General features: G+C 44.9%; 2 protein-coding genes across 3 annotated transcripts; one reads left to right on the top strand and one right to left on the bottom strand.

Moving 5' to 3' along the window:
- Positions 1 to 15,866: 15,866 nt before the first annotated feature.
- LOC140483567 (histone H2A) lies at positions 15,867 to 17,158 on the bottom strand. The gene has a single exon (XM_072581782.1). The coding sequence runs from the start codon at positions 16,999 to 17,001 to the stop codon at positions 16,621 to 16,623; it is 381 nt and encodes a 126-aa protein (XP_072437883.1). The 5' UTR covers positions 17,002 to 17,158; the 3' UTR covers positions 15,867 to 16,620.
- A 26,053-nt stretch (positions 17,159 to 43,211) lies between these two features.
- On the top strand, positions 43,212 to 106,540 carry txnrd3 (thioredoxin reductase 3). Of its 2 annotated transcripts, XM_072581781.1 has the most exons (17): positions 43,212 to 43,404; positions 43,900 to 44,204; positions 56,765 to 56,825; positions 61,328 to 61,437; positions 65,472 to 65,576; positions 66,645 to 66,717; positions 70,737 to 70,856; positions 72,114 to 72,256; positions 74,353 to 74,468; positions 74,856 to 75,081; positions 77,558 to 77,650; positions 81,169 to 81,245; positions 96,246 to 96,402; positions 96,958 to 97,065; positions 103,632 to 103,727; positions 104,225 to 104,359; positions 105,032 to 106,540. In XM_072581781.1, exons 2-17 carry the CDS (start codon positions 44,088 to 44,090, stop codon positions 105,095 to 105,097), a joined length of 1,803 nt encoding a protein of 600 aa, XP_072437882.1. In that variant the 5' UTR covers positions 43,212 to 43,404; positions 43,900 to 44,087; the 3' UTR covers positions 105,098 to 106,540. The 2 variants fall into 2 exon arrangements, with proteins under 2 accessions (XP_072437882.1, XP_072437881.1); XM_072581780.1 differs by lacking the exon at positions 43,212 to 43,404 and having other exon boundaries at positions 43,783 to 44,204.
- The last annotated feature ends 37,639 nt before the right edge of the window (positions 106,541 to 144,179 follow it).

Below are 144,179 nucleotides of genomic sequence, written 5' to 3'. Positions count from 1 at the left end.
CCATACCCTAGTGAGAGTCAGTGTGTGTGGGAGCCATATCCCAGTGAGAGTCAGTGTATGTGTGAGACCCCACATCCCAGTGAGAGTCAGTGTATGTGTGGGACCGTACCCCAATAAGAGTCAGTGTATGTGTGAGACCCCATACCTCAGTGAGAGTCAATGTGTGTGGGGGGGACCCCAAAACCCAGTGAGAGTCAATGTGTGTGGTACTGTACACCAGTGAGAGTCAGTGTGTGTGTGGGACTGTACCCCAATAAGAGTCATTGTGTGTGTCAGACCTCATACCCCATTGAGAGTCAATGTGTGTGTGGGGGACCCCATTCCCCAGTGAGAGTCAATGTGTGAGTGGGACACTTACCCCAGTGGGAGTCAGTGTGTGTGGGACTGTACCCAAGTGAGAGTCAGTGTGCGTGTGTATGGGATTGTACCCCAGTGGGAGTCAGTGTGTGTGGGACTGTACCCAAGTGAGAGTCAGTGTGCGTGTGTATGGGATTGTACCCCAGTGAGAGTCAGTGTGTGTGGGACAGTACCCCAGTGAGAGTCAGTGTGTGTGTTTGACTGTACCCCAATAAGAGTCAGTTTATGCCTGTGACTAGATGGAAGTGGTTGTGGGTTTGGAAGGTGCTGTCTGAGGATCTTTGGTGAATTTCTGCAGTGCATCTTGTAGATAGTACACACTGCTGTTACTGAGCATCGGTGGTGGAGGGAGTGGATGTTTGTGGATGTGGTGCCAATCAAGTGTCTGCTTTGTCCTGGATGGTGTTGAGCTTCTTGAGTGTTGTTGGAGCTGCCCCACCCAGGGAGTATTCCATCACACTCCTGACTTGTGCCTTTTAGACAGGAAGCAGGCTTTGGGGAGTCAGGGGGGGAGTTACTCACTACAGAATTCATAGCGTCTGACCTGCTCTTGTAGCCGCTGTGTTTATGTGACAAGCCCCATTGAGTGGACATTGATGGTGGTCAGGGTTTGGGGAGTCAGGAGAGGAGTTACTTGACACAAGATTCCTCGCCTCTGACCTGCAATTATAGCCATTGTATATACATGGTAAGTCTAGGTCAGTTGCAGGTCAATGGTAACCCCCAGGATGTTGATAGTGGGGGAATTCAATGCTGGTAACACTATTGAATGTCAAGGGGCAATGATTCTTGTTGCAGATGGTCATTGCCTGACATTAGTGTGGCGCAAATGTTATTTTCACTTTTCAACCAAGACCCGTACATTGTCCAGTTCCTGCTACTTTTGGAACCTTTATGACACTGATATTTAAAAACCTCAATCTCAATCTCTACCTTGAGCACACTCAAATACTCAGCTTCCACAGCCCTCTGTGCTACAGAATTCCAAAGGTTCACATCCCTCTGATTAAAAACATGTCTCCTCATGTCACACCCAAGCGCCTTCACCATTGTTTGAAATTGTGCTCTAGTTCTAGACTCTGTAACCAGGGGGAACCCTGCATCTACCCTGTATTTTCCTTTGAGTATTTTATAAGTTTCAATGAGGTCACCTCTCATTTTATGAAACTAAGAATACGGGCTCCGTTTGCCCAATCTCTCTTGTCACCCAAGAACAATTCTGGTGAACATTTCTTGCACTCCCTCTCTGGTTGTTTGGTATCTAACTCATTCATTTATATCTTTTATAGTTATCCAGTCATTATTAAAACCACTTGATAGGCATGTGCCTCCTGTTCACATAACACTATAGCTTGATTGTAGATTTTTTTCTAACACATATCACTAGATATTGTTGAAGATGTAGAGAGAACTCTCTTATTTTAATAGGGTTCTGAGGAAGGATCACTTGACCTGAAACATTAACTCTTGATTTCTGTCCACAGATGTTGCCAGACCTGCTGAGCTTTTCCAATCATTTCTATTTTTGTCCAAGACTCCTATACTCAAATCCTTGCTCAATGAAGGCCAACATTCCATTTGCCTTCCTAATAAGTGCATGTTAGCTTTCAAGGACATGTGGATCCCTTTGTACACTTTCCAATCTCCTTCTGTTTAAAAAATGCTTTGTACAACTGTTCCACTTACCAAAGCGGATAACTTTATATTTTTCCACATTATATTCTCGCTGCTATGATTGTCACTTGGCCACATTTATCCAACTCTTCTTTAAGCTAATTGCGTCTTCCTCACAGCACCCAGCATGTGTTACTTGTGAACTTGGAAATATTCTATCAGCTCCTTATATATAACGTGAAAAGCTATATACTGATCCTTATGGTACCCCAATGGTCACTACCTGGCAATGAGAGGTTGGCCCTGCAATTTCAACTCTCTGTTTTCTGCATGTTAGCTCATCCTTAATCTGTACATTAATTCCTACTCTATGTCCTTGAATTTTGCGAGTCACCCTTCACTTTTGTCTTTTTAGCTCATTCATGGAATGTGTGCATCACACTTTGGGTCATTACAGATCCCTAATTCCAGATTTTTATTGAATTCAAATTTGTCGTGGTAGGATTTATACCTATCCCTGGCCCCAGAACATTAATCTGGTAACCTGGGATTCTAGATTATTAGATTCAAGATTAGCACTATGCCACTATCTCCCCATAAACAAACACCTTCTGAAACCCAAATGTATCAGCCCCAATCCTCGATAATTTCTATTAGTAACATTCTGAAAATATTCCAAGAACTCCATCAGATATAATTTCCCATTCGCAAATCTGTGCAGACTATGACCAGTCAGATCATTATCATCCAAACAGCCATTTATCACATACTTTACAATAAATGCTAGCAGTTTTTAACTACTGCTGTAAGTGTATCCCATCTGTAGTTCTGTTTTGTCGGTGACATTCAGTGTGTGTGGGATCTATACCCTAGGGAGAGTCCGTGTGTGTGTGAGGGACCCTTACCCCAGGGTATGTCAGTGTGTCTGTGGGATCCCTAACCCAGTGAGAGTCAATGTGCGGGGGAGCCATACCCTAGAGAGAATCAGGGTGAGAGGGAGCTGTACCCCAGGGAGAGTCCGTGGATAGAGAACTGGCTTAGTCATAGAAGACAGAGAGTAGCCGTGGAAGGGTGTTTTTCTGACCGGAGATCTGTGTCCAGTGGTGTTCTGCAGTGCTCGGACCCCTGTTGTTTATAATATAGATAGATGTTTTTGTCCAATGTGTGGAGGAGGGTTTCCTGACACAGTATGTAGACAAGCCAATAAGAGGTGAGGCCACATTGGATTTGGTTCTGGGTAATGAACCAGGCCAGGTATTAGATTTGGAGGTAGGTGAGCATTTTGGTGATAGTGACCACAATTTGGTTATGTTTACTTTAGCGATGGAAAGGGCCAGGTATATATCACAGGGAAAGAATTATTGCTGGGGGAAAGGCAATTATGATGCAATTAGGCAAGATTTAGGATGCATAGGATGGGGAAGGAAACTGCAGGGGATGGGCACAATAGAAATATGGAGCTTGTTCAAGGAACAGCTACTGTGAGTCCTTGATAAATATGTATCTGTCAGGCAGGGAGGAAGTGCTTGAGTGATGGAACCATGGTTGACTAAAGAAGTTGAATCTCTTGTCAAGGGAAAGGAAGCTTATGTAAGGATGAGATGTGAAGGCTCAGTTACGACACTTGAGTGTTACAAGTTAGCCAGGAAAGACCTAAAGAGAGAGCTAAGAAGAGCCAGGAAGGGACATGAGAACTCTTTGGCAGATAGGATCAAGGAAACCCTAAAGCTTTCTATAGATATATCAGGAATAAAAGAATGACTAGAGTAAGACTAGGGCCAATCAAGGAGGACAGTAGTGGGAATTGGGCATGGAGTCCAAGGAGATAGGAGAGGCGCTTAATGAATATTTTTGTCATTAACCAATCCTCTACCCATGCTAGCATATTAACCCCCATACCATGAGCTCTTTACATAAGAACATATGAACATCAGAACTAGGAGCTGGAGTAGGCCATCCGGCCCATCTAGCCTGCCCTGCCATTCAATAAGATCATGGCTGACCTTTTCATAGACCCCACTTACCCACCCTCTCCCCATAACCACTAATTCCTTTACTGTTCAAAAGTCTCTCTTTGCCTTAAATACATTCAACTGCTTCACTGGGTGGGGAATTCCACAGATTCACAGCCCTTTGGGTGAAGTTCCTCCTCAGCTCAGTCTGAAATCTGCTCCCCCATATTGTGAGGTTATGCCCCGAGTTCCACCCACCAGTGGGAACAACCTCCCTGCTTCTAACTTAACCAATCCCTTCATCGTTTAGATGTTTCTATCAGATCTCCCCTCATTCTTCTAAATTCCAATCAGTATAGTCCCAGTCCACTCAGTCTCTCCTTCATAGGCTAACCCTCTCCACTCTGGAATCAACCCTAGTCAATCTCCTCTGTACCCACTCCAGTGCCAGGACATCTTACCCTGCACAATGACCTTTTATGTGGCACCTTGTAAAATGCCTTATCAACAGGTTTAGCTTCATCCACAGCACATACTCAGAAATATACAGTTTGGGAAAGGCCCTTCAACCCATCGAATCTGTACTGCCAAAGCTACATTAAACTCCACTAGTCCCACTCTCCTGCACTTGGCCCATAGCCTTGAATGTTATGACATTTCAAGTGCTCATTCACATACTTTTTAAAGGTTTTGGGATTTCCCACCTCAACTCCCCTCCCAGGCAGCACATTCCAGGCCCCCACCACCCTCTGAGTGAAATTGTGTTTCCTTAAATCCCCTACAATCCTCCTGCCTTTCACTTTAAAATCATGTCCTCTTATTAGTGACCCTTCAAATAAGGAGTACAGCTGCTTTCTATCTGTCCCTTCTAATTTTACACACCTCCATCATGTTTCCCTCCCCCCCCCCCCCCAATTCTCTGCCCAACAAAAACCATCACCCCCTCCAGTGCAATCACACCCTTCCAGTGGTGCAGAGACTGGAACCACACACAGTCTAAGCAAAGTGCTATACGGCTCTAACATAACCTCCCCGCTCTTATAACCTGTATCTTGACTGATAAAAGGCAAGCATCCCATTTGTCTTCTTAACTATCCTATTAACCTGCAATGCTGCCCTTAGGGGTCTGTGGACAAGCATTCTCTGAGCTTCCTCATGTCCTGCCATTCATTGAGTACTCTTTTTTTCTTGTTCCTTTTCCAAAGTTCATCACTTCCTATTTATAAGGGTTAAATTCCATCTGTCAACTGATTGGCTCATCTGTCCATTCTGTTTCGATCCTCCTAATACCTTCCTCCTCACTGTCAAATTATTGTCGTGTCATCTGCAAACTTACATATTGTTCATTCTCACCTATATCATTTACATATACCACACATTCCAATAAATTAACTAAACACAATTTCCCTTTCACAAAACCATGTTGATGCTTCACAATTATATTAATTTTTTTTGTAGTGGCCGGTTATAATCCCCTGAATGATCAACTCTAACAGCTTTTCCAGGTCAGATATCAAGCTATCTGACCTATGGTTCCTGTTTTCTGTCTTTACGAGAGAGGTTCTATTTTTGATATTCCAGTCAAATGGAACTTTGTGGGAATCTAACAAATTTTGGAAAATTAATGACATCACAGTGTTACCCCATGAGTAACCTCTTTTTAGATTTTACTGGAATATTTTTGTAACTTCTATTGTTAAACTAGAAGCAAAATATTTATTCATGATTTACCAGTTTTTTAAAATCTACTGTTAGTTCCCTATTCTCACCCTCCAGAGGACCCAACTCTCACTATACTTATCCTTTTCCTTTTTAGCTGTCGAAATAAATTACTCACTCTCTGTTTTTACATTTCTAGCTTCCTCTCAAGCTGTGATTTATTAATCCTGATTAAGCATTTGATTATTTGATGTATTTTGATTAACTCTCTGATCTGACGTGCACCTTTGTGCAATTAAATGCCTTTTCCTCAAGTCTGATGCTCTACTTAGCTTTTTCACTGAAGTGTGGCTGGTGGGTCCTCCCTTTGGATTTTCTTTTTATTGAAGGAATGTATTTATTCTGCGTATTCTGAAATATAACTCTTTAAATATCTCCTGACTCATCTATCTCCCAGCTGTTTATGACAGCGAGCTCAGCTATAATGCCAACATACTTGGCATACTTTATAAAACTGAAAATACTAGTCTTAAAGCCCAGCGTAGTATACTGCCTTAGAGAGTCAGTGTGTGCAGGAGCCATATCCCAGTGAAAGTCAGTCTGTGTGTGGAATTCTGGACCCAGTGAGAGTCAGTGTGGGACCCTGTACCCCAGTGAGAGAGAGAGAGAGAGAGAGAGAGAGAGTGTTTGTGTGTGTTTGACCTGTACCCCAATGAGAGTCAGTGTGTGTGTGAGGGGTATGTATCCCACTGAGAGTCAGTGTGTGTGTGAGGGGTATGTATCCCACTGAGAGTCAGTGTGTGTGTGAGGGGTATGTATCCCACTGAGAGTCAGTGTGTGGAGAACACCTATAGGGCGATTCATTGTATAATTGCAGAACTGTCCTGTTGTGCACGCAGGGGCATTTAGTTACATTGAATGTGCTATATAAATATTTGTGTTCCTTATTTGATCCCATTAATTTCTTACTTTGCAGCTTGGTATGAATTTTTATCTGATTACATGCCTTTCCGTACTTTTGAGTGGTTTTGACTCTATTTGAATAAAGGTGATCTGCAGGACAGTGTATGTGCAAGCATGTCTCTGTGTGTGTGTCTGTGTGAGTGGATGGTTGTAGGTGTGTCTCTGTGTGGGAGTGGATCCAGGATGGAAGTGGGGAGGAGGATTACATATGTAATGAGATTTTGTGGTATTTTATGACAATTAATTTGATGAATGTGAGAGTTTCTGAGGAGGAAATGTTTGTATCTTTTGCTAATTGTTGGGTTTACTGAATGAAGCCAGTTAGGTTTTGCTGTGAGTGATGTCACAGTCAGGCCAGATTCAGAAGGGAAGGACATTATAGGTTATATCAATCAGACAGCTATTTCAAACAGAATGTGTATTTCTAAATCAGTCATACAGTCATAGAGATGTACAACGCAAAAACAGACCCTTTGGTCTAACTCATCCATGCCAACCAGATAAACTAATCTAGTCCCATTTGCCAGCATTTGGCCCATATCCCGTTAAATCCTTCCTATTCATATACCCATCCAAATGGCTTTAAAATGTCATTGTACCAGCCTCCACCACTTCCTCTGGCAGCTCATTCCATACACACACCACTCTCTATGTGAAAAAATTACCCCTTAGGTCCCTTTTATATCTTTCCACCTCACCTTAAACCTGTACCCTCTAGTTTTAGACTCCCACACCCTATCCGTGCCCCTCATGATTTTATAAACCTCTAACAGGTCACCCCTCAGCCTCTGATGCTCCAGGGAAAACAGCCCCAGTCTATTCAGCTTCTCCCTATAGCTCAAACCCTCCAACCTTGGCAACATGCTTGTAAATCTTTTCTGAACCCTTTTAAGTTTCACAACATCCTTCCGATAGCAAAGAGGCCAGAACTGAACACAGTATTCCAATAGTGGCCTAACCAACGCCCTGTACAGCCGCAACATGACCTCCCAGCTCCTATACTCAATATACTGACCAATAAAGGCAAGCGTACCAAACGCCTTCTTCACTATCCTATCGACCAGCCAGATTAGTCTCCTTCAGCCTCCCTCTATAGTGTCTTAATTTTTAAAAGAGTGACTGCAGAGCTGAGCAGGGATTTACTCTGCACCTAATATCTTTGTACAAGTTAAACACACCTCTGGGGCAGGTGGGACGTGCACTCAGACCTTCTGCTCAGAGGCAGGGACATCACTGTTGCATCACAACAGCCTCTACTTGGATCGATACTGAGTTTCTCTGGTGGTTTCTGTTTTTATTTTAACTCGGATATCCAGTTCTGTATTCTCCCAGGTGTAAGTGAATCTATATCCTTCCTCCACAACCTTCAGTTCTGGAGCAATTATATTGAACATGAAAGAGTAACTCTCTCTTCCAAAATGCTGCCAGACCTGCTGAGCTCTTCCAGCATGCGACCTTTATGTTGGATTTTCAGGATCAGCTGCTCTTTGCTTTCAGTTTGTACGTTATGTTTTCCATCAGTAAATATCTGGCTGAATTAGGTCTGTTCTTGTGTTGCTGTGACAACGGTTCCAGAATTGCCGCAAGTTATTGTGGGAAGAATCATCCCAAGGTTCTTGTTTTTGTTCACCATCTGGTTATCTCTGTTGTACAGGGGGCTGGGGTTAGTCTGTGTGAATGGTCACCAGGGAGGCATTGGGAAATGTCTGGAGGGGGCGCTGTTCAATCAGTGGAACTGCAGCAAATGGTGTGGCAACAATGTAGAGGAAGCGTTACTCTGTATCTAACCCCATGCTGTCCCTGTCCTGGGAGTGTTTGATGGGGGACAGTGTAGAGGGAGCTTTACTCATTATCTAACCCCGTGCTGTCCCTGTCCTGGGAGTGTTTAATGGGGTTAGTGTAGAGGGAGCTTTACTCTGTATTTAACCCCGTGCTGTCCCTGTCCTGGGAGTGTTTGATGGGGGACAGTGTAGAGGGAGCTTTACTCTGTATCTAACGCTGTGCTGTCCCAGTCCTGGGAGTGTTTGATGGGGGACAGTGTACAGGGAGCTTAACTCTGCGTCTAACCCCATGCTGTCTCTGTGCTGGGAATGTTTGATGGGGGACAGTGTAGAGGAAGTTTTATTCTGTAACCAACCCGTGCTGTCCCTGCTCTAGGAGTGTTTGATGTGGACAGTGTCGAGGGAGCTTTATTCTTAAGTCCCCAAGGCCAGACCAGATTTATCCCAGGCTGCTCCAGGAAGTAAGAAAGGAGGTTGCTAAGCTGCTGGCGAAGATCTTTGCTTCCTCACTCTCCACGGGAATCGTACCGAAGGATTGGAAGGAGTCGAATGTTGTTCCTCTTTTCGAGAAGGGGAATAGGGAAATCCCTGGCAATTACAGACCAGTCAGTCTCACGTCTGTGGTCAGTAAAGTTTGGAAGGAATTCTGAGGGATAGAATTTATGACTATTTGGAAAAGCATAGCGTAATTACAGGCAGTCAGCATGGCTTTGTGAGGGGTAGGTCATGCCTCACAAATCTTATTGAGTTCTTTGAGGAGGTGACAAGACAGGTCGACCAAGGTTGAGCAGTGGATGTGGTGTATATGGACTTCAGCAAGGCTTTGATAAGGTTCCCCATGGTCGGCTCATTCATAAAGTCAGGAACTATGGGATACAGGGAGATTTGGCTGTCTGGATTCAGAATTGGTTAGCTGACAGAAGGCAGAGAGTGGTTGTAGATGGAAATTATTCTGCCTGGAGGTCAGTGTTGAGTGGGGTCCCACAGGGTTCTATTCTTGGGCCTCTGCCCTTTGTAGTTTTTATAAGTGACTTTTTGGGGAGGTTGAGGAGTGGGTTAGTAAATTTGCAGATGACACAAAGGTTGGAGGTGTCGTCGATAGTATTGAGGGCTACTGCAGGCTGCAGTGCGACTTAGACAGGATGCAGAGCTGGGCTAAGAGATGGCAGATGGTGTTCAACCTGGATAAATGCGAAGCGATGCATTTTGGAAGGTCGAACTCGCATACTGAATATAGGAATAAAGACAGGATTCTTGGCAAAGTGGAGGAACAGAGGGATCTGGGTGTGCAAGTACATAAATCCCTCAAAGTTGCCACCCAAGTGGATAGGGTTGTTAAGAAAGCATATGGTGTTTTGGCTTTCATTAAAAGGGGGATTGAGTTTAAGAGCCGCGAGGTTTTGCTGCAGCTGTACAAGTCCCTGGTGAAACCTCACTCGGAATATTGTGTCCAGTTCTGGTTGCCCTACTATAGGAAAGATAGAGAGGCTTTGGAGAGAGTGGAGAAGGTTTACCAGGATGCTGCCTGGACTGGAGGGCTTGCCTTATGAAGAGAAGTTGACTAAGCTCGGACTTTTGTCACTGGAGAGGAGGAGGAAGAGAGGTGACCTGATCGAAGTGTATAAGGTAATGAAAGGAATGGATAGAGTCAATAGCCAGAGACTTTTCCCCAGGGCAGGATTGACTGGTACGAGGGGTCATAGTTTGAAGATATTAGGAGGAAGGTATAGAGGAGATGTCAGAGGTAGGTTCTTTACGCAGAGAGTGGTGAATGCATGGAATGCGATGCCAGCGGTGGTGGTGGAAGCAGAGTCATTAGGAATATTTAAGTGACTGCTGGACTGGCACATGGAGAGCAGTGAGTTGAGGGGTGTGTAGGTTGTTATTATATTTTACATTAGGATTAAACCACAGCACAACATCGTGGGCCAAAGGGCCTGTTCTGTGCTGTACTTTTCTATGCTCTATTCTGCATCTAACCCCGTGCTGTCCCTATTCTAGGAGTGTTTGATGGGGACAATGTAGAGGGAGCTTTATTCTGTATCTAACCCAGTGCTGTCCCTGTCCCTGGGAGTGTTTGATGGGGACAGTGTAGAGGGAGCTTTATTCTGTATCTAACCCAGTGCTGTCCCTGTCCCTGGGAGTGTTTGATGGGGACAGTGCAGAGGGAGCTTTACTCTGTATCTAACCCTGTGCTGTCCCTGTCCCTGGGAGTGTTTGATGGGGACAATGTAGAGCGAGCTTTATTCTGTATCTAACCCAGTGCTGTCCCTGTCCCTGGGAGTGTTTGATGGGGACAGTGTAGAGGGAGCTTTACTCTGTATCTAACCCAGTGCTGTCCCTGTCCCTGGGAGTGTTTGATGGGGACAATGTAGAGCGAGCTTTATTCTGTATCTAACCCAGTGCTGTCCCTGTCCCTGGGAGTGTTTGATGGTGGACAGTGTAGAGGGAGCTTTACTCTGTATCTAACCCTGTGCTGTCCCTGTCCCTGGGAGTGTTTGATGGGGACAATGTAGAGCGAGCTTTATTCTGTATCTAACCCCGTGCTGTCCCTGTCCCTGGGAGTGTTTGATGGGGACAGTGTAGCGGGAGCTTTATTCTGTATCTAACCCAGTGCTGTCCCTGTCCCTGGGAGTGTTTGATGGGGACAGTGTAGAGGGAGCTTTACTCTGTATCTAACCCAGTGCTGTCCCTGTCCCTGGGAGTGTTTGATGGGGACAGTGTAGAGCGAGCTTTATTCTGTATCTAACCCCGTGCTGTCCCTGTCCCTGGGAGTGTTAGATGGTGGACAGTGTAGAGGGAGCTTTACTCTGTATCTAACCCCGTGCTGTCCCTGTCCCTGGGAGTGTTTGTTGGGGACAGTGTAGAGAGAGCTTTACTCTGTATCTAACCCCGTGCTGTCCCTGTCCCTGGGAGTGTTTGATGTGGACAGTGTAGAGGGAGCTTTACTCTGAATCTAACCCAGTGCTGTCCCTGTCCCTGGGGGTGTTTGTTTGGATGGTATCATCACTATACTTTTCGCTGTTAAAATTGCAGGTATTGGCTGCAGGAAGGATGCCTTGCAGAAAAAAAAGGTTAATGGCTTTAAACATTAAATGCTTACAGACAGGAATATAGGAAGTATGGTTAGTAAGTTTGCAGATGACACCAAAATTTGAGGTGTAGTGGACATTGAAGAAGGTTACCTCAGATTACAACGTGATCTTGATCAGGTGGGCCAAAGTACCGAATAGTAGCAAATGGAGTTTAATTTAGATAAATGCGAGGTGCTGCATTTTGGAAAGGCAAATCTTAGCAGGACTTATACACCTTAATGGCAAGATCCTGGGAAATGTTGCTGAACAAAGAGACCTAGGTTCATACACCCTTGAAAGTGGAGTCACAGGTAGATAGGATAGTGAAGAAGGAATTTGGTATGCTTGCCTTTTTTGGTCAAGGCACTGAGGACAGGAGTTGGGAGGTCATATTGCAGCTGTACAGGACATTGGTTAGGCCACTTTTAGAACACTGCGTTCAATTCTGGAGTCCCTGCTATAGTAAAGATGCTGTGAAAATTGAAAGGATTCAAAAAAGATTTACAAGGATGTTGCCAGGGTTGGAGGGTTTGAGCTATCGGGAGATGTTGAATAGGTTGGGGCTGTTTTCCCTGGAGCGTTGAAGGTTGGCCTTGTAGAGGTTTATAAAATCATGAGGGGCATGGATAGGGTAAATAGACAAGGTATTTTTCTTAGGTTAGGGGAGTCCAAAACTCGGGGGCAAAGGTTTATGGTGACAAGAGAAAGATTTCAAAGGACCTGTGGGTAACTTTTTCACGCAGAGGGTGGTACGTGTATGGAATGAGCTGCCAGAGGATGTGGTGGAGGCTGGTACGATTTCAGAATTTAAAAGGCATCCAGATGGGTATATGGATAGGAAGGGTTGTGAGGGAAATGGACCAAATGCTGGCAAACAGGATTAGATGAGTTTAAGATTACTCTTTGGCTCTATGTCTGGTTGCACGGATGAGTTGGACCGAAGGGTCTGTTTCTGTGCTGTATGACTTGATTGTGGCACTGAAATCTGGCCCAGGATGGCAGAGGTCAGCAGCAGCGTTGGAGATATGCTGGAAACATGGGAATTAAACAGGTCATTTGGTTCAGGCAATCCACACCCACGTTTATACTTCCTTAGAGTGCACTGGCCCTTCCTCATTCACCCATCAGCATAACCTTCCGATCCATGTCTAGCCTCCCCTTAAATGCCTCCATATCATCCCCTCAACCACATTCACATCAAACTTTGGGTAAAGTGGCTTTTTCTGAAATCCCTGGTGATAAACTAATAGCACTGAAACTTGATTTGGCTTTTCAGCAGCACCTCTAATAACCCTGACCCCACCAGGGTCACTCCTCCTGGCTTCTCTTTTGAGAGAAACAGAGTCTGGTCATCAATTAGTACCACCTCCACCTTCTTCCTCCACTTGAGTAAACCGCCCTGCCACTGCTTCAGGACCTCTACCAGGTTTTACCATACGGCAATTAGAATTGTGCTCAAACCATGTTTTTCCCATGGTCAGATAGAGATTTCACAAATCTCTATTTCATTCTACAAAAACAAACCCCAGTACTCTGATCAATAAAAATGACCTTACTGACCAAAATCTTGGTGAAATAAGTTTGGAGACTAATTAACTGAATTATAGAATGAATTCACAATGTTTACAGTGCATGAGGCCATTGAACCCTTTGTATCAATGCCAGCTGTCCACAATAACTACTTGGCTAGAACAAAGAAAATTTACAGCCCAGGAGCAGGCCCTTCGGTCCTCCAAGCCTGAGCTGATCCAAGTCCACTGTCTAAACCTGTCACCCAATTCCTAAGCATCTGTATCCCTCTGCTCCCCACCTGCTCATGCATCTGTCCAGATGCATCTTAAATGAATCTTCTGTGCCTGCCTCTACTGGCAATGTGTTCCAGCCACCTACCACCCTTGGTGTAACGTACTTGCTGCATGTATCCTCCTAGTTCCACTCTCCCAGAGATTCTTCTTTCAGATAAGGATCCAAATCCCTTTTGAAAGCCTTGATTTACCCTGACCTCCAGCAGCACACTCTCTGGCAGTACATTCCAGATCCTAACCACTTATTGCATCAAACATCTTTCACCCTTGCTGAAGAAGCAATCACCTTAATTCTGCATTCTCAATCCTTCCATCAAAGGGAAATTTCTCTCGCCGTTTATTTTGCACATTTCAGTATATATATAATATATATATATATATATACACACACACACACGGTGTTTTTCTTGACCTGGCCACTGTCCTCCATCTGAGGCTAAACCAGTTTACACAGATTGATCAGAACCCTGATGGTGGTGAGCTCTGCCAAACTGAATCATAGGGATGCCATGTTAGCCACTTTCTGAACCAGTCTTGCCACCTTCAATGATTTGTGCACATTGACCCTTACACACCTCATTTGAACCATATCCCTATTGCCCTGCCTTGCTCACAATGTACCCACGTTATGCTCATTTTAATCTATCCCAGCAACCGCCCCCACTCACAACACTGCAACCCGTCACCTGCAAACACTTGAAATTGTGTTGTGCGCGGCCGGGTCCTGACCTTAGCACAAGCAAACATTGGGCCTAATGCTGACCCCTGGGTAACCCTTTTGACATCACCAATAGTCTCTTCCAGCATTAAACTTTTGTTTATCTATTCCACGTGCTCCAGCTGCCAAACAGTGTAGTAATACAGAAAAAGCGGGGTTAGAGATGGAGTCAGCTATTCTACTGGGATAGAACTGGTCTATGCTTTGCGTTCTTCAGACTCCCCTTCGCCCAAATGGAATAGCGAAACTGACAAGGGAAGAGGGGAAGCACTGCAGAGCAGGATTCCACCACCCACTCCTCAGTGGGGGGGGGGGGGGGGGGAAAGAGAGAGAGAGAAAAAAAACAGCAGCTTTGCAAACCCTGCAGAACATTAACCTGACTCCAACCCACAGCATAACCAATCACAGCTCAGCCCACTCGCTGCACCTTGGATACAGAGATAAGGCAATACTAATGTTAGGGGAGAGATGTTCATATTAGCTTGGGGCTCTGGACTATCAGTTCAAATCCCACTATTTGATGAATTCAGGATTTTAGGAAGAGATGTCAAATTGAGGCATTCAGGATGATAAAAAGGTGTGGATAAAATAGATGGGGGAAGGCAGATGTTTCCTGTTGTGGGACATTCTAGGCTGAGAGGTTATAGTCTTAGGAATAAGGGGGAAACAAATTCAAAATAGAGTTGAGCAGAAACTGCTTCTCCCAGAGGGTTGTAAATCTGCGGGATTCCCGACCCCAAAGTGCGGTGGATGGTAAATTTGAAAAATTAGACAGATTTTTAATTAAATAAGGGGTTGAAGGGATATGGAAAGGAGGCAGGAAAATGGGGGTGAGAGCATATCAGCCATGATCAAATGGTATAGCAGACTCGATGGGCTAAATGGCCTAATTCTGCTCCTACAGCTTACGAACTAGTGATGTACATGCAGAAAATTTGTTTGTTTTTACAAATCCACTTGGGTTCATAATGTCCTTTAAAAAAGGAAGAAAATCTGAAGCCCTTACCTGGTCTGGGCTGAGAGACGTAGCCCCTTAAAATGTGTTGACTACAATACCAGAAGACACAGGATATAGACCATTCAGCCCAATGATTCTGCTATACCATTTAAAACGAGATCACCGTTGATCTGAAAACCTTGGGACTCCCTCACCGATTAAAAACCTGTCTGCCTTGAATATACTTAACTACTCAACCTTTTGACTTGTCTTCTGAAATGATGCAACTGAAGGATAATGAGAAAAATGACAAGAATAATTTTTAAAAAACAAACTATACGTGACCAACCTTTGCAAACAAAAGCTTGGTAGGGTGTTCCTGCACGACAAAGAGGTGCAGTGTAGGTGGCTGAAACTCTAATGGGCTTTGGAATATTGAACAAAAGCAAGAGATGGAACTAGATCATGGGTAGTTTGTTGGGCAGTTCCCATCCGCGTTTTAAAAAAAATAAACCAACGCAATTTCCCATTTAAGCTATTTGCTTTATAATATTTACTATTCAGCTCAAGCTCCCAAATGCCGCCATTGTATCAGCGGGAACTAGGGGCTTCTCACCCCAACCCAAACTCCGGTGCTCCAAGGGTGGGGGAGAAGAGTAAAAGGCATTTATTAGCCTGAGAGGGGTTTAGTAGTACAAGTGCCCTCCCTGTCAGTGGGACTATTAAACAAAGGGACTCTCGGATAAACAGACACCATTCATGGCGATTGGGAAAGTCTCGGTTAAGACTGACCATCCCTTAACCAAGGCCGTGGGTTCTTAGAGCACGTTTCTTACACACAAAAAAAACCATTGGCTCGGGAACACTTTAGGACGCCCTGAGGTGGTATTAAGAAAAATGCACATCTTTACCGTTGTTTCTCGGTTCAGCCCTGTGGCCTTCAGTGGGCGATCCGCCCGTTTCCCCCGTCAATCCCCACCACAAATGAAACAATAAATCAAAGGTATCGCATTTTACAAATTTTATTTCCATTAGCCCCTTCCCCCCTCCCCCCCAAAACAAATAAAAGTTCAAAAACACTGGATGCGTTTAAAGTGCTAAAAACTACAGATACAATAAACATCTCCGACCCCACGGGATGAGGATCCATTCAACATTTCAGCCAGAAAGCGAAGTTATTTCCTCGGCCGGATAGCGAATTAAAATAAAAATCAATAAAGAGGAAAAAAAAATAATCTCAATAATACATAATCACTGAAAAAAAACTAGCTGGCTCACGGCTTCAGTCACGTTTTGACTGAAAGGGTTTCAGGAGAATGGAAACAAAGCAAAAAAAAATCACAACACAGTTACAATCCGGAATGCAAAATCCCAGCTCTCCGGAGACGACACGGCGCCTTGTTAAAATCTAAAACAACAGACCCAAGCTAATTCCCGCGGAATCCCCAAAATTACAGTCAGAAACTGAACATACAAGCAAACACAGACAAAGTGGCTATCCAACAAGCGGAGTCCGTCAAGCGAGAGCGGAATTTCCTGACTATCAGTCTTTTTAAACGACGGTTTACGGTCGGACAGTTCCTCGATCCCAAACTCTTGCGATCGGCTACAGTGTGACAGTGAAATAAAAAAAAGGAGACCAAAGACTGGATCCATGACGAATTGATTGCAATTTTTTTACATCCCCCAATAATACCCCCAGCCGAAACAGAAAAATCAGAAATTGCTCAAAACCATTCGCAAAGCAAATGCGCATTGCCTCATTTTTTAGAAGTCTGGGTCTTTTTCGGTAACAGCACGGCCTGGATGTTGGGGAGGACGCCTCCCTGAGCGATGGTCACCCCTCCCAGCAGCTTGTTGAGCTCCTCATCGTTCCTAATGGCCAGCTGCAGGTGACGGGGAATGATCCTGGTCTTCTTGTTGTCCCGGGCCGCATTACCGGCCAACTCCAGGATCTCAGCCGACAGATACTCGAGGACGGCGGCCAGGTAGACCGGCGCCCCGGCCCCGACCCTCTCGGCGTAGTTGCCTTTCCGCAGCAGGCGGTGGACGCGGCCGACCGGGAACTGCAAGCCGGCCCGAGAAGAGCGGGACTTGGCCTTAGCCCGTGCTTTGCCGCCGGTCTTACCTCGCCCAGACATCGGGGATAGAACAGAGGCCGCGCTGATACAATGTAACTGTACTCGGCAACAATGTAACCCCCCGAAGGAAACAACGTGCTGGCGATTGGAAACAATGTAACCGCCCGAGACGCTCAGTCACTGCTCGTCAGTTTCAGCGACAATGTAGCAAACAAGACGCTGAGCTTCTAGAACCCGCATAGACCCCGCCCCCCCCGCGCGTCAGCCACCCTCACGTCACACGCCCCGCAGCCATTGGTCAGACCCTGCAGACCGAGCTCTCTCATTGGAACAGCTTTGGATCCTTCATTTGCATATCGCTGCATACACAAACGCTCCACCGGATTGGGGGAAGCCGGAGCAGGGGGGTGGGGGCTTCTCCATCCCCACCAGCTGCTCACCCGGGGATCTGAAGACAAAACCTCCCCCTCCCCCCCCACCACCATCCCCCACTCTCTCTCCCCCCTCTCTCCCCCTCCCCCCTCCTCACCCCCGCCCCCCCCCATCTGCCTCCCCTTTCTTTCCTTTCCTGTCTCCCCCCTCTCCTTTTCTATCACTCTCCCCCTCCCTCCTTTCTCTCTCTCATTCTCTGTCTCCCTTTTCTCTTTCTCTTCCCCCCCCTTTTTCTCTCTCATCCCTCCTCTCTCTCTCCCCCTCCCCTCCTATTCTTCCTCGCTCTCCTTTTTTCTCTCTCTCTGCCTTTTCTCACTCCTTTTTTCTCTGTCTCTGTCTCTCTCTCCCTCTCCCCCTCCCTTCTTTTCTCTCTTTCTCTCCTGCAAATAAACGCTGGAGATCACAGCAGGTCTTAGAGTCGCTACAGTGTGAAAACAGGCCATTTAGCCCAACAAGTCCCTGCACCTTCCATCTCATCTCCGTCCAAGGCCCCAAACAATCATTCCAACTCTGACAGAGATTCACCTGCACCTCTTCTAACTTAGTCTTTTGTATCTGTTACTCCTAATGTGTTCTCTTCCACATCGGAGAGACCAAGCACAGACTCTGGGACAGGTTCTCATGCTTCAACCAACACCACCACCTGGTTGCCAGCCATTTCAACTCTCCCTCCCACTCCCCTGGCAACATTGCCCATCCTGGACCTCCTCCACCATTAAAAGTGAAGCCAGACGCAAACTGGACGAACAACATCCTATAATCTGTCTTGGGAGCCCACAACCCACTGGCCTCAACATAGAGTTCACCAGCTTCAAAATCTCCCCATCCCCGCCTTCCTGACCAGCCTTGACTTGTCCACCTTCCTATTCACCTATCCGCAATAGCCCTGCCCACTGACCAATCATGATGATCTCCTACCTGCATCCATCTACCACCATCCAACCTACCCTTCCATCTCACCCCCTCCACATGCACACGCACACAAACACACACACACACAACTCTCTCTCTCTCTCCCTCTCCCTGTCTCTCACCATCCCAGGACAGGAATTACTGGTTAGGCGTTGCCAGGAGGGGTGTGGATTGAGGTCAGCCACAGGACCCATCTTGAGGTTGTCACGGCCGGGTTGGAATTCCAGCCGGATGATCCAGGCCTACCTTCCTGACCATCTCCACTCCTCTTCTTCCGGGAAGGTAAATTCAAGCTCAGTCCGTCAAGCAGAATTGTGTCAAACATGTGACTTCCAGGATGGTTGAAAGTGAGCTGAGTGGATATTGGTCTTTATTGTCCATCACCTTCTCTGCTAAAGCAGCCAGGGCTATTAAAGAAGTGGAGGGTAGAAAGGAAGGGGGATGTCTCAGAGAGAGCTTTTCAGAATATGGGGGTGATGTAGCTGAAGGCAGGGATGTTACTGCTGCAAGTGAGGAGCCTGGAATTTCTCCCTACACGTCAGGAGGGAGGAAATGAGAACTGCAAACGCTAGGGCTCAGAGTCGAGAGTGTGGTGCTGGAAATGCACAGCAAGTCAGGAAATATCCAAGGAGCAGGGGAGTCGACATTTCGGACAAAAGCCCTTCATCAGGAATGACGCTTGTAGGCTGAGAGGGTGGAGAGATAAATGGGAGAGAGGCAGGGGTGGGAGGAAGGTAGCTGACAGTGTGATAGGTAGATGAAGGTGGGGGTAATGGTGATAGGATGGAGAGGAGGGTGGAACGGGTAGGTGGGAAGGAAGATGGACAGGTTACACGTCAACCAAGTTTGGGGGACTGAATGAGGTTTTGCCATGGGAAGGCACAGAGTTAGGAAAACATAGGTCAGTCTGCATAAACAACTGAGCGGAATCATAGAATCCCTACAGTACAGAAAGAGGCCATTTGGCCCATTGAGTCCACAAAGACTCTCCAAACAGCATCCCACTTAGACCTACCCCCATCCCAATAACTCCACATTTCCCATGGCTAATGTACCAAGTCTGTACATCCTTGGACAATTTAATATGGCCAATCGACTGAACCTGCTCATCTTTGGGCTGTGGGAGGAAACTGGAGCACTCAGCAGACACTGGGAGAATATGCAAACTCCATATAGACAGTGACTTAAGGCCAGAATCAAACCCAGGTCCCTGGGACAGTGAGGCAACAGTGCTAACATCTGTACCACCATGCTGCCCCATTCACTGACTTGAATGCGAAAGGATTTGATTTGATTTAAGTAATTATTTTCACATATACCTAGATACAGTGAAAAGTTTTGTTTTGCATGCAGCACAGGCATATCATACCATACAACGTGCAGTAGGTTAATAGAACAGATCAAGGAATACAATGTTACAGCTGCACAGAAGGTGCACAGTGAGTGAGATCAACATTAAATTTAAAATTTGAGAGGCCCATTCAGAAGCTTAACAACAGTTTAGAGGAAGCAGTTCTCAAACCTGTTAGTGCGTGTGTTTAAGCTTTCGAATCTTCTGCCCAATGTAAGAAGTTGGAAGAGATTATAACCATGAGGGAGGGGTCCTGAGGCAGCAAGAAGGATAGATGGAGACAACGGATGGAAGGCTGCCTTGTGTGATGGACTGGGCTGTGTTCGCAACTCTCTGTAGTTTCTAATGGTCCTGGGCAGAGCTTTTGCCATACTGAGCCACGGTGCATTCGGATAGAACACTTTCTATGGTGCATCTATAAAAATTGGTCATAGGCTTCACGTGTGAGGAGGGTGTGCCAAGCAGGCTAAGATAAAAGGTAGGGAGGAGGGATTTGGGGGAGGGGCGTTGGGAATGCGATAGGTGGAAGGAGGTTAAGGTGAAGGTGATAGGCCGGAGAGGGGGTGGGGGCGGAGAGGTCAGGAACGTTTCAGAGAACACCTCTGGGACACCCGGACCAACCAACCCAACCGCCCCGTGGCTGAACACTTTAACTCCCCCTCCCACTCCACCAAGGACATGCAGGTCCTTGGCCTCCTTCATCGCCAGACCATGGCAACACGACGCCTGGAGGAAGAACAACTCATCTTCCGCCTAGGAACCCTCCAACCACAAGGGATGAATGCAGATTTCTCCAGCTTTCTCATTTCCCCTCTCCCCACCTTTTCTCAGTCCCAACCCTCAGCCTTCTTGACCTGCAATCTTCTTCCTGACCTCTCTGCCCCAACCCCTCTCCAGCCTATCACCCTCACCTTAACCTCCTTCCACCTATCGCATTCCCAACGCCCCTCCCCCAAATCCCTCCTCCCTACCTTTTATCTTAGCCTGCTTGGCACACCCTCCTCATTCCTGAAGAAGGGCTTATGCCCGAAACGTCGATTCTCCTTCTCCTTTGATGCTGCCTGCCCTGCTGCGCTTTTCCAGCAACACATTTTTAAGTTCTGAACCCCAGCATCTGCAGTCCTCACTTTCTCCATAGGCTTCACGGACATGCTGAATTTACTTAGCCTCTGAAGGAAGCAGCAGTGTTGTTGTGCTTTCTTGATTGTCTCATCAACGTGGGTGGACCAGGACAGCTTGTTGGTGATTGTCACTCCCACAAACCTGATGTTCTCGACCCTCTCCACCTCGGCCGCAGGGGTGAGAAGGGACCTGATAGAGGTGTCTTAGATTCTGAGTAGTATAGATTAGGTGGATAGGAATGGGCCCATTTTCCATTAGTAAATGGGTCAATAACCAGAGGGTGTGGATTTAAGGTAAGAGATGGAAGGCTAAAAGGAGAGTTGAGGAGAAACGTTTTCACTCAGAGGGTGGTTAGAGTCTGGAACTCACTGCCTGAAAGGTTAGTTGAGTCAGAAACTCTCGCAGTAGATAAGCAGTATTTAGATATTCACCTGCATTGCCATAGCTTCCAGGGATATGGGCAAAAAGCTGGAAAATGGGATTGGTTTAGTCAGATCTTTGCTGGCCTGGTATGGACATGATGGGTCGAATATCAAGAGTGTGGTGCTGGAAAAGCACAGCAGGTCAGGCAGCATCCGAGGAGCAGGAACATCGACGTTTCAGGCAAAGGCCCTTCTTCAGGAAGGCTGGGAGCCTCGGGGGTGAAGAGATAAATGGGAGGAGGTGGGGGCTGGGGAGAAAGTAACTGAGAGTACAATAGGTGGATGAAGGTGACAGGTCGGAGAGGAAGGTGGGAGGGAAGATGGACAGATGGGACAGGTCATGAGGGTGGTGCTAAATTGGAACTGGGGTAAGGTAGAGGGAGGGGAAATGAGGAAACTGGTTAAGTCCACATTGATGCCCTGGGGTTGAAGTGTTCCAAGGTGGAAGATGAGGTGTCCTTCCTCCAGGCATTGGGTGGTGATGGAGGAGGCCCAGGACCTGTATGTCCTCGGCAGAGTGGGAGGGGGAGTTGAAGTGTTTAGCTACAGGGCAGTGGGGTTTGTTGGTGTGGGTGTCCTGGAGATGTTCCCTAAAGCGCTCTGCTAGGAGGCGTCCAGTCTCTCCAATGTAGAGGAGACCGCATCGGGAGCAATGCATACAATAAATGATATTTGTGGATGTGCAGGTGAAACTTTGAAGGATGTGGAAGGCTCCTTTGGGACCTTGGATAGAGGTGAGGGAGGAGGTGTGGGCACAGGTTTCACAATTCCTGCGGTGGCAGGGGAGGGTGTCAGGATGGGAGGATGGGTTGTTGGGGGCGTGGACCCGACCAGGTAGTTACGGAAAGGGGTGGGGAGGGAAATATGTCCCTGGTGGTTGAGTGCGAGGACCAATTCAGCCAAACATAGAACATAGAACAATACAGTGCTGAACAGGCCCTTCGGCCCTCGTTGTTCCACCGACCTGTAAACTCACCTAAGCTCCTCCCCCTACACTATCCCATCATTATCCATGTGTTTATCCAAGGATTGTTTAAATCTCCCTAATGTGGCTGAGTTAACTACATTAGCAGGCAGGGCATTCCACCCCCTTACCACACTCTGAGTGAAGAACCTGCCTCTGATGTTTGTCTTAAATTTATCATCCCTCAATTTGTAGTTACGTCCCCTCGTACAAGCTGAAATCATCATCCTAGGAAAAGGTTTTTCTCTGTCTACCCTATCTAATCCTCTGATCATCTCCTATGTCTCTATTAAATCCCCTTTTAGCTGCCTTCTTTCAAAAGAGAACAGACCCAAGTCTCTCAGCCTTTCCTCATAAGACCTTCCCTCTAGACCAGACAGCATCGTGGTAAATCTCCTCTGCACCTTTTCCAATGCTTCCACATCCACATGCTGCCTCAGGAAACCTCCCTCATGGCTATAATCTCTTCTAACCTCTTCAAAATGAATGAGAGTGTCGGTGGAAGGGTACTGTTGGGGACGTAGGGAGAGGAAGAAACAGAGGACTTGGAGGCCCTGATCATGGCAGATGGAGGTGTAAAGGGATTGGATGTCCATGTTGAAGATGAGGTGTTGGGGGCCGGGGAAATGGAAGTCTTGGAGGAGGTGGAGGGCGTGGGTGGTGGCCTGAACGTATGTGGGGAGTTCCTGGACCAGGGGGATTGGACAGTATCAAGGTACATGGAAATGAATTCAGTGGAGCAGGAGCAGGCTGAGATGATAGCTTGGACAGGGTAATCAGGCTTGTGGACCTTGGGTAGGAGGTAGAACCGGGCAGTGCATCTCTTCCTCTCCTGGCGTCCCCACCAGTACCCTTCCACTGAACGAAGAACAAAGAAGATTTACAGCTCAGGAACAGGCCCTTCAGCCCTCCCAGACTGAGCCGATCCAAATCTACTGTCTCAACCTGTCGCCCAATTCTTCTGCTCCCCACCTTCTCATGTATCTGTCCAGACACACTTTAAATGAATCTCCCGTGCCTGCCCCTACCACCTCTGCTGGCAACATGTTCCAGGCACCTACCACCCTCTGTGTTAAGTACTTGTCGCGTGCATCCCCCTTAAACTTTCCACCTCTCACCTTGAAAGTGTGACCTCTCGTTAATGAATCCCTCACCCTGGGAAAAAGCTTGTCTCTATCCACCCTGTCTATACCTTTCATGATTTTATAAACCTCAATCAGGTCCCCCCTCAAACTCCTTTTTTCTAATGAAAACAAACCTAACCTACTCAACCTCTCTTCATAGCTAGCACCTTCCATACCAGGCAACATCCTCGTAAACCTTCTCTGCACTCTCTCCAAAGCGTCCACATCCTTTTGGTAATGTGGTGACCAGAACTGTACAGAGTATTCTAAATGCAGCCGAACCAATGTCTTGTACAATTTTAACATGACCTGCCAGCTCTTATACTCAATACCCCGTCCAATGAAGGCAAGTATACTATATTATTTCTTGACCACTCTATCCACCCGCACAGCAACCTTCAGGGTACAATGGACCTCACTCCTAGATGTCTCTACTCATCAACTTTTCCCAAGGGTCTTCTGAACACTGTATAATTCGCTCTAGAATTAGACTTCCCAAAATGCATCACCTCACATTTGCCTGGATTGAACTCCATTTGCCACTTTTCCGCCCAACTCTCCAGTCTATCTATATCCTCCTGTATTCTTTGTCAGTCCCCTATGCTTTCTGCTACTCCACCAATCTTCATGTCATCTGCAAACATGCTGATCATACCAACGGTACCCTCTTCTAGATGACTTATGTATATCACAAACAACAGTGGCCCCAGCACTGACCCCTGTGGAACACCACTGGTCACCTTTCTCCATTTCGAGAAACTCCCTTCAACTACTAATCTCTGTCTCCTGTTGCTCAACCCGTTCTTTAACCACCTAACTAGAACACCCTGCACACCATGTGACTTCACTTTCTCTATTAGTCTACCATGGGAACCTTATCAAACACCTTACTAAAGTCCATGTATATGACATCAACAGCCCTTCCTTCATCTAACAACTTGGTCACTTTCTCGAAGAACTCTATTAAGTTGGTAAGGCACGATCTCCCCCACACAAAACCATGTTGCCTATCACTGATAAGCCCATTCTTTTCTAAATATAAATAGGTTTCATCCCTCAGTACCTTCTCCAGCAACATTCTCACCACTGACTCACTGGTCTGTAGTTACCCGGGATATCCCTACTACCCTTCTTGTACAGGGGGGGCAACATGAGCAACCCTCCAGTCCTCCAGCACCTCACCTGTATTTAAGGATGCCACAAAGATATCTGTCAGGGCCACAGCTATTTCCTCTCTCGCCTCCTTCAGCAACCTGGGATAGATTCCATCTGGTCCTGGGGATTTCTCCATCTTAATAACCTCTAGCGTACCCAACACATCTTCCCTACTTACTTCAATGTGATCCAGACTAATCAAACTTCTATCTCTAATCTCAACATTCATCATGTTCCTCTCCTCAGTGAACACTGATGCAAAGTAATCATTTAGAATCTCACCCATTCTCTCAGGTTTGGCATACAGCCTTCCTTCATTATCCTTTAGTGGACCAATTCTTTCTCTAGTTACCCACTTGCTTCTTATATAAGAATAAAATGCTTTGGGATTCTGCTTGCTAAGGCTATTTCATGACCCCTTTTAGCCGATTTGATTCCTCATTTTAGACTGGTCCTACTCTTCCAATATTCGTCCAGGCCCATTCTGTTCGTAGCTGCCTAGACCTTATGTATGCTTCCGTTTTCCTCTAGGTGAGTCGTATGATTTCTCCTGTATTCCATGGTTCACGAATCTTGCCTTTCCTAACCTTTGTCTTTAACAGGACATGCCTTTCTTGCACTATCTTCAACCTATCTTTGAAAGCCTCCCATTGACTCTCTCATTCGTTTGGCTGAACTGGTCCTCACCCTCAACAATTTCTCCTTTGAATCCTCCCACTTCCTCCAGATGAAAGGGGTAGCCATGGGCCCCAGCTCTGCCTGTCTTTTTGTTGGCTACAGTCCATCTTCCGGAGTTACACCGGCACCACTCCCCACCTTTTCCTCCGCTACATTGATGCCACCTCGTGCTCCCACGAGGAGGTTGAACAGTTCATGAACTTCACCACCACATTCCACCCTGACCTTAAATTCACTTGGACCATCTCTGACACCTCCCTCCCCTTCCTGGACCTCTCCATCTCCATCAACGGTGACCGACTCAACACAGACATTTTCTACAAACCCACCAACTCCCACAGCTGCCTGGATTACACCTCCTCCCACCCTGCCTCCTGCAAAAATGCCATCCCGTATTCCCAATTCCTCCAACTCTGCCGCATCTACTCCCAGGAGGACCAGTTTCACCACAGAACACACCAGATGGTGTCCCCTCCCATGTGGTTGATGGTGCCCTCCAGCACATCTCATGCACGTCCTGCACTTCCGCCCTCAAACCCCACCCCTCCAACCGCAACAAGGACAGAAACACCCCTGGTCCTCACCTTCCACCCCACCAAACTCTGGATACATCGCCTCATCCGTCGCCATTTCCGCTATCTACAAATGGACCCCACCACCAGGGATATATTTCCCTTCCCACCCCATCTGCTTTCCGTAAAGATTGTTCCCTCCACGTCTACCTGGTCAGGTCCACCCCCCCCCCCCCCAACAACCCTATCCCCCCTCCTGGAACCTTCCCCTGTTACCACAGGAATTGCAAACCTGCACACACACCACCCCCTTCACCTCCATCCAAGGCCCCAAAGGAGCCTTCCACATCCATCAAAATTTCATCTGCACATCCACTAATGTCATTTATTGTATCCGTTGCTCCCGATGCAGTCTCCTCTACAATGGGAAGACTGGACGCCTCCTAGCAGAGTGCTTTAGGGAACATCTCCGGGACACCCACACCGATCAACCACACCGCCCTGTGGCCCAACATTTCAACTCCCCCTCCCACTCTGCCGAGGACATGAAGGTCCTGGGCCTCCTCCACCGCTGCTCTCTCACCACCCGCACCTGGACGAAGAACGCCTCATCTTCCGCCTCGGAACACTTCAACCCCAGGGCACCAATGTGGATTTCACCAGTTTCCTCATTTCCCCTCCCCCCACCTTACCCCAGTTCCAATCTACCAGCTCAGCACAGCCCTCATGACCTGTCCTACCTGTTAATCTTCCTTCCCACCTATCCGCTCTACCCTCTCCTCTGACCTATCACCTTTACCCCGATCTCCATCCGCCTATTGCACTGTCAGCTCTCTCCCCTCCCCTCCCAGCCTCATTCCTGATGAAGGGCTTTTGCCCAAAATGTTGATTTTCCTGCTCCTCGGATGCTGCCTGACCTGCTGTGCTTTTCCAGTGCCACACTCTTGACTCTAATCTCCAGCATCTGCAGTCCACACTTTTGCCCTGATGGGCCGAATGGCCTTGCTCTATGCTGTGAATATCTTTCCTGATGCTGGAGTGTAGGCCGACAGGGTGAAATTGGCCAGATTGGATTTATCCTGTGTTTTATGAACAGGATATATTTGGGCAATTTTTCCCAGTGTTCATAGAATCCCTACAGTATGGAAACAGGCCGTTTGGCCAACCAAGTCCACAATGACCCACCAAAGAGTATCCCACCCAGACCCATTTCCCTCTGACTAATACATCTGACACTAGGGGCAATTCCCATTCCCCTACACTTCCTCTGACTAATGCACCTAACTACACATCCCTGAACACTGTGGGCAATTCAGCATGGCTAATTCACCTGACCTACACATTTTTGGACTGTGGGAGGAAACCGGAGCACCCGGAGCAAACCCACCCAGACACAGGGAGAATGTGCAAACTCCACACGGACAGTCACCCGAGGCTGGAATTGAACCCAGGTCCCTGGCGTTGTGAGGCAGCAGTGCTAACCACTGAGTCACCGTGCCACCCTAATCGTTGGGTAGATGCTGGTGTTGGAACAGCTTGGCTAGGAGACACAGCTAATTCTGGAGCATAAGTCTTCAATGCTATTGCTGCATGTTGTCATGATCCACAGCCTTTACCCTTTGCAGTATCCTGTACCTTCTGCTGTTTCTTGGTTTCACATGAATTGGATTTGCTGAAGACTGTCATCTGAAGACTGCCCATCTTAGGATGGCACAGATGGATCACCCACTCAACACCTCCGACTTTACATTTGATTCCCTACAGCATGGAAACAGGCCCTTCGGCCAAACAAACCCACCCAGACTCATTTCCCTCTGACTAATGCACCTAACACTATGAGCAATTTAGCATGGCCAATTCACTTGGCCTGCACAGCTTTGGATTGTGGGAGGAAACAGGAGCACCCAGAGGAAACCCGCACAGACGCAGGGAGAATGTGCAAACTCCACATAGACAGTCGCCCGAGGCTGAAATCGAACTTGCGTCCCTGGCGCTGTGAGGCAGCAGTGCTAACCACTGAGCCACTGTGCCACCCAAATTTTATTTTATTCTTTCAAGGGATGTGGGGCACTGCTGATTGAACCAGCATTGACTCCTCATCCCTAATTACTAGGAGGGCAGTGAAGAGTCGGCCACATTGCTATGGGCTTGGAGTAAGGTAGGTAAGTGTTTTGCTAAGTTGGGCAGATATATTTCCCTAAAGGGCATTAATGAACCAGGCAGGTTTGTACAGGACTAACAGTTACTAGTGGAATAGCATTTTTAAAAAGTTCCATACTTTTATTGAATTCAGATTTTTACCATCTGCATGGCGGGATTCAAATCTGAAATGCTGGCCTAGGGATTCCAGATTACTAGTTCAGTGACATTACCACTCCACCACCATCTCACCTAAGGATGGCTTTTAATAAAAATTTAACTGCTTTATGGACACTTCAAGTTACACCAGCTTTGTGAAAAGAAAACGAGCAAAAGTGATGAAAATGCTACAGTGTGATTTGACCTCACATTCTTCAGATTCTTGGTGCAGAAGTAATTCGGCAGGAGATGATATGTCAGTTGGATAAATTGACCACGAGATAGATCATTCATTGTAACAAGTACTGAGATTAAAAAGCTAACTGTTTGAATGTTCCTGGAGGTCACTGAGATAGGGTTTGAACTTTAGAAACAGGCTAGTGAACAAGCAACAAAAACAATGTCTTCTCTGGAGAGATAATGCTGCCCTTGAGGCAGGTTTACAGGCAACAGAATATAAACCCTGTTACTCTTTCCCACAACTGTTGGCCTGTCAGGAACTCAGAGACCAAGTAATGGCAATGTTACAACGTGTTAAATAAAGAAACCTCCAGATGTTTCAATTATACTTCATAAACAAAGCAATTTATTTAGCTATTTTCTATTCAGAGATGCTGCAACTATACAAAACACTTGTGCAGCCACACTTGGAATATTGTGTACAGTTCTGGTCACCCCATTACAGGAAGGATGTGGAAGCATTGGAAAAGGTGCAGCGGAGATTGACCAGGATGTTGCCTGGTCTGGAGGGAAGGTCTTATGAGGAAAGGCTGAGAGACTTGGGTCTGTTCTCATTGGAAAGAAGAAGGATAAGAGGGAATTTGATAGATGATCAGAGGATTAGATAGGGTAGACAGTGAGAGCTGTTTTCCCAGGATAATGACATCAGCTTGTATGAGGGGGCATAACTACAAATTGAGGGGTGATAGATTTAAGACAGATGCCAGAGGCAGGTTCTTTACACAGAGAGTGGTAAGGGTGTGGAATGCCCTGCCTACTAATGTAGTCAACTCAGCCACATTAGGGAGATTTAAACAATCCTTGGATAAGCACATGGATGATTTTGGGATAGTGTAGGGGTTTGAGCTGAGAATAGTTCACAGGTCGGCACAACATCGATGGCCGAAGGGCCTGTTCTACGCTGTATTGTTCTATGTTCTATGTACACACCTCTGAAGTAGATGGGACTTAAACCCATTTTCCTAGTTCAGAGGTAAGGACACTGCCATTGCACCACAATAACCCTTTCTATTGTCCCTGGTCTTCCCAGGTGGTCTTGCTTAGCTTCCAAAATCAGGCATTTTCAGATACGTTTATTTATAAAGTGTCATAGCAGAAACGTGGTAACCAATTTGTACGAAGCAAGCTCCCACAAACAATAATAAAATAATGATGAGGTAATCTATTTGATTTATGTTTGTTGAGGGATAAATTTTGACCAGAATATTGGAGAGAATTCCACAGCTCTTCCTCGACATTGTAGGAAAGGGCTCATTACCTCCACCTGGTGGCAAAGCTTATCTTAAACTTCATGTCCCATCCGAAAAATGGCATCTCTGAATAGACAGCACTCCCTCAGAATTAATCCTCTGACAGTGAGGCACACGTTCAGAATTGATCCTGTGACAGTTCAGCACTCCCTCAGCACTGACCCTCCGACAGTGCGGCGCTCCCTCAGCACTGACCCTCTGACAGTGCGGCGCTCCCTCAGCACTGACCCTCTGACAGTGCGGCAGTCCCTCAGTACTGACCCTCTGACAGTGCAGCACTCCCTCAGCACTGACCCTTCGACAGTGCTGCGCTCCTTCAGTACTGACCCTCCGACAGATCGGCACACCCTCAGTAATGACTCTCCAATAGTGTGGCATTTCCTCAACACTGACCCTCCAACAGTGTGGCAATTCCTCAGTATTGTCCCTCCAACATTGCGACAGTCCCTCAGTACTGACCCTCCTATAGTGTGGCACTCCCTCAGCACTGACCTTCCGACAATGCAGCACTCCCTCAAGACTGACCCTCCAACAGATTGGCACTCCCTCAGCACTGACCCTCTGACAGTGTGGCACTCCGTCAGCACTGACCCTCTGACAGTGCGGCAGTCCCTCAGAACTGACCCTCCGACAGATCGATACTCCCTCAGCACTGACCCTCTGACAGTACAGCACCCCTACAGTACTGACCCTCTGACAGTACAGCACCCCTACAGTACTGACCCTCTGACATTGCAGCTCTACCTCAGTACTGTGCGTGCTTCATCATTACTGATCCCTGACGATGCAGCATTTTCTGTTTACTAAATGAGAATGTTAGCCTCCTGTATCATAAAAATAATCCCCAAACCACAGATTTACTACTGTGCAGAGTAGGTTATTTGACCCTCCTAAGAATAATTTGCTTAAATGAGGTGAGGCAAGAGTGAATTCAGGCGATTGGAAAACATAACTCCATTATTCGGGAAAGCAGGAAACTATAGGCCAGTTAAGCTAACAGCAGTCATTGAGAAAACGCAGGAGTCTGTTAATAAAGACATTATTGCATAAGAGAACATGTGTTGGTTCAGTGGTTGGCACTGCTGTCTCACAGCACCAGGGACTTGTGTTTGATTGCGTTCTCGGGTGACTGTACGGAGTTTGTCCCCGTGTCAGTGTGTGGATTTCTGCCAGGTCCTCTGATTTCCTCCCACAGTCCAAAGATATGCAGGTTAGGTGGATTAGCCACAGTGTCCAGAGATGTGCAGGCCATGTGTATTAGCCATGAGAAATTCAGGTAGGGGAGTTGGCCTGGGTGTGATGCTCTTCAGAGGGTTAGTATGGACTCAATGGGCCAAATGGCCTGCTTCCATACTGTAGTGATTCTATGATAAGGAGTTTGCAAAGGGAAATAATATAGAGTCTTTTGTAAAGAATATACTAGCAGCACATTTCAAAATACCTAATATAATCAGACAGAGCCAGCAGGGCTTCATAAAGGGGAAATCATTCCTGATAAATTTACTGGAAGTCTTCGAAGAGGTAACAAGCAGGATGGATAAAGGAGAAACAATAGTAATATATCACTCATTAGGTTACTTAATAAGGTAAGAGCTAATAGCGTTAGAACTAAAGTATTTGCATGGATAGAGTATTGGCTAACTAATAGAGAGTTGAGATAATGGAGGCAATTTCAGGATGGCAGTTTGTAACTGATGGAATGTCACGAGGATTAGTGCTGGAACCACAATTATTCACAATATATATTTAAGACTTGGCTAAGGAAAGTGACTGTACTGTTACCAAGTTTGTGCATGATACAAATTTCAGGATATGCATCAATGCAGAGTGACTGAGCAGGGGCTGATAGCCAAGTTCAGTACCCATGAGGATGGTCACAACTGAGATCTTGGGTTCATGTCACATTACAGGTGACCACACTGCACTATACACTCTCTCTCTCTCTCTCTCGCACACACACTCTTACAAACTCACACACTCATACACACTCATACCCTCTCACAGGCTTATACTCCATCACACTCACTCACATACTCTACCAAGCAGGCAGACATGCAAACATATACTCACACTCATATGCACACATTCACACTTGCTCCCACACACACACACACACACATTCTCTCGCTCTCCTTCACACACATGCACATACACATATAACATACACATATAAGTCTATGGGGTGAATTTGCAATTGCAGAATTCTATTTTCAGATACAATCTATTTTGTTCAAAAAGCACACAATCCACCGGCAGTCAATCCACGCAACATTTTATATATTTCTACTTTGGAAATAGAATCAGTTTGCCTCAAGTTTGGGACACAGACAGACTCTAACCTCAAACCTTTAATGCATTGTCTGAGCTGAGATGTCATTTTTTTATATAAAACCTGAAGTAATCTTTAGAATGTGACTTGAAAGAAGTTCTGGGATTTACACATTAATGAAGCGAAACCTGCAACCCATTCTAAAAGATGAAAGACTTAACAGCAATCTAAGTTTGTTCAGTATATCATTTCAGTTGCATGACACTGTGATCTCTTGCTGTGTTTTATGATCCTGCTCCACAACCACCTGGTGAAGGAGCAGCGCTCCAAAAGCTAGTGCTTCCAAATAAACCTGTTGGGCTATAACCCAACTATGTGTGATTTTTAACAAAAATAGATGGGAAGGCAAGCAGTGGGGATGATACAGGGAGTCTTCAGAGGGATATAGACAGGGTAAGTGAGTGGGCAAAAACTTGGCAGATTGAAATATACAGAAATGCACAGAAGAACAGAGGAGCTGAATATTATACAAATGGAAAAAGACTGCAGGCAGCTCCAGGGCAGAGGGATTTGAGACACCTCATCCATGAATCACCACATCCAGTGGATAATAGGGAAGACAATGGAATATTGGCCTTTATTTCAAAGGGAATGGAGTATAAATATTGGAAGATCTGGTGACATCTGTGGAGAGAAACCAGAGTTAATGTTTCAGGTTAAATGATTCTTCTGAGGAAGGGTCACCAGATCCGAAACATTAACTTTGATTTCACTCTACAGATGCTGCTGAACTGTCCGAGCAATCTCTATATTTGTTTCTGATTAACACTAACTACAGATCTTTTAATTGTTATAAATATTGGAAATCTTATTAAAACTATACAAGGCATGAGTTAGACCATAGTTGGAATATGCCAATGAGTACCAGGTCAAACCATTCCTTATAATAGTCCTCCCATCCCAGGGATGAACCTTCTCTGAGCTATTTTGAATGTATTGCAATCCTTTCTCAAATAAGAAATTCAGAACTGTACATAAGGGTATGGTCTCGCCAATGGCCTGTACAACTGCAACAAAATGTCCCACGTTTATATTTCATTCCCTCTGCAATAATCGGAAATGTTCCATTTGCTTTCCCAATCACTTCCTATTCTGAGTTTATATGATTCATGCACCGGGACATCCAGATTCCCTGCACCTCAGAATTCCACACCATTTCTCCATTTCAATAATATGCAGCTTTCCTATTCTTTTTCCCGAAGATGACAAGTTCACATTTTCCCACATGAAACGCCAAAGGCAATTTTTGCTGTTTGCTTAACCTATTTAAGACCGTTTGATAGAGTAGCAACAAGAGACCATTCAGCCCATCCATTCTGCTCTGCTGTTCAGTGAGATCATGGCTCCACTTTCCTGCCTTAATTCCCATAACCCTTTATTGCTTTATTGATTAAAAACTCTGCCTGTCTCAGCATTAACGACCTAGAACATACCCACAACCACGATGACCCAGCCCCGACAGCCCTCTGCAATAAAGAATTCCACAGATTCACTTCTGTCGGAGAGAAGAAAGTCCTCCTCATCTCTGTCTCAAATGCCCCTTACTCTGAGATGATGCCCCTCTGGTGCTAGACTCTCCCACATGGGGAAGCAACCCCTCCACATCTCCCCCAGCAAACCCCCTGAAAATCTCCTACATTTCCCTAAAGCCACCTCTTATTCTTCTGAACTCCTATGAGTAAGTGCCCAACTTACTCAACCTCCCCTCATAACACAGTCCCTCCATGCCAAGTGAACCTTCTCTGGACTGCCCCCAATGTCAGTATACCTTTCCTTAGATAACAAGCCCAAAATGAGGGGCTCAGATGGTGTTGATTGGCTTTTGTGTTCCCAAGATTTAACCAGAAAAAAGAACCTGGTCATAAAACCATTATAACTATAGGAGAAGAATTAAGCCATTCTGCTATTTCAGTCAGCAGTGCTAACCACCAGGCAGCACAGTGGCTCGGAGGTTAGCACTGCTGCCTCACAGTGCCTTGGACCTGTGTTGGTTTCCACCTCAGTGACTGTGTGGAGTTTTCACATTCTCTCCGAGTCTGCATGGGTTTCTTCCGGGTGCTCTGGTTTCCTCCCACAGTCCAATGATATGCAGGTGAGGTGAATTGGCCATGTTAAATTGCCCATAGTGTTAGGTGCATTAGTCAGAGGTAAAAAGGGGATAGGGGAATGGGTCTGGGTGGATTACTCTTCGTAGGGTCGGTGTGGACTTGTTGGGCCAAAGGGCCTGCTTCCATACTGTTGAGAATCTAATCATGATTGATATGTTTCTCAACTTTATTCTCCTGCCTTCTCCCTGTAACCTTTTATCCCCTTACCAATCAAGAATCTATCTCTCTCTGTCTTAAATACACTCAATGACTTGGCCTTCACAGCCCCCTGCATCAATGATACCCCACCCTCTGGCTGAAGAAATTCCTCCTCATTTCAGTTCGAAAGGGTTGTCCCCTCACTCTGAGCATGTGCCCTCAGGTCCTTGGGTCTCCTATTAGTGGCAACATCTTCTCCACTCTACTCAGGATTGTCAGTATTTTCTAAGGTTCAATGAGATGCCCCCCTCATCCTTCTAAACTCCAACAAGTAAAGACCCAGAGATGCAATCCATTCATCCCCAAGATCATTTTTGTGAATCTCCTCTCCAAGGCCTCTCCAACTCACCCTTCCTTAGATATTGGGCCCCAAAATGTCTTCGTTTTCTGTTCTTTAACAGCTGGAGAATGGCGGCTGAAGGATTAGATTAGATTAGATTAGATTAGATTACTTACAGTGTGGAAACAGGCCCGTTGGCCCAACAAGTCCACACCGACCCGCCGAAGCGCAACCCACCCATACCCCTACATTTACCCCTTACCTAACACTACGGGCAATTTAGCATGGCCAATTCATCTGACCTGCACATCTTTGGAGTGTGGGAGGAAACCGGAGCACCTGGAGGAAACCCACGCAGACACGGGGAGAACGTGCAAACTCCACACAGTCAGTCGCCTGAGGTGGGAATTGAACCCAGATCTCTGGTGCTGTGAGGCAGCAGTGCTAACCACTGTGCCACCGTGCCACCCAAGGAGGAGCCACCAGCACTAGTGGCGACAAGGCCAGAGTGAGCTGGACACAGCACCACCCGAGCCCAGGGTCTCCTCGTGAGGGGGGAGCAGGTCATGGGCTGACTCCCCCTGGTCCGTACCCGCTGGCAGAGCCAAGGATCCAAGTCCATAGCTAGGCACCTGGAGGAACGGAACCGTCAGTGAGAGGGACAGACGGGTGACAGAGTCTGGAGGAGTGTTGGATGGGGAACAGGTGGGATGAACATCCCTAGGCCAACGGCTTTGCTTGGACATGGCAGTGACAGGAGAGGCAGTGGCGGAGGCCCATAACCGAGACCTCCAAGTCATGATTGAAGGACAGATGGGCAGAATAGCCTAATTTGTATCCTATGTCTTATGGTCTTATAGTTTCAGAGACTTCAAGCAAAGTCAAGCAATGACTGGAGGAGCAGCCGAGGAGGAACAAGAAGAAGGGAGAAAGATGAACTTTATCGCAGTGAAGTCTTAGTGTTTCAAGATGGCGCCAGAACATGGTGACACTTTGTGTATAACACATGAAAAAAACACCTTTCACTGACTGTATTTTTACATATATCTATAAAATGGGTGAGGTGCCAGATAACTGGAGAGTGGCTAATATTGTGCCTTTGTTTAAGAAAGGAATAAGAGAAGCCTGGGAAGGACCGTAGCCCTGTGAGGTTGTCTTTGGTGGTGGTTAAGTTGTTGGAAATGATTCTGAAGAAATAGGATTTGCTTGCATTTGGAGAGGTAACAAATCATTAGTGATAGCCAGCATTGTTTTGTGTGAGAGAAATCCTGTCTCACAAACTTTTTTGAGTCTTTTGGAGGAAGTAACTGAGAAGATTGATGAGAGCAGAGCGGTAGACATCGTTTACTTGGATTTTAGTAAAGCCTTTGACAATGTTCCATATGGTAGCTTAATTAGTAAAGTTAGATCACAAGGGATTCAGGGTGAGCTTCCCAGTTGGATACAAAATTGGCTTAACTGCAGGATACAGAGAGTGGTGGTAGAGGGTTGTTTCTTGGTCTGAAGGCTTGTGCCTTGGAGATCTTCCACAGGGATTGGTGCTGAATCCACTTTTGTTTGTCATTTATATAAATGATTTAGATGAGAAAATAGAAGGCATGGTTAGTAAGTTTGTGGATGACACCAAGATTGGACAGTGAAGAAGATTATCTAAGATTACAAAGAAATCTTGATCAATTTGGTCAATGGGCTAAAGAGTGCCAGATGGAGCTTAATTTGGATAATTGTGAGGTATTTCATTTTGATAAAACAAACAGGGCAGGACTTTTACAATTAAAAGTAAGGCCTTGAGCAGTGTTGTAGAACAGAGAGACCTAGGGGTTCAGGTACATAATTCTTTGAAGTTTGCATCACATCAAGTGAGTAAGAAGGCATTTGGAACACTTACCTTCATTGCTCAGACCTTTGAGTATTAGGAGTTGGGGTGTCATGTTGTGGTTGTACAGGACATTGATGAGGCCTGTTCTGGGGTACTAAGTCTGTTCTGATTGCCTTGTTTTAGAAAGGATATTATTAAACTGTAGCGAGTTCAGAAAGGACTTACCAGGATGTTGCCAGGACTGGAGGGTTTGAGTTATGAATAGGCTGGATAGGCTGGGACATTTTTCACTGGAGTGTAGGAGGTTAAGGACTGACCTTATAGAGGTTTATAAAATCATGAGGGGTATAAATAAGGTCACTGGCAGGTATCTTTTCCCTAGGGTAGGGGATATCAAGACTAGCGTGCATACTTTTAGGGTGAGAGAAAGTTTACAAAAGATGTAAGAGATTTTTTTTTACACAGAAAGTGGTTTGTGTGTGGAATTAACTTCCAGAGGAAGTGGTGGATGCGGGTACAGTTACAACATTTTGAAATACATTTAGATAAGTACATGAGTAAGATATGTTTGGAGGGATATGGGCCAAATGCAGGTAGGTGGGATTATGGTCAGCATGGACTGGTTGGACCAAAGGGTCTGTTTCCATGCTGTATGACTCTATGAATTTACGACTCCAAATGTAAATCTAAAAATCTAAATCTAATAAAAAAGATTCACAATCTTCCAAATGAGATCTGACAAGAGGCCTTATACAGCCTCAGCAGTACATCTCTGCTCTTGTATTCTAGTCCTCTTGAAATGAACGCTAACATTACATCTGCCTTCCTAACTGCCAACTGAACCTGCATGTTAACTTTAAGAGTATCCTGAATTAGGACTTCAAGTCCCTTTGTGCTTCAGAGTTCTGAAGCCTTTTCCCATTTAGAAAATAGTCTGCTTCTCTATTTTTCCTAACATAGTGCGTAACCTCACAATTTCCCTCATTGCATTCTGTCTGCCACTCTTTGCCCACTCTCCTAGCCTGTCCAAGTTCTTGTGCTACTCCCTGCCTTCTCAACACCACCTACCCTTCCACCTATCTTTGTGTCATCTGCAAGCTCAGCAGAGATGCACTCAGTTCCTTCGTCCGGATGTATGTAATATACATCGTCCAGGTCATTGGACAAGCAATAGGAGAAATCATAGAACCATAGACCTCGCGGAAGGATGTTCTGGCTTTGGGAGGACGTGGTTAATAAGTTGGCGAATGACACCAAAATTGGTGGTACAGTGGACAGTGAAGGTTACCTAAGAGTACAATGGGCCGGTGAGCCATAGAATGGCAGATGGAATTTAATTTAATTAGACACAAAGTGTTGTACTTTGGTAAGACAAACCAGGGCAGGACTTACACAGTTAGGGCCCTGGGAGTGTTGTCAAAAAGAGTGACCTAGGGGTGCAGGTACGTGGTTCCTTGAAAGTGACATTATGGGTAAACAGGGTGGTGAAGAAGGCTATTCCTGATGAAGGGCTTTGCCCGAAACGTCGATTTTCCTGCTCGTCAGATGCTGCCTGACCCGCTGTGCTTTTCCAGCACCACTCTGATCTAAACTCTGGTTTCCAGCATCTGCAGTCCTCACTTTTGCCTAGGGTGGTGGAGAAAGCATTTGGCACACTTGCCTTCATTGGTACAGGAGTTGGGATGTCATGTTACAGCTGTACAAAACATTGATAAGGCCACATTGGAGTACTGTGTACAGTTCTGGTTGCCCTGCTATAGGAAGGATATTGTTAAACTGGAAAGGGTGAAGAAAAGATTTACAAGGATGTTATCAAATTGGAGAGTTTGAATCATAACGAGAGGCAGGATAGGGTGACCTTGTAGAGGTTTATAAAATCATGAGGAGCATAGACAAAGTGAGTAACCAAGGTCTTTTCCCCAAGATAAGGGAGTCCAAAACTAGAGGGCATAGGCTTAAGGTGAGAGGGGAAAGATTTAAAAGGGACCTGTGGGGCGACATTTCCTTCCAGAGGATGGTGTGCATACAGAATGAGCTGGGAAAGGTGAGTACAATTACATTTAAAAGATACATGGACAGATACATGGATAGGAAAAGTTTGGAGGGATATGGTTCAAATGCAGGGAAATGGGACTAGTTCAGTTTAGGAAACCTGGGTCAGCATGGACAAGTTGGGCTGAAGGGTCTGTTTCTGTGCTGTCTGACTCTGTGAGAACAAATACGAACCAAGAAAATCACAGCACAGGAACAGGCCCTTCGGCCCTCCACGCCAATCCAGATCCTCTATCTAAACCTGTCGCCTAGTTTCTAAGGATCTATATCCCTCTGCTCCCTGCCCATTCACGTATCTGTCTAGATACATCTTAAATGAAGCTGTTGTGCCCACCTCTACTTCATCCACGGCAACGCCTTCCACCACCCTCTGTGTAAAGAACTTTCCACGTATATTTCCCTTAAACTTTTCCCCTCTCACTTTGAACTCGCTTCTTGTTAGCCACCCTGTCGACACTTCTCATTATTTTGTCGACCTCAATCAGGTCCCCCCTCAACCTCCATCTTTCTAATGAAAATAATCCTAATCTACTCAACCTCTCTCCATAGCTAGCGCCCTCCATACCAGGCAACATCCTGGTGAACCTCCTCTGCACCGTCTCCAAAGCATCCACATCCTTTGGTAATGTGGTGACCAGAACTGTACACAGTATTCCAAATGTGGCCGAACCGAAGTCTTATACAACTCTAACATGACCTGCCAACTCTTGTACTCAGTACCCCGTCCAATGGAGAAAAGCATGCCGTATGCCTTCTTGATCACTCGTTGACCGGTGCTACCACTTTCAGGGTAAAATAGACCTGAACACCCAGATCTCTCTGTACATCAATTTTCCCCAGGACTTTTCCATTCACCGTATAGTTTGCTCTTGAACTGGATCTTCCAAACTGCATCACCTCGCATTTGCCTGGATTAACTCTATCTGCCATTTCTCCACCCAGCCCTCCTATCCATATTCTGATGTATTCTCTGACAGTCCCATCATTATCTGCTACTCCACCAATCTTAGTGCCAGGTTAGGTGAATTGACCATGCTAAATTGCCCATACCGTTCAGAGATGTGTAGGTTATGTGCATGAGACAGAGGTATGTCCAAATCCCTCCAAACCCTTCCTATTCATATACCCATCCAGATGCCTTTTAAATGTTGTAATTGTACCAGCTTCCACCACTTCCTCTGGCAGCTCATTCCATACACGTACCACCCTCTGCATGAAAAGGTTGCCCCTTAGGTCTCTTTTATATCTTTCCCCTCTCACCCTAAACCTATGCCCTCACATTTTAGACTCCCCCACCCCAGGGAAAAAGACTTTGCCTATTTACCCCATCCGTGCTCCTCATGATTTTATAAACCTCTATAAGGTCACCCCTCAGCCTCTGATGCTCCAAGGAAAACAGCCTTAGCCTATTCAACCTTTCCCTATAGCTCAAATCCTCCAATCCTAACATATCTTTTCTGAACCCTTTCAAGTTTCACAACATCTTTCCGATAGGAAGGAGACCAGAATTGCACGCAGTATTCCAACAGTGGCCTAACCAATGTCCTGTACAGCCGCAACATGACCTCCCAACTCCTGTACTCAATACTCTGCCCAATAAAGGAAAGCATACAAAATGCCTTCTTCACTATCCTATCTACCTGCGACTCCACTTTCAAGGAGCTATGACCCTGCACTCCAAGGTCTCTTTGTTCAGCAACACTCCCTAGGACCTTACCATTAAGTGTATAAGTCCTGCTACGATTTGCTTTCCCAAAATGCAGCACCTCGCATTTATCTAAATTAAACTCCACCTGCCACTTCTCAGTTCATTGGCCCATCTGATCAAGATCCTGTTGTAATCTGAAGTAACCTTCTTCGCTGTCCACTACTTCTCCAATTTTGGTGTCATCTGCAAATTTACTAACTATACCTCTTATGCTCACATCCAAATTATTTATATAAATGACGAAAAGTAGTGGGCCCAGCACCGATCCTTGTGGCACTCCACTGGTCACAGGCCTCCAGTCTGAAAAACAACCCTCTACCACCACCCTCTGTCTTCTACCTTCGAGCCAGTTCTGTATCTAAATGGCTAGTTCTCCCTGTAATCCATGAGATCTAACCTTGCTAACCAGTTTCCCATGGGGAACCTTGTCAAATGCTTTACTGAAGTCCATATAGATCGTAAAATCCTAAATTATCTTGAGAATGTGACTTTAAACAAGTTCTGGGATCTACAAAGTAGGAATTAATAAAATACTACATGGATTGACTGCCTGCAGATTGTGTGCATTTTGAGCAAAATAGATTGTAGCTGCAAACATAATTTTGCAAATGCAAATTCACCCCATAGACTTATACGTGTGTGCATGAGGGGGAGAGAGAGAGAGAGAGAGAGTGTGTTTGCATGTGAGTGTGTGTGTGTGTGTTTGTGTGTGTGTGAGTGTTTGTGAGTGCACGTGAAAAAGTGTGTGTTTGCATGTATGCTTGGTAAAGTGTATGCATGAGTGTGATGGAGTATCAGCTTGTGGGAGGGTGTGAGTGTGGGGTGTATATGTATGAGAGAGAGCCGTGTAACCTCACCTTTAATACATTGTCTGAGCTGAAATGTCACCTCTTGTTTATAAAACCTTAAGTTACCTTGAGAATGTGAGTTAAAAGAAGTCCTGGGACTTACATATCTAAAAGATGAATGGCATAACAGCAATCTAGGTTTGTTCAATATATCATTTCAGCTGTATGACACTGTAATCTTTTGCTATAAATTCTGTGTCTTATGATCCTGCTCCACAGCTACCTAATGAAGGAGCAATGCTTAGAGAGCTAGTGCTTACAATCCGGTTTCTTCCCACAGTCCAAAAATGTGCAGGTTAGGTGAATTGTCCATGCTAAATTGCCCATAGTGTTAGGTGTAGGGGAATGGGTTTAGGAGGGTTGCGCTTCGGCGGGTCGGTGTGGACTTGTTGGGCTGAAGGGCCTGTTTCCACACTGTAAGTAATCTAATCTAATCTAAAATAAACCTGTTGGACTATAACCTGGTGTTGTTTGATTTTTAAGTTTCTTACTTGCAGATGAAAGTGCTTTCTACTGGGACAGGAAAGGACAAGTTTGATGGAACAGGAGCAGAAACCCATCTTCTCCTTCCAAACGGGCAACACAGTCTCTCTTCCCATAACGTCTCCAAGCCTGGAGAAGTGAAGGGGTAACTGGAAGGAAAAGCGTCTTTGCAGGTCCGACAGGGGTACATCAGGGCAAAAGGTGGTGGATGTCCCAAAGTGGGAGCGGTTGGGGTAGAGGAGGTTCATGCTTTAAGCAGAGTTTGGAAAGTTGTCCTGAAAACGAAAACCTAGAAGCAATGCCTCAAAGAGACATGATGCTGATCCTCAGGATTGGTAAAAAAAATAAAGATTCAGAAGTCTGAGTCCTGATGAAGGGCTTTTGTCTGAAACGTCGATTTTCCTGCTCCTCGGATGTTGCCTGACCTGCTGTCCTTTGCCAGCACCACTCTAATCTAGACTCTGATTTCCAGCATCTGCAGTCCTCACTTTTGCCTAGATTCAGAAGTCTGAGAAATTAAAAGAACTAAATAACTGGGCTCTGAGTAAAAGTATTTCAGTTTAAATCTGGATTAATTTCAATAGTTGAAGCTTGAAGTCTTGCCCCAATGGTGTCACTTCTCTTTACTCAGAAGGTTCGTGGATTCAAGTCCCTATCTAGAGGAAGACTTACATTTATATAGCACCTTATAGAGACACAGTTTCAGTGTGTTTTACAGCCAATGGACTATTTTTGAAATATGGTCACTATCTAACAGAGGAAGTGGAACAGCCGATGTACGCACTGCAAGTCCCACAGGGATTTCTCATTAAATATGCCATGTTGCTACAAAACATCCTGACCAGCAGAAATAATAGTTAACTTTCCCCCTCACCAACCCCCATCACTAATTGGTCAAGGTGGAACTCTCTGTAACTTCTGTTATAACTTGGTCAGTGAGCCACATTTTGAACCAGGTCTTCAACAAGTTAGAGATGGAGAGGTTTAGTAAGGAAATTCCAGAGTTTGGGAACCAGGTAACTTAAGGCACAGCTGCCAATTCCAGAGTGATAGAAATTGATGATGTTTCAGAGGTGTGAATGAGAGTCATAGAAATTTACAGCGCAAAAAGGATGACATGGTGGTTCTGTGGTTAGCACTGCTGTCTAACAGTGCCAGGAACCTGGATTTGATTCCACCCTCAGGTGACTGCTGGTGTGGAGTTTGCACATTCTCCCTGTGTCTGTGTGGGTTTCCTCCTGTAGACCAAAAATGTTAGGTGTATTGGCCATGCTAAATTGCCCAGGGTGTCTGGATTAGCCATGGGGGTTACAGGGATAGGGTCAAATGCCTCGTCAGAGTGTTGGTGTGGATTGCTTCCACACTGTAGGGATTCTATGGAAAAGAAGTCCTTTAGCCAATCATGTCTGTGCTGGCCTTTGAGTTCTATCAATTTTCATCCCATTTTCCCACACTTAGTTCATAGCCATGTATGCAAGTGCCCATCTAAATAATCCTTAAAACGTTTTTGGTTGAGATATCAGTGGGATGTGGAACTGGAGGAGGATAAGGACTGAATCCTTTTATTGACTCCAATGGTCAGCGGGCAAAAGTGAGGACTGCAAATGCTGGAAATCAGAGTCTAGATCAGAGTGGTGCTGGAAAAGCACAGCAGGTCAGGCAGCATCTGAGGAGCAGGAAAATTCCTGATGAAGGGCTTTCCTGATGAAAGCACCTGCTGTGCTTTCCCAGCACCACTCTGATCTAGACTCCAATGGCCAGCGCCTTTCTCTCTGAATTACAACACACCTCCACAGGGGGCGCACTCACTCAGGCTGTCGCTATACGAATGGACCCGGCGACTTCAGGCGTCTTGCACGATGCCTGAGGGGTCCTGAAGCAACATTCAGGGTGGGCCAGGGGAGAAAGCGCCGAAATACCGGAAATCCCAGCCCCTTAGTCAATTGGTGGGTGCGCGATAGCGGAATGGAGATGTGTGTCGGCCAACCCCACCCCCAAACAAAACCAGACATTGCTGGAAAATCTCAGCAGGTCTGGCAGCATCTGCAGAGAGAAATCAGAGTTAACGTTTCGGATCGAGTGACCATTCCTCAAAACTTTATTTCAGATCTCCAGCATCAGCAGTCCTTTGTTTTGTTTTAGCCTGATCAATAAGAACACACCCCTCTCCTCAGGCAGGTGGGGAGAGAACAATGCCGGGGCGGCGCGTGCGCACTGAGGCAAAGCCTCTGCCCCGCAGAGCGGCTCCCCGGGAGAGCGCGTGCGCACTGAGGCGGAGCAAGCCGCCCGTGGGGACGAGGCGGAGCGGGCCGCCCGAGAGTGCGTGTGCGCAGTGAGGTGGAGCGAGACGCCCGGGAGAGCGCGTGCGCTGTGAGGCGGAGCGGGCCGCCCGGGAGAGCGCGTGCGCAGTGAGGCGGAGCGGGCCGCCCGGGAGAGCGCTTGCGTCTTGAAGCGGAGTGGGCCGTCCGGGAGCGCGTGCGCAGTGAGGCGGAGCTGGCCGCCCGGGAGAGCGCGTGCGCAGTGAGGCGGAGCTGGCCGCCCGGGAGAGCGCGTGCGCAGTGAGGCGGAGCGGGCTGCCAGGTTCTGACTGTGGCGGTGGCGCGCGGGGCGAAGAGCGGTGAAGCTTCGCGAAGTTTCTCCGCCTGTCACCTTGTCGAACCCTCTCCTCCACAGGGTTTAGTTGCTCTTTTCAGCGAATTGTTGCTTTTCGTGAGGTAAAAGTAGGGTCGGAGGAGGTCATTTATCGATTGGAGTCGGTGCGTTGGAGGGGCAGCGTCGCTTGTCCCGGTCCCGGTCCCGGTCCCGGTCCCGGTCCCCTCTGTCCCCGGCCCCGGGCCCCTCTGTCCCCGGCCCCGGGCACCATGCCTCCGACCGGTTCCTCCGTCACTCACGAGGAGCTCAAGCTCCGCATCCAGCGTCTCATCGATTCTCATCATGCGCTGGTGTTCAGCAAATCTTTCTGCCCTTATTGCAAGAAGGTGAGTCCGGGGTCGCGGCCTGGGGCGGGGTCAGGGGGGGGGGGGGGGTGTCAGGGGGCAATGAGTTAAATTATCTCCGTTAAATGTGCTGACTTCGAGTTTGCCATCGTCCTTCCGGTTTGTTTTTGTTATAAATACCCATCCGTGTGGGTGTAAGGGTAGCTCCCTATGTAAACATGTCACGCTGAGGCAGCACACATCCCCCACCTCTCCACCTCCCCCACATCCCCCACCCCCCACATCCCCCACCCCCCCCACATTCCCCACCCCCCCACATTCCCCACCCCCCCACATTCCCCACCCCCCCACATTCCCCACCCCCCCACATTCCCCACCCCCCCACATTCCCCACCCCCCCCACATTCCCCACCCCCCCCACATTCCCCACCCCCCCCACATTCCCCACCCCCCCACATTCCCCACCCCCCCACATTCCCCACCTCCCCACCCCCCCACATTCCCCACCCCCCCACATTCCCCACCCCCCCACCCCCCCCTCCCCCACCCCCCCACCCCCCCCCCCCCCCCCCCCCTCCCCCCCCCCACCCCCCCCCCCCCCCCCCCCCCATCCCCCCCCCCCACCCTCCCCCTCCCCCACCTCCCCCATCCCCCACCTCCCCACCCCCCCCCCTCCCCACATCCCCCCCCCTCCCCCCTCCCCCCCCCCTCTCCACCCTCCCCCCCCCCCCCCCCCCCACATTCCCCAACCCCCACATCCCCCACCTCTCCACCCCCCACATCCCCCACCTCTCCCACCCCCCCCACCCCCCCACCTTTCCCACCCCTCCACCTCTCCCACCCACTCCCACCCCCACCCCCACCCAAATTATCCATCAAACTGAGACTCTATAAACTTGTTTCACAACCGTCAGAATGAATGTTTTGGAGGGGCCGGTGTTGGGCTGGGGTGCACAAAGTCACAAATCATACCACACCAGGTTATAGTCCAACAGGTTTAATTGGAAGCACTAGCTTTCGGAGCGACGCTCCTTCAGGTAACTGTGGGGGACACCATTGTAAGACACAAACTTTATAGCAAAAGTTTGCAGTGTGATGTAACTGAAATTATACTTTGCGTGATCCGTAATCCTTTTGGGATCTTTCCTGCTTGCCTGCATTTCTGTAGAAGCTTGATGTCTGTCGAAATGTGCAATCTTATTGGAGATCCTCTCCTCTTTGAGCCGGCAGTTAGTGGTGTCGATGGTAGCCGTGATTTGGAGGAGCCGGTGTTAGATTGGGGTGTACAAAGTTAAAAATCTCACAACACCAGGTAATAGTCCAACAGAATGATACTGCATTATTTGGGAGCACTGCTCCTTCAGGTGGTTGTGAACGATTGCTTCACTACCAGTCAAATGTGATCACTGTTATCATGTTGTACGGTCGGAAGCTGTTTTGTACACAGCAGGATCCCACCAGCAGCTTTGAGATAACAGTCAGATGTTAATTTCAATGATGGACCATGTCCTCAGGGCCTTTGGGAGAACTGCCCAGCTCTTTAAATGGTGGCAACTTCTACGCTTAGGCAAAAGTGAGGACTGCAGATGCTGGAATGAAGGGCTTTTGCCCTAAATGTCGATTTTCCTGCTCCTTGGATGCTGCCTGACCTGCTGTGCTTTCAAAGCACCACTATGATCTAAATTCTCCAACTTCTGCACTCATCTGAGAGAGGGTTTAACATCTTATTTGAGAATTGGTGCAATCAACAGTGTAGTCCTCCCTTGGTACTGCGTCGACAGTTAAGTTGGGATATCTGGTTGGTATGGACAAGTTGGACAGAAGGGGCTGTTTCCGTGCTGTACATCTCTATGATAGTGTGCTCAGAATGAATACATGCAATGGTACAGTGTTGAAAGCAGCAGCAATTGGGCAAATGTTCTTAGTGGTTGCATAGTCTTAATGCAAAAAAACCATAAATTTACAAACATGGGAACTGAAACTTTCTCTCAGTCATCTATTATCAAGTATGTATGGATTTTCAGGCAGTATGATTCTGTAAAACATCACCGCAAAACTTAATTAAGATCCCAGTCGAATGGTTCTGTTTATCTAAAATGCATCATATGAATGTACCCGTTTTTCGTGATCACATGTCAGACTGCATCCCTGAATTAATTTAAATGCATTCCGTGTTCCAATCTAATACTGAATAGAGCAGTGTACAGTACTTTAAATTATGTCTTTGAGAAGAGACTTAAATTGAGGACTTCACAATCTACAAGATCTGTCTTGTGCTGTTGATCAAGAGTTGTTTCCCTTCTGTTTTAGTCAATGATACTCCCTCAGTGAACACACATTAATGGATCATTTTATGTCAATCACTGTGTGTAGAATGTTGAACATTGGCTATTGTATTTGCCTATATATAAAGGTTGCACTTTGGAAGTGATTTCATTCAATATAAGGATTGTCTGATATCCTGATGATGTGATAAGCTGCCATGGAAATAAAAGAGTGTTATTTCTGCTTTATCCCCTTTAACTGTTGCTTTGTGTGTGGCACTTCGTAATATCCTGAGGCACTTCCCTGTTGCAGAGAAGGCAGAACAGAACCACTACAACAAAGACAGAAAAATGAAGAAATGTTTATATTGTGCTTTCACAACCACTGGACACTTTAAAGTGCTTTTACATACCATTTGCATAATAATGAAGCATGGACACTTGTAGTAAATATAGGTAAAAACAATGACTGCAGACACTGGAAACCAGATTCTGGATTAGTGGCGCTGGAAGAGCACAGCAGTTCAGGCAGCATCCAAGGAGCTTCGAAATCGACGTTTCGGGCAAAAGCCCTTAAGGCTTTTGCCCGAAACGTCGATTTCGAAGCTCCTTGGATGCTGCCTGAACTGCTGTGCTCTTCCAGCGCCACTAATCCAGAATTGTAGTAAATATACTCTGGGATATGATGATTAGGAAACCAGCGAACTACAGTTATTTTGTATGTTCAGATCAACTCAATGCATTTCTACAAGCATAAGGGTCGTGTGAGAAATAGTAGTAGATTGGCTATGATCTCATTGATGGAAAAGGCTAGAGGAGCCAAATGGCCTTCTGCCCCTTTATCCTGTAAACCAGTTCTCTCATCTAATGATTAGAAAAGCAGTATTAAAGCAAGGTTTGGGAGAGAGTATGCATGCATGAGCTGCTTTTGGCTCTTACAAAATTAGTACCATTTTGTATCAAATCATTGAATGGAGTTTGCATTTTCCTTAAACTGATAAATAAACACATGGAATTCCTTATCTAAACTAGTGGAGGAACTGAATTCATGGTGTCTTTTTATAAATACTTAAGTATTGGAAAGGTGGGAGATGTGAGGATGGCAGTTTGCAGAGGAGTATAGAGAGGTTAAGTGAGTGGGCAGATGGGACATAATGTGGGAGATGTTGGGGTTGGAATGAAGGGTGGGAGGTTGGAGTGAATGGGGGAAGGGTGGACAGGTTGGGGCTGTCTATGTCACGGCAGCAGTTAGAAATGAAGAGGTCAAGAGCAGGTAACAGACCAGCACGGGGTATCCAAGTGGATGGGGTGTGTTGGAGGCGGAAGAAGGAGTCCTCTGTGGGTGAATGGGATTCTTGATTGAAAAAGTGGGCTTGGAGGCGATGGAAGAAACGTTCAATGTTGCTTATTAACAGATGTCGAAGAATCTTCTAGGACCTGACAGCAGAGGTGCAGAAAGGTTGCTTCCCCTTGTGGGAGAGTCTACGACCAGAGAGGATAATCTCAGAGTTAGAGGTTATCCAATTAAGAAAAAATGAGGAATTTCTTCTTGGCGTGTTGTGTATTTGTGAAATTCTTTGTTTTTATATCTTACAGTCTTGTTAACCATTACAGGAAGGGGTGGTGAGAGCATGTTTTGGATACTGCATAACATTTGTCTCTTTAGGGAGTTGTTTATTTATATTGGAAGCAGGTTTCACTAATTCTTGGTCGAAAAGGGTTATCTTTAAGATTGAGAAAATGAACCTATACCCTTTGGAATTTAGAAGAATTAAAGCTGATCTGATTGAAACATTCTGAGGAGGCCTTGACAAAGTAGGTTGTGAAACGATAAGCCCCTCAATGAAGGAATCAAGAACCAGGATCACAGTTTAAATATTAAGGACCTTCCGTCGAAGGCAGATAATTTTTTTTCTTCAAGCTCTTTCACCTATGGAACTTTTGACAAGTCTTAATTGATTGCATAGGACGCCTCCCTAAAACAAAGTGGGAATCAATATTTGTTGACTATAATGGATGTATCTACTAAATTTCTGGAGGCCATTCCATTGTGCAATATCATGGCTGAAAAGATTGTAGAAGAGTTATCAATTTTTTTATTAGAAATGGGCCACCCTTATAAATACAATTTGACATCAAACGTATTCAAGGACATTTATAGTTAGCTTAAGGATATGGAAGTTTTACCCTCAAAATAGGATAATTGAATTTACTCAAGGCTGACGTAGAATATTGGCCAACAAGAGAGTCAAGGATCTGTTTGTGTGCTGGTGGTGATTGTGGTTTAGCTGGCATGGCTGTGGGCAGAGGAACATGGAGCAGAGACCGCGATCAATTCAACCAAGATCTTATCGAATGGCAGTTGAGTCGAGGGGCCAAATGACCACCTTCTCATTCTACTTCTTGTATTTTTCTAAACTTTCAGATGAAGCATACTAATAGCTTCCTCTGTGCTATAAAACTTGCTGCTTTGCAGTTGCATTCAATCTTGTCTTTGTGAATGGTGCCTCCGGGAGGAAAAAAAACTCTTGTTTCAGTTGTTTTTCTCCTCCTGCACTTATCTTTTTGAAATACTCAAATTATTTGTAACCATGTAATTCTGTGGCGAAAATAGTAATTTTCAGTTATTTTAAGTTTCCTGATGGTTTTGTTTATCACTTTTTTTTGTACTGTTTGAATTAACTTTGTTTCAGTGTAATTAATGGAGTCATTTTTTTCAGTCTGTTATTTTACAAAAACAGATCCAAGAGAAAATAAAGACGAGTTGAGAGACAAGTACATAACCAAGTACAATTTCAGGTTCCCCTTCCCAATACAGAACTACTGTTGTTGCCACAGAATTGTTTGACAAAAGCAGGGAAGTTCTCCCTATGTGCCCTGGCACATATCTACACCTGGTTCAGTATCTTGGAAAACAGATTATCTGGTCACTATCACTTTTTTTTTCCTTATGGAAACAGCTGTGCACAACATGAATCTTGCATTTTTACATTTCAGAGGTGACTACATGTTTTTTAAAAAAATGCTTCATCAGCTGAGAAATGCCATGGGGCATTTTTTAGTCACAGAAGACACTATATAAATGCAAGTCTGTCTTTTAGAGTCATAGAGATATACAGCATGGAAACAGACCCTTCGGTCCAACTCGTCCATGCTGACTTGATATCCCAAACCAATCTAGTTCCACCTGTCAGCACCCAGCCCATATCCTTCCAAACCCTTCCTATTCATATACCCATCCAAATGCCTCTTAAATGTTGCAATTGTACCAGCCTCCATCACTTCCTCTGGCAGCTCATTCCATACACGTACCACCCTCTGTGTGAAAAAGTTGCCCCTTGGGTCTCTTTTATATCTTTCCCCTCTCACCCTAAACCTATGCCCTTTAGTTCTGGACTCCCAACCCCAGGGAAAAGACTTTCCCTATTTACCCTATCAATGCCCCTCATAGTTTTATAAACCTCTATAAGGTCACCCCTCAGCCTCCGACGCTCCAGGGAAAACCGCCCCAGCCTGTACAGCCTTTCCCTATAGTTCAAATCCCCCAACCCTGGCAACATCCTTGTAAATCTTTTCTGAACCCTTTAAAGTTTCACAACATCTTTCCGATAGGAAGGAGACCAGAATTGCACGCAGTATTCCAACATCTCAAGTGGGGTTTAAGGGAATAAAAAGCAGCAGTTAAATAAATATAAAAAAAACTTTGCTTTTATTTAAATTAGATAAATGTGAAACATCATTTTTATGCTATCATATTTGGTAAGTGCTATAAAAAAACACTTAAATCATACTGTGGACAGTATGATAACTTAGTGGTACAGAAGTAACAGTAGAGTTTTGAGTGTTCACAATCCAACTGTTGTATTCGTAGAATCTCTATAGTGTGGAAACAGGGTCATTTGGCCAAACAATCCTCTGGAGAGTATCCCACCCAGACCCATTCCTCTATCCTTGAACACTATATGAGCAATTTAGCATAGCCAACCCACCTAACCTGCACATTTTTGGAGAGGAAACCAGAGTGCCCGGAAGAAACCCATGCAGACACTGGGAGAGTGTGCAAACTCCATACAGACAGTTGCCCAAAGGGTAGAATTAAACCCAGATCCCTGGCGCTGTGAGGCAGCAGTGCTAACCACTGAGCCACTGTGTCACCATGAAATTATGATGAGCTAAATTATGAATCAATTTCCCTTCCAATTAACTCTGCATTATTTAACTCGTTAAAATAGTAAAATATCTCATTTTCCTTTTTGTTTATAATTTCCCAACTCACTTTGTGGTTATATTGCATTAATGCTCATTTTTTCCCTTCCTGCTCAAAGAACTTATGAATGCTGGGTTGCATTGGTTTTGGTCGTCCTCTAATGTAGATGGCTATTATTTGTGTTAACAGAACCCGAGGAGAGCAATTGATGTTGAAACTTTGCCACCTCAAATCTGGAGTATTTCAGTTTTGGTCTGTTGTCCAACATTTACTGTTGGTCCTTAACCTTTGAGGTTTAGACCAAGGCTGTTAGGAACTGAGTGGCCTTGGTGAAATCCAAACCAAGTAGCAGTGAACATTTTACTGTTGTGCAAGTGCTACTTGATAGCACTGTCAGTGATCTCTTCCATCATGTCAAGCATATATTGATGGGTTGGTTGTTGCTGTATTGAATGTATTCTGTTTCTTGTGGACATGGCATTCTTGGGTGATTCTCCCCATTGCTGAATAGATGCAAATTTTGTAACTGCACTGGAACTTTTGGCTAGGGGTGCAGCTAGTTCTTGACCACAAGTCTTCAGTACTGTTACTGGAATATTTTCAAGGCCCAAAGCCTTTGCAAAATCCAGTCGATTCAGCTGTTTCTTTCACTCATAGGGTGAGTTGAAGTTGCCAAAGACTAGTGTCTGAAGCTGGAGAAAGCTGAGATGGATCATCCATTGAATATGGGTGGCATGGTGACTACCTCAGCACCGGGGTCCTTGGTTCAGTTCTAGCTTTTGTTGACTGTATGGAGGTTGCGTTTTCCCTCTGTGGATTTCTGCGGGGTGCTCCCGTGTCCTCCCACAATCTAAGGATATGCAAGCTTGGTGAATTTACCATGGTAAATGTGCGGTTAGGAGGGGTAGGGTGGGCTGCTCTTCGGAGGGTTGTTGCGAAATGGCCTCTTTCCACACTGTAGGGATTCTATAATTCTACAAAGTACTTCTGGCTGAACATGGTTGAAAGTGCTTCAACCTTGTCTTTTGCATGGAGGTTCCCCATCACCACCTAGTTTCACTGTCTATCACCATTGACGGTCTGACCATTGTGTATGGGATTGCTTAACTGTCTATGTCTTGTGGTTTGGCATGTATGTAGTCCTGCATTGCAGCTTCATTAGATTGACGCCTTGTTTTTAGTTATGCCTGGTGATGCTCCTGGCCTGCTCTCCAGCAATTGTTCTTTGAACCAGCATTGAACTTCCAGCTTGATGATAGAGTGGGAAGTGTGCCAGACCATGAGATTATAGCTAATGGTTGATGACAGTTTTACTGATGGACCCCAGCACCACATGGATGCCCAGTTTTGCAATGTGAGACCTATTCTGTGTACCATGGTGCTAGTGTCACACAACGCAGTGTGAAGGTGGGACTGTCTCCACAGAACAAATTTGGAAAGTGTGTTGTAGGTTCGGGGGAAGTGGCAGTAGGTCATAATCAGCAGGAGATTTTCTTGCCATGTTTGACTTTGAAGTGTAGTCACTATTGTAATGTATAAAAATGGCAGTTTGTGCACAACAGATTCATTAACTACCAATATGAGAATTACTAAAGATGCATCTTAGTAAAGATTGCTGGATAAATAAAGGGTATGGACAGGAGAGTAAACTTGAGGCAAAACTATATCAGTCGTGATCTTAGCAAACCAGCAGATTCGACTCTGGTATCTGAAATATCTGGTGTAATTTACTTTCTCTGCGGCAAAGGAGCTTCTGAGTTCACCTGAGCAGGTGAATGAGTAGCCTATTTAATGTCTCATCAGTAATGTGGCATCTCCAACATTGCAACATTCCCTCAATTCTGCACTGGAGTTTCAGCCTGTGTTTATTTTCAGGTTTCTGGAGTGAGATTCAAACCTATACCTTATTCGGGCAAGAGTGTGATCAGCTGGCCTTCAGTGATGTGTCTCCATAGGCTTGAGATGCTCTTTGAGTACATAGGCCATTTAACCCCTAAATTTTGTTCTGCTGATAAGGTCATGATTGTACTTCAATGCTATTTCCTTAAACTTGGCTGAAAAGGTCAGTAGATTTGTTTGGATTAGGTATAGTGAAGGAGGGTAGTATTTTGTGGGCTATGTGTTTTCTTGATTTGTTGGTTCACATTATTTATAAGTAGTTTAAAGGAATTTATTAAAATTTACAAGGAATCTGTCAATTAATAGTTTGAAATCTACTTTGTTCTCTGCTTTTAAAAAACTTAAGTTTATTGAACAATTGCATATCTTTCTACCAATGTTATGTTTTGCAGTGTTTAGTAAGAGGGATGTATATTGTGCTGAATACCATTGTATGATTTTCTTGAAATAATTGTTATTTGTGTTTGACCTTTGCAATAGTTTGAAATTGCACTTCTCGCCTCTTAAAACATAATATTAATAGCTACAAGGCTGTCACTAAAGTCTTATGGTGCAGAGGAGGCTATTTAGCCCATCGTAACTCATTGAATCTCCAATGAAGCATCATGACTTTGTGCCCTTACGCTATAGCAATGCGCATTATTTCCATTTAAGTAATCATCTGATGCCTTATTGAAAGCCTTGATTGAAGCTGCCTCTGCCATGCTTCAGATATTGCATTCCAGACCAGAACCATTTATTGTGCACAAATATTTTTTTCCATTGCATTTATTTTTGCACATCACTTTAAATCTGTGTCTCTTGATCTTCTCTTAACTTTCTCCTCTGCAAGGAAAATAGTTCCAACTTCTCCAGTTGATGTGCTTAACTGAAATTTTTGATACCTGGGACCATTGCCATTAATCTCTTCTGCACTCTTCAGTCCATTTGCATCCTTCCTAAATTGTGGTGCACAATACTCCAGCTGAAGTCTAGCTGGTGTCTTATACAGCTTCAGCACATAATCTCCCTCCTCTTGTACTCAATGCCATTATTAACAAAACATAGGTTTGCTCTCTACATCTCTCCTTTAATGACTTATGAACACCCTTTCTTTGTTACAGTCTCACTAAGTTCTTATTATGAAAATGTACTACGTCACACTTCCTCTGCATTGAATTTTATCTGACCATTTATGCCAACTTGCCTATGTGATTTTCAATTCCACACCATCCTCACAGTCCACAATGCTTTCTGGTTTTATATTGGTCTGTAGACTTTGAAATTGTCCTGTACATTCCCAGGTCTAAATCATTAATGAAGCTAATCTGCTTATCAGTGGTTTTTATCTAAGAAGAGAACGAGCAAATACCTTACTCCTGAGGTTCCAAAATGTAGCTGCTAGAATGCTTGATGCTTGAGAGAAGATCTCTTTAGGATCTGTTGGTAAAATTCTAGAATCCATTGTTAAGGATGAGATTTCTAAGTTCCTAGAAGTGCACGGTTGGATTAGAACAAGTTAACATGGATTTAGTAAGGGGAGTCGTGCCTGACAAACCTGTTAGAATTCTTTGAAGAGGTAGGTTAGACCAGGGAGACCCAGTGGATGTTATCTATCTAGACTGCCAAAAGGCTTTTGATAAGGTACCTCACGGGACGCTGCTGAGTAAGGTGAGGGTCCATGGTATTTGAAGTGAACTACTGGCATGGATTGAGGATTGACTGTCTGACAGAAGGCAGAGAGTTGGGATAAAAGGCTCTTTTTCGTAATGGCAGCCAGTTTCAAGTGGTGTCCCGCAGGGTTCAGTGTTGGGGCTGGAACTGCTCACTTTTTATATATTAATGGTCTGAATGGAGGGACTGGGGGCATTCTGGCGAAGTTTGCCGATGATACAAAGTTAGGTGGACAGGCAGGTAGTACTGAAGAGGTAGGGAGAAAGATTTACAGGGAACCTCGATTATCCGAACGAGATGGGCGGGCACTATTTCGTTCGGAAAATTGATTATTTGGTTAATCGATTTTGGTTAGCCGTCCCCAACACCAACACCGCTCCCAACCTTGTCCAACACCGCTCCTCCCGTCCCCATCCATCACCTCCCCTCTGGCAGTTGGACTGGGCATGAACAAGACTGCTGCTGCAGCTACCTTTGTGGGGTAAGTCTCCAAATAACGTGCACACAGACAAGCGCGCACACAACTTTTTACTGAAACCTTTTGACAGGTTCCACCTTTACTCTGTACAGGACAATAGAATGTAGAAAAGTACAGCACAGAACAGGCCCTTTGGCCCACGAGGGCCTCCCCAATCTGCTGAGCACAACATTGGTCAGATTATCTGGGGAAGGGGTTTTTTTTAGGGTACACCCCTCTGTAGAACCCCAGAGAAAGTGTGGGGAGAGAGAGAGGATGGGAAGTCAGTCATTTGGACACAGTGCCTGTTTAATCACTGTAAACAAAAGATCCTATCACTGTTAGAAACACATCCTTGATGTAATGTTTCCATCGGGATCTCCTTTGGATAATCCGATTTTGGATAATTGGTATTCGGATATTTGAGGCTCCTCTGTAGACAGTTTAGGAGAGTGGTCCAGACAATAGCTGATGAAGTTCACCACAAGTAAATGTGAGATCTTGTATTTTGGAAAAATGAATACAGGCACGGACTATTTTCTAAACGGTGAGAAAATTCGTAAAGCCGAAGTACAAAGGGATCTGGGAGTGCTAATCCAAGATTCTCTAAAGGTTAACTTGCAGGTTGAGTCCTTGATTAAGAAAGTGAATGTAATGTTGTCATTTATGTCAAGTGGGTTGGAATATAAAAGCAGTGTTGTGCTTCTGAAACTTTATAAAGCTCTAGTTAGACCCTATTTAAAATACTGTGCCCAATTTTGGGCCCCACGCCTCAGGAGGGACATACTGATATTGGAGTGTGTCCAGGGGAGAATGATCCCTGGAATAGTAGGCCTAATATACGATGAGGTAAAAACAATGACTGCAGATGCTGGAAACCAGATTCTGGATTAGTGGTGCTGGAAGAGCACAGCAGTTCAGGCAGCATCCAAGGAGCTTCGAAATTGACGTTTCGGGCAAAAGCCCTTCATCAGGAATAAAGGCAGTGAGCCTGAAGCGTGGAGAGATAAGCTAGAGGAGGGTGGGGGTGGGGAGAATGTAGAATAGAGTACAATGAGTGGGTGGGGGAGGGGATGAAGGTGATAGGTCAGGGAGGAGAGAGTGGAGTGGATAGGTGGAAAGGAGATAGGCAGGTAGGACAAGTCATGGGGACAGTGCTGAGCTGGAAGTTTAGAACTAGGGTGAGGTGGGGGAAGGGGAAATGAGGAAACCGTTGAAGTCCACATTGATGCCCTATGGTTGAAGTGTTCCGAGGCGTTCTTCCTCCAGGCGTCTGGTGGTGAGGGAGCGGTGGTGAAGAAGGCCCAGGACCTCCATGTCCTCGGCAGAGTGGGAGGGGGAATTGAAATGGGCCACGGGCGGTGTGGTTGATTGGTGCCTAATATACGATGAACGGCTGAGGATCCTGGGATTGTATTCATTAGAAGGTTGAGGGGAGATCTGATAGAAACTTACAAGATAATGCATGGTTTAGAAAGGGTGGACGCTAGGAAGTTGTTTCTGTTAGGCAGGGAGACTAGGACTCGTGGGCACAGCCTTAGAATTAGAGGGGATCAATTTAGAACAGAAGTAAGGAGGCATTTCTACATCCAGAGAGTGATGGGTCTGTGAAATTCACTGCCACAGAGCACAGTGGAGTCCAGGACGATAAATGTCTTCAAGGTAGAGATTGATAAATTCTTGATCTCGCAAGGAATTAAGGGGTATGGGGAGAGTGCGGGTAAGTGGAGTTGAAATGCCCATCAGCCATGGCTAAATGGTGGAGTGGACTCGATGGGCCAAATTGCCTTACTTCCAGTCCTAAGTCTTATGGTTACTATTCTTGTTAAGGCAGAAATTTATTCGCTAATTCTGGCTTCTTGTCTTTGGGCTTGAATGGAAAAATTCACGTAGCTGATGAAGGAATGGTGCTCTGAAAGCTTGTACTTCCAAATAAACCTGTAAGACTATAATCTGATGTGTCATTTTTAACTTTATTCACCCCAGTGCAACACTGGCACCTCCAAATCATGTATCAGTCCTTTGTTTTCTTAGTAGTCTTCCATTTGACTGAATATAGAAATCTTCAGTTCTGTTAGAACTGGTTTCATTTTATAATGATCTTGTATTTTGTTTTGTGTAGGTTAAAGAACTGTTTAAAGCCCTGGATGTTGATATTCATGTTGTGGAACTTGACTTACTAGGTAACATTATTTAAGCTTTTCTGTTTTGTCAATAGCAGTTTGTTATCCTATTTGATTCTAAGACAATAGTTAATGTTTAACATGCCTTCACTTGTTATCAGTGTATACTTGACCTTCAGTCGAACTTCAAAAATTGCAAGTCATGCAGAGTAAGGGAAAAGTATTCAAATTCCATGCTATGCTTGTTTGTTTATGAGACAGCTCTTATAAATGCAGCACATTGTGGAATTAAACTGTTCTAACATATTTATGCCTTCCTCATTCTTACATTTTCTTAATAAAACACGAATACTTGGGGTTGGGTGGGTGAAGAGAGTACAATGTTATAATTCAAGACGAATGATAATATCTGCAGAATGTTGAGTTGTTTATTCCTCATTAAGATAATATGACCATGAGAAATGTTTAGGTAAGTTGCTGCAGATGCTGGGATCTACTGAAATGAACAAATACTCTCAATTGCCAACAATGGAGACAGCAAGCTGATGTTTTGAGTCTAGATGACTCTTCATCAGAGCTGATAAATGCTTGCTTTTATGGGCACAGACATCAAACAGTAATTAAAACCAGAAATCATTTTGTACATGCTACCTCTTTTCTTCCTAATTAGTAGAGACAATAAGTACTTTTCAGTCTGAAAGATTGAATTAAATTTGTAACAAAGACACAAATTGCTGGAAAAACTCAGGTCTGGCAACATCTCTGGAAACAAAGCAGAGTTAATGTTTTGGGTCCAGTGATTGTTCAGAATTAAGCTGGTTGTTGCCAAATGTAAATCTAAAGTAACATTTCTGAAATAACTTCTGTCAGAAAATGATTCAAAGCATAGTGTGAATTATATTCTTAGAATCGATGATGTATTGCAAAAAGAGGCGATTTGGCCCATTAATTTCCCTGAATTTTCTTTTCACCATTCACCCTACAGTATATTTTCTTTCGAGTAACTGTTCAAAGGCTGTTGGATGGAGATTCAATAGTAATGTTGCGATCTGAAATGCACTAACTTGCTGAATTTACTGAAAAATCCTCATTTAAATTTGGGAGTATTCAATCTGCTTTTCAGCCCTTTCTAATTGAAAGCACACACATTCTGCCATTGGAGGTGCCAAGCAGACTGAACTGTGTAGTGATTGTGACGTCATTTAAAGAGTAGGAGAGAATGGCACACATGATTGGAGGTGGTACTTTACACACCAAATCAAATGTTTTAAAATAATGTGTATACCTGTATAAAAGTTGGATTTTTAGACCAATCTGTTAAGCCAAAAGCCAGACTGACTTTTATAAGGGTGATGTTTTTGACAGGCTAACTTTCAACTAAAAGGCACTCACCTGGCACACCTAACATTGATCTCAATCAATTGCTTACTATATGTCATGCAAACTCATTTAAGGCCCAAAGCTGCCACTTTGGGTCCTGGAAAGTGTCCTCTCCATCTTTATCCTGGTATGCGGTGATGAGTGATATTTTCCATTAAAAGGATGCTTATGTCAAGCCAAAAGGATTTCTGATTTGCCAAATAAGTAATGTGCTATATAAACTGTATTGCCAGCTATGTAGACTGACAAGGATATTCCAGTGACAGGTGGATTCTATCGAATAGCATGTCCCAACAACTATTCACGGCAGCTGGGGGACTGGCTGTACTCACCCAGCCCAGGCCTACAAAACTTGGAACATAGCGTCTAATGCTAGGTTTGAGTCTCTGTTTGGGTAACATTTGTTGAACAATTTTAACTGCCAAAAATTACACTATCAGCCTATTTGAGGTTGTCAGTTAAATTAGTGGTGTGCCTCACCTGCGCTTAGTAAAAGCCACACATTGATGTGCAGTGCCTAGACTTCTCCAGGTAAAAACACTTTGTCTAGGCTTTGAGTCTTCTCAATTCAAAGCTTGGGGATACTATCCCAGGGCATATTCTCCAAAGGGTATCACATCCAACCATAGTTGATATGCTTTTTTTTAAAGAATTTAAACAAAAACTTTGAGATAACTATTGCCTGAGTGCATTTTCCATGGCAATGTTGTGAACCAACAAAGTTCACTTGCCAGCCAATCCAAACCCTCTTATGTAAAGTATAAATTTTTGTTCCCATTGATATTCGGCACACCTGCATCTGTCCAGGTGAATGCACCATTAAAATCTTTGATTATTTTTTGTTCTCCATTAATGCTCAAGTTTTGTAATATGATGGAACTATATATTCCTCACAAGACTCTTTGTATCTCTCCACAACTTACTTTCATAGAAAAACAGCCTATAATGACTGTTCAGTAAAGTGATATCTACTTTAGTCTCATACTATTTTTCCCCTCATAATCCTGAAATTTACTCCTCAAAGTAAATGCTAAATGTCTTTTTATGAATGTTGGTATAGAGTCTGCTTCCACTATCTTTTTGGGTAGTGCATTCAAAGCTGTAACCCTCATTTTCTATCTATTTTGTAGAAATTATTTTAAATCATGATCCCTGTTATTGAATTATTTGTCAAAGGAAAATATGTTTACTGCACCCCTTTCTCTGATGAATCTGTCTTTTTTTTTAACACTGCTTGGATTTCCCTTTCTTGGTCCAGTGAGAACAGTTTTCACTTTTCCAATCTTTCTACATAACTGAAGTAATTCATTCTTTCTGAGTCTCTTATGTTTAAGGTTGAAGAAAGAGGTTGTGGTGGGAGGTTGCTTTTCAGACTGGAGGCCTGTGACCAGTGGTGTGCCACGAGGATATTTGCTGGGTCCACTGCTTTTTGTCATTTATATAAATGATTTGGATATGCGCATAGGCAGTACAGTTAGTAAGTTTGCAGATGACACCAAAATTGGAGGTTTAGTGGACAGCAAAGAAGATTTATCTCAGAGTACAGTGGGACCTTGATCGGATGGGCCAATGTACTGAGGAATGGCAGATTAATATGAGGTGCTGCAGTTTGGAAAAGCAAAGCATGGTAGGACGATAGCATTTACTTAAAGGAGTAAGTTTCAAGATTATGAGGGGAAAATAGTATGAGACTAAAGTAAATATCACTTTTTAAAAGAGCCATTATAGACTGTTTCAATGAAAGTAAGTTGTGGAGAGATACAAAGTCTCTTGAGGAATACAAATAGTAAATAGTTGCTTCGTAATTACTTAATGATGAAAGTCCTGGGGAGTGTTGCTGAGTAGAGAGATCTTAGAGTGCAGGTTCATACTTCCTTGAAAGTGGAGAATTCGGTAGATATGATAGTGAAAAAGGCATTTAGTATGCTTTCCTTTATTGATCAGAGCATTGGGAATAGGAGTTGGGAGGTCTTGTTGCCGCTAAACAGGATATTGGTTAGACCACTGTTGGAATATTGTGTGCAATTCTGTTCTCCTTCCTATCACCAGGAACTTCTGAAACTTGAAAGGGTTTGGAAATGATTTACAAGGATGTTGCCAGGGTTGGAGGATTTGAGTGAAAGGAAGAGGCTGAATAGGCTGAGGGATGACCTCAATAGTGGTTTAAAAAATCCGGATGGCATGGATAGGGTAAATAGACAAGGTCTTTTCCCTGGGGTGGGGTAGTCCAGAATTAGAGGGCATAGGTTTAGGGTGAGAGAGAAAGATTTAAAAGGGACCTAAGAGGCAACCTTTTCAGACATCGGGTGGTGCATGTGTGGAGTGAGCTGCCAGAGGAAGTGGTGGAGGCTTGTACAAATGCAACATTTAAGAAGGGTTTAGAGGGATGTGGGCCAAGTGCTGGCAAATGGGACTAGATTAGGTTAGGATATCTGATCAACATTGATGAGTTGGACCGAAGGGTCTGTTTCCATGCTGTAAGTCTCTATGACCTTGATATTCTTCCTAAAGAATGTTTTCTGGAATCATACACTTCGCTTCAGCTGCGGCCTAGCCAATGATTGGTGAAACTGTTTGTTTTCATATTTGATGTCCATGTTTACAAAACCAAGTACAGAGGAACCTCGATTATCCAAACGTCGACTATCTGAATTTCAGATTAACTGAACAAGATCGCAAGGTCCTGATGCTTGGCTAAACTGTGTTATCCAGCATTCAATTATCCAAGTAAAATACTCCACGCACTTGTTGTTTGGATAATCAAGGTTTCTCTGTATGGCATAAGCTTTCTCAATTGCTTTATCAATTTGCACTGCCACCTTTAAGGATCTTTGACCCTGTATGCTTGGGCCCTCTTCAAAATGGAACCATGTGGATTATACATTCTATAGCATTATTTCAAAATGCATTGCTTCACATTTACCTGTATTAAATTGCAACTGTCACGTGTATGTCTGTTTCATCAGTCTAGTTCCCTTACTCTGCCAAAGATTTAGATGACATCAGTCACAATATATTCTATTAAGTCTACACTAGCGAGTTTGGTGTTGATTAACTTAGACATAGTAATATATCTACGCTTCCTTTCCAAAAGCATTGTATAGTTATACTTTAAGATTACAGAATATTTTGAGTATCTTGCTATTATGGCAAATATTTTGCATGTGGCTTTTATTTTACAGAAGAGGGAAATGGTATGCAGGATGTTTTACACGAAATGACTGGTCAGAAGACTGTTCCCAATGTATTTGTCAACAAGGCTCATGTGGGTGGCTGTGACAAAACTCTGCAGGTAATGACGGTTTTGGTGAAAATGCATATAATCCGCTACTAATAAAATCCCATAATATTCTTAAGTTTGTAAAGGAAGTAAGTCTAATATGTGTTTTAACGTATCAGTTTGCACCATTTTTAGCTGTCTTTTTCCCCCCACTGTTAACAGCCTTTTGTCTTTTATACTGGACCTCTACCATTTGTCCTCTTGCTGCTTCTCTGCCTCTCAAAAGTATAAATAGATGATCTATTTTCCATACTTTTCAATTCTGAAGAGGAGCCATGGCAGACTTAAAATGTTAACTCTGTTTCTCTCCATAGATGCTGCCACATCTGAGGTTCTCTAACGTTCTGTTTGTTTCTAACTGATTGTATTGGCTTACTGCTGAGTCTATGATATTGAAAGACTTACAATGGGCACAGACCTGTCCTAAGGTTATATGTTGTGATGGAAGAGTTACGAATTATGAGTTATTTACAATAAACATTATTGGTAATGTTGTGATTGGGATCCTGGCACAGAATCACAAAAACATACTAGCATCAAGGTTCAGCAGGGAAACGGACAGACACGTGGAAGGCTGGCTGTATTACAAGGGGAATGGAGTAGAGTCATATAAATTAGGAGGTCTTACTAAAACACCAGTCAGACCACATCTGGAATATTGTGAATGGTCTTGTTCTCCTTATTAAGGAAATAAACATTAGCATTGGAGGCAGTCCACAAAAGTTTCACTTGGTTGATGCAGGGTGCAGAAGAGTTTTCTGGTGAAAGGTTGAGCAGATTGGGCTTGTACTCACTGGAGTTTATAAGAATGAGACATACTTATTGAAACATACGTTCTTTTCAGGGTAGATGTGGAGAGGTTGTTTTTCCTTCTGAGAGTTCTTAGAATAGAAGTTCATAGAATCCCATCAGTATGGTAACAGGCTCTTCAGCCCAACAAGTCCACACCGACCCTTCAAAGAGTAATCCACCCAGACCCATTTCCCTACTCTTATTACTCTACACTTACCCTGACTAATGCACCTAACCCAGACATCCCTGAACACTATGGGTAATTTAGCATGGCCAATTCACCCAACCTGCAGCTCTTTGGATTGTGGGAGGAAACCGGAGTTCCCGGAGAAAGCCCACACGGACCGGTTGGAATCAAACCAGTGTCCCTGGTGCTGTGAGGCAGTAGTGCTAACTACTGAGCCACCGTACTGTCTTCCATTGAGCTACTGTGCCACCCTAGAGTCTACAATCAGAGGGAATAATCTGAATAAGAGTTGTCCAGTTAGGATCAAGATGAGGAATTTCTTCTCTGAAAGTATTGAATCTGTTGAATTTTCATCACGTAGGGCTGTTGATGCTGGGTAATTAAATGTTTTCAAAGCTTAAATATGTGGGTTTTGAAACAGTGAGGAATTCAAGGGTTATGGGTGAAAGGCAGAAAAGTGGAGTTGATGATTATCAGATCAGCCATAATATCATTAAATGTAGAGCAGACCTGATAGATCAATAGCCCTCCTCTGTTCCTAGTTTTATGGTCTCAAATGGAAATGATCTAGTTGCCATTATGGAGATATGACTTCATGGTGATCGGGGATGGGAGCTGAACATTCAAGGCTTTTTCATATTTAGGATGGTTGGACAAGAAGGAAAAGGAGGTGGTGTTGTGCTGATAATAAGGAATGGGATCAGTCGATTCTGAGGGGAAAGATCTTTGAATCCATGTGCAGAGTCTGTTTGGGTGGAATTAAGGACCAGCAAGATGCAGCAGACATTGGCGATGTTTATTGGCCACCAAATGATAGTGCCAGTGTGAACCATGGAATTAGGATAGCACAATGGTTAGCACTGCTGCCTCATGGTGCCAGGGACCCAGATTCAATTCTGTCCTTTGATGATTGTTTGCACATTCTCCCCATATGTGGGTTTCTGCTGAGTGCTTCAGTTTCCTCCCGCAGTCCAAAGATGAGCAGGTTAGGTGGATTGGCCATGCGAAATTGTCCTGTAGTGTCCAGGGATGTGCAAGATGGGTGGATGAACCATGGTAAATAGTTACAAGGATAGGGTAAAGTGATGGGTCTAGATGGGTGCTCTTCAGAGGATTGATGTAGACTCAATGAACTGAATGGCCTATTTCTGCACTGTTGAGATTCAAATGAAAACTGATTGTGTTATCACATCATCATGAAAATTGTGGCAACCAATTGTTTAGATCGGTATAGGGTACTTCAGGCAATTATGCTTGCATTTGGAAAGTAGGTCCATTTCAGTATTACTCCAGTGATGCAGGTATATGTTAAGTTGAAAACCTTTAGTGTTCGTGGAAGCATATATAAGTTAGTAGCTGGAGTAGGCAATTGATAAAGGGCTTCTGTGTGAAACATTGATTCTCCAGCTCCTCAGATGCTGCTTGGCCTGCTGTGTCTTTCCAGCACCACATTTTTCAACTCTGGTACTCCAGCATCTGCAGTCCTCACTTTCTCCCAATTTGACCCTTGAACCTGCTAAACCATTCACTAAGATTGCAGCTGATCTTTCTGGCCTTAACTTCACTTTACTGCTTATCTCCCCAGAAACCTCACTTCTCTTCTTGAGCAAATGTCAGTCTTACTCTGCCATGGATATATTCACTGACTCACTTGTAAAGACTGTGTATTTTTATTTCTTTATATTTTTGACTCTGGACTAAAATATGAAAATAACAATTTTTGAAAAGCCTGGATTGCAAAAGGGGCTTTTGTACTTTTTTTTAAAAGCAAGCTACTCAGACTGTAAATGGTGGTCTTACTGCTTCTTTCTTCAACCTTTTGGGGTAGAGCAGTTGGGCTAGAAACGAAGATTTGTGGAAAGTGAAATTAGTCCAGCAAAAAGTATCTGCTGATTGAGTTGTTGACCATTTGTGGATGACAAAGGCCATCAGCATGTCAACAGCTATGTGGTTGGTTCTTGGGTAGCTGAAGAACTTGAAGGTATGAATGATACTAACAGTTACCTTCAGACCTCCAGAATGGGAGGTGGTTGTCGGTGCAGTATAAAATATATAAAGCCTGATGAATGTAGTTATTTCATCTTACCAATTGCTGTAAGGTATTGCTTTCAACCAATAAGTCAGAGACTAATATTTTAGCAAGTTTTGAGAAGATTTTTGGCTCAGGCTGAGGTTGTGGATGTAGGTTTGCTCGCTGAGCTGAAAGGTTCATTTTCAGACATTTCGTCACCATACTAGGTAATATCTTCAGTGAGCCTCTGGACAAAGCACTGTTGGTGTTTCCTGCTTTGTATTTGTTTATTATTTGTGGACAGTCACCTTGCTGCCTGTGAGGAAGTGAAAAGAACCAGGAGTTGAAATTGAAGACCAGCAAGTCTTGGCAAGCAGAGTGATCATTTCTGTGAACAAAGGCTGTGGAACTGCTTCCCATTATTTTTCTGTATTTGTGTGTCAGAGGAATTTTATAAGGTGGTTAGAGTTAACTCAGAGTTGCATGTCAATAGTTCATCGTTGTTCACATGTTTTTGTAATAAATAGTCTTTAAGTCAAGGAAACTGGTCTAAACTGGCAGGTAAATTGGAGAATCTTTGCATACATGGGTAGAATATTTAATTTTTGTGACAACTCTAGGAATAGCCCTCACTTCATTGAGGTAGCTGTCACTGCTCTCTAGAGAATTCCAAATTCCACTGACCATCTGAGATCTTATCTGCATCTTGAATGCAAGAGTACTTATTCTGAAACGGCCCCTAAGTTCATAAAGCTCTCACAATGGGAAATACCTTGTCAGCAACTACTATAAAGCCCCTCAGTATTTTAATGTTTCAGCAAGATCTGTTCTTGTTCTCCTAAACTTCCATGAGTATAAACCCAGCTACTTTACTTTTTTTCATAACAACTTCATTCCAACATTTAACCTTGTGAGCATGCCTCCAGCGCAGGCTTCCATACAAATGTGGTCCACACATTTTCTATGTCAGCTTTGCCTCTTTAATGTTATTATGCAGTTTAAGTAAGCCAAGCTATGTTATGAATACTTCAATAATTCTGTTCTTGGTTCCCACAGGCTCATGAAGATGGCTTGTTGAAGAAACTTTTGGAGGGAGGTGAAATGTATGACTATGACCTCATCGTTATAGGTGGTGGTTCTGGAGGACTTGCAGCTTCAAAGGTATAATTACATTTATATTGGCTTTAATACAGGTGCTAAAAGCAATTACTGGGAAATAGGATCTGATTGTAACAATTAGAGTGCATTACATCTATAGGATTGATCTGAAATGTTAAGTTTTTCTCCACATATATTGTTGGACATGCTCAATACCATCATTTTCTGTCTTTTTATTTCAGATTTGCAGAATCTGCAGTGTTTAGCTTTTGTTACAGTTTGGGAACGTGGGACTGGGGTATCATAGCAATTGTGGAGATGTGGCTCAGGGATAGGCAGGACTGGGTATGGATGGTAGAGGAAGGATAGCAAAGGAGGAAATGGGATAGTGCTTTTGATTAGGGATAACATTATAGCTGTACTTGGGGAGGATATTCCTGAGAATCCATCCATGGAAGCTATTTGAGTGGAACTGAGAAATGAGAAAGGGATGATCACCTTATTGGAATTGTGCTACTAAGCCCCCCCTCCACCCCCCCACACATGGTCAGTGGCAAATTGAGAAACAAAATGTAAGAATAATAGGGTGGTTATGGTAGAGAATTTTAACTGTCCAAGCATAGACTAGGACTGCCATAGTGTTAAGGGTTTGGATGGAGAGGAATTTGTTAAGTGCGTACAGGAACATTTTCTGATTCAGTATGTGGGTGTACCTAATAGTGTTTCTCCCTCATCCCCACCTATACCATAAATGCTGCTCCCTCCACACACACTCCAGTTCTGATAAAGAATCATCTAGAGTTGAAAGGTTACCTTGCTGTTTCTCTATGGGTGCTGTCAAAGTTAATTAATTATCTTTCTTCAGGAGTTGTGCAGCTTTGTTGACAAGTGAATACTTTCTTTTGGCAGTTTTAAACATGCTTTTGATTTAGCTGAAATGTCTTGGTCACTTCTAGATATTCATCAACTGTATTTTTAAGCCCTCTTTTGTGCATGAGTTTTGAGATTAGTCATAGCAATTTTAAGGAGGTTGAGTCCAATAGATTGAATATGGCTGAATTTCCTGTTCTGATGGCATAAATCTTGAGTGTTTCGTCTAAAATGAATATGTTGTGTCTTTACTGTTTATAGGAAGCTGCAAACCTTGGAAGGAAAGTCTTGGTGTTTGACTATGTTGTGCCGACACCTATGGGAACTTCATGGGGTAGGTTTGTTTTTAGCCTATTCTTGTTTAGCTCATTTTTCATGAACTTCAATATACATTTAGGTTTTATCACTACATGCAGATACCTTTTCACAATGCACCAAGCTGTAGATTAGTCTTGAGGTTCTTAGTGTGCCGTAAGGGGAGGCAATGGCCTGGGGCAGGGGCAATGGCTGTTTAAGACAAAAGGAGAGAGATTTAAAACTGACATGAGGGACAACAATTTTCAGAGTGGTTGGGGTGTGGAATAAACTTTGAGAGCGTGGTGGATGTGGGCACGGTTTCAGTGTTTAAAAGAGGTTTGGATAAGTACACGAGTAGGAAAAATTTAGAGGGATAAGGGCCAGGGGCAAGAAGGTGGGACTAATTTGGGATTATGTTTGGCATGGAATTCAAATGTTATCCATAGAATCCTACATGTGGGTTGATTATTTGGTTCTGAGAATGAAAGATGAGGCGTTCTTATCATAAAAGTTTAAAACTGCACAAAGGCATGGTATTTAATTTTCATTTATGGTAGGTATATTTGTTTTATATTCAAACATTCTTTCTGCTTTTGTTTTTGACATGGAGAAGTCACTGATAAGACTAGCATTTATTGCCCATCTCTCATTGCTTTTGAAGATAGTGATGTGCTATCACCTTGAACTGCAACAGTCCATATGCTTTGGATGCACCCTGATGATGTTAGGGAGAGGTTGAGTATTTTGACCTAGCAACAGTGAAGGAATGGTGGTATAACTCCAAGCCAGTATGGTCTATGGCTTGGAGGGAAATTTGCAGATTAAATATAACATGGGGAAGTGTGAGTTTATGCACTTTGGCAGGAAGAATAAAAGAGCTGAAATACTGCACTATTGAAGCACAAGAGGCTTGTGCATGAATCAGAAACACCAACACACAAGTTCAGCAAACAATAGACTGGGTAAACAAGTCAGCATCCAGTGGGGTAGCACAGGGATTGAAGATAGACCCTTTGTTTATTGTATGTATAAACTTAAACAGATGAGTGTGTGAGGTGGTGATAAATTTGTGGATGACACAAACATTGTTTGGGAGTTTGATGGTGAGTCGGAAAGTGTTAGGTTACAGGAGGTTGGTAAACATATTGGTCTCATGGGCATTTCAGTGGCATATGGAATTTAACCTTTGAATGTGAGGTGATGCACTTTGGAAGAAGTAACAGGACAAAGAGTACTTGAGGAATGGCAGAGTATAGGCAATCCCTAGATTGTGAATGGGTTCTATAGGGTGAGTCTGTTTGCAATTCGAATCGCAGGGCAATATAAAGCATCCATTTATAAGTGCAAGAAATGTTTGTTTGTCAGGTAATTCAAATTACGTCCCTGTATGGGATTGTGTTTGTAGCTACAAGCTTTGTTTGTCAGACTGTCACAAATTGGGGATGCCCTGTGGTTCAGGGACACACGCCTTTATTGGTTGAGGCATATGTTATGAATAGTGAAGATATGTTGCTGCTGTATAGGACTTTAGTTAAGCATAGTTGGAGTACTGTTTACTGGTCTGTGCGCCATAGGAAGGATGTGGTTGCGATAAGAGGGTGTTAAGAAGATTTACCAAAATGTTGCCTGGGATTTGGCTTTGAAGAGAGGCTGGATAAGCTCAGGTTATTTTCTTTAGAGCAGAGAAGGTTGGGGGAAGTCTTGACGGGAGTGTATAAAATTGAGGGGCAAAAACAGGGTGGATAGTAAACAGCTGTTCCCCTTATTTGAAGGGTCATAACGAGGTCACATAATTTTAAGGCAAAATGCAGGAAGTTTAGAGGAATTTTAGGAAAACAATTTTCACCTAGAGGGTGGAGGAGGAGCAAATTTCTAAAGATGTTGGAATCTGAACTTGAAACAAAAAGTGTTGGAGATCCCAGCAGGTCGGGCAGCATCCATGGAGAGAAAGCAAGCAAACATTTAGAGTCTAGATGACTCTTCATCAGAGCTGAAGTGAAGTGTGGAGGGGGCAGCATTTATGCAATAGTGGGGGCGAAGGGGAGAAAGGATGTTGATGCTGATAGTTCAGATTAAGTGATCAGAGTGAGAGAATGGCAGAACAATGGTATGTCTAACTGCCAGAGAAGACACTCCCACTGAGGTGGGAGGAGGGAACAGAGGGTGACAGAATGTGACAAACACAAAATGTAATACTTGAGTGTAGTTTAGATGTGTAATCTCTCACTGTCTGATTCTATGTTTCTTGGGATGGATAATTGAACCTTAGTTCTTCTTTCAAAGGGAATGAATGGAGTTAAAAATGGGGGAATCTTGCTAAAACATTACATGGCTCTAGTCAGTCCATAGCTGGAATACTATGAATAGTTTTTGTCTCCTTTTATTGAGGAAATGTGTGCTGGCATTGAAGGGATTTTAAGAGAAGTTGAGTCAATTGGGACTATGTGTGGAGCTTAGAAGATCAAGAGGTGATATTATCGAAGCATACAAGATTCTTAGGTTGATAGGGTAGATGTGGAAAGGTTGTTTCCTCTTGTGGTAGAGCCTCTGACCAAAGGGCATAACTTCGGAGTAAGGGTTCACCTATTTAAGACATGACTAATTTCTTCTCTCGGATCATAGTGAATATGTGAAATTCTTCGCAGCAGCGAGCTGTCGAGGTTAGAATCATAGAATACCTACAGTGTAGGAACAGGCCCTTCAGCCCAAATAATCTTCACTGACCCCCCGAAGAGTGGCCCAGCCAGACCCATTTCCCTACCCTATTATCCTATATTAACCCCTGACTAATGTACCTAACTTACACAGATTAGGGTAGATTGTAATAGGTTATCCACTTAACACTCTTGCAGAAGGTGCTTCAATCTTATCTTTGACATTGATGTGGGTTAAGATCAACTAGGAGAAGGCCTTATGCCTGAAACATCGATTCTCCTGCTCCTCAGATGCCGCCTGGCCTCCTGCGCTTTTCCAGCACCACACTTTTCAACTTTGACATTAATGTGCCAGACTGCCATCATTAAGGCTGTGCGTGTTTCTGGGGCATTCTCTTCTGTGTGGTTGTTTAATTGTCCTCCACTGTTCCCGATTAGATGTGCAAAAGTGCATGACTTTGATCTGATCTACTGGTTGTATAATCACATTGTTCTGACTGTCACCTGTGTCTGCTGCTTAGAATGTCTTGTCCTTTGTTAAAGGTTTACACAAACATGGAAAAAGCGAAGGAGTAGGCCATTTATCCATTTGAACCTACTCCATTCAATAAGATAATGGCTGATCTGGTTGAGGTCTCACCTCCACTGTCTTGTCTGTTGCCTTCAACCCTCGATTCCCTTGCTTATTAAAAAAAAAACCCGGTTAATGCCATGTTGATAATATTAGGAATATCTGGTTCTCTGCTGGCTGAACTCCACATTGAGCATTAACACGTTGAGTGTTAATCCCTTGTCTGGTAACAATAGAATAAAGCATGTGTTTAGACCAGTGCCCAAAATAACAGAAGTGACAGGTGAATCCATTCCTGAAAGCTCTCCCATTGATCAGGACAACCCACTCATAGTCTTGACCAATCAGAAAAACATAAGTAGAATAGAAATAAACAATAAGGAGAAGATGTGCCAATCACAGGCTACTTCTCTTCTGTGCTTGCTGCTGACAGGCAACCTATCACCAATTAATATTAAAAATCACATGACACCAGGTTATAGTCCAACAGATTTAATTGGAAGCACGAGCTTTCAGAGCGCTACTCCTTCATCCAGTACAGTTGTAGATGCATGCATTTGCTTCAGATAGGTATTATGATGAAGGTAATGTCAAGTATCTTTTTTCCCTTTTGGTGGTTCCCTCATTATTTTCCACCAGCCCAGTCTGGGAGAAGCATGCTTTGGAGTTCGGTCATGAGTGATGCTGCTGAACCACTCTTGGTGATAGATATTGAAGTGTGCAACCCAGAGCACCTTATATCCAAAAGATCCATGCTATAGATTTCAGGAGGACATTGTTTTTCTGATTTATTTTTGAACTACTGTCTCCCTCACCTGTTCTTGTTTGCAGGACTTGGAGGTACCTGTGTAAATGTTGGTTGCATTCCAAAGAAGTTGATGCATCAAGCTGCTCTCTTAGGCCAAGGCCTCTCAGATTCCCGTAAATTTGGCTGGGAATTTGATGAGAAAGGTAAGGCTTGAGGTAACTCGGCAATAGTGAATATTTTGTGCTTTAGAATCTGGTTTCTCCAGTAAAACACAAGGTAGTTAGTTAACACAGCTGTAAAGCATCTAAAATCAATTCAGCCATTTTATATCATGTAGAAAATATCAAGTTTGTTAAATTGTAATGGGTTGCAATGAAAAAATTGCCAAAATCTGCTGAATATGGAAATTCACCTGTTTCATTAATTACTTTTGAGTAAGGGGACGTCTCACTTCTACGTTCCCTTGTACATTATTCCAGTGTAAAAGTTGGTTGTTGTTAATTCTTGATGGCCTCCGAATAGGCAACTTGAATGTAGAAGCCCACTTGTAGGTGTATAATGAATGTGACTGCGACTAATACCAATATCAAAGAACAATTTAAAAAAAATAATTCAGGCTTTCCTTTGTCACGTTTCTCTATTGGACTTCTAAAGAGGATTTGTGTTACAGATACATAAAAACATGCCATTCAGCCCAACATGCTAGCATGTACCCTTCATTCCAGTGCCTTTACTCATCCTATACTTGTTCCTGTTTAATTCATTTTCACTTTCAGCTATGCATACAAACCTTGAATGTCAAGATACTGAAATCTATTTTTTGCTTTTACTGACAAGGCAACAAGAAATGAGAGCTTTTATACAGCAAATCTGTTATTAAATGGCATTCATGGAACCAGGGGCTGTGCCAATTGATCAGATATTCTGGTTGATCAAGAAGTCTACATAATCAGTGTAAAAGCATACACTATGTAGTAGAAATGTAATGCAGGGGATATGTACATCATTGTTGCACTTTATTTACAGCATATATCACTTAAATAATATGCAACTTTACCTTAAATAAAACCAATGAGGAGAGAGTCTTCTCGCTCTCACCCGCAGCTGTTTACTTGGACATTGCGGACAGCATGATAGTACAGTAAACCACCAGCATTTCAGGTCTATAATTTTTTACCAGATTATTTAGAGTGCCAGTCCATAAGGTTCCAGTTAAAGCAAAGTTTGCTGTGTTTTAGTTTTAGGAGTTGCAGTGCTTGCAATGCGGGGTAGAATTGTTGTCTTTAAAATGTTTCACCTGTTTATTTGGAAGGATTTGAAAACTTTATTTGAGGCTTCTCCAATAATGGAGACCTATGTAATGGTGGCAGTAAAGATCAAGATTCTATATTCTACAGGCTGTTAACTATACATTATCAACACTAACATGAGCATTTTTCACTTTTTTTAATGACTTACAGTTCACCACAACTGGGCTAAAATGAAAGATGCCATTCAGAACTACATTGGTTCTCTCAACTGGGGCTACAGGGTGGCATTGCGAGACAAGAAAGTAACTTACAGTAACAGCTATGCAGAGTTTGTGGAACCACATAAGATAAAGGTATGTAATGTTTCTGCATTTAATCTTAATTAGTTTGAATTATTCCCTCGAATTAGTGCTTTCGCTTGCACTCTACTCCCTGACCTCTAAAGAACATGTCTAAAGAAGTAAAAACGACACTGAAAGCAAGACAGATATTTGCTCATTGTAAGAGATACTAAGTTAAATGTTTGAGCTGATAAAAGGCAGGAAACCTGGATATTTTCCAAATCTTGCTGAATTCGGACCTGACTGTATTTCCGCATCTGAGATGTTGCAAGCTTTGCTGAGCATTGTGCAATCATCCGTGAACATCCTGACTTATGACTTTATGTTGAAGGGAAGATCATTGATGAAGGAGCTGAATAGTTCTTAAGATACTACCCTAAGGAGCCCCTGCAGGGTTGACTTAAAGCTGAGATGACTGGTTCCAACAACCATAACCATCATCCTTCATGATAGAGCTGAAAATGTGTTGCTGGAAAAGTGCAGCAGGTCAGGCAGCATCCAAGGAGCAGGAGCATGAGCCCTTCTCTGATCTCCAGCATCTGCAGTCCTCACTTTTTCCTTTGTGATAGGTATGACTCCAACCAGCAGGGTAGTGAAGAAAATTGTTTCCCTTGTGGGACTAAAATCTGAGTAAGGGGCCATGCAGTTAGAATGGAGATGAGGAATTTCATCTCTTAGATCTGGGGAATTTTTTTACAGCAGGAGGCTGCAGAGGCTGACCCATTCATTATATTCATGGTGAGGATACATTTTCAACCAGTATATCAAAGTTATAGGGAAAAGGCAGGAAAGTGGATTGAGAATTATCAGATCTTGTTGTGGTTCTGTTTGCTGAGCTGGGAATTTGTGTTGCAGACGTTTCGTCCCCTGTCTAGGTGACATCGTCAGTGCTTGGGAGCCTCCTGTGAAGCGCTTCTGTGATGTTTCCTCATCATGTGATGTTAGACAGGGGACAAAACGTCTGCAACACAAATTCCCAGCTCGGCGAACAGAATCACAACAACGAGCACCCGAGCTACAAATCTTCTCACAAACTTTGAACTATCAGATCTGATCTGGAGTCCTTTGTAGACCAGCTAAGGACAGCAGTTTTCCTTCCCTAAAAGACGTTAGTTTCTCAATATTCTTATGGGCAGAGTGTTCTGGACTCCACCATTAGTGCCCCAGATTTTTTTTTATGACAGTCAACAATAATTTCGTGGTCATTATTAGACTTTTCATATTTTTACTGAATTTAAGTTCCACTATTTGCCATAGTGGGATTCCAGGTCCAGTGATAATACCATTATGGCACTGCTTTCTGGATATATTGTAAGGTTGTTACAAAAGTGAATTGCAATGCAGATTGTTACTTTTCAGTCTAAAAATCTGTACAGTATTTTAGATTTGCTGTTTTAAAACACTGTTTTCAGTGATGATCATGTTTTGTTTCTTGGCGTTTCGAATCGTAATACTGAATAAAAGCAGCTTAACTGGTCATTTCTCACTTTGTCTCTGGGATCTTGCTTAGAGACTCAATCATAGTTTTCTTGTTCTCATTAATACCCATTACCTGATGACCTTTGATTCTCCAGTCTAACAACAATTTATCACACCTGAATCTTAAAAATATTCAGTAACCTGCCCTCCGGTATTTTAGAAACACAATTCCAAAGACCCTCAGTCCTCAGAAAAATTCTCATCTCTGTCCTGAAATCTATCCTGTAGGCTGATCAGAATTAGTCACATGCAAAACCTGTCTGAACTCAACTTTGAACCTGTAATTTTAGGATTAATGCATAAGATTGCATCAACGGTCATAAAACAATGATGAATGAAGCAGCTGTGATTCATGCATGCTTCATTGAATGTATAGGTAGCTGCCTTTGACGTGACCAATTTCTTCCAGTGGCAAGAGTTTAACTTTAACAACTTCACAACTGGTGTAACACTGGAAAGGAATAGAGTTCTGGTAAATAAAATATCCAAGACCATTTCTTTCTCTGTTAGCATAAACTGAATATAGCAGGTTTTCCTTTTTTATACAGTACTTGGACCAATTTTAACAATTAATGGAGATAAAAATACCCATTAGTACGATTTTAATATGAATTTCTTTCTGTCCATAGGCAAGCAACAAACGGGGTAAAGTGACCTTTCACACAGGACAAAAGTTTATTATTGCAACTGGTGAAAGACCTCGTTATTTAAAAATACCAGGAGATAAAGAGTATTGCATTACCAGGTAAATTTCCTTCCTCAGCACCTGATGAAGAGGCAGCGCCTTGAAAGCTAGCGCTTCCAAATAAACCTGTTAGACTATAACCTGGTGTTGTGAGATTTTTAACTTTGTTCAGCCCAGTCCAACACCGGCACCTCCAAATCATGTTTCTTTAATATCATCCTTTTCACCTGTATTGAATGTAGTTGCGGGTATGGGAGATGACCATTCAAGCTTGCCCTTTAACTCTGTGGCATTCCATCACTGGCTTTGCCAACTTTGTGCATTGTGTCATTAGCTCCATATGCACAAATACATTTGGTTAGGGTTAGAATTGTGACTGACACTGAGAGATAAAGAATGTCTTGCTTCATAAAATAATCTGTTGATTTCTTTGCTTTGTTTCTGCAGTGATGATCTCTTCTCCCTGTCTTACTGTCCAAAGAAGACTCTAGTTGTGGGTGCTTCCTACGTGGCACTGGAGTGTGCAGGTTTTCTGTGTAGCTTGGGATTGGATGTTACTGTGATGGTGCGCTCTATTCTTCTACGTGGATTTGATCAGGAAATGGCAGGGAAAGTTGGAGCATATATGGAATCTCACGGGGTGAAATTTCTGAAAAAATATGTGCCAATCAAGGTAATAAAGTATCTTATCTGCATAATTTGTACTTTCATTTCTTTACTGTATGGGTACAAAGCTGTTACTATCAAACATGGAGCAATGTGTCCTTCTATTTCAGAAAACTAGTTTATGGGGGATGGAACAGAAAACAATATTTACATGCTTTTATAATCCTTTTAGAATTTTACACTACTATGATTTAGGTGATATTACAGAGGAACCTCGATTATACGAATATCGGATTATCCAAAGGAGATCTAGAGGTCCCAGTAGAAACATTACATCAAAGACATGTTTCCAACACTGATCACATCTTTTGTTTACAGTGATTAAAAGTGAACTCTTCTTACTGAAATTCTGCCAAGAACAGTCCTGGGCTGATGGGAGCCCAGGCCCCATCTCCAAATGACTGACTTCTGCCCTCTCTTTCTCCCCACACACTTTCCATGGAGTTCTACACAGGCGTGTACCCTAAACCCACCCCCCCCTTCCCCAGGCAATCTCTTCAACGTTGTCCTGTACGCATGCGCGCGTGCTGTTTGGAGACTCACTCCTCCAAAAAGCGGTGGCAGCAGCAGCAGTCTTCTCGTTAGTGTCCAGTTCGGCAGCCCGGAGAGGGGCTGGTGGTGGTTGGAGGGCGGGGCGGGGGGCAGTGTTAGATGGGGTTGGGGGGATGGAGGGGGCAGTGTTGGACAGAATTGAGGGGGAAGAGGGTGTTGTTGGGAGTGGAAGGGGGTGGTGCTGGTTGGGGTTGGGGGGAAGGGGGGGGTGGTGCTGGTCAGGGTTGGGGGGAGGGGGGGTGGTGCTGGTCAGGGTTGGGGGGAACGGGGGGCGGTGCTGGTCGGGTTTGGGGGGAAGGGGGGGGTGGTGCTGGTCGGGTTTGGGGGGAAGGGGGGGCGGTGCTGGTCGGGTTTGGGGGGAAGTGGGGGGCGGTGCTGGTCGGGGGTTGGGGGGAAGTGGGGGGCGGTGCTGGTCGGGGTTGGGGGGAAGTGGGGGGCGGTGCTGGTCGGGGTTGGGGGGAAGTGGGGGGCGGTGCTGGTCGGGGTTGGGGGGAAGTGGGGGGCGGTGCTGGTCGGGTTTGGGGGGAAGTGGGGGGCGGTGCTGGTCGGGTTTGGGGGGAAGTGGGGGGCGGTGCTGGTCGGGTTTGGGGGGAAGTGGGGGGCGGTGCTGGTCGGGTTTGGGGGGAAGTGGGGGGCGGTGCTGGTCGGGTTTGGGGGGAAGTGGGGGGCGGTGCTGGTCGGGTTTGGGGGGAAGGGGGGGCGGTGCTGGTCGGGGGTTGGGGGAAGGGGGGCGGTGCTGGTCGGGGTTGCGGGGGGAAGGGGGGGGCGGTGCTGGTCGGGGGTTGGGGGAAGGGGGGCGGTGCTGGTCGGGGTTGCGGGGGGAAGGGGGGCGGTGCTGGTCGGGGTTGCGGGGGGAAGGGGGGCGGTGCTGGTCGGGGTTGGGGGGGAAGGGGGGCGGTGCTGGTCGGGGTTGGGGGGAAGGGGGGCGGTGCTGGTCGGGGTTGGGGGGAAGGGGGGCGGTGCTGGTCGGGGTTGGGGGGGAAGGGGGGCGGTGCTGGTCGGGGTTGGGGGGGAAGGGGGGCGGTGCTGGTCGGGGGGGGAAGGGGGCGGTGCTGGTCGGGGTTGGGAGGGGAAGGGAGGGGTGGGGGCATGCATGCGGTCTGCTGCTGCTGAGTTTCCTGAACGGGGAGTGGACTTAACAGAAAACTCCGAACCCCAGAGGAAAGGCATTGAATCAATTAACTGAATAATCAATTATCCGAACAAAGTAGTGCCCGCCCATCTCGTTTGGAAAATCGAGGTTCCTCTGTATTAGGAACACGGTTAGTTCAGCCTAATGCTGTTGGAACGTGGTCCAGAAAATATTGGAAGCATTGGGGAAGACGGTCTAAAATACTGGGTTTGTTCAAATGGTGGAAAAATGTGATATGGAGGCTTGTGGTCAGGGAGAGAAGTCTGCAAAGGCATTTTGGGATCTAGATGATGTGGTTTTGAATGGGACTAGATAGTGGCAGAATTGGGAGTTATTTCAGACCAAAGGGTCTGTTCCTGGGCTGTACGATTGTATGACTCTAAGAATTATGGAGGTTGAGGTGGTTAGGATTTTAACTCTGGTGCAATAAGGTGGGACATGGGCTATATTGGCTTTCTTTAAATTGATCCAAATAAGTTTCCACGCATTAGTCTTCTCTCTTGAGTGTGCAGCCCTATTAGATTATTAATTATCTTTCCACCCTCTCTACCAAATACCCAGTTTCCTGTTGTCAGTTAGTTCCTGTATTTACTGCTAAAAGTTAAAATCCAGGAATAAATGGACCAAGGCTGTGTGGAGTTTGTTTCTGCTCCTAGTTTGCAATACATTAGTGTTGGTGAGTTTGCACATAATTCCTGAAGATATCAAATTACTTTAAAGCTTTAATTCATTATTTATCTTCTGGTTTTTATGTAAAACTTTATTTAACCTCAGATTTGTTACCCAATTATTTTTGTAGGTTGAGCAGCTAGAGGCTGGAACACCTGGAAGACTTAAAGTGACTGCAAAGTCCACAATAAGTACAGAGGTCATTGATGGTGAATATAATACTGTAAGTATAATGCACTTTATTGCCATCTGTTTTGGTACACAAGATGCTGCAGAATCAAATATGAAAGGTCAATAATTACGGAGGGATATAGATAGGTAAGCGAGTGGGTAAGCATTTTACAGCTGGCATATAATGTGAGGTTATGTATTTTCTTCAGAAGCATGAACAGCAGGATGTTATTTGAGTGCAGGAAGCCAGGGTGAAATGGAATTAGGAGGCCTTGTGCGTAAATCATTTAGACAATCTAGCATGCGTGTTCAGCTGGTATGGGGAAGAGAAATAGAATGTTGGCCTTTATTTCATAGAGAATGGAGTTTAAAATAGAAGATCTTGCTAAACTCTACAAGGCAGTAGTCAGACCAGAGCTGAAATACTGTGAACAGGTTTAGTCCCCTTACGTAAGGAAAGGTATATTTAGGTTACGACACGGGGTAAACCCCTCTACTAATTTAAACCTGACACAGAGAAGTTCACCTCATATGTTACATTTTGAGAATTTAAAGTAAAAATTAACAATTTTATTCTTTAAGTCCACAAGAGAACATTAAAAAACTATTTCCAACTCCTTTGTTGATAGAATTCCAACTAGCCAGCTGTCAAATCTTCTCTTTATATCTTCCTCTGCAGATTTTCCTCTCGTCTTCAGTAGTCTGCTTAACCGGCAAGTGTTTAAATCTACTGGGCTGTTTTGTACCCCAAATCTATTCAACTCTGTCCAAATCACAGACTGGATCTGCCTAAACCTGTTAAAGTCACAAAACTAAGACCCAACCTGTGACCAGCTCCCAAACTGTTTCAACATAGGGTAAACCCCTCTGCTAATTTAAACCCGACATGGAAAAGCTCACTTTGTGCCATAATCTGTTAAATTTCAAGAGACAAAGAACTATCCCATAGATCACTATTTAAAGTAAAAATTAACAATTTTATACTTTAGTCAAGAAGAGAACATTAAACAACTTATTACAACTCCTTTCTCTTAAACCTATCTTTTACCTCCTACTCTACGATACTGGTTTTAAAACCCCGATTGAGATTTACAAAAAAAGTTCAAATTTCAAAATCAGCTAGCTGTCGAATCTTCTCTTTGTATCTTCCTCTGCAAATTTTCCTCTCGTTTTTTTCTTCAATACTCTGCATAGCAGGTTTTTCATATGAACAGATACCTTTCAGAGAGCTATTGGCTAGTATCTATACATGTTGGTTTTCTTGGCCGTTTTCCTTCTAACTGTTCAAAATGTCTGGTTTTATACCCCAAAACATTAGATCATTTCATTGGTTTGATATTCTCCCAAACAGTAAAATTGAAATTCAATTGGATTTTGGTATCTGGGGCATAATTTAAGCTGACTGGCTAAATTTGAATTTGTTTTTGTATCATGGCAACTCAACTGCACTATTGGTTTCACAGTCAAATGTTACATTTTAAATTCTTTCAGCACAATGTGTTCCTCTCTCAGTCTGTGCCAGCTTCCAGTCTCTCTGAAAGTACAGTACACAACTTCACCTTCATACAGTAGGCATTGGGGGAAGTCCAAAGTCCAGAAACGATTCACTAGGTTGATTCTGAATATGGAGGAATTTTCTTATGAGTATCTGCGTGAGTTTCCTCTGGGTGTACCGGTTTCCTCCCACAATCCAAAGATGTGCAGTTTAGATGAATTGGTTATGCTAAATTGCCCATTTTGTTCTGGGGTGTGTAGGTTAGGTGTATTAGGGGTAAAAATAGGGTAGGGGAAAGGGCCTGGTTGGGTTACTTTTTGGAGGGGTGGACTTGTTGGGCTTGAAGGGTCTGTTTACACACTGTTGGGATTCTAATTCTAACATGTAGCTCATTTTAAAATAGATGAGGAATAGTTTCTTCTCTTGGAGGATAGGGAATCTGTGGCGTTCTTTACTGCTGAGGGCTTTTGAGGCTGTATTTAATAAGGCTGATAGGAAACCAGATTGAGATGGCTGGAAAGAGTAAATAGAAAACAGGTTCAGTGACTTGAAGCATCAGTAGAAGCATGAGGGGAAATAATATTAATGTGAAAAGCAGGTGACTTAGAGGGGATTTGAGAAAGAATATTTTCACCCAGAGAGTTGTGGGAACCTGGCATACACTCCATGCGAAGGTAATTGAAGTGGGAAAGCTCATATCTTTAAAGAGCACTGATCTCTTGAGATGTCATAATATAAAAGGCAATGAGTTGAGCATTGGAAGATGGGTCAAAGAGCCTCTTTTGTACTTTGATTCTATGCGAGAGCTTTTTAATCAGTATGGGAATCAAGGGTTAAAAGGAACAGGCAGGAAACTGGAGTTGAAGATTATTAGCCACGATCTCATTGAATGGTGGAACATCAATGATGGGCTGAATGGCCTACTGGCTCCCATGTCTTAATGATCTAAAACAACTTTTATAGTAAGTTTGAAACCAATCTAAATTTTCATGATGCTTGAAGAATAATTTGAGTAATTAGTTTTACAAGGAGCTTTATTTTTCTTAACAACACTAATTCTCTGTTGGACAGTACTGTAGACACATAATGGTGTAGTGGTGATATCTTTTGGATTAGGAATCCAGGTTAATGTTCTGGAGACATGGGTGCAAATCCTACCATGGCAGATCGTGAATCAAATTTGAATTCAATAAAATTCTGAAATAAGACTTGTTGTGAAACCCATCTGCTGAGGAATTCTACCACCCTTGTCTAGTCTGGCCTATATTTGACTCCAGACCCATGGCAATGTGGTTGACTCTTAACTTTATTTTAGGCAATCGGGGATGGGTAATAAGTACTGTCCTTGCCAGTAATGTCCTCTTGCTATGAATTGTAAAAGAAGTAGCTAATTCTTTACATTAACCTTCACTGAATATAGCAGTGGAAAATGAGCTGAGATGAACGTTACATTCAGAAAACAAGCACAGGATAACAGGGAGAAGTAAATGTATTTACTTGCCATGTCTTAGGAAAGAGAGTTCAATTTGGCTCCTTGATTGGGATTAGTTCAGTTCAAATTTAATCGTAATCAAATTGGGAGAAAAGTATTCTGCAAAGGGGGTTGGGGATGAAGCAGATGGGTTTGCTGTCCTTTTAAATCTCAGACTGTGATGCTGCATGTGTGAAGTAATTGATAGTTTTTGATAATACATGAAATTACTTCAAAGATGGAGCTTTTTTGCACTAAGTGAAGACAAAATTAATATAACTGGAGAGCTGATTTGTAGTCCAAATTATTTTTTGTAAAACTGTTTCTGATCTAGCTAATTCCAAATCCATGGTGTTTCTGATCCATGAATAGCGATGGTAATTTGGCACATCTCCTCAGTGTAAGTTTAGATTGAGAAGATTCATATTACAGCTAGTGTGCAATGAGTCAACATATCAAAATTACTACTTAAGTAGCATTTATTTCAGAGGGCTGGGAGTCTGATTATGTGGTAATGCTTTTTTGTGAAGTCCCATTTGCTAGTAATGGCTTCATGAGAATTGTAAATGTACCTTTTTAAGGAAACAACAATTTTCTCCTTTAGGTATTAATTGCTGTGGGGCGTGATGCATGCACCAAGAACATTGGCCTAGAAAAAGTTGGTGTTCGTCTCAATGAAAAGTAAGTTTTTTTTTTCAAAATTAAAGTTAGAGAAGAAAAAAACTTGAAATTAACCTGAATCTGGTCTGCAATTTATGAAAGTGATGTGATGGTACTGGATCAGTACCATGTGACAATAGAGTGGGCAAGTTTGGTTTTCTCCTTACTAATTTGTTTACTAAGATATTTTATTAATCTTGCTTATGCATTGGGTGGTGTTGGCTATCATATTCTTGCATGAATAACGGATACAAATGACTTATTTGTATAATGCTGGTGCAACAATATTGAGTAGGAACAAATCATATGAAAATATTGGTGGTGAATAGGGAAAGGGTTGGAATTCGGGATTGGTAGGCAGAATAGCATGTGCAGAGGATACCTCCATAATTACCTTGTCAAATATAATTTTGCTTCTATGACTGGTATAAGATTTGCATGGGGTTGAAAGCATATCACTGTTTTAATTCTGAGCTGCAGGGTTTCCCAGGCAACGGTGGTCACTGGCTCTGCAGCATTGCTATTTATCCTGCATCTTCTTGGGATGTTATTTATATGCCTATAATAAAGGAAGTGCTTTCATCTCAATCCTACCTCTTTGTGCAAGGATTTTTTTTTCCTTGTTCTCATTGTTCACTTTAAAAGAAACCAAATTTGCAGGTACTGTGGAGTTGGAAAAACCTATTTGTGCAGTGAGGAACAGACAGGCTTCTACGGTTGTCTTTTCCATTACAGAACACTTTTCTCACTGTGATCTGAAATATTGATGTTAATGCTTCTCAAAAATAATTAACTCATCTACTTGCCTTCTCCTGGTCGCTCCACACCACACCACACCCTCACTTTTTGAGAAAGATTACTTTGCTATCTCCAACACAGTTGAAAATACTGCAGGTTTGCAAGTTTTTGCATTTGAGAATCATATGTAACCAGCATATGTTAAATATTAATGAACCGATGGTATATTGTAATGAATCAATAAAGAATGTTGAATGATAATATTTACTTTTATATAAAACATTTCTATAAATTTTAACTTTCATAAATCATTCATTTTGGAAAAGTGACTTGAGTAAGCAGTCTGAAGCTTATAACTGCTTAATAAAAATTACTCAAACTAGTCATTAATCTGATTTATTGTTAACATCTCAAATCAAAATTCACACAATAGGTTTAGTCCAATAGGTTTATTTGAAATAATTTCAAATAAACCTTTTAGACTATAACCTGGTGTCATGTGATTGACTTTATCCACCCCAGTCCAAAACTGGCATCTTCACATCATCTCTGAAGGATAGCCCATGTAGCACTGGGGAATTCAACATTGTTGCAATGTCAGCTTAGATTGTGCTGAGGAACCAGAGTGGGGCTTGAACCCATCATCTCCAGTCTGATGTTCTGTTCTTGTGGATTGATTATTTTTGCCTTACAGATCATGCAGTATCTCACCCAGGTGACCATCATCATTGTTTATTTATCATTGGTTTTAAGGATGTTTGAGGAGGAAATATGGGATTATAGAGCTGATGTGTCCTAGCCTGTGTTTCAGCAAGGATAACAATTGGAATTGAAAACTTGTCCCTTTGGATGGAAGCCACAATTAACCAGCAATGCACCGAAGCTTAGCTTTGTTATATTTAATCAAGCTTACTTTGCTTCCCTCATAACTGGAAATTGCACTTCATGCATTTTTGGTGTTCTTTCACTAAAACCTTTTGGTATTTGCCAGCCAAATTTCATAGCCAGGTTTCTTAGTTTTTCTTACTCACCATCATAACCTACTTCTTTTATACTGCAGTTGCATGTTATATTGTTACACTCTTCTAATTAATAGTGGATCTTGAAATAATATAGCAATGTAAACAGACTCATTCCAAAAAAAGTAAAACGTTATATTGACCTTTAATTGCTAAAGATTTGGTTTGGATTTCGTTATTTAAGTTTCAAGCATCTTTTTGGCAGAGATAGGATGTGGGAATGACTTAGCAGTTTTAAATTTGATTGCAGTCCAACTTTTATTAGGGCACGCCCAATAATAGTTGTTTGAGAGATTTAGATGGAACAATGCCATAAGTTTAACTTTGCATTAGTATCCTTCAAATATCCTAATTATTCTAAATATAAATTACATTAGTTTAATATACTGCTATAGTTATAGTTCCATTACATATGAAAATGAGCAATAAAATGAAAGGTTTTAAAATCACTGGACATTTCTGTTTTAGAGTTCATGAAGTACTTTTGATATGTACTCACGGTTGTCATGTAGGAAATGTGGCAGCTAATTTTCATGCAACAAAAGCCCAAAAACAGCAGTGTGATCGTGACCAGATCCTTTTCTTTATGTAATGTTGATTGAGGGAGACCTCTTGGCAAGAATAGTGCTTAGCATTACAAGTATTACTCTTTGGTTTTGGAATGAGTGACTATTTACATTGCCATGCTATTTCACAGATCCACTACTAATTAGAAGAGTGCTATACTATAATGTTAAAGATCATACAACACTGGGTAATAGTCCAACAGGTTTGTTTAAAGCCACAAGCTTTCAGAGCGCTGCTCTTTCGTCAGGTAAAGTCACTTCACCTGATGGAAGGAGCAGTGCTCCAAAAGCTTGTAATTTCAAATAAACCTGTTAGACCAGAATGTGGTGTTATGTGACTTCTGACTTTGTCCACCCCAGTCCAACACTGGCACCTTCACATCTATGTTAAAACAAGCAGTCATCCGATGAGGAAAAGTTAAGTTGGTTGGATCTATATCAATTGGAGTTCAAACAAATAAGAGGTGGTCTTATTAAAATGTACAAGATTGTCCAAATGTTTGATGGGGTTGCTGCTGAGAGGATGTTTCTACTTGTAGGAATGAATGGTTCCAGAAAGGGGCAACATTAAAAGATAATGTTCTCCATTTAAGACTGAGATATTCTTTCTGATGTTTGTTAGCCTTTCCAAGAAGGCAATGGAGGTTGTCACATTGAATGTAGTCAAGTCTGAATGAGATTCATGAGTGACAGTAGAGTCAAGGGTTATGGGGTGGTGGACTGAAAATTGAAGTTGAGCTTGCAATCAAATCAGCCATGATTTTATTGAATGGCAAAGCTGGCTTAGCAGCTGAATGTCCCACTCTTGCTCTTAATTGCTGTATTCTTGTAAGTATTTGGTGTAAATCTGAAAATATTGTTCTGAGAAAGTGAACCCAAGTGAAAATGTTGTGATAATATTCTGTTCTGCACCTTGTCCAAACCTGTCCTGCTGTCATTTATTACATGGCCATCTAACTGGTTGCAAATGTAACATCTGTATGAATTGATGTACAAAATCCATTTTACAGATCCTACAGTACGTTCGCCGAACCACAACAACGAGCACCCAAGCTACAAATCTTCTCCCAAACTTTGAATCCTATAGTATTATGAACAGCAAAGAATATCTTACCTCATTTCTTTACTGCTGTCTGCCATTGAATAGCAAAAATATTAGAAAACTATTTCCTATGTTAACTCACTATCTCTGGAGTGTTACAGCCAGGCTTCCTTGGCTGTACATTCAAAGCAGTTATATCTGCTTAACTCCAATTAATGGAGGATCTGCTTAACTCCAATTAATGGAGGATCAGACTCATATTCAAAACTTTCTCTAGGTTGACATGACAATTTCTCCTTGTGCTCAGTGAAGTATGCATTTTAACAATGCCATAATTTCAACTAATGTGAAATTTACTGAGGAATGGGTACTTTACTGGGTCTTTTCAGCATAGTAGCATGATTCAAGTGAATTTTGCATCAAAGCACCAGGTTGATATATTTGGCTGAATGCAAGCCATGATTGACTGTAGAATTTAATCGAATATGATAAGCTCACTATTTCATTGCTTTTACAGTTTGAATGTAAGTTTGCTCGCTGAGCTGGAAAGTTTGTTTTCACACATTTCGTCATCACACCAGTGAGCCTCCAGTGAAACGCTCGTGTTATGTTCCATTTTCTATTCATGCGTTTAGGTTTCCTTGGTTTGGTGATGTCATTTCCTGTGTTGACGTTATTTCCCATTCTTTTTCTCAAGAGGGTTGTAGATGGGGTTCAAGTCGATGTGTTTGTTGATAGAATTCCAGTTGGAATGCCTTGCTTCTAGGAATTCTTTGGCTTGTCCTAGGATGGATGTCTTGTCCCAGTCGAAGTGGTGTCCTTCCTCATCTGTATGTAAGGATACTAGTGATAGTGGGTCATGTCTTTTTGTGGCTAGTTGATGTTCATGTATCCTGGTGGCTAATTTTCTGCCTGTTTGTCCAATGTAGTGCTTGTTATTGCAAAGTATTTTGTAAATGATGTTCGTTTTTCTTGTCTGTGTAGGGTCTTTCAAGTTCATTAGCAGCTGTTTTAGTCTGTTGGTGGAGTTGTGGGCTACCATGATGCCCAGAGGTCTGAGTTGTCTGGCAGTCATTCTGAGATGTCTTTGATGTACGGGAGAATGGCTAGAGTTTCTGGGCATGTTTTTGTCTGCTTTTTGGGTTTGTTGTTGAGAAATAGGTGGAGTATGTTCATTGGGTACTTGTTCTTTTTGAATATGCTGTATAGGTGATTTTCCTCTGCTCTTTGTAGTTCCTTGGTGCTGCTGTGTGTGGTGGTCCATTGAAATAATGTTCTAATGCAACTGCGTTTATGTGTGTTAGGATGATTGCTTCTGTAGTTTAGTAATTGGTCGGTATGTGTTGTTTTTCCTGTTGTTTTGCTGGGTTTCTCCTGTGAGTTCATTGTCTTTCAGTGTTGTTTCTAATGCTGCGAAGGAATCTTCCTTGTCTGCATCCTGGAAGTTGTAATTTAATCCCGTTACTAAGGTGGCTTTTTCAGTGTCTGTTGAGAGTCGGTCAGATAAGTTTTTTTTTAATCCATTCTTTCGCATTGCTATTTTGACCGACTTATCTGACCAACCCTTATCAGACACTGAAAAAGCCATCTTAGTAAGAGGATTAAATTACAACTTCCGGGATGTGGACAAGAAAGATTTCTTAGGATTAGAAACAACACTGAAAGATAATGAACTCACAGAAGAAACCCAGCAAACTATAAGACAGTCACATGAACATTAAGCAGGAAAAAGGAAGGAAACGTACACAATACACAAAAAAAGAAAACTCTAGAAGGACTCAGCAAAGATAAAAACATTGTTACCCTACCTGCAGACAAAGGATGCTTGGGTCATTTTAAACCGAACAGACTGCATTGAGAAAGTGAAAGCACTGTTTGCAGGTACTGACACATGGCAACTGGTGCCGATAGACCTGACCCCCCCTCCAACCCCCCCCCAAACCATGAGAGACCAAGTCATAGCCTTAGTCAAAATACTTCCCAGAAATCTGGAGAATTAAACAAGACTGACTGCCAAAAAATGAAACCAAACGGATCCAGCACACCATGCTTCTACGGATCACTGAAAATTCACACACCAGGAACCCCCATCAGACCCATAGTCTTGCTACCTGGAACACCAACATGCAGAATAGCCAAGGCACTACACCAACAACTAAAACTTTTAGTAGAAGACTCACGCCACTCCATTCACTCCACCCAAGAATTCCTAAATACCATCAAAGACACCAAGATAGAAGAGGATGAAATAATGAAATACATCTCCTTTAATGTAACAGCTCAGTTCACACCCATCAAATCAACTGACCAAAGAAACACTGACTGTACTATTAGAAGAACCAAAGGCGCGCACACTAAACATGTCCAACTTGACTGGACCTATGCCTTACCACCCACTTCACTTTCAATAACAAAACTTGCAGGCAAACCAACAGAGTACCCATGGGATCTCCAATATCAGGGTTCTGAGCAGAGGCAGTAATGCAGAGACTCGAACAAACAGCTCTGCCAACCATCCAACCCAAACCTTGCATCTGCTACGTGGATGACACCTTTGTCACCAAATGAAACAAATTAGGGGAAACCTGCGAGACCAAAATTTCACGAGGAGGAAAACAACAACAAACTGCCATTCTTGGACGTAACAGTAAAGCAAGCAGTCAATGCAGAGCTTCAAACCAGGGCCAACAGGAAAACAACACATATGGACCAAATACTGAACTACAGAAATAATCATCCTAACACCCACAAATGAAGCTGCACTAGAATATTTCAATGAGCCACCATATATTGAAGCACTGCGGATCTACGAAGAGCAGAGGAAAATCGCTTATACAGCCTATTCAAAAAGAACAGGTACCTAATGAACACATCTACCGATTTTTCTCAGCAACAAACCTAAACAAGCAGACAAAAACGTGTCTAGAAACCCTAGCCACTCTCCCCTACATCAAAGGCATTTCGGAAATGACTGCCAGATAACCTAGAGCTCTGGGCATCCTGGTAGCCCACAAAACCACCAACACACTAAAACAACAGTGAATGAACTTAAAAGATCCTATACAGACAACAAGCAAAACGAACATCATTTACAAAATCAAGATGAGAGTGGTGCTGGAAAAGCACAGCAGGTCAGGCAGCATCTGAGGAGCCAGAAAATCGACGTTTTGGGCAGGAGCCCTTCATCAGGAAGGAGGCTGGGAACTTCCGGGGTGGAGAGATAAATGGGAGGGGTATGGGGCTAGGGAGAAGGTAGCTAAGAGTGTAATAGGCAGATGGATGTGGGGATAAAGGTGATAGGTTGGAGAGGAGGGCGGAGTAGGTCGGTGGGAAGGAAGATTGGAGGTAGGACAGGTCATGTCGATGGTGCTGAGCTGGAAAGTTGGAACTGGGGTAAGGTGGGGGAAGAGGAAATGAGGAAACTGGTGAAGTCCACACTGATACCCTGGGGTTGAAGAGTTCCACGGCAGAAGATGAGGTGTTCTTTCTCCAGGCGTCGGGTGGTGAGGGAGTGACGATGGAGGAGGCCCAGGGCTTTCATTTCCTCGGCACAGTGGAAGGAGTTGAAATGGTTGGCCATGGGGCAGTTCGGTTGGTTGGTGAGGGTGTCCCGGAGATGTTCCCTAAACCGCTCTGTGAGCAGGTGTCCAGTTTTCCCAATGTAAAGGAGACCACATCAGGAGCAACGGATACAATAAATGTCATTTGTGGAAGTGCAGGTGAAACCTTGATGGATGTGGAAGGCTCCTTTGGGTTGGGCGCAGGTTTTGCAATTCCTGCGGTGGCAGGGGAAGGTGTCAGGAGGGGAGGGTGTGGACCTGACCGTAGTCACGGAGGGCATGGGCTTTGCAGAAAGCAGGTAGGGGTGGGGAGGGAAATATATCCCTGGTAGTGGGGTCCGTTTGTAAGTGATGGAAATGTCGGCAGATGATGCGGTTTCTGCGGAGGTTGGTGGGGTGGAAGGTGAGGACCAGGGCGGGTGGGGGTTCTGTCCTTGTTGCGGTTGGAGGGGTGGTGTTTGAGGGTGGAGGTGCAGTACGTGGATGAGACGCGTTGGAGGGCATCTTCAATCATGTGGGAGGGCAAATTACTGTCTTTAAAGAAGGTGGTGGTTCTGTGGTGGAGAGCGGTAAGACAATTTCAAGGTAGGTGAAGATGAGTTTGGTGGGGCAGGAGCAGGCTGAGGCAATGGGTCGGCCAAGGTGGTCAGGCTTGTGGATCTTGGGAAGGAGGTAGAATCGGGCAGTGCGGGGTTCCCGAACTGAGTTTGGAAGTTGTGGGTGGGAGATCTCCTGAGGTGATGAGGTTGTGTATAGTCTGGGAGATGTTGGTTTGGTGATGGGGGTGAGGTCATAGTTGGGGTGGAAAGAGGAGATGTCTTCGAGTTGCCGCTTGGCTTCAGCATTGTGAAGGAATACCTTACAAGAACTGTAACAAACACTTTATTGGACAAACAGGCAGAAAACTAGCCACCAGAATGCATGAACATCACTAGCCACTATCGCTTGTGTCCTTGCATATAGATCAGGAAGGGCACCACTTTGGGACAACACATCCATCTTAGGACAAGCCAAACAGACATACACAAGAATTCATAGATGCATGGCATTCCAACCAGAACTCTATCAACAAATACATTGACTTGAACCCCATCTACTACCCTCTGAGAAAAAGAACAGGAAATGACGTCAACATCGCCAACCCAAGGAAACCTAAACACATGAATAGAAAGTGGGACATAACACCAGCGCTTCACCGGAGACTCACTGATGATGTTACCTAGTATGGTGAAATATCTGAAAACAAACCTTTCAGTTCAGCGAGCAAACCTACATCCAGAACCTCAACCTGAGCTACAAATCTTCTCAAAACTCGTTTATAATTTGAATTTGAATAAGGGAAATTAAAAAGGTATAAGGCATAAAGTCGCTGAAGTGGATTGGGAAACTAGATTGAAAACTGACTGCACACAAAGGATACATAATCTTGGGTGGTTTACAGCAACAACACGCTGCTTCAAAGTGCATACACTCAAAATTAAAGGTCAGCTAACTAAGGAAGCACAGGCTTACCTAAGATTAAAAGAAAAGGCCTATAAAGTTGCCAGAAGGACCACTAATTATGAAGCTTGGGAAGTTTATAAAATAGACCAAAAGAGAAATAAGAAACTGAAACCATAAAATATGAATGCAATCTTGCAACCAAGCCCAAGTACAGACTAAAAGTTTCAATAGGGATGTGAAGAGGAAATGATTGGTTAAAATGAATGTGGATCCCAGGATAATTTATTGTGGCAAAAGCATCATTAAAAGAAAGTTGTACTGGAGAAATTACTGGGGCTGAAAGTTAATGAATCCCCAAAACCTGATAGTGAAAGGAGGCAGCTTTAGAGCTAATTGATAGATTGGGTGATTGTCTTCCAAAATTGTACAGATTATAGAATGATTCCTATGGAATTGAAGAAGCAAATGTCACTGTACTATTTAAGGAAAAAGTAAATGCGAAAATAGGGAGCTACAGGCTTGTTAGCCTTACATAGGCAGTAGAGAAAATGTTAAAATCTGTTGTAAAGGCTAAGTTAACACCTGGTTGATAGTGATCTAATTAGGCATTTTCATTATGAATGGGAAATTGTGAATGATAAATTGTTTTTTTTTTGAAGATGTTAGTAACAAAATTGATAAGGAGAGCAGATGGCCATACTGTACTCAGATTTGCAAAAGGCTTTTAATGAAGTCCCACAGGAGGATGTCTAATGGGAGATGATGTACTGACAGGTTCATGATTGGTTAATAGAAGACAGTAGGAATAACTGGGTCATCTCGTTGGCAGGCTGTGACTAGTGGGGTGCTGCAAGCATCAGTATTTGGGCCTAGCTGTTCAGAATACGTATCAATGATTTGAATATGATCAACTATAATATTTCTAAAAGTGCAAATGGTAAAAAGTTTAGGTGCGAACGTTGGACGAAAATGTAAAAAGGCTCGGGATTTCAACAGGCTTAGTGAATAGGAAATAATGCAATAAATAGAACATATTGTGGAGAAATGTGAGGTTATCCACTTTGATAAGAGAAGCAAGTGTGCAGAGAATTTCTTAAATGGTCAGAGGTTGTAAAATATAGATGTAAAGGCTATGGGCGAGTTGGACCGAAGGGTCTGTTTCCGTGCTGTACACCTCTATGATTCTATGAACAAATGGCCATGAGTGCCCCTTTTGATAAATCACTTCAGGCTAGCCTCATGTGCAGCAATTTATTAGGAAGGCTAATGAAAATTAATTGAGATTTCATTACAGGGAGGCCTTGCATCTTTAATAGCAAGCACAGTTTAAATGTAAGAGGAATATATAGGTCCAAGATAAGGCGAAATTATTTCACTCAGTTATGAACGTATGGTATTGTCTACCAGAGTGCTGCAGTAGCTCCGTCTTTCAGTATGTTTAAGGTAGAGTTTGATAGATTTCTGATTGTTAATATCATACAGGGTTATGGTAATGAGGTGACTAAATGGCACTGAAGTGTTTAATCAGTCACAGTTATAGAACCTAGAGCAGTACAGGCCCTTCAGTCCTTGATGTTGCGCCGACCTGTCATACCAATCTGAAGCCCATCTAACATACACTATTCCATGTATGTCCATATGTTTGTCCAATGACGACTTGAATGCATTTAAAGTTGGTGAATCTATTACCGTTGCAGGCAAAGCATTCCATACCCTTACTACTCTCTGAGTAAACAAACTACCTCTGACATCTGTCCTATATCTGTCACCCCTCAATTTAAAGCTATGCCCCCTCGTGCACGCCATCACCATACTTGGAAAAGGGCTGTCCCTGTCCACTCTATCTAACCCTCTGATTATCTTTTATGTCTCTATTAAGTCACTTCTCAACCTTCTGCTCTCTAATTAAAATAGCCTCAAGTCCCTCAACCTTTCCTCGTAAGACATCCCCTTCATACCAGGCAACATCCTAGTAAATCTCCTCTGCACCCTTTCCTTGAATAAGTTCCACATTTCTAATGTGCCCATCCCCTGCAGTTTCCTTCCCCATCCTATGCTTCCTAAATCTTGCCTAATCGCATCGTAATTGCCTTTCCCCCAGCTGTAACTATGCACCTATCCCTTTCCATCACTAAAGTAAACATAACAGAATTGCGATGGCTATCACCAAAGTGCTCACCTACTTCCAAGTCTACACCTGACCGGGCTCATTACCCTGTACCAAATCTAATGTGGCTTCACCCCTTGTTGGAGTGTCTACATACTGTGTCAGGAAACCCTCCTGCACACACTGGACCAAAACTGACCCATCTATAGTACTCCTACTATAGTGTTCCCAGTCAATATTTGGAAAGTTGAAGTCCCCCATGACAACTACCCTGTTTCTCTCACTCCTATCGAGAATCATAGAGTCATAGAGATATACAGCATGGAAACAGGCCCTTTGGTCCAACCCATCCATGCCAACCAGATATGCCAACTTAATCTAGTCCCACCTGCCAGCACCCGGCCCATATCCCTCCAAACCCTTCCTATTTATATACCCATCCAAATGCCTCTTAAATGTTGCAATTGTACCAGCCTCCACCACATCCTCTGGCAGCTCATTCCATACGCGTACCCCCTCTGCGTGAAAAAGTTGCCCCTTGGGTCTCTCTTATATCTTTCTCCCCTCACCCTAAACCTATGCTCTCTAGTTCTGGATTCCCTGACCCCAGGGAAAAGACTTTGTCTATTTATCCTATCCATGTCCCTCGTAATTTTGTAAACCTCTATAAGGTCACCCCTCAGCCTCCAACGCTCCAGGGGAAACAGCCCCAGCCTGTTCAGCCTCTCCCTGTAGCTCAGATCCTCCAACCTGGCAACATTCTTGTAAATCTTTTCTGAACCCTTTCAGGTTTCACAACATCTTTCCGATAGGAAGGAGACCAGAATTGCACGCAATATTCCAACAGTGGCCTAACCAATGCCCTGTACAGCCGCAACATAACCTCCCAACTCCTGTACTCAATACTCTGACCAATAAAGGAAAGCATACCAAACACCACCTTTACTATCCTATCTGCCTGCAACTCCACTTTCAAGGAGCTATGAACTTGCACGCCAAGGTCTCTTTGTTCAGCAACACTCCCTGGGACCTTACCATTAAGTGTATAAGACCTGCTAAGATTTGCTTTCCCAAAATGCAGCACCTCGCATTTATCTGAATTAAACTCCATCTGCCAGTTCTCAGTCCATTGGCCCATCTGGTCCAGATCCTGTTGTAATCTGAGGTAACCCTCTTTGCTGTCCACTACACCTCCAATTTTGGTGTCATCTGCAAACTTGCTAACTGTACCTCTTATGCTCGCATCCAAATTATTTATGTAAATGACAAAAAGTAGAGGACCCAGGACCGATCCTTGTGGAACTCCACTGGTCACAGGCCTCCAGTCTGAAAAACAACCCTCCTCCATTACCCTCATCTTTGCTATCTTTTCCTCTCCTTTCCTGTTTCTAACCTCAGCCCATACTACCTCAGTTGATGAGTCCCCTAATATCCTTTCTGCAACTGCAATACTGCCCTTGACCAACAATGCCACACTTGTCCCTCTTTTACCATCTTCTCTGTTCTTACTGAAACATCTAAATCCTGGAACCTGCAACAACCATTCCTGTCCCTGCTCTATCCATGTCTCCGAAATGGCCACAACATCGAAGTCCCAGGTACCAACTCATGCTGCAAGTTCATCCACCTTATTCTGGATGCTCCCTGGCGTTGAAGTAGACACACTTCAAACCAAATTCTTGCTTGCTGGTGCCATCTTGTGTCCCTGAAACTTGATTTTAGACCTCCCTACTGTCAACCTTTTCTATACTCTAACTACAATTTTAGTTCTCATCCCCCTGTTGGATTAGTTTAAACCCAGGAGAAAGTGAGGACTGCAGATGTTGGAGATCAGAGCTGAAAATGTGTTGCTGGAAAAGCGCAGCAGGTCAGGCAGCATCCAAGGAGCAGGAGAATCGACGTTTTGGGCATTCGACGTTCCTGAAGAAGGGCTTATGCCCGAAACATCGATTCTTCTGCTCCTTGGATGCTGCCTGACCTGCTGCGCTTTTTTCGCAACACATTTTCAGCTTAGTTTAAACCCACCCCAATAGCCTTAGCGAATTTCCCCCCTTGGATATTGGTACCCCTCTGGTTCAGATGAAGACCATCCTGCTTGTAGAGGTCCCACCTACCCCAGAAAAACCCCAATTATCCAAGAATCCAAAACCCTCCCTCCTTCACTATCCCTGTAGCCATGTGTTCAACTCCTCTCTCTCCCTATTCCTCGCCTCACTAGCACGGGCAACAAGCCAGAGACCAGCTTTCATCCTAGCTCCCTGAATTTCTGCCTTAAATCCCCATCTCTCTTCCTACCTGTCGTTGGAGCCTGGTGGACCATGACTTGGAGCTGCTCCCCCTCCCCCTTAAGGATCCCAAAAACACTATCAGAGACATCACGAACCCTGGCACCTGGGAGGCAACACACCAACCGTGAGTGTCTCTCGTCCCCACAGAATCTCCTATCTGTCCCCCTAACTATGGAGTCCCCAATGACAATTGCTCTGCTCCTCTTCCCCCTTCCCTTCTGAGCAGCAGGGACAGACTCTGTGCCAGAGCCCTGTACCCCACTGGTTTTCCCTGGTAATTCGTCCCCCCCAACAGTGTCCAAAATGGTATACTTATTGTTGAGGGGAATGGCCACAGGGGATCCCTGCACTGCCTGCCGGTTCCCTTTCCATCCCCTGACTGTAACCATCTGCCTTTTTCTTGTACCTGAGGAGTGACTACCTCCCTGTAACTCCTCTCAATAACCCCCTCTGCCTCCCGACTGATCCGAAGTTCATCCAGCTCTTGCTGCAGTTCCCTAATGCGGTTTTCGAGGAGCTGGAGTTGGGTGCACTTCCCGCAGATGTAGTCAGCAGGAACACTCGTGGTGACCCTTACCTCCCACATTCTGCAGGAGGAACATTCAACTGCCCTCACCTCCATTCCCACAATTCTAAATTCCCAAAGAGATTGTTGAAAAAATAAGGAATAAAAAATAAACTCGTTACCTTACCAATCTGGTGCACAAAACTTTTTTTTTGGTAAGAGGAGGATGGATGGGAGACACTACCCGAGTAGTGTTTTGGGTAACACAACCACACAATTATATGTCTTCCCAGAAGTCCTTCGCTCCTCCCTCGCACCTCTCAGCAAATGGAGGCCCGACTCGCGAGGTAAGTCCCTTTTAATGCGGGAAAACTCACCCTTCCCGGCAGCCCTCACTTCACCACTCCTCCTCTCCTTGCCGCTCTGAATCTGCCCTGTCATTTTGCCAATCGGCTGAATGGCCTACTGATCCTGTATAGTAAATGAAGCAATCTCACCTGGTTTCAGATTTTGCTGGACAGCTGTAGTTCTTGTGCAAGGGTTGTTGATGTAGCTGCATTCAAATTTCATTGAAGAAAAGTAGGCGTTGGAGGGCTGAGTGAGAAGAAGCAGTGCTTTTAGGACAGTTTTAGGATTTTGACTTAGTACTATAAAAGGAATGACGGTATACTTCCAAGTAAGGGTGGTGTATGGCTTGAAATAAAAGTAGTTAAATTGTTCTTTGCCCCATGAGTATCTGATGTCTGGACATCTGTATGTACCTCTTCCTATAGAAAAAGGATGCTTATGGATCAGTTAATATTGTTGAAAAGTGTGCCTCAAGCTAGGTTAGGTTGTTGTACTTGGAGTAATGTAGTTTTTGTTGTCTGCTTTTTACCTTGGAGGTTATTTTAGTATAATCTATACCCAGTGCAAATAAAGGTGCATTTAACATTAATTACTTATAAGTGCAATCTAATCACCAATCTTAATATATTGGCTGCAAAACATTTCAGTCTATGTTGAGTGCACCTGAAGGTTTGGGGCTGGAGCTTCTCTTGTCAAATAGTAATTTTTTTATTCTTGGTGCTGCTGCATCATTCATATAAAAATTTTAGTTTGTCTGAACCAGGCAGAGTGGAATTCCATTATTTCTGACTTTCAGGTGTTATTTCAAGACTGCTTGACCTCTTCCTTTTGAAGGGTTATCCTAGAGTTTTCAGCAAACTCTGAACATTTACCACATTACAATTGAACAGCAATGTGAATTCCTTATTCGCAGTAATTATGCTGATGTGGGTTGGAAGCTGAGAAATTTAGTCTTTAAAACAATGACTAGTCAACATATCTTATGATTTGATCTGGAATATTTATGAAAATTCTGTTCTAATTTTGTTCTGTATCTGTGGTACCATTTTATCTCCTTGGAAATATTTTTGTCGACTTTATCAAAGCAGACTCCATGACTCTGTGGCCTTTTTTAAGTACCTACCGTATTTCGTTGGACTTGTTGGTCATTTGATTTACAAGCTAATTATTCACTCTCTAAATTCTCCTTTATATTCAATGAGCACCAGAATTTTTTTTCCAAAGCTGTAAATGGCTGAAGTTCTAATATTTGTAATGGACTTTAACATGAGTAAAGCTAGAAGGTTGCTTCTTGTTAATGGAATGTCATAAAACCATATTGCAGGCTATTGGCTCAAATATTTAATTTTGTCTAGCTTGGAAATAAGATTTTTTTTGCAATAGTTTACTTTTGATGTATTATTAGAAATGGGAAAATCTTGGTGGATAATGAAGAAAGGAGCAACATACCATACATCTTTGGTATAGGAGATGTCATTGATGGCAAGCCAGAACTCACACCTGTTGCTATTCAGGCTGGGAAGTTGCTAGCTCGCAGACTCTATTCAAGTTCTTCTGTGAAGGTAAGGAATAGGCCATTCATTCTCTTGAGTCTGTTACACCATCATTAAGATTGTGCCTGACCTGACCTACACTGTTTTTCCTGCTTGTGTTCCATTACTCTTGACTCCCTTGTGAGATATACAAAACCTGCATGCTTTGAGTGGCTGTCCCAGTGGCATTTTTGGGAAAGCCAAATAAGCTGGAAAATTCTGAACACATCTGAAGGCATAGTTATCGGTCATAAGGGCTACTCTCAGGAGGAAGAAGGTGTCAATTCATGGTTCTTGCTCCTGATCTGTTATCAGATGATGCTTGGTAGGAAGTACCAATGTTTGGACCTTACGTGAAATGAAGTGGGTCAGGCTGTGCTCACCAGCCTGATAACTCCCTAAGATAGTTGTCAAAAGTGTTTTTAGCTGCTTCTATTTTGCATGATTATATGTTTATCAATTTGTATTTTCCTTATAATCCAGGTATAAACAAGTGATGTAACTTGAATATTGTAACATTCACCTTGAACACATTTAAATATTGGCAAGTACTGTCAATTCTATTGATAGTAATTTATTTTTCAGTGTGACTACGTCAATGTATGCACAACAGTCTTTACACCTTTGGAGTATGGATGTTGTGGATTGTCTGAGGAAAATGCGATAGCACTTTATGGAGAAGAACATATAGAGGTATGGACTTGTTTAGTGTTGAATTAAATGGAGACATTTTAAAAATCGCAAGCTGAATGGAATTATTCCTCCCATAAGAGCCTTTGCTGTTGAAGTGTCAGTTATTTGTTTGTTAAAAGCTGATCATTGGCAGCTTCAGATTCTGTACTTTGGATGCCATTGACTATTGTGTAAGCTGATGTAATCATTAGTTCTTGAACTTACTTGTGCCTAATAGAACTTTAATTTCTTTGTTCTTCAAATATGAAGCATAGCTTACTTCTGTCTATGCCAGTGTATTAACTTTGACTGTTTATAAAAGTAGTTGGTCACTGAATGACCTCACACTCATGTGTTTTTGTCTAAAGCGTGACCAAAACTGACATCTCTTTTACATGTATGGTAAATGTCAGTTGCACCTGGAGTACTAAAGCAAGATGGCATGCTGAGTTTGTCCAGAACATGAAACTGGCTGTCTTAGAATTCTCATCCCACCCTTTCATTCTGTTTGAAATTATGGCTATAATGTGTTCAACCTAAATTTGCTTTGGTTGATCAAATCCTGGGATTGGGGCATAGAGGTTCAACTGACCAGTCGGTTTCCAATAAAACAGAGCTATGAATATGATCACTCAATGTATTATAATATTTCTTTATACAAAACCTCAAGGGTAAGTGAAAGTAAAATACTACAGATGTTAGAGATTAGATTACTTACAGTGTGGAAACAGGCCCTTCAGCCCAACAAGTCCACACCGACCCTCTGAAGAGCAACTCACCCAAACCCATTTCCCCCTTCACCTAACACTACGGGCAATTTATCATGGCCAATTCACCTAACCTGCGCATTTTTGGACTGTGGGAGGAAACCGAAGCACCCAGAGGAAACCCGTGCAGACACGGGGAGAATGTGCAAACTCCACACAGACAGTTGCCTGAGGCAGGAATTGAACCCAGGTCTTTGACGCTGTGAGGCAGCAGTGCTAACCACTGTGCCACCGTGCCACCCATTTGAATTGAGTATATTGACAATCTTAAAAGCCAATGACATTTTACAAAACAGGACAGCACTGGATAAGTGAAGTTAGTTGTATGGGGAAAGCTGGAGTGTCCGAATGCAGTTTCTAGTATCCAGGAACAATCCGGAACAAAGGGTGGAATTTTGGAATGTGAGCAATCGCTGAGGCATTTCATGATGGTCTGGCATTTCAGGGAGTTTCAAGGCCAGATCATCAAATATTAGAGCTATAGAGATGTAGAGCACAGAAACAGACGCTTCAGTCCAACTTGTCCGTGCCAACCAGATATCCAAACTTAATCTAGTTCCATTTTCCAGTATTTGGCCCATATCCCTCTAAATCTTTCCTATTCATGTACCCATCTAGATGTCTTTTAAATGTTGCAATTGTACCAGCCTCCACCACTTCTTCATACACGCACCACCCTCTGTGTGAAAAAGTTACCCCTTAGGTCCCTTTTAAATCTTTTCCCTCACACCTTAAACCTAAGCCCCCTAGTTTTGGACTCCCCCACCCTGGAGAAAACATCTTGTCTATTCACCCTATCCATGCCCCCATGATTTTAAAAATCCCTATAAGGTCGCACCCTAGCCTCTGACATCCCAGGGGAAACAGCCCAAGCCTATTCAGCCTCTTCCTATAGCTCAAACACACCAACCCTGACAACATCCTTGTAAACCTTTTCTGAACATTTCAAGTTTCACAACAGCCTTCCAATAGCAGGGAGACCAAACTGAACACAATATTCCAAAAGTGGCTTAACCATGTCCTGTATGGTGTTACGAAACGGGGTAAGCCCTCCTGCTTAATTTAAAGCCAGCAACACAGAAAAGATTTATCCCATGCAGTAATCTGTAAAGATTTGAGTGGCTAGGAACTATTTAAAGTAGAAATTAACAACTTTTTTTCTTCAAGTATAACAAAGAATAACTAACTAACAACTATGTACAACTCCTTCCTCTAGCCTATCTTATACTTTCCCTTCTGTAATACTAGTCCAATAAAACTCCCAATTAAGATTTACAAAACAACATTTCTTATCTCAAAACCACACAGCTTTCAATTTTTCCTGTGTCGTCGTCGTCTTCGGAATTTCTGTGTCACAGGTTACTGATTGAAAAGGTACTTTTTAAGAGAGCTATTTTTCAAGCAGTCAGTTACATGCTGGGGCTTGGCAGTTCTCTTCCCAACTGTTCAATTTTCCCTGGTCTTATACGTCCTCTGAAACAAACAGAATGCTGGAGAAACTTGGGTCTGTCAGCATCTGTTGAGAGAGAAACGGTTAATGGAACTTCAGAAGTCGTCATACTGGAATCAATGTTAACTCTGTTTCTCTCTTTACAACTGCCTCAAGCTTAAATGTTTTCTTCACATGGTATGACATTTGACTTCGCACCTTTTGCTCCTGTGACAATGTGTTCCGAACAGTTGTGCTATTGTTAGTAGACCTTAAACGTTTAATTATTCTGATCTACTGTTAAGTTGAACACTGGTATTAGCAAAACATGCGTTATGAAGGTCTATCAGGGAGAATCAGTGACATGATGTCCGGTCGCTTTGTCTGTATTGCTGAACTTTGGACTGTCCAGTGATTCCAATTGATAAATGGATGCAAACTGAAAGCAAGTAGATATTCAGTTGTTATGTTCCTGTTGGTTGAATAAGCTGATGAGACTTGTGATTTAGACTCCTATGAGGGATACGGTTTTAGGTGGGGTTGAAATGTTGCCTGTTATATGTTTGGAACTCCTGTATGGTGCTGACTTAAATTTCTTCTTAAAAATGTGTTGCTGGAAAAGCGCAGCAGGTCAGGCAGCATCAAAGGAGAAGGAGAATTGAAGTTTCGGGCATAAGCCCTTCAGGAATGCCCGAAACGTCGATTCTCCTTCTCCTTTGATGCTGCCTGACCTGCTGCGCTTTTCCAGCAACACATTTTTAAGCTCTGATGCCCAGCATCAGCAGTCCTCACTTTCTCCTAGTTAAATTTATTCTGTTGACCTCCCTCTTCTGAACTTTATATACTCCAGTTTTCACTGTGAAGGTATTAATATAATGCAGATAGATAATTTCCCTCCTAAAATAGGTTGACATCAATTAAATATGAAGATTATTGTGTGAAAAAGGGAAACATACATTTTAAAAGGTTTTCTTGACAGCTACCAAACGTTGTGTAAATTAAAGACATGCCTATATCTCCTGCTATGCTTGGAATCAGCACTCCTTAAATGATTGTTTAAAAAGTTGACCAGTGCTAAATTAAGTCTGTAACCCTGAGAATTTTGACAGGGACATTCTTGGCAATTTTGTATGTTTGATAACACTTCAGTACTCCATACTTTCTTCTGACTTCCCCATTTCTGCTAAAGAATTTGTTTGTTATGTGCTGCCTCTCCCTAAGGAGGTAAAACCAGGACCTGAACTTTGACCATTTCTTTTCAATAGCAGTTGAAAAGTGTGGTGATGGAAAAGTACAGCAAGTCAGGCAGCATCCAAGGAGCAGCAGAATTCAGGCATGAGCCCTTCATCAGGAATGTTAAATAGCTGCCTGTTCTGCAGTTGTGTTGGAACAGCTTTTGAAAATTTGGTGAAATGGCAAATTAGTTAATTTGTTCTTTTTATTTCAGTCTCTCTAGCCTGGTGTAGTTCAAATTATATGCAAGTCTGAATGTTGTCATTCTGGCAAAGAAGGTTTCAGTTTAAGTACTGGGCTAGACCTACAGGCAAGGACATGAGTGTTGCAAAGCTTCCTGTAACTAAGTGCTCATTCTTGTTTGCACATTACAATTTTTGGAGACAAAGAATTTGGGTGGGTTAAAAATCTGAGCCATAAGGGTTTTGGTTTAGGCAATAGTTTTCTGAAGGGAGGGCAGAAGGGTTAATTTTATGAGAGAAAGTTGGGGATTGAGTATTTTGTGTTGAGTGCATTGTCAGTTTCTCAAAGGTAACCATTTTTTGCCAGTGAGCAATGGAAGATATTGCTTGGCACCGAGGATTATGTGGCAGAGTGAAATTGGAGGTGTAAGTAATGATCTTTGTGTTGGAGTGATTCTGGAATAAAATCTGGTTTAGTTTTGGAATATTTGCACAGTTTTAGTGCTCTGCTTGCCCCAGTATGGCTGGGGGGGGTGGGGTGGGGGGTGGGGGAGGGTACTGAACTTAAGGCACTGTTGCTTTGATCTTCATTATGTTTACCTGGAGGAAACTGCAATTCATCCATGATTGAATATCGCACAAGTAGTTTGCTGATGCAGAACAGAAGATGGGAATGACCAAGAGAGACTGACTGCATTGGAAGACCACAGATGGCAGAAAGGGCAGGGAGAGATTTCCGGTTCAAAGAATAATTCTTTGCAATTATTGGAGATTTTTAGAAAGATAGAGATGAGTATGGTACCTTGGAAAGGAGTTTTGACAGAACCAGGGGGACAGTTTATGTTCAACTGTCTGGAGATTAGGGTTAATTTTGTGAAAAGTTGACAGCGTCATGGACAAAAGAAGCTTGGAGAAGGCATGAGTGGCAATACCATAAAATAAATTAGAGGAAGATTTTTAGAAGTAAATCTTACTCAAAATCTTTTCCCAATTTGATTTGCATTGATGGAGGTGTTAAAGTCAGCAGCAAGAGACTAGAGTTTATGTTGAGCATCAAAGACCCTCATTATTTTATCAGTGCTGAGCTGGAGGAAGCTGCTGTGTTTGAAGTGACAGCGTCCTGATAGTATGCATCAAGTGATGGAAGTAGTGAAGAGAGCATGTAGAAACTATCTTTATACTTACGTTACTAAGAGCAGTCAGAGTATTGCAATGTTGTGGGTAAAATTACAACATGACTAAGCAAGGTCCATAAGACATAGGAGTGGAAGTAAGGCCATTCGGCCCATCAAGTCCACCCCGCCATTTAATCATGGCTGATGGGCATTTCAACTCCACTTACCAGCATTCTCCCCGTAGCCCTTAATTCCTTGTGACATCAAGAATTTATCAATCTCTGCCTTGAAGCCATTTAGTGTCCTGGCCTCCACTACACTCCGTGGCAATGAATTCCACAGGCCCACCACTCTTTGGCTGAAGAAATGTCTCCGCGTTTCTGTTCTGAATTGACCCCCTCTAATTCTAAGGCTGTGCCCATGGGTCCTAGTTTCCTCGCCTAATGGAAACAATTTCTTAGCGTCCACCCTTTCCAAGCCATGTATTATCTTGTAAGTTTCTATTAGATCTCCCCTTAATCTTCTAAACGCCAATGAATACAATCCCAGGATCCTCAGCCATTACTCATATGTTAGACCTACCATTCCAGGGATCATCCGTGTGAATCTCCACTGGACACGCTCCAGTGCCAGTATGTCCTTCCTGAGGTGTGGGGACCAAAACTGGACACAGTACTCCAAATGGGGCCTAACCAGAGCTTTATAAAGTCTCAGTAGCACAACGGTGCTTTTATATTCCAACCCTCTTGAGATAAATGACAACATTGCATTCGCTTTCTTAATCACGGATTCAACCTGCATGTTTACCATTAGAGAATCCTTGACTAGCACTCCCAGATCCCTTTGTACTTTGGTTTTATGAATTTTCTCACCGTTTAGAAAGTAGTTCATGCTTGTATTCTTTTTTCCAACGTACAAGACCTCACATTTGCTGCCGTTGAATTTCATCGGCCATTTCCTGGACCACTCTCCCAAACTGTCTAGATCCTTCTGCAGCCTCCCCACTTCCTCAGTACTACCTGCCTGTCCACGTAACTTTGTATCATCGGCAAACCTCGCTAGAATGCCCCCCCCTTCATCCAGATCATTAATATATAATGTGAACAGCTGCGGCCCCAACACTGAACCCTGCGGGACACCGCTTGTCACCGGCTGCCATTCTGAAAAAGAACCTTTTATCCCAACTCTCTGCCTTCTGTCAGACAGCCAATCCTCAATCCATGCCAGTAGCTCCCCTCGAACACCATGGACCCTCACCTTATTCAGCAGCCTCCCGTGTGGCACCTTATCAAAGGCCTTTTGGAAGTCTAGATAGACCACATCCACTGGGTTTCCCTGGTCTAACCTACTTGTCACCTCTTCAAAGAATTCTAACAGGTTTGTCAGGCACGACCTCCCCTTACTAAATCCATGTTGACTTGTTCTAATCCATCCCTGCTCTTCCAAGAATTTAGAAACCTCATCCTTAACGATGGATTCAAAATTTTTGCCAACAACCGAGGTTAGGCTAATTGGCTTATAATTTTCCATTTTTTGTCTTGATCCTTTCTTGAACAAGGGGGTTACAACAGCGATCTTCCAGTCTACACTTCTGTATTGGTATATAAGAGTGCATTCTCAGAGTTTTTGGCAAACTTTGTTATAGTTTGAAAGATGTGGTAATAGTAAACTATATCAGTGAGCAGCACCTTGGACACTTTAAATAAGTGTCATCATTGAAGTTGTCCATGCTGCTGAATGACTACCCTTATTTCTAAGAATACTTCAACTTTTAAAAGAAAACCATTTGTAGTGTAATTGTTCTGAATTGGAAGTTTTTATTCATGAAGTTTACGCTGAATATCCATCTTGTACGTTTCAGGTGTATCACAGCATGTTCTGGCCACTGGAATGGACAGTACCAGGAAGGGATAAGAATGGCTGCTATGGCAAAGTGATATGTGCAAAACTGGATCATGTAAGTCATCTTTGTTTGCCAAATATTTTCTCCTGAATTTATAGAAATGTTGCTGTATAATATTTACTTTAAGCACTTGAAGGTAGCTGAGCAAACGTTTCCCCTTGTGGGAGAAACAAAACTTAGAGACCCTTATAAAATAAGGGTCTCCTTTTAAAGCTGAAATTTCAATTTTCTCTGAGGATCATTTGTCTTTTCAGTTCTCTACCCAGAAAGCAGGGTCACTGATTATATTAAAAGTTGAGTTGATATACAAAGGAGCCAAGGATTTGGGAGGTCATGAAAATGGAGTTAAAGCTGCCATTAACTCAGATGTGATCTTAGTGAATGGCAGAGCAGGCTTTAGGAGCCAAAGACTTATACCACCTCCGGTTTCTTTGGTAATGTCGTAAGAAACATTACAAGTAATCTCAGTTTTAAAAAGAAACCTTGGATAAAATTGTGAACTTAACAAATCTATTTTCAGCTCTGTTAAAATATCTTTCCTTCTGTTCTAGTATCGAGTGGTGGGATTCCATGTGCTTGGTCCGAATGCTGGGGAAATCACTCAAGGGTTTGGTGCAGCAATGAAATGTGGCATGACCAAAGATCAGCTGAACAGTGTCATTGGCATACATCCAACCAATGCAGAAGTAAGACTTCGATTTTTGTCCTTTATCATTCACCGTCCTCTAACTCTCCTTTCTATTTTAAAATCCATATTAGCTATTGTGTTACAAAGAAAAGTGAATTGGAAGTATGTGATCCCTTTGTGGCTTGCACTTCCCTGTTTATTTTCCCTTCTCTAGTTTTACAAGTGCTATACCTTCTTCAGCCTACTTCTTTTTCACTGGACTATTTTATTTTTGATCTTGAGAGAAGAAGCATCAACATAACTTGGCCCTATCATCACTAGACATTCCTATGCTTCACTTTCTCCAAGCAGAGTCTCTAGATGGCTTTCAATTAGTCCACATTTCCAACCAAGTGGCACTGAGTCCAACTGCGTTAGCAGAACTCATCAGCACTAACTTAAGGGATGACCATGCAACATTCAAATTTATGTTCAGCGATGATGCATGGTGCCATTTGTCATCAAGCCCTGAATGTCTTCGTAATAATATGTTTGTGTGAAAGATCAAGGTGTTGGTGCATGCGTTAGAGATCATTCAGTAGGGTTACTTTACTGGAAATACTTTATATCTTGTAGTGACTTGCACCTCATTCCTGTGATGGAACATTGATCTTGAATAAAGTTATTTATCTTCTCTCCCACTCCTCTTCCTGCAGTTATTAATTTCTCTTTTTCATTGTTTTGGTTGCAGGTGTTCACCACCATGGAAATAACAAAACGCTCCGGTATAGACATTTCCAAAAAAGGAGGTTGCTGAGGTTAAACCCTGCTGTTGGAATGCTGCTGCCCTCTACATGCACCTTTTAGCTTTGTGGTTGACTAAACCTGTGTCTTTGTCCTCTCAGGTAAAACAGGAATATATATTTTTTAAAACAACAAAGCTGCCTTGAAGCAACACCGAATTGTGCAACACCTTGAGTTTTACTCAATACCTGTGACAGCAGAGGATCAGTATGCATGGGGCATGCAGATCAACAGTGGGGGTAAACCTCAACTTTAAACTTTGACCCAAACCTGCTTGGAAGGGCATTGAAGAAAAATAGTGCCTCCTTGAAGTTTTGGCCCAGAACCTGATTTGAGGTGGGCCATGACTGAAGACTAACAAGCAAGGTCTGGAACTTCTTTGTCCAATAAGATGACTGCGCTTCCTTTTATTGGTGAGGCTTCAGTCTTGTGGAATAGTTTGAAGTCTCATCTTGTAATATTTACTATACCTTGTTTCTTAAATGTATGTTGGGCTGCTGATGGAGGTGAGATGAATCTTTTTCTCTGTACATTGTAGGTAACTAGCATCATTGTACTCTGTTGGTAAGGTTTAAAACAAAATCAAGAACTTTTCTGTCAAGAAGCATGTCACATTTGATTCATATTTAAATTCTATACAATATCAATCTTAAACCTTTTTCACCAAAAAAAACCACACAGATTATGTTTCAGGAAGCATAGGCCTAAATGTTTTTCTGTTTGGAGGAATTGCCTTATGTGTAACTGTCCACACTTTGCTATCCTCTCCCTTATTTTCTAAACTTATTCTGTTAACTGAGTAAGCAACCACTGCTGACCAAACTTGATATGGTGGGGCTGTTCAGTTTTTACAAAAGGAAATGAGTGAACATTGGTGGATCGGTAAACTTTTTTTCTCCACACGTAACTTTTAATCAAAATATATGTTGCTACATTGGGCTTGGGAATTTTCATAAAGTGGGAAAATGTAATAATTTAAAACTTTTTTTGTCTTGTGTGTCTGGCCTTCTGAATGAGCGCTGGACTGTCAGTCCAAAGATGTTGAAAGCATGTTTTTTTTTAAAAGGAGTTCTAACTGGTAGAAAGTTCAGAGCACCGCATTCCTGTACTTTCATGTGAAATGGCGTGTGTTTATCCAGCATCACTTCCTCATTGTTTATTCCTCTTGCTCTTCACCCTTTTTAAAAATTTTGGAGCACTTAAACAAGTCTAGTTTGGATACACGTACTGTCACAATTTGTGCCTTTATATTGTTTGTTTGGAAGCAACCATGCAGTGTTTGCTGTTTAAATGGGATTATTTTGCATCTGTTTTATCATTGCCCATCTGACTAGAACTTGCAGTCACATTTGATTGTATTCAGCCTCTGAGCAGCACTAACTTGAACAATTCCATTGTGAACAAAGTTTGTTATCCAAAATGCATTTAATAAAAAATACCTGTGTAGAACTCAAAACAGTGTGCCTGAGGGTGTCTTCTTCATCGGCAAGCTCTTAAGATTGAGAATGCCCAAGTATTCCAATGCTGGATTTGTGCTCCTTCTAATGGCATCTTGGTGTTGGTCATGCTCAGTGGTCAGCTTCTTCATCTCCAGTTTGGGCATTCTTGGGACAAGAGCTTCCTAAGAGTTGGGAGGATACTGGTATTTCTTTTCAGCGAAGCTTTGAGACATTGTTGAAGTGTCTCCTCTGCCATCCTGACAACCGCATACCTTGACGGAACTGAGTGGGGGATTTGTTTTGTTAGGTATCTGATTGATGAGGTGCACTCAAAATGGCTAATTGATCACAACCACTGCCTCAATATTAAAAAAGGTGACTTGAAAGAGCACTGATATTGGAGTTCCTGTCCTGTCATGGAATTTATAGAGCAGTCACTGTTGATACTTCCGGGATTGGAGGTAACTACAGTACGTTGTTTGTGTCTCTGCATATGGAGGGCCAAGAAATATCCTTCTGTTCAGACAGCAAGATTTGGTTGGTATTGTAAAAGTATGCTATTTTGTGGCATTGGTGCAACAGTTCAGTTGAATATTGCTGTCTGTAAATATATTTGGACAATCTTGCTGCCATTGCTGCAGATTTGTGACCCATTTTCTTCATTTAAGCTGGATTTTGGTATCTATAAAGGCAAAATGAATGCAGACATTTATTGAGAGACTGATCCTGCAGCCTTCTGGACTCAATATTAAGTTTAGTAATTTTAGGTTTTGAGCACCTTCTCCCATGTCCTTACCCCAACCCCCACACACCAAGCCTTGTCATCACTTGGGCTGCTACCACAAACAAGCCATTGTCAGCCACTAGCAGTCCCCATTAGCACTTATTCATTCTCCCAGGCTGATCTTTACCCATTCCTTTATCTGCTCAACTGCCTCTCACTTGCGCTCTGGCTCTCTGCTCTGTTTCCACCTATCATTTACTCCTTCCCCTACCCCACCCCTTCTCTTGTCTCAGCATGCTCCTGCCCCACTGAACTCATCTCTACCTACCTCGACACTGTCCTATCCCCCCTAGTCCAGGAACTCCCCACATACGTTCGAGACACCACCCACGCCCTCCGCCTCCTCCAAGACTTCCGTTTCCCCAGCCCCCAATGCCTCATCTTCACCATGGATTTCCAATCCGTCTACACCTCCATCTGCCATGACCAGGGCCTCCAAGCCCTCCGTTTCTTCCTCTCCCGACGTCCCCAACAGTACCCTTCCACCGACACTCTCAATCGTTTGGCTGAACTGGTCCTCACACTTAACAATTTCTCCTTTGAATCCTTCCACTTCCTCCAGATCAAAGGGGTAGCCATGGGGCCCCAGCTATGCCTGTCTCTTTGTTGGCTACGTAGAGCAGTTGATCTTTTGTAATTACACCGGCACCACTCGCCACCTTGTCCTCCGCTACATTGACTGCGTTGGCGCCACCTCGTGCTCCCGTGAGGAGGTTGAGCAATTCATCAACTTCACCAACACATTCCACCCTGACCTTAAATTTACCTGAACCATCTCTGACACCTCCCTCCCCTTCCTGGACCCCTCCATCTCCATTAATGACAACTGACTTGACAGTCACATTTTTTACAAACCCACCGACTCCCACAGCTACCTGGATTACACCTCTTCCCACCCTACCTCTTGCAAAAATGCCATCCCATATTCCCAATTCCTCCGCCTCCGCCGTATCTGCTCCCAGGAGGACCAGTTCCACCATAGAACACACCAGATGGCCTCCTTCTTTAGAGACCGTAATTTCCCTTCCCACGTGGTTAAAGATGCCCTCCAAAGCATCTCGTCCACATCCTGCACCTCCGCCCTCAGACCCCACCCCCTCCAACCGTAACAAGGACAGAACACCCCTGGTGCTCACTTTCCACCCTACCAACCTTCGCATAAACCAAATCATCCGCCGACATTTCCGCCACCTCCAAAAAGACCCCACCACCAGGGATATATTTCCCTCCCCACCCCTTTCCGCCTTCCGCAAAGACTGTTCCCTCCGTGACTACCTGGGTCAGGTCCACGCCCCCCCAACAACCCACCCTCCCATCCTGGCACTTACACCTGCCACCGCAGGAACTGTAAAACCCCTCCTCCCTCACCTCTATCCAAGGCCCTAAAAGGAGCCTTCCACATCCATCAAAGTTTTACCTGCACATCCACTAATATCATTTATTGTATCCGTTGCTCCTGATGCGGTCTCCTCTACATTGGGGAGACTGGGCACCTCCTAGCAGAGCGCTTTAGGGAACATCTCCGAGACACCCGCACCAATCAACCACACCGCCCCATGGCCCAACATTTCAACTCCCCCTCCCACTCTGCCGAGGACATGGAGGTCCTGGGCCTCCTTCACCGTCGCTCCCTCACCACCAGATGCCTGGAGGAAGAACGCCTCATCTTCCGCCTCGGAGCACTTCAACCCCAGGGCATCAATGTGAACTTCAAGTTTCCTCAATTCCCCTTCCCCCACCTCACCCTAGTTCCAATCTTCCAGCTCAGCACTGTCCCCATGACTTGTCCGGTCTTATCCTACCTGCCTATCTCCTTTTCCACCTATCCACTCCACCCTCTCCTCCCTGATCTATCGCCTTCATCCCCTCCCCCACTCACCCATTGTACTCTATGCTACTTTCTCCCCATCCCCACCCTCGTCTAGCTTATCTCTCCACGCTTCAGGCTCACTGCCTTTATTCCTGATGAAGGGCTTTTGCCCGAAACATAGATTTTGCTGCTCTTTGGATGCTGCCTGAATTGCTGTGCTCTTCCAGTACCACTAATCCAGAATCTAGTTTCCAGCATCTGCAGTCATTGTTTTTACCTCTAACATATATATCGACCTTGTCCTAGCTATAAGCCATTTTGAGGAAGGATCACTGGACCTGAAACTTTAATACTGCTTTCTTGTCACAGATGCTACCAGACCCGCTGAGTTTTTCCAGCAATTTTTGATTTTGCTTCTGTCCCATTATCTGCCAGTCCTGTGTTCAAGGTCAGAAGTCACATCCAGGTTATAGTCCAACAGGTTTATTTGAAATCACAAGCTTCTGGAGTGCTGCTCCTTCGTCAGGTGAAGACTTCACCTGATGACGGAGCAGCTCTCGAAAGTTTGTGATTTCAAATAAACCTGTTGGGCTATAATCTGTCGTTAGACTTCTGACCTTGGCCACCCTGGTCCAACACTGGCACCTCCACATCAGTCCTCTATTTAGCATTGATAAAATGCTGTATTAACTCCTGAATATTCAAGTAAAAACAATGGGATTGAATGCTGAAAAGAAATGCAAGGAAACTGCCTCGAAATTCTTTCAGCTAAAGTTGTTAAATTTCTTTTGGTGTACTTAGAATTGTAAAATGGCACTGGCATCTTATCTGCTCTTTTCCTCCATTTTTTATTCTCATCCTTGTAACATCTATGACTCCATCTTCCACATATGAATTTCACTTGCCTCACTATTTCCAATTTTCCGCATAGTTCAATCCATTAACTGCTACCAATAGTAATGGCGTGCCCAGTTGTCTGGTCTGGTTCCTAGCATGATGTAATACTGAACAGAGGAAGACTAATTTATTGATCTAGATTATTTGTGCCGGCCCTTGGAAATTTAATCAAATCAATGAGTTCCACAGATTTACTGCTCTCTAGCTGAAGAATTTCCTCCTTATCTATGTTTTAAAGGATCATCCCTGAACTGGAGGCTGTCCCCTTCTGGTTCTAGTTTGAGAGATTATCAGTCTGACACTATACCCCGACTCAACTCTACCTATTGACATCTGGAACTTAACCACTGACCTTAACTCCAGTAATCATTAGCCTAAATCTGAAACCCTAACCATAAAGATAATCCAGACTTCAACTTCATCCTCTCATCCAAATCTCTGACCTCCAACCTTTACCAGCCACTGGCCCTAAAGTTTGGCATCTTTCCACTTTCAGAGGATGATGGGAGTGCACCCTCAGAATTTTGGTGAGGTCTGCTGAGGTCAGCTATTTTTGATGTCTCCTCAAACTGTTTTGGAAAGGCAAAGTCTGTTACTGTGTGGCACTCATGGAGTTCTCATGCATGACCGTTGGTTGTCAGGGCAGGCTGTATAACTTCTGAAATCATGTGGTGGTAGATTCAGTTCCACCAGCATTGTGACATGCTTGATGATGTAGGCCAATTGTATTGTCAGTGGTCACTCCGAAAGAGAAGGACAAAAGGTAAGGTCAATCTCCTTGGACAGATTGGGTTGAGAAGAGGCAAAACAAAGTACTAGAGAAATTCAGCAGGTCTGGCAGCTTTTAGGGAGACAGAAGCATGGTGAACGTTTTGAGTCCAATATGAATGTTCCTCAAAGTTAGAAGGCACACAATGCCAGGTTATAGTCCAACAGGTTTACTTGAAGTTACAAGCTTTCGGAGTGCAGCTCCTTCATCAGGCAAAGTGAAGGAACAGTGCTCCAAAAGCTTGTGATTTCAAATAAACCTGTTGGACTATAACCTGGTGTCATGTGGTTTCTGACTTTGTCCACCCCAATCCAACACTGACACCTCCACACCATGACTGTTCATCAGAATGGAGGATTGATTACTCCAAAAGCAAGTCATACTGGACTTAATATTGTTTTTCTCTCTGCAGATGCTGCCAGATCTACTGAGTTTCTCCAGCACATTTATTATTTTAGATCTCCAGTATCTGCAGTATTACACATAAGTGAATAGGAGATTTGGTCAAGATTTTCAAAGTCATGAGTGATACAGGTAAAGAAATTGCTTCCCATTGGTGGATTGAGAAGCAGAGGGCACTGATGTAAATGAATGGCAAAAAGAGCAAAGGAGACAATTTCTTTAAATGTGGAAAATAGCTATAATCTGGAATGCAGTACTTTAGGAAGTGAAACCGCATTCAATTAGGGTTTTCTTTAGAAGGTTGGATAATTATTTGATTAGAAATAAAATGAATGCAATGTGGGAAAGGCAGCGAGGGGCACTGGCTGACTTGTGTGTACAGAGAGCAGGTACAGTATGATGGGCAGTACAGCCTCTGTGCTATTACTATTTGATGTTCAGTGCACCTTGTCTTTGTACTGTACCTCGAATGTAGGAAAACATCCCAAGGTGTGTTATAAAACAACTAGAAGCATTGAAACAGTGAAGCATTGATTTGGAGACTTGTAAGCTTGGTCAAAGAGAGTGGAGAGTTGCGGCAATTTGTAAGGAATTGAAGCTTAGGTCATTGGGTGAAACATGGCCATCAATTGTAGACCAAAGGAAATGGGGATGGGGTATGAGGATGATTTACAAGAGGTGAGCTTTGGAGATCTCCCATTTCAGTAGGGGGTGAGAATATTAGAGAGCGATGAATGTTTTAAATCAGAGGTGTGTGGTTGAGCCAGGGTCAGTGAGTCACCAGGGTAGTTTAGGAATAATCAAATCCAGGAGTGACAAAGCCAACGATGAGGCTTTCAGTAGTAGATCAGCCAAGGTGGAGCAGCGACAGTTTATGTAATGGGTGTTGAATTTGAAGGTCTTGGTACTGAAATGGGATAGATATTTTCTAATCAACTGGTTGAGATATCATTGCACAGTTCTGAAGTAGGTGGGTCTTGAGGGACAGTACAAGTTGAAATAGACATCTGAGCTGAGTGAGCAGTGAGTTTCAGTTTGAAGATGGGGTGGGGGAAGGAGTAACCGATAGAGATGAAGCCCAGAGAAAGAGAAACAGTTGAGCAGACAAAGGAATGGGTAAAGGTTAGTCTGGGGAAATCGATAACTGCTAATGGGGGCAGCTAGTAGTTGACAATGGGTTGGTTGTGATAGCAGGTCATCTGTTAACAAAGCCAGGTATGTGGAGGTTGGGGTGAAGAGATAGGCAAAGGTGCTTGATCCCTAAAATTATTGAACTTGGTAGTGAGTCCAGAAGGCTGCAGGGTCCCAGAGCAGAAAGTCAAGTGTTCTTCCAGCTTGTGCTGAGTTTTACTGGAGCACTGCAGCAAGCCTGAGACAGAGATGTTGGCCAGGGAACAGGGTGCGGTGTTGAAGCTCAGGATTATATTTGCAGACAGAATGTAGGCGTTTCACAAAGAAGTCGCCTAGTCTGCTCTTCGTCTCCCCAGTGTAGAGGGGGCCACATTGTGAGCAGTGAATACAGTAGACTAGATGAAGTGAAGTGCAGGTAAATCACTGCAAAGAAAGATGATGTTATTATGAACGGCAGAGACACCTACTCGTGAAGGTCAGCTAATGAGAGCAACACTTGTTTCCCTTGAAACTCTACCTTGGAAGCGCAATTTGGGGAGAGAGATCAGTGAATTTGTCATATAAAGTGCAGGAGAACGGAGTTTCCTCGAGGTTCCAGATTACAAATGACCTGGTGACATGGTGGACAAAGGGCGTAGGAGGAGGAAAAGGCCAGGGGTCCCCTTGTGCTTGCACTACTATCCAATAAAATCCTGCCTTAACCTGAACATCAACTCCAGCTCCCACCCTCTTTCCATAACTTCATTTCTTATTGCCAAACCTCACTGGCAACATGTACGATCACGCTCCTGCACCTAGTGCGACAGCTGGGAAACGTTTGGAAGCGCAGGATGGGAAACTCACTGCCTAAACCCCCTACTTCTCTCAGAGCAGAAGCAACACAGTGAAGGTGGTGATCCATTAGTGGAGCAGCACCAGCAATCTCTTCTGCAGGAGAACGTGTGTGCCTGAGCCAGCCTTCAAACCACGAGCAGCGAGTGACTAACCTATCTTTTGAGACATGCCTGTGGTCGGGCAGAGGTGAGTACGAGTACAAACCTCTTGTGCACAATTCACACTGACCAACTATCAAGAAATGCAGTGACTTCCCATCTGACCGGTAATTGAAACTTGGTTGCCCTGTCGCCTATATTACTACAAAAGTATTTCATGCGACCCTTCGGTCCAACTAGTCCATGCTGACCATGATCCCAAACTAAACTAGTGTCACCTAGCTTATATCCCCCACAACCTCCACCCCCCCCCCCCAAAGTATTTCCTATTTTTGTACTTATCTGACTAGCAGCATCGTGGCTTACTGGTTAGCACTGCTGCCTCTCAGTAGCGGGGACCCAGGTTTGAATTGTCAAGCAACTGTCTGTGTGGAGTTTGCACGTTCTCCATGTGTCTGCGAGGGTTTCCTCCCACAGTCCAAAGATGTACAGGTTAGATGGATGAAAAGTGTGGCGCTGGAAAAGTACAGCACGCCAGGCAGAAGCAGGAGAGTTAACGTTTCAGGCACAAGCCCTTCATCAGAAATGTCGACTGCTGTTCGGATATTGCCTGACCTGCTGTGCTTTTCCAGTGCCACATTTTCCGACTGACTCTCCAGCATCTGCAGTCCTCACTTTCTCCAGATCAGATGGATTGGCCATGCTAAATTGCCCATAGTGTCCAGGCATGTGTAGTTAGGTGGGTTAGACATGAGGAATACAGGGTTACACGAATGGGTTTGAGTGGGATGTTCTTCAGAGGGTTGGTGTGAACTTGGTGGGCTGAACGGCCTGCTTCCACACGATAGCAATTCTATAATTCCTTTAAACATTGTAACTGTAGCTGCATCCACCACTTCCTCTGGACGTTCATTCCACAGACTGACCACACTGTTTTAAAAAAAAAATGCCCCCATGTCTTTTTTAAATCTTTCTCCTCTCACCTTAAAAATGTCGCCAAGTCTTGAAATCCTCCACCTTCAGGAAATGACACCTGCCATTTGCCTAATCTCCTCAGGTACTACAGAAATTCACAACCTCTTTCAACAGAGTGGAGTGGTTGCTTTCAAAATTTCAATGCTGCTCTAAGTCACAATGCACAGTCTTATTGCCTCAGAGAGGAATCAATGGACACCATGGTGCAGGAGTATCAGGGGGAGTGCTTTGGCTGTAAAACCATTGATTGCAATGAGAGTTTCAATCCAGCAATTGAAATTACCCCACTGCCTTTTGCACTTGGATGTAGGTGCCCAGGGCTAAACTAGGTCAAAATCTGGAATTCCCTTCCTGACAGAACCCTAGATGTCCCTACACCCCAAGAATTGCATGATTCATGAAGGAGCTCTCCAGCACTTTCTCCAGAGGTAGTCCATTGAGCCTGCTCTGATAGTCAATACAATGAAGGCTGATCAAACACTTGCACACATTTTCCCCACCCCATCCCTATGACCTTATACACCACTAGCAATCAGTAATCTTTCAATCTCCACCTTAAACAAAAGACTGAGACTCCACAGTCCTCTGTGGGAAAGAATTCCAAAGCTTCATAATCATCTGAGTAAAAATGTAAGATGCCGTTCATCTCATGGCATCGTCCTTATTTTTAAACTGTCCCCCCTCCAGTTCTCCCTTTGGAAAATGTCTTATCTGCAGCTAACTTGTCTATTTGTTTAAGTATTTTATTTCAATGAGATCACCTCTCACATTTTTTTAAAAACTCTAGTGAATACAGGCCCAGTTTCCTAATCTCTCTCCACAGGACAGTCCCATCGTCCCAGGAGCAAGTCTGGTGAACCTTCATTGCTCTCTCTCTGTGGCAATAATATCTTTCCTGAGGTATGATGGGGAGGTGTCAGTGTTTTCTGGGGTGGACAAAGTCAGAAGTCACATGACATCAGGTTATAGTCCAAGAGGTTTATTTGAAATCACAAGCTTTCGAAGCGCTGCTCCTTCATCCAATGGAGTGAAGGGAAGCAAGCAGATACAGAATTTATGGGCAGAGAGATCAAAAGATTTTACAAATGGTGTGAGTGGAGTTTTAACAGGCTGAATAATAAGATTAGTGGTGCTGGAAGAGCACAGCACCGGCAGGCGATCAATAGTGTCAGAGAGCCTGGGGATTGCTTCATTCCTGATGAAGGGCTCCTGCCCGAAACGTCGATTTTCCTGCTCCTCGGATGCTGCCTGACCTGCTGTACCTTTCCAGCACCTCTCTAATCTAGACTTCTGCCTGTCTGGTGATTAACTATGTCAAAGGCCTTAGCTAGGTTGATGAAGGCTATAAAGAGGATCCATGTTTCCCAAATCACAGTGTGGCTTCTGCCCATCCAGAGGGACAACTAACTTCACAGCACGTCAACTACAAGACATTTCCCGGGAGCAGAATCCACCGCTTTACACAGAGGAACCTCGACTATCCGGCATTCAATTATCCAAACAAAATATTCCCTGCCGAGGCATGCAGGTAATCGAATGTTAGGAAATCGAATGTTAGATAATTGAGGTCCCTCTGTATAAAACGGTTGACTCTGTCCCAGAAATTTGTCTTGGAATTGACGTTCTGTGAAGTCTGTTGTTCCTTTGGATGTGTGGAAGCCACACTGTGATTCAGGGAGTATTTCCTGAGATAATGGCATATGCAGGTACTTTGCCAGAAAGGAGATGCCTCTGTCATTCCCCAGTCGGCCCTGTCACCCTTTTTGAATCTGGTTAAAAGTCACACAACACCAGGTTATCGTCCAACAGGTTTATTTGGAAGCACTAGCTTTCGGAGTACTGCCCCTCCTGGTCCGATTGTGATCAGATCCTTTCATCCCTGAGCCCTGAGGAGAGGTTCTTCTCTGAGCCAGGTCTTCGGGAGCAGAGCAGGTGTGTGCTCATGGAGCTGTGACACCCTCCTTTCCCATCTCTGTAGGAATCCCATCAGGGCTAGTAGCTTTGTTGTTTCTTCAGCTCCTTATGGTATCTTATATTTTGGTCATACTGGGGGTTCTCCCATGTCATCTTGCATGGACTTCAGGATTTGGTTAATGATTTTAAACTTAACATTGGTATCACAGTTGAGGAGTTCTTGGAAATGCTCTCTCTGGTGTGTGTTGCCTCATTGGCCTAGTGCAGTTTTTGTCTCCCTTTAGAGTGCAGGGAGTTTGGATCATGGCAGCCTGGACTGTATTCTGCATTGGTTCTTGTGTCACTGGTATCTCCTAGCTGCTGGATTTCCAAGGTCTGGTCAGGCCACCATACACTTTTGAGCTCCCTTACCCTCCTCTGGACATCAGCCTTGGCTTTGGCACGGGCCATGCAGGTGAGGTCATCCTGCCAGTTACAGGAAGCTGTCCTTTTCTTGGAGATGAGCTGTTTGATTTCCATGTCGTTCTCATTGGATTTGTACCCAAGGGTGTTATTTGACCATAAACCATAAGACGTAGGAGCAGAAATTAGGCCATTCAGCCCATTGAGTCTGCTCTGCCATTCAATCATGGCTGACAAGTTACTCAATCCCATTCTCCTGCTTTCTCCCTGTAACCTTTTTCCCCTTGACAATCAAGAACCTGTCTATATCTGTCTAAAATATACCCAATGACCTGGCCTCCACAGCCTTCCCTGGCAATGAAATCCATTGATTCACCACTCTCTGGCTGAAGACATTTTTCTTCATCTTAGCTCTAAAGGATCTTGCCTTTACTCTAAAGCTGTGCCCTTGGTCCTAGTCTTTCCTGATGAATGGAAACATTTTCCCAACGTCCATTCTGTTCAGCATTCTGTAATTTTCAATTAGATCTCCCCTCATCCTTCTAAATTCTATTGAGTATAGACCCAGAGTCCTGCAGGTACTGAGAAAAATGACTTTAGTAGACTCCAGTGTCCTCTGGGTAGTCCCAAGGTAGGCTTTCAGAAAGTGAGGCCTGTAGGTAGTGGCTGTGTCACCCAGGCTCTCGATGTTCAACTTTGACCGGGCCTGCCCCTCTCTCTCTCTCTCTTTCTCTCGGTAAGTCTGAGGAATGGATAAGGCGGTCATCGGTCCAGCAGTCAGCTGAGCCAATCAAAGCGTTGGTCTCATTCACATCCTGACAGTCCCCTGAGCGAACAATGACATAATCAATGAGATGCCATTGCTTTGAGTGTGGGTGTTTCCCAAGATAGTTTGAATTTGTTTTTCTGATGGAAGAATGTGTTTGTGATGGTGAGGTTGTAACTCAGCACATTTGGTAAGAAGAAGGAGTCTATTGGAGTTGATGTTGCCAACACCTTCCCTTCCTGTGGTGCTGTTCCAAAGGTCATGACCCGGAACAACCCTGGCATTGAAGTCTCCAAGATGAATAATCTTGTCCTCCTTGACAGAAGTGTGTCAACATTGGCATAGAAAGTCCCCTTGATTTCCTCCTTCGAGTCAAGGGTTGGGGCATAAGCACTCACTGCTCTAGGGATCTAATTGTTGCTGAACATCAGGCAGGTGGTCATGATTCTGGATTAGTGGTGCTGGAAGAGCACAGCAGTTCAGGCAGCATCCAAGTAGCTTCGAAATCGACGTTTCAGGCAAAAGCCCTTCATCAGGAATAAAGGCAGTGAGCCTGAAGCGTGGAGAGATAAGCTAGAGGAGGGTGGGGGTGGGGAGAAAGTAGCATAGAGTACAATCAGTGAGTGCGGGAGGGGATGAAGGTGATAGGTCAGGGAGGAGAGGGTGGAGTGGATAGGTGGAAAAGAAGATAGGCAGGTAGGACAAGTCCGGACAAGTCATGGGGACAGTGAGTCAGTCATTGATCCTCGCAGGAGGTTCAGAGAGATAGCTGATGAGCTGGGTCTTAATTGCGAATCCAACACTCTGAATCCTGGGCTCATCAGCAACCTTCATTTTCCAGAAGACGTTGTAACCACCTTTTGTGAGATTAGATTAGATTCCCTACAGTGTGGAAACAGGCCCTTCGGCCCAACAAGTCCACACCGACCCTCCGAAGAGTAACCCACCCAAACCTATTCCCCTGACTGATGCACCCAACACTATGGACAATTTAGCATGGCCAATCCATCTAACCTGCATATCTTTGGACTGTGGGAGGAAACCGGAGCACCCGGAAGAAACCCACGCAGACACGGGGAGAATGTGCAAACTCCACACAGAGAGTTGCCCGAGGCTGGAATTGAACCCGGGTCCCTGGCACTGTAAGGCAGCAGTGCTAACCACTGTGCCACCGTGCCACCCCCGTTACCTTAATGCCATGTGTATTCAATATAAAATACAGTGAAAAGTGGGTACCGTCGCTGTACGTAAGTGCCATTCGCATCAAAATAGAACAAAATAAAGAAAATATAATTTGAGAGGGAGTCCAAGCCTTCCTTCTCTGCTGCTACAGAGTGCTGCCACCAGTCCTGCTCCAAACCTCCCAGCCCACACCGTGTTGTCAAGAGTGTCCCACGCCGGGGTTCCCGGCTCACACTGGGAGATTACCTGTGTCGGTAAGGCCGGTTTCAGAAAGGGTAGCCAGGTTTATCTGGCATCTCCTCAGTTCTCTGACTATGGTCGTAGTTTTCTGCCTTCGATCGCAGTTCTCTGGCTATGGTTGCAGTTCTCTGGCTATGGTTGCAGTTCTCTATCTATGATCGCTGTTCTCTGGCTACGATCGCAGTTCTCTGGCTATGGTTGCTGTTCTCTGGCTATGATCCCTGTTCTCTGCCTACTATTACAGTTCTCTGACTACGATCGCAGTTCTGTGGCTACGATCAGTTTTCTGGCTATGATCACAGTTTTCTGCCTATGGGTGCTGTTCTCTGGCTATGATCGCAGTACTCCGGCTATGGTTGCAGTTCTCTGGTGACAGTTGCAGTACTCTGGCTACAATCACAGTTCTCTGCCTATGGTTGCAGTTCTCTGGCTATGATTGCTGTACTTTGGCTATGATCGCAGTTCTTTGCCTATGGTTGCAGTTCTCTGGTGACTGTCGCAGTTCTCTGGCTTTGGACACTGATTCCTGGCTACGATCGCAGTTCTCTGGTTCTGGTCACAGTTCTCTGGCTACGGTTGCAGTTCTCTGGCTATAGTCACAGTTCTCTGGTATTATCGCAGTTCTCTGGTATTATTGCAGTTCTCTGGCTACGGTTGCAGTTCTCTGCCTATAGTCACAGTTCTCTGGTATTATCGCAATTCTCTCTCTACAGCCGCAGTTCTCTGGTATTATCGCAATTCTCTGGCTATGGTCGCAGTTCTCTGGCTGTGATCACAGTCCACTGGTTCTGGTCACAGTTCTCTGGCTACGATCGCAGTTCTCTGGTATTATTGCAGTTCTCTCGCTACAGTTGCAGTTCTCTGGCTACGATTGCAGTTCTCTGGCTATAGTCACAGATCTCTGGTATTATCGCAGTTCTCTCGCTACAGTTGCAGTTCTCTGGTATTATTGCAGTTCTCTGGCTATGGTCGCAGTTCTCTGGCTGTGGTTACAGTCCACTGGTTCTGGTCACAGTTCTCTGGCTACGGTCCCATTTCTCTGGTTATAGTCGCAGTTCTCTGGCTCTGGTCGCAGTTCTCTGGCTACGATCACAGTTCTTTGGCTATGGACACTGATTCCTGGCTACGATCGCAGTTCTCTGGTTCTGGTCACAGTTCTCTGGCTACGGTCCCATTTCTCTGGTTATAGTCACAGTTCTCTGGCTATGGTTGCAGTTCTCTGGCTACGATCGCAGTTCTCTGCCTATGGTTACAGTTATCTGCCTATGGCTGCAGTTCTCTGGTGACGGTTGCAGTTCTCTGGCTATGGTCGCAGTTCTCTGGCTACGATGGCAGTTCTCTGGCTATGGTCGCAGTTCTCTGGTATTATTGCAGTTCTCTGGCTATGGTTGCGATTCTCTGGCTATAGTCACAGTTCTCTGGCATTATTGCAGTTCTCTGGCTCTGGTTGCTGTTCTCTGGCCAAGATCGCAATTCTCTGGCTACGATCGCAATTCTCTGGCAACTGTCGCAGTTCTCTGGCTATGATCGCAGTTCTTTGGCTTCGGTCACAGTTCTCTGGCTATGGTCGCAGTTCTCTGGCTATGGACACAGTTCTCTGGCTACAGTTGCCATTCACTGGCTATGGACACTGATTCCTGGCTACGATCGCAGTTCTCTGGTTCTGGTCACAGTTCTCTGGCTACAGTTGCGGTTCTCTGGCTATAGTCACAGATCTCTGGTATTATCGCAGTTCTCTCGCTATGGTCGCAGTTCTCTGGTATTATCGCAGTTCTCTGGCTACAGTTGCAGTTCTCTGGTATTATTGCAGTTCTCTGGCTATGGTCGCAGTTCTCTGGCTATCGTCGCAGTTACAGTCTGTGGTTACAGTCCACTGGTTCTGGTCACAGTTCTCTGGCTATGGTCCCATTTCTCTGGTTATAGTCGCAGTTCTCTGGCTCTGGTCGCAGTTCTCTGGCTACGATCACAGTTCTTTGGCTTCGGTCACAGTTCTCTGGCTATGGTCACAGTTCTCTGGCTACAGTCGCAGTTCTCTGGCTATGGTTGCAGTTCTCTAGCTATGGTCGCAGTTCTCCGACTACAGTCGCAGTTCTCTGGCTATGATCGCAGTTCTCTGGCTATGATCGCAGTTCTCTGGCTATGGTCGCAGTTCTCTGTCTATAATCACAGTTCTCTGGCTATGGTCGCAGTTCTCTGACTACGGTCACAGTTCTCTGGCTGTGGTCACAGTTCTTTGGCTTCGGTCACAGTTCTCTGGCTATGGTCACAGTTCTCTGGCTACAGTCGCAGTTCTCTGGCTATGGACACTGATTCCTGGCTACGATCGCAGTTCTCTGGTTGTGGTCGCAGTTCTCTGGCTACAGTCGCTGTTCTCTGGCTATGGACACTAATTCCTGGCTACGATCGCAGTTCTCTGGTTCTGGTCACAGTTCTCTGGCTACGGTTGCAGTTCTCTGGCTACGATTGCAATTCTCTGGTTATGATCGCAGTTCTCTGCTTATGGTTGCTGTTCTCTGGTTATGGATGCAGTTTTCTGGCTACGGTCGCAATTCTCTGGCTGTGGTAGCAGTACTCTGGTTCTGGTCAGAATTCTCTGGCTATGGTTGCAGATCTCTGGCTACTCTGGTATCTCTGGTATTATCACATTTCTCTGGCTGTAATCACAATTCTCTGGTATTATCGCAGTTCTCTCACTACGGTCGCAGTTCACTGGCTACGGTCGCAGTTCTTTGGCTATGATCGCTGTTCTCTGGCTATGGTCACAGTTCTCTGACTACGATCGCAGTTCTCCAGCTATGGTTGCAGTTCTCTGGCGACAGTTGCAGTTCTCTGGCTATGATCACAGTTCTCTGGCTACAATCACAGTTCTCTGGCAATGATCGCTGTACTCTGGCTACAATTGCCGTACTCTGGCTACGATCGCAGTTCTCTGGCTACGATCGCAGTTCTCTGGCTATGATTGTAGTTCTTTGCCTATGGTTGCAGTTCTCTGCCTATGGTTGCAGTTCTCTGGTGACGGTCACAGTTCTCTGGCTATGGACATTGATTCCTGGCTATGATCACAGATCTCTGGCTGTGGTCACTGATTCCTGGCTACGATCGCAATTCTCTGGTTCTGGTCACAGTTCTCTGGCTATGGTCTCATTTCATGGGTTATAGTCGCAGTTCTCTGCCTATGATTACAGTTCTCTGTCTATGGTTGCAGTTCTCTGGCGACAGTCGCAGTTGTCTGGCTATGATCGCAGTTCTTACACTATGATCGCAGTTCTCTGGCTACAGTCGCAGTTCTTTGGCTATGATCGCAGTTCTCTGGCTATAGTCGCAGTTCTCTGGCTATGGTTGCAGTTCTCTGTCTATGATCGCAGTTCTATGACTACAGTCACAGTTCTCTGGCTATGAACACAGTTCTCTGCCTACGATTGCAGTTCTCTGACTACAGTTGCAGTTCTCTGGCTATGGTCGCAGTTCTCTGTCTACAATCGCAGTTTTCTGGTATAATCACAGTTCTCTAGCTATGGTCACAGTTCTCCGACTACAGTCGCAGTTCTCTGGCTATGATCGCAGTTCTCTGGCTATGGTTGCAGTTCTCTGGCTACGATCACAGCTCTCTGGCTACGGTTGCAGTTCTCTAGCTACAGTCGCAGTTCTCTGGTTATGATCGCAGTTCTCTGGCTATGAGCACAGTTCTCTGGTTATGATCGCAGTTCTCTGGCTATGGTTGCAGTTTTCTGGCTATGGTCACAGTTCTCTGTCTATGATCGCAGTTCTACGACTACAGTCACAGTTCTTTGGCTATGAACACAGTTCTCTGCCTACGATCGCAGTAGTTCTCTGACTACAGTTGCAGTTCTCTGGCTACGATCACAGTTCTCTGGCTATGGTTGCAGTTCTCAGGCTACGGTCGCAGTTCTCCGACTACAGTCGCAGTTCTCTGGCTACAGTTGCAGTTCTCTGGTATTATTGCAGTTCTCTGGCTACGGTCGCAGTTCTCTGGTATTATTGCAGTTCTCTGGCTACGGTCACACTTCTCTGGCTATGGTTGCAATTTTCTGGCTACGGTCACAGGTCTCTGGCTACGATCACAGTTCTCTGGTATTATCGCAGTTCTCTGGCTACGGTCACAGGTCTCTGGCTACGGTCACACTTCTCTGGCTATGGTTGCAATTTTCTGGCTACGGTCACAGGTCTCTGGCTACGGTCACACTTCTCTGGCTATGGTTGCAATTTTCTGGCTACGGTCACAGGTCTCTGGCTACGATCACAGTTCTCTGGCTACGGTCGCAGTTCTCTGGTATTATCGCAGTTCTCTGGCTATGATCACAGTTCTCTGGTATTATTGCAGTTCTCTGACTACAGTCGCAGTTCTCTGGTATTATTGCATTTCTCTGGCTATGGTCGCAGTTCTCTGGCTATGGTCGCAATTCTCTGGCTGTAATCGCAGTTCTCTGGTATTATCACAACTCTCTGGCTACGGTTGCAGTTCTGTGGCTACAGTCACAGTTCTCTGGTTCTGGTCACAGTCCTCTGGCTATGGTTGCAGTTCTCTGGCTACAGTCCTAGTCCTCTGGCTACGGTCACAGTTGTTTGGCTACGGTCGCAGTTCTCTGGCTACGGTCAGTTCTTACACTATGATCGCAGTTCTCTGGCTACGGTCGCAGTTCTCTGGCTACAGTCGCAGTCCTCTGACTATGATCGCAGTTCTTACACTATGATCGCAGTTCTCTGGCTACAGTCGCAGTTCTTTGGCTATGATCGCAGTTCTCTGGCTATGGTTGCTGTTCTCTGGCTATGATCGCAGTTCTCTGGCTACGGTCGCAGTTCTCTGGCTACGGTCGCAGTTCTCTGGCTACGGTCGCAGTTCTCTGGCTATGGTTGCAGTTCTCTGGCTACAGTCGCAGTCCTCTGACTATGATCGCAGTTCTCTAGCTATGGTCGCAGTTCTCCGACTACAGTCGCAGTTCTTTGGCTATGATCGCAGTTCTCTGGCTATGGTCGCAGTTCTCCGACTACAGTCACAGTTCTCTGGCTACGATCACAATTCTCTGGCTATGGTTGCAGTTCTCTAGCTATGGTCGCAGTTCTCTGGTTCTGGTTGCAGTTCTCTGGTTATGGTCGCAGTTCTCTGGCTATGGTTGCAGTTTTCTGGCTATGAGCACAGTTCTCTGGCTATGGGCACAGTTCTCTGGCTATGGTTGCAGTTCTCTAGCTATGGTCGCAGTTCTCCGACTACGGTCGCAGTTCTCTGGCTATGATCGCAGTTCTCTGGTTCTGGTTGCAGTTCTCTGGCTATGGTTGCAGTTTTCTGGCTATGAGCACAGTTCTCTAGCTATGGTCGCAGTTCTCCGACTACAGTCGCAGTTCTCTGGCTATGGTCGCAGTTCTCTGGTGCTTGTTGCAGTTCTCTGGCTATGGTCGCAGTTCTCTGGCTATGATCGCAGTTCTCTGGCTATGGTCGCAGTTCTCTGTCTATAATCACAGTTCTCTGGCTATGGTCACAGTTCTCTGGCTACGGTTACAGTTCTTTAGCTATGGTCGCTGTTCTCCAACTACAGTTGCATTTCTCTGGTATAATCACAGTTATCTGGCTACGGTTGCAGTTCTCTGGCTATGGTTGCAGTTCTCTGGCTGTGGTCGCAGTTCTCTGGCTACGGTCGCAGTTCTCTGGCTACGGTCGCAGTTCTCTGGCTATGGTTGCAGTTCTCTGGCTACAGTCGCAGTCCTCTGACTATGATCGCAGTTCTCTAGCTATGGTCGCAGTTCTCTAGCTATGGTCGCAGTTCTCCGACTACAGTCGCAGTTCTTTGGCTATGATCGCAGTTCTCTGGCTATGGTCGCAGTTCTCCGACTACAGTCACAGTTCTCTGGCTACGATCACAATTCTCTGGCTATGGCTGCAGTTCTCTAGCTATGGTCGCAGTTCTCCGACTACAGTCGCAGTTCTCTGGCTATGATCGCAGTTCTCTAGCTATGGTCGCAGTTCTCCGACTACAGTCGCAGTTCTCTGGCTATGATCGCAGTTCTCTGGCTATGGTCGCAGTTCTCTGGCTATGGTCGCAGTTCTCTGGCTATGATCGCAGTTCTCTGGCTATGATCGCAGTTCTCTGGCTATGGTCGCAGTTCTCTGTCTATAATCACAGTTCTCTGGCTATGGTCGCAGTTCTCTGACTACGGTCACAGTTCTCTGGCTGTGGTCACAGTTCTTTGGCTTCGGTCACAGTTCTCTGGCTATGGTCACAGTTCTCTGGCTACAGTCGCAGTTCTCTGGCTATGGACACTGATTCCTGGCTACGATCGCAGTTCTCTGGCTGTGGTCGCAGTTCTCTGGCTACAGTCGCTGTTCTCTGGCTATGGACACTAATTCCTGGCTACGATCGCAGTTCTCTGGTTCTGGTCACAGTTCTCTGGCTACGGTTGCAGTTCTCTGGCTACGATTGCAATTCTCTGGTTATGATCGCAGTTCTCTGCTTATGGTTGCTGTTCTCTGGTTATGGATGCAGTTTTCTGGCTACGGTCGCAATTCTCTGGCTGTAGTAGCAGTACTCTGGTTCTGGTCAGAATTCTCTGGCTATGGTTGCAGATCTCTGGCTACTCTGGTATCTCTGGTATTATCACATTTCTCTGGCTGTAATCACAATTCTCTGGTATTATCGCAGTTCTCTCACTACGGTCGCAGTTCACTGGCTACGGTCGCAGTTCTTTGGCTATGATCGCTGTTCTCTGGCTATGGTCACAGTTCTCTGACTACGATCGCAGTTCTCCGGCTATGGTTGCAGTTCTCTGGCGACAGTTGCAGTTCTCTGGCTACAATCACAGTTCTCTGGCAATGATCGCTGTACTCTGGCTACAATTGCCGTACTCTGGCTACGATCGCAGTTCTCTGGCTACGATCGCAGTTCTCTGGCTATGATTGTAGTTCTTTGCCTATGGTTGCAGTTCTCTGCCTATGGTTGCAGTTCTCTGGTGACGGTCACAGTTCTCTGGCTATGGACATTGATTCCTGGCTATGATCACAGATCTCTGGCTGTGGTCACTGATTCCTGGCTACGATCGCAATTCTCTGGTTCTGGTCACAGTTCTCTGGCTATGGTCTCATTTCATGGGTTATAGTCGCAGTTCTCTGCCTATGATTACAGTTCTCTGTCTATGGTTGCAGTTCTCTGGCAACAGTCGCAGTTGTCTGGCTATGATCGCAGTTCTTACACTATGATCGCAGTTCTCTGGCTATGATCGCAGTTCTCTGGCTATGGTCGCAGTTCTCTGTCTATAATCACAGTTCTCTGGCTATGGTCGCAGTTCTCTGACTACGGTCACAGTTCTCTGGCTGTGGTCACAGTTCTTTGGCTTCGGTCACAGTTCTCTGGCTATGGTCACAGTTCTCTGGCTACAGTCGCAGTTCTCTGGCTATGGACACTGATTCCTGGCTACGATCGCAGTTCTCTGGCTGTGGTCGCAGTTCTCTGGCTACAGTCGCTGTTCTCTGGCTATGGACACTAATTCCTGGCTACGATCGCAGTTCTCTGGTTCTGGTCACAGTTCTCTGGCTACGGTTGCAGTTCTCTGGCTACGATTGCAATTCTCTGGTTATGATCGCAGTTCTCTGCTTATGGTTGCTGTTCTCTGGTTATGGATGCAGTTTTCTGGCTACGGTCGCAATTCTCTGGCTGTAGTAGCAGTACTCTGGTTCTGGTCAGAATTCTCTGGCTATGGTTGCAGATCTCTGGCTACTCTGGTATCTCTGGTATTATCACATTTCTCTGGCTGTAATCACAATTCTCTGGTATTATCGCAGTTCTCTCACTACGGTCGCAGTTCACTGGCTACGGTCGCAGTTCTTTGGCTATGATCGCTGTTCTCTGGCTATGGTCACAGTTCTCTGACTACGATCGCAGTTCTCCGGCTATGGTTGCAGTTCTCTGGCGACAGTTGCAGTTCTCTGGCTACAATCACAGTTCTCTGGCAATGATCGCTGTACTCTGGCTACAATTGCCGTACTCTGGCTACGATCGCAGTTCTCTGGCTACGATCGCAGTTCTCTGGCTATGATTGTAGTTCTTTGCCTATGGTTGCAGTTCTCTGCCTATGGTTGCAGTTCTCTGGTGACGGTCACAGTTCTCTGGCTATGGACATTGATTCCTGGCTATGATCACAGATCTCTGGCTGTGGTCACTGATTCCTGGCTACGATCGCAATTCTCTGGTTCTGGTCACAGTTCTCTGGCTATGGTCTCATTTCATGGGTTATAGTCGCAGTTCTCTGCCTATGATTACAGTTCTCTGTCTATGGTTGCAGTTCTCTGGCGACAGTCGCAGTTGTCTGGCTATGATCGCAGTTCTTACACTATGATCGCAGTTCTCTGGCTACAGTCGCAGTTCTTTGGCTATGATCGCAGTTCTCTGGCTATAGTCGCAGTTCTCTGGCTATGGTTGCAGTTCTCTGTCTATGATCGCAGTTCTATGACTACAGTCACAGTTCTCTGGCTATGAACACAGTTCTCTGCCTACGATTGCAGTTCTCTGACTACAGTTGCAGTTCTCTGGCTATGGTCGCAGTTCTCTGTCTACAATCGCAGTTTTCTGGTATAATCACAGTTCTCTAGCTATGGTCACAGTTCTCCGACTACAGTCGCAGTTCTCTGGCTATGATCGCAGTTCTCTGGCTATGGTTGCAGTTCTCTGGCTACGATCACAGCTCTCTGGCTACGGTTGCAGTTCTCTAGCTACAGTCGCAGTTCTCTGGTTATGATCGCAGTTCTCTGGCTATGAGCACAGTTCTCTGGTTATGATCGCAGTTCTCTGGCTATGGTTGCAGTTTTCTGGCTATGGTCACAGTTCTCTGTCTATGATCGCAGTTCTACGACTACAGTCACAGTTCTTTGGCTATGAACACAGTTCTCTGCCTACGATCGCAGTAGTTCTCTGACTACAGTTGCAGTTCTCTGGCTACGATCACAGTTCTCTGGCTATGGTTGCAGTTCTCAGGCTACGGTCGCAGTTCTCCGACTACAGTCGCAGTTCTCTGGCTACAGTTGCAGTTCTCTGGTATTATTGCAGTTCTCTGGCTACGGTCGCAGTTCTCTGGTATTATTGCAGTTCTCTGGCTACGGTCACACTTCTCTGGCTATGGTTGCAATTTTCTGGCTACGGTCACAGGTCTCTGGCTACGATCACAGTTCTCTGGTATTATCGCAGTTCTCTGGCTACGGTCACAGGTCTCTGGCTACGGTCACACTTCTCTGGCTATGGTTGCAATTTTCTGGCTACGGTCACAGGTCTCTGGCTACGGTCACACTTCTCTGGCTATGGTTGCAATTTTCTGGCTACGGTCACAGGTCTCTGGCTACGATCACAGTTCTCTGGCTATGGTTGCAGTTCTCTGGCTATGGTTGCTGTTCTCTGGTTCTGGTTGCAGTTCTCTGGTTCTGGTCGCAGTTCTCTGGTTCTGGTCACAGTCCTCTGGCTATGGTTGCAGTTTTCTGGCTATGAGCACAGTTCTCTGGCTACGATCACAGTTCTCTGGCTATGGTTGCAGTTCTCTAGCTATGGTCGCAGTTCTCCGACTACAGTCGCAGTTCTCTGGCTATGATCGCAGTTCTCTGGTTCTGGTTGCAGTTCTCTGGTTATGGTCGCAGTTCTCTGGCTATGGTTGCAGTTTTCTGGCTATGAGCACAGTTCTCTAGCTATGGTCGCAGTTCTCCGACTACAGTCGCAGTTCTCTGGCTATGATCGCAGTTCTCTGGTGCTTGTTGCAGTTCTCTGGCTATGGTCGCAGTTCTCTGGCTATGATCGCAGTTCTCTGGCTATGGTCGCAGTTCTCTGTCTATAATCACAGTTCTCTGGCTATGGTCGCAGTTCTCTGACTACGGTCACAGTTCTCTGGCTGTGGTCACAGTTCTCTGGCTACGGTTACAGTTCTTTAGCTATGGTCGCTGTTCTCCAACTACAGTTGCAGTTCTCTGGTATAATCACAGTTATCTGGCTACGGTTGCAGTTCTCTGGCTGTGGTCACAGTTCTCCGACTACAGTCACAGTTCTTTGGCTATGATCGCAGTTCTCTGGCTACGGTCGCAGTTCTTTGGCTATGATCGCAGTTCTCTGGCTACGGTCGCAGTTCTCTGGCTATGGTTGCAGTTCTCTGGCTACAGTCGCAGTCCTCTGACTATGATCGCAGTTCTCTAGCTATGGTCGCAGTTCTCCGACTACAGTCGCAGTTCTTTGGCTATGATCGCAGTTCTCTGGCTATGGTCGCAGTTCTCCGACTACAGTCACAGTTCTCTGGCTACGATCACAATTCTCTGGCTATGGTTGCAGTTCTCTAGCTATGGTCGCAGTTCTCCGACTACAGTCGCAGTTCTCTGGCTATGATCGCAGTTCTCTGGTTCTGGTTGCAGTTCTCTGGTTATGGTCGCAGTTCTCTGGCTATGGTTGCAGTTTTCTGGCTATGGTCGCAGTTTTCTGTTTATAATCACAGTTCTCTGGCTATGGTCACAGTTCTCTGACTACAGTCACAGTTCTCTGGCTGTGGTCACAGTTCTCTGGCTACGGTTACAGTTCTTTAGCTATGGTCGCAGTTCTCCAACTACAGTCACAGTTCTCTTGCTCGCAGTTCTCTGACTATGGTTGAAGTTCTCTGGCTACGGTCGCAGTTCTCTGGTATTATTGCAGTTCTCTGGCTACGGTTGCAGTTCTCTGGCTATGGTTGCTGTTCTCTGGCTATGGTCGCAGTTCTCTGACTACGGTCACAGTTCTCTGGCTGTGGTCACAGTTCTCTGGCTACGGTTACAGTTCTTTAGCTATGGTCGCTGTTTCCAACTACAGTTGCAGTTCTCTGGTATAATCACAGTTATCTGGCTACGGTTGCAGTTCTCTGGCTATGGTTGCAGTTCTCTGGCTGTGGTCACAGTTCTCCGACTACAGTCACAGTTCTCTTGCTCTGATCGCAGTTCTCTGGCTACCGTCGCAGTTCTCTGGCTACCGTCGCAGTTCTCTGGCTATGGTCTCAATTCTCTGACTACGGTCACAGTTCTCTGGCTGTGGTCACAGTTCTCTGGCTGTGGTCACAGTTCTCTGGCTACGGTTACAGTTCTTTAGCTATGGTCGCAGTTCTCCAACTACAGTCACAGTTCTCTTGCTCTGATCGCAGTTCTCTGGCTACCGTCGCAGTTCTCTGGCTATGGTCTCAATTCTCTGACTACGGTCACAGTTCTCTGGCTGTGGTCACAGTTCTCTGACTACGGTCGTAGTTCTCTGACTACAGTCGCAGTTCTCTGGCTACGATCGCAGTTCTCTGGCTACCGTCGCAGTTCTCTGGCTACCGTCGCAGTTCTCTGGCTACCGTCGTAGTTCTCCGACTACCGTCACAGTTCTCTGGCTATGAACACAGTTCTCTGCCTACGATCGCAGTTCTCTGACTACGGTCGTAGTTCTCTGACTACAGTCGCAGTTCTCTGGCTACGATCGCAGTTCTCTGGCTACGATCGCAGTTCTCTGACTACAGTCGCAGTTCTCTGGCTACGATCGCAGTTCTCTGACTACAGTCGCAGTTCTCTGGCTACGATCGCAGTTCTCTGGCTACGATCACAGTTCTATGTCTATGGTCAGAGTTCTCTGACTACAAGGTAAAAACAATGACTGCAGATGCTGGAAACCAGATTCTGGATTAGTGGTGCTGGAAGAGCACAGCAGTTCAGGCAGCATCCAAGGAGCTTTGAAATCGACGTTTCGGGCAAAAGCCCTTCATCAGGAATAAAGGCAGTGAGCCTGAAGCGTGGAGAGATAAGCTGGAGGTGGTCTGGAGTCCGTGTGGGATGAGTTGGTTACGGAGGCAGGCACTGAGGAAGCGAATGTGGCTGTGGTAGCGAGTTTGTTTCACGACATGGTTGAAGAGCTTCAGCGCAGAGGAAGGTCGCAGTTCTCTGGCTATGATTTCAGTTCTCTGGCTACAGTCGCAGTTCTCTGACTACCGTTGCAGTTCTCTGGCTATGGTCGCAGTTCTTCGACTACAGTCACAGTTCTCTTGCTCTGATCGCAGTTCTCTGGCTACCGTCACAGTTCTCTGGCTACCGTCGCAGTTCTCTGGCTATGGTCGCAGTTCTCTGTCTATAATCACAGTTCTCTGGCTATGGTCGCAGTTCTCTGACTACGATCGCAGTTCTCTGGCTACGATCGCAGTTCTCTGGCTACAGTCGCAATTCTCTGACTACAGTCACAGTTCTCTGACTACGACTGCAGCTCTCTGACTACGATCACAGTTCTCTGGCTACAGTCGCAGTTCTCTGACTACATTTGCATTTCTCTGGTTCTGGTTGCAGTTCTCTGGCTACGATCGCAGTTCTCTGGCTATGGTTGCAGTTCTCTGGTTCTGGTTGCAGTTCCCTGGCTACGGTCACAGTTCTCAGGCTACGGTTGCAGTCCTCTGGCTATGGTCATGCTCACTGATATTATCACGGCTCTCTGGCTATGGTCGCATTTCTCTGTCTGTGGTTACAGTTCTCTGGCTATGAGCGCAGTTCTCTAGTTCTGGTTGCAGTTCTCTGCCTACAGTTGCACTTCTCTGGCTATGGTTGCAGTTCTCTGGCTATGGTTGCAGTTCTCTGTCTACGATCACAGTTCTCTGGCTATCGTCACGGTTCTCTGGCTACGATCACAGTTCTCTGGCTGTAATTGCAGTTCTCTGGCTGTAATCGCAGTTCTCTGGCTATGATCACAGTTCTCTGACTACAGTCGCAGTTCTCTGGCTATGGTCACAGTTCTCTGGCAATGGTCGCAGTTCTCTGGCTATGGACACAGATTCCTGGCTATGATCACAGTTCTCTGGCTATGGTTGCGGTTCTCTTGCTATAATCACAGTTCTCTGGCTGCAATCGCAGTTCTCTGGCTGTGGTCACAGTTCTCTGGCTGCGGTCGCAGTTCTCTGGTTATGGTCACAGGCCTCCGGTTTTGGTTGCATGTCTCTGATTCTGGTTGCAGTTTTTTGGCTACGGTCGCAGTTCTCTGGCTATGGTTGCAATTTTCTGGCTACGATCACAGTTCTCTGGCTACGGTCGCAGTTCTCTGGCTACGGTTGCAGTTCTCTGGCTATGGTCGCTGTTCCCTGGCTATGGTTGCAGTTCTCTGCTTACAATTGCAGTTCTCTGACTACGGTTGCAGTTCTCTGGCTATGATCGCAGTTCTCTGACTACGGTCGCAGTTCTCTGACTACGGTCACATTTCTCTGACTACGGTCGCAGTTCTCTGACTACGGTCACATTTCTCTGGCTATGTTCGCAATTCTCTGACTAGATCGCAGTTCTCTGACTACGGTCGCAGTTCTCTGTCTATGGTTGCAGTTTTCTGGCTATGGTCTCAGTTCTCTGGCTACAGGCGCAATTCTCTGACTACGGATGCAGTTCTCTGACTACGGTCGCAGTTCTCTGACTATGACTGCAGCTGTCTGACTACGATTGCAGTTCTCTGGCTACGGTCGTAGTTCTCTGACTACGGTCGCATTTCTCTGGCTATAGTCGCAATTCTCTGACTACGATCGCAGTTCTATGGCTCTGGTCTCAGTTCTCTGACTACAGTCACAGTTTTCTGGTATAATCGCAGTTTTCTGGTATAATCACAGTTCTCTGGCTATGGTTGCGGTTCTCTTGCTATAATCACAGTTCTCTGGCTGCAATCGCAGTTCTCTGGCTGTGGTCACAGTTCTCTGGCTGCGGTCGCAGTTCTCTGGTTATGGTCACAGGCCTCCGGTTTTGGTTGCATGTCTCTGATTCTGGTTGCAGTTTTCTGGCTACGGTCGCAGTTCTCTGGCTATGGTTGCAATTTTCTGGCTACGATCACAGTTCTCTGGCTACGGTCGCAGTTCTCTGGCTTTTTCCGCAATTTTCTGGCTACGATCACAGTTCTCTGGCTACGGTCGCAGTTCTCTGGCTACGGTTGCAGTTCTCTGGCTATGATCGCAGTTCTCTGGCTACAGTTGCAGTTCTCTGGCTATGGTCGCTGTTCCCTGGCTATGGTTGCAGTTCTCTACTTACAATTGCAGTTCTCTGACTACGGTCGCAGTTCTCTGGCTATGATCGCAGTTCTCTGACTACGGTCGCAGTTCTCTGACTACGGTCACATTTCTCTGGCTATGTTCGCAATCCTCTGACTAGATCGCAGTTCTCTGACTACGGTCGCAGTTCTCTGTCTATGGTTGCAGTTTTCTGGCTATGGTCTCAGTTCTCTGGCTACAGGCGCAATTCTCTGACTACGGATGCAGTTCTCTGACTACGGTCGCAGTTCTCTGACTATGACTGCAGCTGTCTGACTACGATCGCAGTTCTCTGGCTACGGTCGCAGTTCTCTGACTACGGTCGCATTTCTCTGGCTATAGTCGCAATTCTCTGACTACGATCGCAGTTCTATGGCTCTGGTCGCAGTTCTCTGACTACAGTCGCAGTTTTCTGGTATAATCGCAGTTTTCTGGTATAATCACAGTTCTCTGGCTATGGTCGCAGTTCTCTGGCTTCGGTCGCAGTTCTCTGGCTATGATTGCAGTTCTCTGGCTACAGTCGCAGTCCTCTGATTATGATCGCAGTTCTCTAGCTATGGTCGCAGTTCTCTAGCTATGGTCGCAGTTCTCCAACTACAGTCGCAGTTCTTTGGCTATGATCGCAGTTCTATGGCTCTGGTCGCAGTTCTCTGACTACGATCACAGTTCTCTGGCTACGATCACAGTTCTCTGGCTACAGTTGCAGTTCTCTGACTATGGTCACAGTTCTCTGGCTATGATCGCAGTTCTCTGGTTCTGGTTGCAGTTCTCTGGTTATGATCGCAGTTCTCTGGCTACGGTTGCAGTTCTCTGGCTATATTCACAGTTCTCTGGCCATGGTCGCTGTTCACTGATATTATCACAGCTCTCTGGCTGTGGTCACAGTTCTCTGGCTATGGTTGCAGTTCTCTGGCTACAGTCGCAGTTCTCTGACTACGATCGTAGTTCTCTGGTATTATCACTGTTCTCTGGCTACGGTTGCAGTTCTCTGGCTACGGTCGCAGTTCTCTGATTATGGTTGTAGTTCTCTGGTGATGGTCGCAATTCTCTGGCTATGAACACAGTTCTCTGGCTACGGTCGCAGTTCTCTGGCTATGGTCGCAGTTCTCTGGTGATGGTTGCAGTTCTCTGGCTACAGTTGCAGTTCTCTGGCTACGATTGCAGTTCTCTGGCTTTACTCTGTATCTAACCCAGTATGGTCGCTGTCCTGGGAGTGTTTTCTTGGGCAGTGTGTTTCTAAAAGGGTAACAGGACCCAATTTGATAACTCCATCTAGAACAGCAGAGCAAAACTGTTAAAAAGAATTCTCGTTTCTTGTTTGTTTTGTTGAAGGTTGCAGATTCATCAAAGTGCATCAGGTGTCACAATGAAGTCTGATGTTGGCCTAAACCGCATTAATGATGGGGACACTGTGGACAAATCCTTTATTTTGCCGCCAGGACTTCCAAATAATACGCAGGTGCAGAGTTTCAGTCCAGTTTTGATGTTGAACTTCGCTTTTCCCAGAAACAGGATGGAAATCTTGGGAGGTGAGACACCAGCCAAGAAACGGTATTGTTAGTGAATACAATGCTCAGGCTAGTAGGAGCTTTACTCTGTATCTAACCCCGTGCTGTTCCTGTCCTGGGAGGGTTTGATGGGGGACAGTGTAGAGTAAGCTTTACTCTGTATCTAACCCCGTGCTGTTCCTGTCCTGGGAGGGTTTGATGGGGGACAGTGTAGAGTAAGCTTTACTCTGTATCTAACCCTGTGCTGTCTGTGTCCCTGGGAGTGTTTGATGGGGGGACAATGTAGAGAGAGCTTTACTCTGTATCTAACCCTGTGCTGTCTGTGTCCCTGGGAGTGTTTGATGGGGGGACAATGTAGAGAGAGCTTTACTCTGTATCTAACCCTGTGCTGTCCTGTCCCTGGGAGTGTTTGATGGGGGACAGTGTAGAGGGAGCTTTACTCTGTATCTAACCCCATGCTGTCCCTGTCCTGGTTGTGTTTGATGGGGGACAGTGTAGAGGGAGCTTTACTCTGTATCTAACCCCGTGCTGTCCCTGTCCTGGTTGTGTTTGATGGGGGGACAGTGTAGAGAGAGCTTTACTCTGTATCTAACCCCGTGCTGTCCGTGTCCCTGGGAGTGGGTTTGATGGGGGACAGTGTAGAGGGAGTTTTACTCTGTATCTAACCCCGTGCTGTCCCTGTCCTGGTTGTGTTTGATGGGGGACAGTGTAGAGGGATCTTTACTCTGTATCTAACCCCGTGCTGTCCCTGTCCTGGTTGTTTGATGGGGGACAGTGTAGAGAGAGCTTTACTCTGTATGTAACCCGCTGCTGTCCCTGTCCCTGGGAGTGTTTGATGGGGACAGTGTAGAGGGAGCTTTACTCTGTATCTAGTCCCGTGCTGTCCCTGTCCTGGGAGTGTTTGATGGGGGACAGTGTAGAGGGATCTTTACTCTGTATCTAACCTCGTGCTGTCCCTGTTCCTGTGAGTGTTTGATGGGGGACAGTGTAGAGGGAGTTTTACTCTGTATCTAACCCTGTGCTGTCCTTGTCCTGGGTGTGTTTGATGGGAGACTGTGTAGAGGGAGCTTTACTCTGTATCTAGTCCCGTGTTGTCCTTGTCCTGGGTGTGTTTGATGGGGTCTGCGTAGAGGGAGCTTTACTCTGTATCTAACCCTGTGCTGTCCCTGTTCCTGGGAGTGTTTGATGGGGGACAGTGTAGAGGGAACTTTACTCTGTATCTAATCCGTGCTGTCCCTGTCCTGGGAGTGTTTGATGGGGCTTAGAAATGTGTTGCTAGAAAAGCGCAGCAGGTCAGGCAGCATCCAAGGAACAGGAGAATCGACGTTTCAGGCATAAGCCCTTCTTCAGGAATGAGGAGGGTGTGCCAAGCAGGCTAAGATAAAAGGTAGGGAGGAGAGACTAGGGGGAGGGGCGTTGGAAATGCGATTGGTGGAAGGAGATTAAGGTGAGGGTGATAGGCTGGAGTTGGGGTGGGGGCGGAGAGGTCAGGAAGAAGATTGAAGGTTTGGAAGGCGGTGCTGAGTTCGAGGGTTGGGACTGAGACAAGGTGGGGGGAGGGGAAATGAGGAAACTGGAGAAATCTGAGTTCATCCCTTGTGGTTGGATGGTTCCTAGACGGAAGATGAGGTGCTCTTCCTCCAGGCGTCGTGTTGCTATGGTCTGGCGATGGAGGAGTCCAAGGACCTGCATGTCCTTGGTGGAGTGGGAGGGGGAGTTGAAGTGTTGAGCCACAGGGTGGTTGGGTTGGTTGGTCCGGGTGTCCCAGAGGTGTTCTCCGAAACGTTCCGCAAGTAGGCGGCCTGTCTCCCCAATATAGAGGCCACATCGGGTGCAGCGGATGCAGTAAATGATGTGTGTGGAGGTGCAGGTGAATTTCTGATGGATTTTGAAGGTTCCCTTGGGACCTTGGAGGGAAGTAAGGGGGGAGGTGTGGGTGCAACTTTTTCATTTTTTACGGTTGCAGGGGAAGGTGCCGGGAGTGGAGGTTGGGTTGGTGGGGGGTGTGGACCTGACGAGGGAGTCACGGAGGGAGTGGTCTTTCCGGAACGCTGATAGGGGTGGGGAGGGAAATATATCCCTGGTGGTGGGGTCTGTTTGGAGGTGGCGGAAATGATGAAGGATGATACAATGTATCTGGAGGTTGGTGGGGTGGTAGGTGAGGACCAGTGGGGTTCTGTCCTGGTGGCGATTTGAGGGGTGGGGTTCAAGGGCGGAGGAGCGGGAAATGGAGGAGATGTGGTGGAGAGCATCGTCGATCACGTCTGGGGGGAAATTGCAGTCTTTGAAGAAGGAGGCCATCTGGGTTGTTCGGTATTGGAATTGGTCCTCCTGGGAGCAGATGTGGCGGAGATGAAGGAATTGGGAATATGGAATGGCGTTTTTACAGGGGGCAGGGTGGGAGGAGGTGTAGTCTAGGTAGCTGTGGGAGTCAGTCAGTTTATAGTAAATGTCCGTGTTGAGTCGGTCGCCCGAGATAGAAATGGAAAGGTCTAGGAAGGGGAGGGAGGAGTCTGAAATGGTCCAAGTAAATTTGACGTCAGGGTGGAAGATGTTAGTAAAGTGGATGAACTGTTCAACCTCCTCGTGGGAGCACGAGGTAGCGCCAATACAATCATCAATGTAGCGGAGGAAAAGGTGGGGTGTGGTGCCAGTGTAGCTGCGGAAGATGGACTGTTCCATATATCCTACGAAGAGGCAGGCATAGCTGGGGCCCATGGCTACTCCTTTGGTTTGGAGGAAGTGGGAGGATTGGAAGGAGAAGTTGTTCAGGGTGAGGACCAGTTCAGTCAGTCGAAGGAGGGTGTCAGTGGAAGGGTACTGGTTGGTTCAGCGGGAAAGGAAGAAGCAGAGGGCTTTGAGTCCTTCGGGATGGGGGATGGAGGTGTACAGGGACTGGATGTCCACGGTGAAGATAAGGGGGGCCGGGGAAGCGAAAATCATGGAGGAGGTGGAGGGCGTGGGTAGTGTCCCGAACGTAGGTGGGGAGTTCTTGGACTAAGGGGGACAGGACCGTGTCGAGGTATGCAGAGATGAGTTCGGTGGGGCAGGAGCAGGCTGAGACAATGGGTGGGCCGGGGCAGTCAGGTTTGTGGTTTTGGGTAGGAGGTAGAAACGGGCGGTGCTGGGTTGTGGGACTCTGAGGTTGGAGGCGGTGGAGAGAGGTTTACTCTGTATCTAAACCCGTGCTATCCCTGTCCTGGAAGGGTTTGACGGGGGACAAAGCAGAGGAAGGTTTACTGTGTCTAAGCCTGTACTGTCCCTGACCTGGGAGAGTTTTTTTGGGCGACAGTGTAGAGGGGTCTTTACTCTGTATCTAACCCCGTGCTATCCCTGTCCTTGGGGGTGTTTGATGGGGAACAGTGTAGAGTGAGCTTTACTCTTGTGTCTTAGCCTGTACTGTCCCTGAACCGGGAGTGTTTAATGGGGGATATTGTAGAGAAAGCTTTACTCTGTATCTGACCCCGTGCTATCCCTGTCCTGGGAGTGTTTGATTGGGGACAACGTAGATTCATCTTTACTCTGTATCTAACCCTGTGCTGTCCCTGTCCGTAGGAGTGTTTGATGGGGGACAGTGTAGAGGCAGCTTTACTCTGTATCTAACCCCGTGCTGTCCCTGTTCCTGGGGGTATTTGACTGGGGACAATGTAGAGGGAGCTTTACACTGTTTCTAACCCCGTGCTATCCCTGACGTGGGAGTGTTTGTTGTGGGACAATGTAGAGAGAGCTTTCCTCTTTATCTAACCCTGTGCTGTCCCTGTCCTGGGAGTGTTTGTTGGGTGACAATGTAGAGGGAGCTTTACTCTGCATCTAACTCTGTGCTGTCCCTGTCCTTGGTGTGTTTGATGGCGGACAGTGTAGAGTGAGCTTTACCCTGTATCTAACGACATGTTGATCCTTTCCTGGGGAGTGTTTGATGGGGGACAGTGTAGCCAGAGCTTCACTCTGTATCTAACCCTGTGCTATCTCTGTCCTGGGAGTGTTTGATGGGGGACAATGTAGGGGGAGCTTTACTCTGTGTCTAAGCCTGTACTGTCCCTGACCTGGGAGTGTTTAATGGGGGACAGTGTAGAGGGAGCTTTACTCTGTATCTAACCCTGTGCTGCCCCTGTCCTGGGAGGGTTTGATGGGGGACAATGTAGAGAAGTCTTTATTCTGTGTCTAAGCCTGTACTGTCCCTGACCCCGGGAGTGTTGGATGGGGGACAGTGTAGAGTTAGCTTTACTCTGTATCTAACCCTGTGCTGTCCCTGTCCTGGTAGTATTTGATGGGGACAATGTAGAGTGATCTTTACTCTGTATCTAACCCTTTGCTGTCCCTGTCCCTGGGAGTGTTTGATGGAGGACAGTGTAGAGGAAGCTTTACTCTGCATCCAACCCTGTGCTGTCCCTGTCCTGGGAATGTCTAATGGAGGACAGTGTAGAGGGAGCTTTACTCTGTATCTAATCTCATGCTGTCCCTGTCCTGGGAGTGTTTGATGGGGGACAGTGTAGAGGGAGCTTTACTCTGTGTCTAAGCCTGTACTGTCCCTGACCTGGGAGTGTTTGATGGGGGACTCTGTAGAGGGAGTTTTACTCTGTATCTAACCCCATGCTGTTCCTGTCCTGGAAGTGTTTGATGGGGGACAGTGTAGAGGGAGCTTTACTCTGTATGTAACCCCGTGCTGTCCCTGTCCTGGATGTGTTTGATGGGGTACAGTGTAGAGGGAGCTTTACTCTCTCTCCCCATGTGCTGTCCCTGACCTCATTGTGTTTGATGCGGACAGTGTAGAGGGATCTTTACTCTGTAAAGTTTATGTCTGTGGTCGGGGAATGTTTGGAGAATATTCCTTGGAGCAGCATTCACTCATATTTGGTAAACTATGGGCTTGCTAGTGATGGCCAGCATGGTGCTGTGTGAGGATGGCTGCATCTCACAAACTTGTTGGTGTTCTTTGAGGAAGTGATAAAGATGGTTGATGAGGGCAGGGTGGTAGATGTTGTCTACGTGGACTTTAGCAAGGTCTTTGACCAGGTCCTCATGGGCCGACTGGTTACAGAAGGGAAAGTCACATGGGATCATGGTGAGCTGGTCAGATGGATATGGCACCGGCTTGGTCATAGAGGACAGACAGCAGCGGTGGGAGGGTGTTTTTCTCACTGGGGATCTGTGAGCAGTGGTGTTCCACAGGGATCAGTGCTGGGACTCCTGTTGTTTGTGACATTGCTAAATGTTTGGAGGAGAACGCAGGTGGTCTGATTAGTAAGTTTGTGGATGATACAAATATTGGGGAAACTGTGAATACTGAGGAGGATTGTCAGAGGATACAGCAGGGTGTAGATGGGCTAGAGACTTGGGCAGAGAAATGGCAAATGGAGTTTAATTTGGACAAATGTGAGGTGTTCCATTTTAGCAAGTCTAATTGAGGAGGGAAGTATGCAGTAAATGGTAGAACCCTTCGCAGCATCAACACACAGAGAGATCCAGGTGTCCAGCTCCAAACCACCCCGAAAGTGGCAGCACAAGTGGATGAGGTGGTCATGAAGGCAGGTGGCATGCTGGCCCATACAACGTAATCAGGAACGACCCAATAAGCACAGTCAGCCGATTCCTACACAACAGACCGAAACAAGGAGACACAACATGCCCAGAGACTCTAGCCACCCTGCCAAACATTAAAGACATCTCGGAGATGACGACCAGATTACTCCAGCCCTTCAGCATCATGGTAGCCCACAAACCTACCAACACACCGAAACAGCTCCTGATGAAGCTAAAGGACCCCTTACCAACAACCAGCAGAACGAGCGTCATATACAAAACACCCTGCAAGGACTGCAACAAATATTACATCGGACAGGGCAGGCAGGAAACTAGCCACCAGGATACATAAGCACCAAGTAGCCACCAAAAGACATGACTAACTATCACTGGTATCTGTACACACAGACAAAGGGGGACAGTAGTTCGACTGGGACAATGCATCCATCCTGGGGCAGATGTTCAATGGGAGACGGTGTTTGATGGGGACAGTGTTCAATGGGGGACAGTGTTCAATGGGGGACAGTGTTTGATGGGGACAGTGTTCGATGGGGGACAATGTTTGATGGGGACAGTGTTTGATGGGGACAGTGTTCAATGGGGGACAGTATTTGATGGGGACAGTATTTGATGGGGACAGTGTTTGATGGGGACAGTGTTCAATGGGGGACAGTATTTGATGGGGACAGTGTTCAATGGGGGACAATGTTTGATGCAGGCAAATTCCTAGAGGCCTGGCATTCAAACCAGAACTCCATCAATAAACACATCGATTTGGACCCCATTTACCAACCTCTCAGAGACAGAACTGGAAATGATATTACCCACCACAACAGACCAAGACACATCAATAGAAAGTGGGATAGAACACCAGCACTTCATTGGGGACTCACTGATGATGGTGACGAAACATCTGAGAATAAACCTACCAGCTCAGCGAGCAAACTTCAACCTGATACTGGCCTTCATCGGTCAGGGAACAGAGTAAAGAAGTTGGCAAGTCATGTTGCAGCTGTATAGAACATCCGTTTGGCCACATTTGAAATACTGTGCACAATTCTGGTCACCTCACGACCAGAAGGATGTGGAGGCTTTGGACACGTGTACGGAAATGGTTTACCAGGGTGTTAAAAGCAAATTACTGCGGATGCTGGAATCTGAAACCAAAAGAGAAAATGCTGGAAAATCTCAGCAGGTCTGGCAGCATCTGTAAGGAGAGAAAAGAGCTGACGTTTCAAAGGGTCAGTTAGACTCAAAACGTCAGCTCTTTTCTCTCCTTACAGCTGCTGCCAGACCTGCTGAGATTTTCCAGCATTTTCTCATTTGGTTACCAGGGTGTTGCCTGGTTTGGAGGGTATTCGCTCTGAGGAGAGATGGACAAACTTGGTTTGCTTTCTCTTGAACATCGAAGGATGAAGGGCAAGCTGATAGAGGTTTATAAAATTGTGAGAGGCACAGTTGGACTGGATAGTCACAATCTTTATCTCAGGATAGGAAGGTCAATTACTAGGGAGGCGTAGGTTTAAACTTTTAAGGAGTAGTGAGAGGCAGGTTTTCTTACACAGAGGACGGTCAGTGCCTGGAATGTATTGCCAGAGGAGGTGGGGAGGCAGATACAACAGCAATGTTTAAGCGACATCTTGTCAGATATATGAATAGGCAGGGAATAGAGGGATATGGACCATGTAAAGGCAATAGCTCCTAAAGTTGGAAAGACATTATGTGTTGGCATAGGTTCCTGTGCTGTACTGTTCTTTATTCTGTGTCTAATCTCATGGTGCCACTGTCCTGGGAGTATTTGATGGGGGACAGTGTTTGATGGGGACGGTGTTCGAAGGGGACGATGTTCGATGGGGGACAGTGTTCAATAGGGGTGGAGTTTGATGGGGAACAGTGTTCAGTGGGGATGGTATTCAATGGGGTGCAGTATTCAATGGGGTGCAGTGTTCAGTGGGGAAAGGTGTGCAATGGGGAACTGTGTTTGATGGGAATGGTGTTCGATGGGGGATGGTGTTTGTTGGAAGTAGAGTGTTTGATGGGGTGTTTCCTGAAGAAGGGCTCATGCCTGAAACGTCAATTCTCCTGCTCCTTGGATGCTGCCTGAACTGCTGTGCTTTTCCAGCAACACATTTTCAGCTCTGATCTCCAGCATCTGTAGTCCTCACTTTCTCCTGTTTGATGGGGGACAGTGTTCAATGGGAGACGGTGTTTGGGGGACAGTGTTCGATGGGCGACAGTGTTTGATGGGCGACAGTGTTTGATGGGGACAGTGTTTGATGGGGACAGTGTTTGATGGGGACAGTGTTTGATGGGGACAGTGTTTGATGGGGACAGTGTTTGATGGGGACAGTGTTTGATGGGGACAGTGTTTGATGGGGACAGTGTTTGATGGGGACAGTGTTTGATGGGGACAGTGTTTGATGGGGACAGTGTTTGATGGGGACAGTATTTGATGGGGACAGTATTCAATGGGGCAGTGTTTGATGGGGGACAGTGTTCGATGGGGATAGCGTTCAATGGAGATGGTGTTCGATGGGGGATGGTGTTTGTTGGAAGTAGAGTGCTCGATGGGCGACAGTGCTCGATGGGGACAATGTTTGATGGGGGACAGTGTTCAATGGGAATGGTGTTCATTGGGGCATGGTGCTTGATGGGGGACGGTGTTCGATGGGAATGGTATTCGATGGGGACGGTGTTCGATGGGAATGGTGTTCGATGGGAATGGTGTTCGATGGGGATAGTGTTCGATGGGGATAGTGTTCAATGGGGCAGTGTTCGATGGGGACAATGTTTGATGGGGGACAGTGTTCAATGGGAATGGTGTTCATTGGGGCATGGTGCTTGATGGGGGACGGTGTTCGATGGGAATGGTATTCGATGGGGACGGTGTTCGATGGGAATGGTGTTCGATGGGAATGGTGTTCGATGGGGATAGTGTTCGATGGGGATAGTGTTCAATGGGGCAGTGTTCGATGGGGACAATGTTTGATGGGGGACAGTGTTCAATGGGAATGGTGTTCATTGGGGCATGGTGCTTGATGGGGGACGGTGTTCGATGGGAATGGTATTCGATGGGGACGGTGTTCGATGGGGACGGTGTTCGATGGGGACGGTGTTCGATGGGGACGGTGTTCGATGGGGACGGTGTTCGATGGGGACGGTGTTCGATGGGGGGCGGTGTTCGATGGGGGGCGGTGTTCGATGGGGGGCGGTGTTCGATGGGGGGCAGTGTTCGATGGGGATGGTGTTTGACGGGAGTCAGTGTTTGACGGGAGTCAGTGTTTGATGGGGGATGGTTTTTGATGGGGAACAGTGCACAAATGGAGATATAATTATCTGAATCCAAAGCAGCAGTGGGCTCTGTGTCCCTTGACCCTGCTCTATCATTACTAAGGTTGGACTGATTTGATTGTAACCTCAAATCTTCATTCTCACTTTTCCCTGATAACCTTTCACTCACCTGCTTCACATCAATCTGTTCCCCCTTCTGCCTTTGAAAAATCTCCACTTCTACAGACGTTTCAGGAAGAGACGTCCAAAAACTCTTGATCCTCTGAGAGAAAACAAATTGACTAATCTCCACAACCCCTCGTTCTAGATTTTCCCAGAAGAGGAAACATCCTCTTCTCCATATCTGCCCTGTCCATCCCCCTCGGGACTTTTTGTTTCAATCTATTTGTCTCCTTACTCTTCCAATTTCAAACTGGTACAAGTGCCCCTCGGTCCAACCTTTCCCTAGAAGACAAGGCACCCATTCCACATATTAATCAGGTAAACCTTCTCTGAACTTCCTCCAATACACTTACTTTGTCCCTTAAATAAGGAGACCAAAACTGTACACTAACTATTGTTGGTGTTCTGAGCTTAGCTTGTTCCTCTCAGTTGTGCTAATACCTCATTAACTGACAGAGCCGTCCCTCCACCCTTTTCCACTTCCTTGTCATTCAGAAATATCCAGTACCTGACAATGTTCAGGTCCTGATCCACCTCCCTGTAATGGCTATCAGATTGTATAGATTCATTTCCATGAATTTATCTGTTTGTTTTGAAAGTGACTTGCATTCTCACACAGACCGTTGGGTTTTATACTTCTACTCTCTTTGTAAATTCTAGTCTTATCGCTGGATGACTTTTAAATTCATACTTACTGTACCTTCATGTCACAGCTGATTCACTGTTTCCCAGATTAACGCCTCTGCCTTTGGCTTGGATTCCACTTTTCGATTTCCCACGTTTTCCCAAATTTGATCTCTTGCCCCCACTATTCAGTTAACATCCTCTCTGCTTCCCAAGCTATGAGGTTGGAACAACAGAGACAGCCTAAGATAAGGAATAAAATTCTGCAGGAGCAAAGGGACCTGGTGTGCATGGGGACAGGTCATTGAGGGTGACAGGACAGAAGAGAGCAGCC

The sequence above is a fragment of the Chiloscyllium punctatum genome, chromosome 12 (genome assembly GCF_047496795.1).
Source record: "Chiloscyllium punctatum isolate Juve2018m chromosome 12, sChiPun1.3, whole genome shotgun sequence".
Taxonomy (NCBI): Eukaryota; Metazoa; Chordata; class Chondrichthyes; order Orectolobiformes; family Hemiscylliidae; genus Chiloscyllium; species Chiloscyllium punctatum.
Note: the sequence above shows the minus strand (reverse complement) of the source record. Positions and strands in the feature narration are given on the sequence as shown.

What these genes read in the sequence shown, in the direction of transcription:
- LOC140483567 (XM_072581782.1), bottom strand. Translation starts at nt 17,001, where the DNA reads ATGTCTGGGCGAGGTAAGACCGGCGGCAAAGCACGGGCTAAGGCCAAG.
- txnrd3 (XM_072581781.1), top strand. Translation starts at nt 44,088, where the DNA reads ATGCCTCCGACCGGTTCCTCCGTCACTCACGAGGAGCTCAAGCTCCGC. An exon ending in GAGGACTTGCAGCTTCAAAG is followed by an intron (nt 65,577 to 66,644) that starts GTATAATTACAT and finishes TACTGTTTATAG; the next exon opens with GAAGCTGCAAACCTTGGAAG. An exon ending in TACATCCAACCAATGCAGAA is followed by an intron (nt 104,360 to 105,031) that starts GTAAGACTTCGA and finishes TTTTGGTTGCAG; the next exon opens with GTGTTCACCACCATGGAAAT.